The sequence below is a fragment of the Cupressus sempervirens genome, chromosome 9 (genome assembly GCF_028749045.1).
Source record: "Cupressus sempervirens isolate cs-2001-9-10 chromosome 9, ASM2874904v1, whole genome shotgun sequence".
NCBI classification, from domain to species: Eukaryota; Viridiplantae; Streptophyta; class Pinopsida; order Cupressales; family Cupressaceae; genus Cupressus; species Cupressus sempervirens.
In genome coordinates, this window is record NC_143126.1 from 108,046,101 (window position 1) to 108,190,279 (window position 144,179).

Sequence of the window (144,179 nt, forward strand, 5' to 3'; positions counted from 1 at the left end):
AGGAAGAAATAGAAAATTATTGAGATTCCTCAAAAGGAAAGGGAGAAAGCCTTATAGGTTATGCCAAGGGGTAGTCAATACTTCAATCATACAAGGTGAAGATTTATGATGGCATAGGAAAATGAGGATAAGAAGAAGGAAAAGAAATTGGAGCTCAAGGCTAGGATAATAGATGCAAGACAATAGAAGCTAGAGACTTTATGAAAGATGAAAATTTTATAAAAATAGAAGAGTTTAAGAGCTTCCTTTTCAAAATAAAATAAAATAAATTATCATTGCAATTAAAGCTAGGTGATTCCAATGAAAAGGTAGTAGAGATGGAGAAAAGGCTAAAGGAGTATGATCTTGAGAGTGAAAACTTAACTATAGAGGAGGCAAGAGAGCTAATAAAGAGAAGTGGTATGATCATCTTTCTAGGATAGGAAATCAACTCTTCGTTCTTGTTGACCAAATGAGAAGACATGAGAAGATAAATTCTTTTGAGGATATGAATCACCATGGTGAATTAATAGGGTTTGGTTACAACATTGATGATCAAACTATTGCAATATGGATCTTAGCTCTAGAAAATAAAAACCCAACCCTTATGGAAGCTAAAGATTCCCCTAGTGGGAATATAATTTTCTAGAATGTTCACCCTACATTCAATTATCAGATTTATGAATTGTTGACTTCAACATCATTGTTGGGAAAGAATAGAAAATATGTGATAGAAGAGAAACTATATAAAACTTTTGAGAGATATGTGGATACAATGAAGTAGTATGAGGAGGAAATGAAAAGGACATATTTTTTAGAACAAAGAAATCTCCAATTGGAGAATGAGGTGAAAACATGGAAAAATACTATTAGGCCTACTATTGAGGTTGAAGAAAAAGGTGTGAAAATAGATGATTATGCATTAGTTATAGGTGATATAGCAGGAAAAGAAAAGAAGAATTTTTTGATTCATAAGATACACTGTTTGGAACAATCCTCATAGAATGTACATAGTAGCTACATTTTTTTGTAGGGAGCTGAATATTATAATTTTGAAGCAATTTCATTGTTATCTCCTTTGTTCACAACATGGGTTCTATATACATAGCTATTTGAAAATCTTATAACCATGCTTGCAAAAGAGAAGGTGTTACTGAAGAGAGTAATTATCCTTATTATAAAATTGATTCATCAAGTTAAAGAATTAAATGGTTTCTTCTTGGCAAAATGGCAATTGATCTAGAATAAAATGAAAATAATTTCTATAGGGACTCCCATATTTGTGCCCAACATTATAGATGAGATTTAAATGTGAAGGAGTGGCAATAATTGTCATCTTATTTTGATGACATTATAAAGCATGCAACACTTGTTGCATATTGTAATAATGAGACATATATTGCAACACTTTATGATATGATTGATTTGTTGTATAAAATAGAATTAGAGATGGGACAGATCACTATAGAAGTGAAGGCCATAAAAAATGTGAAATGGAATAAGTACCTTGATGAACTCAATATAATTAGAGATGCCACCTAGCTAGATGTTGATATTGATATTGCCATTTGGTAGGTCATAGCTAGTATAAAGGCCTTACCATCTGAAGATAGTGATTGAGCATTTAGAAATCATAATTGAATGGAAAAAAAGACAAAATAGAGAAAATATAGTTATTATAATAGGTTTATATAATTGTACACATGTTCATCTTAGAAACACATGCAAAAAGAAACTCAGACTATACCTAAGGAGCAATTGTCACCTGTCATTTTTGGAACTGCTTCCTATCCTTTGTCTAAGTACAAAGAATGTTTTGCAAGGTAAAGTATCTAATGTCTTTGCATTTATTTTTTAATAAAATTTTGACAAGTGTGTAATGCATACCCCTAGTTTACTTTTCATGTTGTATTGTTGAATTCTTTTAGGTTAGTTTTATGATTATATTTTATGGTTAGCAGTACTTGGTTACCAAATTTGATTGGATGTTATTTAAGACTCAATTCATAATATTTGATGACTTAGCTATTTTATGTGTTCATGATTATTTCAATGATGATATATGTAAGTTCATGCAGTTATTTCATGATTATAATTAGAAGGATAAGTTATATGTAGTTTCTATAGTTACTTACAACATACTTGCATGTGTATGGTGAACTTGTATGTTATACTTTATCTTTGACATTTCTAATGTGGTTGAGGGAGGGAGTCAGAGTCACCTTCTAGTCAGGATCTACATGATGTACCACTTCCTACCTTTGCATGTTTAGTTTAGATTTATATGTGTATGTACATGCTCTAATTTTATGTAGTTTACAAGTACTAGACATTGACTCCCCTGAATTGCTAGGATGAACGTGCCCTATTGTAGTAGCTCAATGGTAAAAGAGGGGAGATAGTTCTTGAGTTCAAATCCTATCCGTAAGCTAATTTTTCTAGAAAGTAGGACAAGTATATGAGTTGTTTACCCATCTAAATTCATCAAGTGACTTGTACTCATGATTTTGACCCTAGAGTTTGAACCTATTCTTTGCCTTTCTATTGAGTTTTCAAATTTAGCTATAGGCCTATTCTAATTTTCAATTAAAAATTAAATCAAACAAAAAGGATTCTTAAATGATTTAATTTAACAAAAATTATATAAATAAAATTCAATATTTAATTATATTCAATTAATTGAGAAAATAATTAAATTTAAAGATTTAATTAAGTCTAATTTTGGCATAATTATATTTATTTAATTTAGTAATTATTATTTAGGAGTTTTATTATTTTAAGAAACTCTCACTATTATTATTAGCTAAATTAATAAATATATTATTCAAGGCATCTTGTAATTTAATGTGTGTTTGTGTGTGTGTGTGTGTGTGTGTGTGTGTGTGTGTGTGTGTGTGTGTGAGAGAGAGAGAGAGAGAGAGAGAGAGAGAGAGAGAGAGAGAGAGAGAGAGTTAATTTAATAAAGTTTATTTTAATTAAATTTTAAAAGGTTGTACATGAAATTGAAATATAATAAAATAATTAAGAAAAAGGTTTCACATGATTGCAAATCGAAGCCCTAATTAGAGAGAGCTCTTTATTAAAAAATTAGAGCTCATTTATCCACACAGATTTGGAGGAGCCAATTTCCAAGAAGAGGTTTTTTGAAAGAAATGAAAGTTTCTTATGAGCTTTGTGCATTTGTTTGTTTAACATTAGATTTAGATAGGATCTTGTGGGTTTTTTTGAGTAGTTTATTTTTTTGAAATCTCTCTCTTCTCCATGTCTGAATGGAATTATTTTTCAAAATATTTTTGGGTTGAAACCCTTATTGATAAATTTATTATTCATTGTTATGGAAACCCTTAATATTTGGTAAATTCTAGAGATTTGCAATTTGATTGATTAAAATTGGGATGGGGGTTTGGAAATATGATCAAAATTTGATATGCAAAATTTGATTGGTTGTTTGTGTTTTCCCTGCTAGATCTATTATGAAAATTTTATTTTAAAAATATATTAATAAAAATTACCTTAGTAAATATTTATTGTGATAATTTTTATCACATATTATTTGCTAAAACTTGTGGAATATATTTTTTTTATGGGGGACAATTGTTTTATGTTTTTATTTTAAAATATATTTAAAAAATTAAAGAGTGAGATCAGGGGCCATGACTTCCCTCCTCCACATTCCCATATTGCTACAATAGTCAGTTGTGAAGATAGCCAGGCCTCCCAACAATAGCCAAGGCTACTGCAAATAGCCAATATTGATGTTAGCAGTAGGGCCAATGGGCCTAAAACATTTATTTTTAAAAAAATGATTTTTAAAATTTATTATAATTATTAAATTTTATTATAATAAAGTTTTATAGTATATTGAATATTAAATATTTATTAGTGTGACTAATGTTAAATATTATTAATAATTATTAATAACTTTTATTATTTAAATTATAATTATTATTGTTAATAGATCATGTTAATATTATTTTATTAATGATTTAATAATGATTATAATACTAATTTAAGTTATTATTTAGCTTTAATAACACACACACACACACACACACACACACACACACACACACACACACACACACACACACACACACACACACACACAAAGAGTTTAATTAATTATGAGTTTTCAGATTGGATTTTAGTTTTTAAATCAACCGAGTATAATGGAATTCTTTATTTTAAATCTATTTTTGATTTAAGTAAATGGTATTTGATTCGTAAAAAGGGGAATTTGTAAACTTTTGTAAATGTAATTTTAGGGATACATTTTTAAATGAAGTACAAAAATTTGAACCCTATTTGTTTAAATCAAAATCATGTGTTTTAAAATATAAACAAAATCTATGAAACTACTCTTGATATGATATATGTTTTATTTTGTGTTGGGTTTGAGGTTGACATAGAGTGTTGACTAGTCAAGACGTTTACCAAAGGCTTGGGGGGTTTCCTCTTTGATTTTGTTATGGTTATTATTTCATCATGAGCTTTTATACCCAACCATGGTGAAATGTCACGCATTTTATATAATGAGTTCTAATCAATGATTGTTAGTACTTTCCATTTTCTTGTATAGAAACAAGGTGATTCTTGTAATTTTCCTAGTGTAACCATTAAGTCTTGATTAGTTTTCTTTTGATGCTTTCTATTTACTTGTATAGGATAGAGGTGAATATTATGATTGGCCTTTAGGTGCTTTCCAATTCCTTCTAAAGGACTAGGGTGAATATTGTGATTTATTTTTAGGTGTTTTTTAGTTACTTGTAAAGAACTAAGGTGACTACTATGTTTGATCTATACATGCTTTCTAGTTGCTTGTAAAGAACTGAGGTGAAAATTTTGATTTGATGAGTTATAATTGTTATGAGCTTAGGGTAGTTAATCTATGTGTATGTTGGGAAGTGGCTTGCAATGAAATCTAGAGCCCTAAAGAGGCTGTCTAGATAACCCATTGTAAGTTGTTTTAATAAGTGAGAGTAAAATGAATTAATAAGATTCCTTTTTTTCCTTTCCCATCCCTTGATTGCTAGTACAAGCTAGGATGGTAGTAGAGAGGATGCATGGTTGTTACCATGATTTGTTAGTATGCCTTGTCTGTATGAAAGGATATCGATGCCACGTAGAGACACTAAGAGGCTAGAGTCCAAAGATGTTGCTAGGGTAACCTTAGAGTTGGCTCATGAGATGACACTTGACCATTTGCATAGTAGATTTCCTATGTGTCTTTGTTGCCTCTAGGTTTAGATGTTACTTGTGTGTTAGTACCTTTAAGATAGTTTTCTTTCAGGTGTTTCCTTGACCTACACATTAGTTATGACTTGTGAATTGATATTTGCATGGGACTTGTATTTATCTTCTCAACACAATGGGAGTGGGCCATTTAGGTTCCACATGGTTGGGTGGTAGTGAATTTTTCTCCTACCATTACAATTTGACCATTCAATGCCATTGTTGGATGTACCTATATAGTTGTTTCTTTCTGATCATATGGTTTTTAATGGATAGTTACACTCTATTGTACTATATTTTTTTTAGAGATCTTATGAGATGATTTATTTTATTTATGATGTATATTCTTTGATCTTTCATACCCTATGACATGTACATTAGATGATTATGCATTCTGATTATGCCAAGTGGCATCCTATGTAATTGTATATTATTTTAATGGACTTGTAATTGTGATTATTCTATGATGTGAATTTGGTTGTATTGGATTTAGTATTAATATTTGGACTTGGATTTATTAATATTTTATGTATATTATTTTAATGGACTTGTACTTTTGATTATTCTATGATGTGGATTTGGTTGTATTGGATTCTATGTTTGTGTTTGTGTGATTCAACATCATGGGAGCCTTAAGAGATGTAATATATTTATGATGGTTGTATGTATGTCAGTTATTACTTCCACTATATTATTTGTTGTTGTTATTATTTTTGCAAAAATATTTGACAAACTTAGTGAAACTTTAGGTTAATTTATTTTGGCTTCCCTAGTGGGGCATTACAAAGTGTCCTCCCATCGATAACATGTGTGCAATCCTTGTCTTATAAAAAGATTTCCAAGATGTGGAGTGAGGGTATGAATTCTATTTTCTTTTCTAGTGCTAATGCTATTTATATCGGTCCAAATTTTATGTCAATTCTATGTTGTTTTAAATTGTATTTCAACAACAGAGTGATGAATTCATTAACCTAATCATCGATTCTAAAGAACTTTTTCACCCTACCCAAAACCAGGAGATACAATTATCAATGATTAAGAATCAGTTTTGATTAAGGGCTTGGAAATATGTAAGGCTAGTTATAATTTAGTACCCAACATCATATACAAAAACACACACAAAGTATATGGCATGTCAAGTTAAGATTGATTACAAATTCACTAGCAATTATTCTTTACTAATGACATACAGGTATGAAAAATCTCAGTACATAATTCCTCACAAAACACCATGTTTCCTTGCTGACTGAGATTCATTGACATTGAAATTAAATACCTATCATATTCTAAGTTATACTTTGATTCTTGTATTAGAAAAGTGTATCATTCTCAATAAGATTAATATAAAGAGGAGAATTACTAAATATCTATATCTTGAGTTTTTATCACCTTTTTTATATACTTATTATTCTAAGCCTAATTGAGAAAAGTTCATTTTAGTTTATTGTATCTTGGATACATTGTATATCAATTCATTGTTTCTTTTAATTCAAGAAATCAAGTAAATGCTTTTGTGAATTGATAGGGTTTCTATGTATATGGGAGAGATATCATAAGAATGGGATTTAGGGTTAACAATTGATAAGTTTAGTTGTAAGTCATTAAAATAGATCAAAATTAACTAATATGACTCTATGCAACAATGGATAAGGCATTGATCATCAATTAAGATGCAAATTGAAGAAACCTTTTAGTAGCACAAATCATTTTAAAATAAAATCAATATCTAAATTTTTTAATAGAGAGTTATATGTTGGTCATACACTTATTGTAATAGCTTTTGAATCTATAGTTTGTTGCTATAATTCGACTATTGATTTCAACTCAAATAAGATTGAGAGACTGTGTTTTGTTTTAAAGGGACGTGTAGTATGAAAATATGTAAAAATTGTGAAATCTCTAGGTAAATCCTCCTTTGTTAGTAGAGCCTAAAGTGTGGGAAACATTGTTGCTTCGACAATTGGTCTAGATCTAAAGGGGTTTTGTTGAAAACTGGAAGTAGCTAATCCCTAGGTATACCTTTATATTTTATTCTAGTTTTATTTTAGATTTGTAGTTTTAAAAAACCAACAACATCATCACAATATTAATGTTATTAGTAAAGGGCTAGAGGAGTGTGTGGGGTGTGACCCATAATGGGTGGCCCATACCCCACCCACCCCACCATACTCCTAACAACTCATGTAGACCCTTGGTGTTTGAGAGAAATGGTTATATTAAATATTCAATACATGCATTTACTCTAATTCCTTAGCAAACCCATCAACCCTTCAATACTTTGCACTCAACCTAACTTGACTAGTGTAATTGGCCTAGGGAAGCATTCCTAGTTCTTGGGAAATGCACCTAGTCTTAAGAAAATTCCCAAGGGAGCCTTGGAGAGGGTACTACAAGTGGCCAAGTGCCCATGGGAGGTTAGATAAGGTAGGTGTTTAGGGTTAGGTAGGATTAGGTTAGTATTTTTTAATGACATTTAGGAGTTTGTTCATTTATTTAGGAATTTGTCTATGTTATTTATTATTTTGTTAATATCAATTTATTCATGTGTTAAACATGTGAGTTCACTAATGTACAATTAGATTGAAAGGTTAGTAGGTAAGTAAGACTTAGGGGATACTTAAGATTAATTAAATAGAAGTTAGCAATTAGTGCTTAAGTTTTATTAAGTAGCTCTTGTTTGTGGTATTAGGATTGATATTTTATGTGTAATTAGAATTTATAAATTTAATAAATTTTAATAAGAGTTATTGGTTATTAGTTATTAGGTGAAGTGATAGAGCTAAAATTGTTAAGGGGAAGTGATGTAGTTTATGTTTCCTATGTATGTACACACACACACACACACACACACACACACACACACACACACATTAGGGAATTATTTTAAACATTATAATATTCAAACTATATATTTAATTAATTATAATTTTGATATTTATTAATATTTTGGTTTGAAGGTGTCATCGGGTTAGTAAGTGTTCATGTAATGTTTGAAAGTGTTATAACTCAAGTTCACTAGATAACTTGATAGGATGAGTTAGGTTATGATCAAAAGATAGATTAGAGGTCATAAATAATTTATTAGTAGTTATTTAATCTTTTAATTAATCCTAAATTGGTTATTATAATAAATAGAATCAAGTATTAGTATAATAAAACAAGTGTAAAAGGTATCTAACCAACCTAATGTAACTTATATTACTAATCAATTATTCCTTGAATATGATGTCACACCTTATTAAACATTATACTAAGGTTTAATGAACCAACTTAATCAACCTAAACTAAATGTTCCTAAAAACATTTGAATTTAGCGATTCAAACCTATGTAGTATATTTGAGCACTGACTATGCATGCTCATGCAATGCAATAAAAAACTCAATTACTTCCTAGACCTTGTAACTCAGAACTAACCTTGTCTTGTTGACATCATTTTCTAACATAGTCTATGTTGGTATGTGCTTAACATAGTTGTTATTACCTTTATAAAAAAAATTGTTTGTGTGTTTTTGCCCTAATTTTAGACATAATAGGAAGGGGGAAACTATATAAACCAGTCAACAATAGGAGAATCACATCACATGACCCAAGTCAATGTAGCCAAGACATATAAAACATGAAAAGGGTGAATGAAATACAATTGTAAATAATACTATAGGTGGGAAAATAAAGGACAAGAAAATATCATGCTTGATGTAACGCCTTGCCAAGCTACCCAAAAGAAATTAACCTAAAATTTCACTAAGTTTTTCAAACATTTTGCTTTAAAGATAATAACATTAATAAATAATATAATAGAAGCAATAACTCACATACATATAACCATCAAAAACAAATTACATCTCTTAAGGGTCCGATGTTCTGAATCACATTTATAATATTATTAATATTAAGTTTGATACAAAAAATATCCACATCAAATAATTATTACAAGTAAAATTCCAATTTAATAATATAAAATTACATAAGATGCCACTTGGCATAACTAGAATGAATAATCATCCACTGTACAAGTCACATGGTATGAAAAGCTCAAATAGTATACATCATAAATACAATACACCAACTCATAAGATCTCTAATAAAAAAGTACAATACAAAAGACTAAAACCATCTAATAGAAACATAATATTAGATAGAAAGGATCAACTACATAAGTATCTTTAACAATGACATCCAACATTTGGATGTCAACTATATAAGTAAAAAGTACTACCACTCGACCTCATGTTAACCTAAATGGTCGACTCCCACTATGTTGAGGATATAATCTCAAGTCTCATACATATATCAATCCACAAGTCATAACCAACATCTAGGTCAAGGAAATCTTGATAGAAGAATATCTCAAAGGGTACCAAGACACAAGTATCATCTTATCCCAAAAGCAACAAAGACATACATGAAATCTACTATGTAAGTGGGAAAGTGTCATTGCATTACCCAACCCTAGGGTTACCCTTGTAGCCTCTCTAGACTCCAAACCCCTAGTGTCTCTATGTGGCACTAGTATCCTTTTGTACAAACAAGGCATGCTAATGAAGCAAGGTCACAATCAAGCATCCTCCCTTCTCCCATCCTAACCTCTACTAGCACTCGAGGCATGGGTGAGGAAAAAAAAATCTATTATTAGTTCATTTCAAAATAATTTAATGAATTTTTATCACTTATTAAAACAACTTACAATGGGTTACCCAGGTTGCCACTCTAGGCTCCAACCTCCATTGCAAGCCACTTCCCAACGTACACATAGATCAGCTACCCTAGGCTCATAAAAGTACAACTCATAGAATTTCAATTTTCACCTCAGTCATTTATAAGTGACCAGAAAGCACCTATAGATAAAACAAAGTAATCACCTGAATCCTTTACAAGCAATTAGAAAGCACATAAAGAAAAATCATAACATTTACCTCAGTCCTATCCAAGTAACTGGAAACCATGACAAGACAAATCACAATAATCATCTCATTCCTATACATTTTACAAGAAAGCATCCAAAAGAGAACTAATTAAAAACTCAAAGGTTACATCAAGAAGAATTTCCATTACCATCACATTTCTATACAAGCAACTAGAAAGAATCAAAAGATAATTGATCAAAGATGCAAAGCTTACACAAGAAAAATCACCCTTTTACCTTAGTTTCTATGACAAACTAGAAAGCATTACAAAAAAAATCAAACTCATCATAGGAAGATGTGATACATCACCATGTTCATGTATAAAGATTGTATACATAACATCATCACTTAACAAAATGCCCAACCCTCTGGTAACATCCTAGTTGTTCAATTTTTGAAAACATAAAAGTTTAATTTTTACTATGGTTTCAAGTTTTTATTTTTGTTTTTTCAAGTATTATAGTTTCACAGGGTTTTTTTATTACAATTTAATGTTTTTTTCTTCATCTTTTCAAAGTGGTATTTTTGTTAAGGGTTTTCAAGTTTATAAAATCTCAAAATAATGTTGTTGGCTTCTTAATTAACAACTTTTGAATAACCTAGTGATAAGAACAAATACACCTAGGGTCAACTAACTACCATGGTCAATGCATGTATTTAGACACCAAGGCCAACTATAAGGCTATACTCTCCTTCTTCTTTTCTAGGCTTTGCAAGACCTAGGTAGGTGGACCTCATATTCTTTATATGGGACCAATGCAAAGGAATATAACTAAATCTATAAAATAGATAAAATCTTTGAATCTTCTATGTTTATGCAAGCATTCATGGACATGAAATAGCTAATAATAGGATGCATGAATTTGATAAACTAAGAGAAAATTCCTTTTAACTCCTAAACTAGAAGGGAAAAGATATTCAATTAATGATTGAATCAACATATCCTAGGTATGAAACAACAAGAACATGTAATCTCTAAGTTGATCAATCCCTTATCCATTAGGCATAAACCAAGTCAGAACACACAAATGGATACCTAAAATACTTAATATTTGATCTATCTATCTACTTTGCAAATAAACATCTATCTTCAAATGAAATTTGTACTTATTAGATGCTCTTATGATCCTTGCAATTCTATCAATGCATATCAAGAAAATTACTTAGGTTTTTGACCCAACAATAAGACACACAATGGCATAAAACTTAAAAACCAAGCCATAGCTAGATAGTATGCACTTTGGACATATATCAGTAGAAAACTACAAACCTATAAAAAAGGAGATAAATTCTAATTTGGAAATTTTAATGAAGCTCTATATTCAATTCCTTGAAATGAATACATCATGTATATGTGAAACTCAAAGAATAACACAAGGGATGCCTATATAAATTGAATGCTTCAGGAAACTATACTACTATTATTCATAAGAGAGATAGTGTTGAGAGATGTGGAATCACAATTATGGAAGAAACTTCAATCAGACTAGAACTGACAGAGTGGTCATACATCAATGGAAATGTCCAATATTAAAACCCTTACAATGAGAAATGAAGAGACATTTATGGATAGGAAGAGGATCAGATCATAAATCTAATTTTGCCATGTGTTCGACTAAAACTCCTCATCCTATTGCTATTGAAACTAATCATCTTTCTCCATCTCTTGACAATCAAGATTGATTAATATTGTTGGAGAGTATGTAATATATCTCCTTTAAAGTTAATGAAGAAACTCCTTTATGAATGAATGTCAAATATCTTATAAGATGTATAGAAATTCAATCTAATTTGGCTCATCTTTATCCACTCTTAGTCATGAATCTCTTCAGCAGCTCCTATTGACAAAACATATCACTTGCAACTACCCATTTAAAATATTTAATTCTTTCTTTATGGTCATCATTGCATCTAATCCTATCAAAATATCATCCAAATTTGATAGTATTTCAAGTGAAACAATGAATCTACATTTATACTAAGGATGCCACAAAAATATAAAATTGCTTGTAGCTTCTTCTGTTGAAAACCTATGTAAAAACTAACTCAAAAAATGAAAAGTACATTAGGTTAGTTATGGTGGTATACTATCCTACATGTATCTGATGAAAAGAGTGCCCATGAAGCTGATTTGAAAATCTAGGTCCTTGGTGATGAACAAAGTAATTAAATGGAAAAATTTAAAAATGTCATATAGTTTGAACTATATGATATCATCACAATTATTTCAAATTCTTCAACTTTTCAACTTCAATTGTGTGTTCAAATTGGAGATATTTGAATTTGAATAATTTTTTTTCATTTTTTTATCCTCTCCTCTAGTCAGTGGACATACTTTGTCATTTCCTCATTCACCATCTCACCCAAGATGACACCACAATTCCTATGCAATATTTTGAAATGTTTGAATTTTATGCTTCCTAATCTCATGTACATACAATATTATGATGAATCACAACATCTTAACCTTATAATTTTCCTCTACCAATCTTATGCCAAACCCAACAATTTCATAATATCTTAGCTCCCCTCAAATTTCCTTATGATGTCTTTAGCTTTACAATCCTATGATATATATAGCATCATATCATCATTTCCCCTATCTCTTGGTCCTATGGTCAAGGCAAAGATTTTTTCATAACATGTTTTCTCCACCTTTTCACCTTGTACCAATTTTACAAAGTAGAGTACCTTGTGGCTTGTTTTATTTAGTCGGGTCAATAAGTCTTTACTCTCTTAGGTGATGAGTTTCTTCATCGGGTTTTTACCTTTGGCCTTCTCCCTCACAATGCATAGCCGGGTGGGTTTTCTTTGATTATCATGAGTCATGTGGGTAGTTTAGATCCTTACTCGATGAAGACTCTTAGACTGTGCTATATCATATGATCTACTTGCAGTCTTTTCCAATCCGAAGAAAGAAAGTTGGATTGGCAAAAAATCAAGTATTGCCTTCTCCTTGGCGGATTTTGCACCTTGAAGGTTATTTTTTGCAAGGCCTTGTATATGCAGTCAAAAACATAATCGGTGTGAAGTAATTTGTGTTTTTTTTTGAAACATCCTTCATACATCATCATGATCTCATCACCTGGATCAATCAGAATTCAATGAAACAATCGAAAGAATGATCAGTGAAAAATGAGGAGATAACCTCTCCACAACGAGTTTCAAAGTTAGAAGTCAATTTTTTGCAAAGGCTTTCACAAGAAAGGAAACTGACATGATGGGTCCCACCTTTTCCACGGCGAAGGCACTTTGGGATTTTTTGAAAGTATATAAATAAAGCAACTAAGGTAATGTGAGCAAAGGAAAGGCATTAGCAAAAAATTGGAAATCAGCTTCTCCATTGGGGGTTTTCTACCCTCATAGGCGATTTTTCGTATTGGGTGAGAAATCATAACTGTAAGCATGGTGAGTATGTGGATTGATCGCAGATTGTTTTTGGGAATGAATTGAGAGTAGATCAGTCAAATTCGCTAGGTTATCTCAAGAAAAATTAGATCGTGCAGATTTTTCCCTAGGGAGTACTCTGTTTCCATTTTTTTGCAGAAGGGTTAAAATGGGAGGTAAGACTGTAATTAATGAAAGTTACCATTGAAGCCAATAGGAATAGTGAAAAGACAAAGATAAATTCATTAGAATTTTTTTACCTTCACTTATCCAATAGATTCAACCTTAAATTCGCTCGTGTGGTGTGATTTATGAAATTTAACAGGCAAATCTAGGGTTTTCTATAAAGAGCAATTTAACAGACTTTCAAACTCTTGCTTTACTATGATACTATTTTGATTGAATAGTGTTTGCAATAATTTTCAAACTGCTGAGTATGCTTCTTATATCATTTTCAACTGTTGATATCTATTACCATGCATCAAGCAAAATGGCAGTAAGATTTGCGAGTTTTGATGGATTGGGCAGAGTTAAGTCTGCATGGTCGACCATCATGGATACTTCACTCTGTTTCTACGACATGCAGGACTTTCAAAGGAGATTGAGAACAAAGCCCATTCATCCTATCATAGAGAAACTTAAAGGAAGCGGATTAGTGGAAGCAGCCAGATTCCCTATAACAGTACAAGCCCCGGAATTGATTCTGGAGTGCATCAACCATTACAACCCAAACACAAAGTAGATTCTCTTGCCCGATCAATAAGTTTTGATTTCAATTAATAGGAAAGCAGTCATAAATTGTCTGTGAATTCTCAAGAGAGAAGAATTTTCTGACTTAACAATGGGAGGGGCCATGTCAGAATTCTCTCTGAAGAAGATGGTCTAGAGGAGGGAGATCATGAGTTCTTGTTTCTAGAAACCAAGGGGAGCAAAGAGTAAGGTTCCTAAAACCCTTTCCGGTACTGACCTCAAGCCAGAGATTGTGGAAACCCTAATTCTGTTGCATCAACTCAAAGGTGAGGTAGAAGCCTTTAATTTTGTAGAACAATTTTTCTTTTTAGTGCAAGTTATCTGCTCGGATACGCAATATATAGACTGGGTGCATGAGGTTAGTGAGCATCTTGCTAGATCTCTTGTTGTAGCTAAGTTTTATAGTTCTTTTTACATGTCTTCTTTCCTAATATACATGTTGGCTTCCCTCCAATTATGGTCGAGACTCCTTAGAGTTGAAGAGTTTCTGATGATGTTAAAAGTTATGAGTTTTACCCATGCTTATAGTTATAGAATAGTTATGCAGACTTTTTTAGAGTGAATGATGCTTTCACTATGAGAATTTACAGGGAACTTCAAGGATGCCCAGAATGAAGATTCAACCCAGAAGCGATGGCGGCCATCAGCCAATTTGGTTGCTATTTCATACAGTTCTCATCCTTTTCTTATCTTCATCTTGCATCTTTTGATGGCTTCCCTATGAAGCTTCCCAGATACCCAGATGATATGATCGTGCTTGTGGCGATCGTGAGACAAGCTGTTTAGGTGAACGTGTTAAGCGCCAATTGCGAAAGAAGGGATATGAATTCTCCATTAAGGTTGGAGCTTACAGTTGCGAGGCCAGAATAGATGCAAAGAATATTCTCAAAGTATTTGAGAGTAAGTGTAAATTGGAGGAGTATGACGTTGTAAGGCCTATGTTTGATCGAAAGGGGTATGCCTGAGATGTGCTTCAAATTGGAAGCGTGATCAAACATTTAATAACCATGGAGGATTATTGGGCGCACTTCAAGAACGAGTTGGAAAGTCATGATTGTGCATTTTCCAGATTCACGGTGGACCAAGTGAAGATGTATGGCATCAATTTGGACGTGGAAGGAATAGAAGATGACAGTCAAAATATGTATAGCAATACATATTTGACCAAGTTGAGAGATACACCAATCAGTTCCGAGCCATATGTCAACATTGAAGAAGATTTTGATATTATGATGGCAAGAATCATCAAAAGAGCTAGAAAATGGGTTGAATGGACAGCTAAGAAGGGTTGGAGCATAAGTAAAGCTACTCAAGCTTCTCCAGCTGCAGCTACCCCTACTTCATCACAGAGTGCTACTCCAAGTGCCACAACTACAGCGGTTCAAGGACTAGCTCAGTCTATAGGAGGAGGCAATCAACCCCTGAAGAAGAATATTCAAATAACTCCAACTTGCCAGGGTGGATTGCTACCAGTCATCGGAGCTCAAATTGAAGCAGAGGAAAAAGGAGCCAAAGAGTCGAAGTATGGAGCTACTGCTCCAATTTCACCCTTCTCTACCACTTTACCTCCATCTCCACAATCCACCCCAATTCCATCACCTCATGTAGCTCCTATTTTACCTTCTCATCAAAGCCCTATTCCATCTATAGCTACTCCTCTTTTAAAGCCCGTTGATTCCCCTGTTCAAATTGTGGAAGTTGGAGATGATCATAGTAGTAGCAGCGAATCCACTGAGTTTGAAGAAGCTACGAAGAAGACTCAAGAAGAAGGAAAGGCTTCTGGTTCATCCTGACTTCTCTCTTGAGATCCAAAGAATCCTTTTTCAGCAGCTGCAGTGGCGACAACTCAATTAAAGAGGAAGATATTCAACATAGAGTCTCTTGGAACCACCTCCAAAATAATTAGCACAAAATCTTGGCTTGAAGATACTCTGGAGAAGAAAAGAAAGAGGAAAGAGGAAAGTACTTCTGCAAAAGATATTGTATCTCAGGCAATTTTTTTAGGATCGGCAATAGTAAAAGCTAAGAAACAGAGGACCCTGTCGATACTAGGAAAAGATGCAAAAATAGGGCATTTGACTATGGAAGTGGCAAAACCAAACAAGGTGGGGAGAATTGAAGATATGACACTAGGAGACTTCACCCTACATTCTATTGATCTCGGAGAAGCCAAGCACGATACCTAGGTAGGCCTATGGAGATTGACCAATGATGTAATAGAAGAACAACTCGAGAACCTCAAGTTGTTGAAGATCAAGATGAAAGAAGAGTTTGAGGAATTAAGGAAATTTATTAGACATCTAGTTGTCCCATTGGCAACTATTACTGGTGTGCCTGCCACTGAGAATCCTTCAGCAAAGGAGGTGCAAGCTTTCATATCTTAGTTGTAGAAAGATAGGCATTTAGGTCAAATTGGGAAAGAATGGATCGAGAAGCTCAATGTAGATGGAATGGCTCTAACTAACCAAATTGGCAATGTGATCATCTGGATAGAAATAGAGAAAGATAACATTATAACCAATAGTAATATCTTAGCTAGAGAAGAGGTGAAAGGTGTTGAGTGTGTCTCTCTTTTAAAAATGGTCATTCAAATGAAAGCCAAGAACACAGTTGGAGCAAAGATTCTGAAGAAAGGAAACAAGCCCCTAAATGAATGGCTCCAAAGCATGCAATTCAAGCTAGAGATGATTTGAGAAGCTGAAAAAGGTCTCAGAGGAACATTGGATAAAGCCAGCAAAGCCTAGGAAAGATCATTTCAACTCATGGGAAAAATGCACACTGAATCACAAACCAGTGGGCAAGGGAAATCCCTCATTAACATAGAAGTAATGAAAAACAACTTTTCTATGTATTTGAGCAACCTGTCCAAGATGACTTCGAGCAACCAAAACAGAGTGTCAAAATTACAAACACTTGGCGGGTGTGTGTACGTGGCTGCTGAAGAAGCGACAAATATGCATAATGAGGTAAGGGAATTAGCTCAAGAACATGCAAGATGGCTCCTGAGATTCACTAATGTACACATACCTAGCCATGATGAATTAATTCCAATCATGGTGGCTGCTAAAGCATATAGGGCAGAAACTAAAAAGGGAAAGAAGCCCAAATGATTCAAGATTCCCCTCTTTCTATTTTTCGTTATTTAACTTTGTAATTATGTCAAAATGATAACATTGGCATTTTTTCTATCTGTCATCTGGAGGAGATGAATCGATTAAAATTATTTTGTAACGGTCATCTCTCTCATCCTATATGTAAGAAATTGAATGATTAATAAAGGGTTGGCAAATTTTTGGTGTGAAAAGGAGTTGCAAAGACAATGAAGTTTTGTGCCATTTCTTTACTGCCCACTTTCCCCATCTGTGTATGTTGTATTTGATTTGATATTAGATTGGAATGGTTATAATGAGCAGAGTTTCATTTCATTATTTCAATTTGATAGGGCTGGTAAATCAATCAGAGAATTGGAACTGGTTGTGGGAAATATTTTTGTTAACTTTAATTTCTATGTGCATTTCATCATATCTTTCTAATATGTTTTGAGTTCATTTCTTAAGCATCTTGTTACTCTATTGTGTATCGAAAACCATAAGATTGTGAGATTTTGAATAAAATAGTATCTGTCAGTTTCTCCATTTGCATTATCATATTTTCATACTCTGCATTTCATATCGTCCTGTTATGAAATTCATAAGACTGTGAAGATCATCAACATAACACCCTTGCATTTAAATCCCTTCCTGAGTTTCACTTGTTTGGGTGAAACTTGGTTTCCTCTCCTGCTCTCAGGTTAAGAGCATACCCCACATTAATATTGGGAATAAAACATAATTCCTTACATACCATTCATATAGGGAGTTGTACCTACCAATTTAGAGAAAAGCCAGTAACCATAAAATGGCTTTTTCATATGTTGTAAATAGATATTGTTCACTGACTGGGCATTAAGAGTCACATTTCCATGAAAGATTGAAGAGAACAAATCTATTTACCAACAAACATCTCCAATTGAAATTTCACCATCCCTGATCTTACATTACTATCATATCATCTTAAGTCCTTTTTGAATTTTCCTCATGATCTCCCAACATCATATGATCATGCCTCTTCCTTCTTCACATCCTAATTCTATGATGGGCCTCCATGATGCTCCATGTAGTAATTTCTTTGGCCTATGCTTGATTGGTCAAAACTTATTTGGCTCTATTACTAACCTAGCCATTGTGGGCACCTCCACACGTGCCTCCACATCTTTTAGAGTGGTTACCTTGATGACATTTAACATTTGAGTTATGTGGGTTTAAAGAATCTCACTCACCCATTTTGTGCCCAATTTTGGATAGATTTTTATAGGTCACCCTTCACATGGAAAACCTTCATGCAACTAATGGTGCCCTTGCAACCTTATGCAATCCATTGTGGATTGCAAGTCCTTCCTTTCTCGTGGAGCTTTGTTGAACTTGGCTTTGCATTCACCTATAAACCCTCATGTGCAATGCCATCACATGGGCCTCAACATGTATGAAATGGGACCTTCTATCATTGCAAGGAGGGGCCCCAAGCATCTTCAAGAAGACACACTCTAGGAACATGTTGCAATGTAACACCAAACCAGTGGTCTTTGGTTTCAATTCTCACCATCTGTGGGTGAAGGCATGGAATTTAAGGGACCTACCCTTAAATTACTCCTCCACATGTAATTTTCTCCTTTATGTCATCTTCTTTCCACTTATCTTTACATATGAGTGCTTACATGTTGCAGATGCCCTATTTCTCGTCATTGTATTTCCATGAAATCTCTTCCTATTCCTTTCTTTTTATCTGCATAGGTTATCTCTCCTACTACCACTACTACCTAAGGTGGATGCTCTATTTTTTTCGTTGATGGAAAACTCTATTCACCTCCTTCTAGTGGATCTTCTTAATGTTGTTTGTTATTTTGAGCATCATTATATGATGAGAATGTTATGAAGTGGTGAAATTGATAGATCGTTCCCTTCGATATTGTACCTTCTTCTTGTTTGTGGATGCTCAAATGTCATGACTAATCTTTGTATTTTGGGTATGAGTAATTGATTTTTTACCACTAAGAAACATCCCTTTGTTGGATTATCTCTGATGTCTTCAACTAGAAAGCCTATAGAGGTGTTAAAGTATATGCCTTAGATGTTAGAATGGGTTAGAAAGACATGAAAATATGCTAGAATAATTGATGAATGTGTATCATCTAGACACTGTGAAGGGCAGAAAGGAGGCAACAACAAATATTTTAGTGAAGAATGAGGGCACTGAAATGTCATTGCACTATGTTTTTGCAAAAAATTATATGAGCAACTACAAAATTTCAAACATTTCATTGAGGTTCCTATACCATTGGTGAGTTGTTTGAAATAAAGGAATGACAATAGGACCTAAAAACCATGGTGATAATCAAAATCTATGGGAAACCATCCCTTGAACTTAGGCACCATAGATTCTAGGCTTTTGACCACGTAATACAACAATAACAAACACCTCCTATGCAAACTAGTTGATCACATGCACTTATTACACATCATGTTTGAATTTAAAATGAAACTCCTTTAATCTAAAATACTTATCCAAGCATTACTCAATTTCTTAATGATCATAAATATTTCATGCTCCCAAGACATTCTATCAATGTTAAAAAATGAGTCGAGCCCCAAAGTGGGTCAGGCTAAAAAAAGTTCAAACAAAAACACTTGATATCCCAAAAAGATCTGATAAACATTTGCTATTGATTAAGATCAAATTTGACCATTGATTTATCATTAAAAATTGGATTTCACTCTATTCCTTTAAACTATTTTTTTATGACAAGGGGTCTTCTAACTAGCCTTAAAACTGACAAAAATAGATATTTGGGCACTAAAAACTATCATACTAATACTTTGTCCCACATTCCTTCACCCTATCAAATTTCATGTCATGAAAAAATTGGGGTCAAAAGATATTGACCATCAAAATTGTGTTCTTAAAACTATCTGCAAATCATCATGTTAGAAAATAGGAAAGTGCAATTGGTTTTGGCTTCAAAAATAGGGCAAATGGATACTTGAGGGTCCAAAAACTGAGGCATTAGTTCACTATCATGAGTAGAATATAAATTTGTGATTTGGGTTCATGATGAATAACAAGGAACATTTGGAAAGCATGCAAAATAAGGTACTCTAAATTGCAGAACAAAGAACATCAGCAGAATTGTGGTTTTCACAAAGGGAATGGACTTGGGAAAGTGTGCAGATGGATTAGTCAAGACTCAAAAATTGGCACACTTAAAGTAATTTTTGTGTGGAACATAGTGGTACAATCATTTTGGTCTCTTCTGCTATGGATACAGAGTAATGGCAGACCACATAAGGGTACTAATCAATCTACATTTTATGACACTAGTTAAAATTTATAACTTGCATTCAAAATCACATTACAAAATTGATCAAATGAATTCATCATAGGCTCAAAACTAAAACATAGAAAGTGAGTGCCCTCTACAATAAAATGAAAAAGGAAATTTCTCATTATGGTCAATTGGGTCAAAATTATAGCCTTTCAAACAAGGCCTCCCAAAATTTAGGGCAAATTACATTAGCACGATAGAGATAAGTTACCAACTTTGAGGGATTCAAAACCTAGTCAAAATGTATCAAATAACATGAAAATTGAAATATAGGTTCATTGATATGTGTACTAAGTACTCTCAAAGAAAATATTCATTAACCATTACTAGGTGCAAGATTTTGAAAAATAAAATAGGCCTCCTATCATTGTTTAACACTTAGGAAAAAATGTAGAACTAAACACCACTCAAAATAGAACTTCATATAATGACTCAGGATGAAATTTTATCATGATAGAATGCATAGAAATATTGAAGGAAAGGTGATACAAACATAGAAAAACTTATAGACCTGAAAATAATAGCTGGGTACATATGGAAGAAAAATATATGTAGGCGATCAAAATGATTAAAATTTTTGGAATGGTACTCAAAAAAAAGAATGTGATTTTGAGTCCCATTAGTCAATCTATCTGGAGATGGATGTCCCTTATGGGTATGACAAGGATTCATCTCTCTAGAGGAAGCAAACCACTCCAAAAAAAACTTCCTCAGACAACTTATTGAAAGTAGGAATTCTACTCTAACTATACAAGATAGTACCCTTGGGTCACTAAAACTTCTCAAAACTTCTTATCTCTATCAAACACATTATTCTCATTTATATCTCTCTGAGGTAAGCTATAAGTATCATTTCTATCAGTTTCACCACACACATCAGAATTCTCAATTATTGGATTGGGTGAAACAAAATCATTCACATAGTGCATATAAAAACTTGAGTCACGTTCTTCATCTTGATTACTATGAAAATTCATATATTCATGCTCACATAGAATATTATTAAATTGAAAACCATCATCAACATATAACAGATGCATGCTATCAAAAGGCTTTATATTTCATTTTGTTCACAAAGTTGCACATGTCAAGAAATTGGAACTCACCTTCTGTAATTGGATGCGAGGAGTATGTGAAATCTGATCCTTGCCTATTTGCCATCATGTTATTCATCAGGTCATATTTTCCATTTGCAAAACCTCCTGCACACTAAAAAAATTGATCAGTCAAAAAATTTGAAGACTTATCCTAAAAGTGCTAACCTAAAATATAATGATCAAAATCATTATCTTCATCTAAGAAACTATCATAATGAACCTTGAACTTATCAATATAAGACTTATCGGCATATTAATAAAATTCATAGTTACATTGATAACTTTCATTGTTTTCCTCTTCATCACATAAATCATCAAAACTTATTGTAACACAATCACCAACCTAAGAAGAAATTGAAATAGTACCAAACTTCCCTTCAATCACATCCCCTACATCTAATAAGTCATCATGTTCATATACGTTTGAGGTACGATCATACGCACCTCAAAATTTTGACAAAAAAAGTTTAGATTCTTTATCTTTTTCTACATTGAACTTTGGGGAAGTGACTTGGCCAAATTAAGAAACATTATAGTAGAAAATATAAGAATCCTTAGAAGCACTTACATAATTTTCAAAATCATGAGCCAAAAAAGCTGAGATTTCATCAAGGCTCAAGAAGATTGCCTCACAAATCCTCTCCTTTTGGTAGTAATTATTATCTAGATGACATGAAGAGTTTGCAACAACAAAACCATTAGTAAGAAAATCCAAAAGATTAAAATCATCACTACACTCATTTTAATCATAGGAAGATTCATTACCTGTAATGTTATTATACACTTCTTCAATCTCATAGTCACTATCACAAGACTCATTTTCAGTTATATATTTGTCTTCCCTATGTTGGATGCAAAAATGTGATTCACTAAAAGTTAAAACCATCTCTTCATACTCTGAAGATAGATTGTTATTGTTTATGGATTCATTATATTCACTACTACATTAACTTTCAACAAACTCATTTTCATCATTAGAAGACATAGCATGAACTCTATTATTATCACTTTCCATCTTCTTAATGAATTCCCCAGCTTGCATAAGCTTGTATAATCTTAGAGGTGTTGACCAATTAACCAAATCATTCCCAAGGTAGTTTTAGCACTACCAAGGCAACTATGACTATCCTTGATAGCCTCAACATGTGATCATAGGAGAAGGGTAGAGGGTAGGGGGGTTAGGGGGTGGTGTTCACTGCCCACCATAAAATTATATTATATGTTTTTAAAAAAAAAGCAAGGCCTCTCTCAAAAACAAATTGCATAGTCCATACTCAATGGTAATTTTCATTGGCATATTTTTAGTTTTTATATATAAAGTTATCACCATAGAAATTTGTTCAGTGTGATAATTATATATATATATATATATATATATATATATATATATACATATATACATATATATATATATATATACATATATACATATATATATATATACATATATATATATATAGATATATATATATATATATATATATATATGTATATATATATATATATATATATATGTATATATATATATATGTATATACATATATGTATGTATGTATGTATATATATGTATATATATGTATGTATGTATATATGTATATATATGTATCTATGTATGTATATATATCTATATATATATATCTATATATATACATATATATATATGTATATATGTATATATGTGTATATATATGTATATATATATATATGTATATATATAGATATATATAGAAATATATATACATATACATACATACATATATATGTATGTATGTATATGTATGTATATTTATGTATATATCTATATAGATAATGTATATATATATGTATGTATATATATAGATATATAGATATATAGATATATACATACATATATATATATATAGATACATATATACATATATATACATATATATACAATTATATATATATATATATATATATATATATATATATAAAAGATCTTATATACAAATCTAAGATAGACAGTTTACTTTTCTAACCCCATAAACCAACTTTTAACATGTACCATCTTCTAATTATTTTACTCATATTATATTTTTGTTCCCGCCATCTAGAATCAATGAGCAAGGCTTCAAGGGGACTATTAAGGAGAACAAACCCTTAAGTTGTTGTTCCTATGGAAAATGAATGGAAGAAAATTTAATCCTCTTGCTCGTAAATAAATTTTATTTTAGGAAATAAATATAGGAAGAGGGGGAAATCATCAAAGCATTATCAAGAAATTAAATTCTAATAAAAATGGATGTATAAAATGACTTGTACTTTTCAAGATATATTAGTGAATAACAAACAATGGCTTGCCTATAATTTCTTCAACACTGAGCATGGTCATGGATCAAAAAGTACACATGTGAAATCTATGCTTAAAGTATTTGGAAAGATGCCATGTCCAAGGCTCATGATCTGAAAAAATTGATTGTCATAGTGTGTGGCAGTGTGCCTTAATTGTAAGGACTATTAAAATAAATTGATTGAGATTTCTTCAATGTTGAATATGGACATGAACCGCAAAGTAAAAAATGACATATATGGTGGTGGTATCAAATTCACATCAAACTACTTATGAATTAGTCATCAGTGGAGAATATTGTGAGTGATGATCAAAGCTCAATAGTTTTTATCTTAGAAAATGTTCTAACAAAAGACAATCCAAATAGGAGGATAACTTAAAAATGTATATGAAATAAATGTAAAATGGTGATGTGTAAGATTCTTGTGAAGAGTCAATTTATGTATTATAAAAGCACCTAAACCATCTTATTGTGATTCAAAAGAGAAATACATTTCTTATACATTTTCTTGTCTATTTTTATTTGGTTTTTTTTTAAACATTCATTGTCTATTACAACACATTTAAATAAAATGTATACGATTGTTGGTTTATAATAGAACACCTTAATGAAGGGCAGTAATTGATTAAATTTGAACTAAAACATTTACATTTTTGTCTTGGTAGGTATAAAGAGAGTATATCATTCAATTTGAGATGAAACTAAAGGAAATATTACAAAATTATCATCCAGAATCATTAATGTTTCCCAGGATGTTATGAAACATTTGTTGCAATTAAGAGTTGTTAAATAGTAGAATCATTAATATTTAGCAAGGTATTATGAAATACTTGATACAAGGAAAACTTATTAGGTCACTAATTCATGTTTTTTGTATTAAATCCATCCTTGCAAGCCTTTATTTTGATTCATTGATGTCATTTTTACCACTTTGTAAGTACATTTTTCCTACCTTTTCAAGTGTCATGAATTTGTTTGTAGTATCAGTATAACATTGAGATGTTGTTTGGATTAAAGTGAGGTCAAAGAGAATTGCATAAACATTAGACACGAGGTATTTGTCATGTGTTTGAACTTAGAACATAGTTTCAACAAGAGTTTTATTGTTGTAGCCAGAGTCCTTGCTTATTGTTAAAAATAGAGAACTAATTTTAATCATAGTTGTATTTTTAATAATTATATTTGTGCTTTTATTTTGCTAGTATAAAATGATACCTTTAGTTGTACATCAAATAATTTAGATTCAATCGTAAAAATATCAATTGCAAATAGGTCTTGTATTTAATTATTTAGATACGAATGACATACAAATAAGGTTGTAATGCTTCAAAAAAATTGCATAATTGTTTTTAGAAGTATCCCATGATTTGTGAGAGGGTGATTATATGGATTTCAAAGCTTCTAAATCCATGTATATTGGTTTATGTATTGTGTTTTAATGCTCCAAAATTTTGTTAACTTTAATAAGTACATCTATTTGAAACACTATGGAGGTCATTGACTTCGGTATATGCATGGAGAAAATAAGTCACTAGACCAAATGTTGAATGAGAGGCAATATAAAGAACAAAAGAAAACTATATAGATTATAACTATAATAAAGTGTCATAAGGCTTCAATAAGAAACATTAATCAAAAGATAGATTACATATTAATATGTGACTACATAACAACATTTCTATCTTGTAAAGGGTAGGAGAAGGTCGAGAAGGCTTGCAAAAACACATAGATAAGGTATTAAAAAAAAGCAAATAGATATAGGGTAGATGAGGTGGAGGAGGAGAGTTCTGAACATAATGAAAGAGAACTAGAGGAGGAGAAAAATTTTGACTCCAAGAGAGAAAAGGGGAATGAGGAGAAATAAAAAAGTGAAAACTCTGTTGGTAATACTTAGGTGTCTACTAGTACTACCTAGGCATTTACTAGTAATGCCATTACCACTAAGACTACACATGTGTTGACGATCTTTACCTTGCTATGTATAACCTTCAGTGAGTACAACATCAAAGTGGACACGTCTACCATTACCATCTCCTCCTTGGTATAGGAAAAAACCAATGGTTTTACTAATCCTTAGGTTTTGCAAGATGAAAACTAGCCCTTGACAAAGACTAAGGAGGTGTATAGAAATGATGAAAAAGAAAACAAGGAAGAGGAAGAATAGATAGAAAAGAAGGTACAACTAGAAAAGAGGGTCAAATCCTTAGAGGAAGGGTTTTACTCCTCTAAATTTGTACTAAAGGTTACTAACACTGTTACTACCACCCTCCAATTGTTGGTGTAGGAGAAGGACGAAAAGGGGTTGGACATGGAGGATAATAATCTTCTGTATAAGTTTCTTGCTAAGGATTGGGCTAAGGTTCTCTTGGCTAGGTAAGGAAAGGAAAAGGATGAAAAGTAAAGGTGGTGTTTATATCCCTAGTTGTTTTTTGGTTTTAGTTGCTATTATGTTTGTTGGTTTATAGCTATTACTTAGACTTGGGTTGGCTTGTTTACCAACAATTTTATATTCTAAACTTTAATAGTTTGTTAAGCATTATAGGTTTGGATACCAGATTTGATTTTTCTCTAATAGATGTAAATGGTAGCGTGTTTTTTTTGGGATAGGTTGGTTTGTTTATGCCAATGAAGTATACTTTGAACAATCATACTATGGTTAGTATATCTATTAATTTAGTTTGGTCAATTCTCTACTAGCCGGTTGTTTCTTGGTTGTTAGGGTAGTTCATTACTATAGTGTTGTCTCTTGTTTGTTTTTGTTGGTAGTGTGTTGGTTGCCAACATTGTGTTTGCAAGGGTCGACCCCCTTATTTTGGTTGCTTTACATTTCAAAAAATATTTGTATATTCTAAATTTCTCTATATAATATGATAATAAAGTAATTGAGAAGATAAAAATATTTTTATGTAGAAGATAATATGTGAGTACATAAAAACATTTTTATCTCATAAAATATTTTAGAAGTGCATTTATGAGATTCCTTTGGTAGCATTAGTAATAAAATAAATCTTATTTAGAAACACATATTTGAATGTAGGAAGTAGGAAAATGAGAACAAATATAAATGTAGAAAGGTAAAAGTCAATACAAATTGAGAGAACATTAGATCACCATCCTTATTTTATCTATATTAATGAAGTTGTAGTTGGAGTCCCCATCTTATGTAGAGAATACCAAAGCAAAGTTTAATTTGAATCTCCAAATAATGTCTCGTAAGGAAATATGAATAAAAATGAATCCTTAAAATTACCAAATAATATTAAATATAAAGAATAATATCTGAACTATACCTTAAAAAAAAGAGCATTTTAAATAGAACAAGCATTGCAATTAACTTGAAAGAAATATTACCTAAATAATATTGGATTAGAATCTAGAGGTAATTTCATTGGTAGAATCATCTCAATTTAAAAAATTACATTCCATTAAATCTTGTCTAATTTTAATTAATTAGTTAGGAATTATATCCTCCTTTTTCCATTATTTAACTAATTAGCTAAGAATTTCATCTTATATCTCCATAATTTTATGTTATTTAAAGCCCATTATACCATACATGACTATAGACCATGTAGAATACACCAATTACATAATTTTTCTAACATTTTTAAATTAAATTGAAAATCACAATATGACTTTAATTGGAAGTTGCTTGCTATTACTATCCCCTAAAGTAGTAAAATGTAATTATATGAAGGAGGACCATTTGGTTTGGAATTTCAATTGAAGAAACATAAAATAATTCAATATAAAGAAACCACACCTAAACAATCTTAAATTGTGTTTGTTGATTGACAAAGTAGATGTCATATCTAAAATGTGGGACACATTTTTTGATGTTAATTTCAGAAGAATTTTTTTTTATCTCCATGTATAGTTTGTGTTAAAATTTTATTGTTAAATCATGCTTAAAATCAATGAGCACATTTTTAATGAATTGAGTTGCAAATCATTGGCCCAAAATATGATTTTGTATATAAATATTTGTAAAGATTAAAACCAAAGCTAATTTATAAACAAAATTGATTATTTATTTTGCATAATCAAATAATACCCTTTTAATAGTTTCCTTGGTAAAGAAAACATTTTTTAAATCTTATTTTACATATAGGGTGGTGTCAAACATATAGTGTGGGGAGAAGAGATGAGCTCAAATCTAAAGCATCTAGAGTCATTGAAAGCTTCCCAATATTCCAATTTCAATTATTAGTTTCATGCTTTTGAGGTGAGGGCTTATCTCTAATAGAAATGAGTGTGTTGTCTATGGTGATAGATCATACCATCTTCTAATTATTTTACTCATATTAAATTTTTGTTTCCACCATCTAGAATCAATGAGCAAGGCTTCAAGGGGACTATTAATAACGACAAACCCTTATGTCATTGTTCATATGGAAAATGAATGGAAGCAAGTTTAATCCTTTTTCTTGTGAATAAATTTTATTTGATTTTATTTTAGGAAAAAAAAATAGGAAGAGGGGGGAATCATCAAAGCATTATCAAGAAATTAAATTCCAATAAGAATGGAAGTATAAAATGACCTGTAAATTTCAAGATATATTAGTGAATAAAAATAATGGCTTGCATAGAATTTATTCAACATTGAGCGTGGTCATGGATCAAAAGGTACACATGTGAACTCTATGCTTAAATTATTTGGAAAGATGCCATGTCCAATGATCATGATCTAAACAAATCCGTTGTTATAGTGTGTGGTAGTGTGCCATAATTGTAAGAACTGCTAAAAGAAATTGATTGAGATTTCTTGAATGTTGAATATGGACATTGATCACAAAGTAAAAATTAGCATCTATGGTGGTGGTATCAAATTCACATCAAACTACTTTTTAATTAGTCATTAATGGAGAATGTTGGGAGTGATGCTCAAAGCTCAATAATTTTTATCTAAGAAAATGTGTCTAACAAAGGACAACCCAAATAGGAGGATAACTTAAATGTATATGAAATAAATGTAAAATGGTAATGTGTAAGAGTCTTGTGAATGTCAATGTATATGAAATAAATTTAAAGTGGTAATGTGTAAGAGTATTGTGAAGAGTCAATTAATGTATTATAAAAGAAAATAAGCCATCTTATTGTTGATTACAAGTAACAATGCAAAGTTAGGTTGAACTCATTGCAAAGCACTTAATTATTGGTTTATTTCTCTATAAATATATTAATATGATCAAGGAATATAAAAATATATACTCAAAAAAATGAACAAGAATATTGAGTGCTTTTAGAAATATTGATTGTAAATGGAGATAAATCTAAAATTTAGATTTATAATTTCATGTATTTTCTAAAATTTTAATATAATTAAACATAAAATATCTTTCCCAATGTTTGTAGATTGTGAAAAATTTAATTACTTTTTATAAGGTAAAAAGTGATAATACTATTATATAATAATTCCAAATAAAGTTCTAAATAATATAGACAAACATAATTTACATAATATTAATATTCAATAGAATCATAAATAAATTAATCTGTATATTTTAAAATAGGTCTCATGTAGTAGTGTTCACTACTTTCCAATAATATTATAATATTATAATAAATATAAATATAAATAATAATTATTTCAACAAGCTAAATTGTTAGTAAAATTCTATAAAAGAAAACACAAATTTGAAGTTATACGTGTGTCATAGAAGCAATCAAAAAAGACCAAGAAGCTGATATGTTGGACTATTCAGGGAAATTATCATGATGAAAAGGGAGAGGTGAAAGGTGATGCTTAACACTTTAGATCACACACTATGTATTGTCATTGATTGAAAATTGGTAGTAGAAAGGAGGAAAAGACTTGAAGTCAATAGAATAAAGAAATACCATTGGTAGTCTGAAACAAATTGAGGCAAGGTAGTTTATACAAATGTCACACCTTTATAGAGGTACACTATGCAATCTTAGGTGGAACAAATGGATGTTGAGTCACCATTGATGTGACATGGTAAAACAATAGAGAGGAAGTGTGGTTTGACATGTTTACATATTAGAACTTTTTAAAATGAAAGGGTTGAAAGCCAGATAATACGACTCTAGGTAGGCTAGTAGGCCAAACTAGTCTAGGTACCTACAAGTAGGTAGTCACAAGTGTCTTATCACTTTCCTATATGAGAAATTCAAATTTGAATACATCGATTGAGTGAGGTTATGGATATGGTTTTGACACCCAAAATTCATATTGTAAAAAGGTTTTGTACATGAGCATTATGTACATTGTTGATGTTGTGAAAAGAGAGCAAGAGAAAAAGGAAGAATTGTAGAACTAAGGAGTCAAATAGAAGACATGTTTCTAAAGATAGAAAGGAACAAGAAAGCTAGAAAGATGATGTAGAACTATTCACAAGTCAAGAAAAGGTAGAAGACAAAGATTAGAGGGTCTCCAAAGATTGAACAACTAATCTACAAGACAAGTTCAACCATTCTTTAGATCAATTTATAGTTTTCTTTCTTACCATCACATCTATGCTTTAATTTTAAATATTTGTAAATCCTTAAACAAGGTAATCTTCATAGGCTTATTGTAATCCTAATAGAATACCAAAAGTCTTCATAGGATAATTTTTAAGAAAGAACATTTAAGCTCTTAATAGGGCAACCTTTTATTTGTAGTAAAAGTCTAGTGGGTATATTAATCTCACCATGGTTTTCATCTACCCACTAAGGGTTTCCATGTACAAAAATTGAAGTTTCATTTATGTATGCTTTCTTGTGTGAGCTTGTATGGTTCTATTTTGTTGTTTTTATAACTATGTTACTATTAAAGCTTCTGATATTGAAAATATTTAAAATAGTATCTTAGCTAACTAGCTTTAGACTAAGTACTAATTCACCCCTACCCCCTCTCACTATTGGTTTGGGACAACATAGTCACCTAAGCCAAGGGTTAAAACCATATATAGACAAAATAAAAATAGGTTCCATATTTATTTCCATGAAAAGTACAAGATTTGACCATATTTTTGAATAAAATAAGAGAATACAGGAGTCCATGAACAAGAAAAGTTGTCAACCAAAATTAGTTGAGCACAACATAAATATCCCAAAACAAGGTATTACATGAAAATCAAAGATAATATTGTAAAAAAATAGCTAGAAAACTATTAGCATGTTTCGACAACCTTGTCAAAATAATTGATATTGTGTAAAAACAAAATCATCAATATCACGTATTATATAGAAATTATAAAATACTAAAATGTTGGTCAACTGAGTCAAGGGACAACCATATACCAATGAGACAAAATTAATTTCCCTATTTTTTTCATGAAAAGAACAAGATTTGACCAAATTGTTTAATCAAATAAGAAAATACATGATCTAAAATTTGGTTAGTAAGTAAATTACTTATAAAATTTTATTAAAGCATAATTATTCTAATCACATAATGAGAACTTCCAATAATTGAATTATCTATAAGAATAAAAATAGAAAATTTAGAACTTTTAAAGTCCTAAATAATAAGAAAATAAAGTGAAAATTTATAGTTTCAGTTATTGGTCTTAGATGGTTTTGACATTTGAGTGTCAACACACTTAACCACTTTCTACATTGAAGCCGAGTACACTATGTATGTTGAGCCATAGTATGTGCCGAGTTAGAATTCTAATAGGTGCCAAGTGACTTTACATGCCAAGCATTATATAGGTGCTGAGTGATATATAGATGTCGAGTAATAGTTTATGTTGAGAAAGTAAGAATGCTACATGTTTCGAGAAAGACAAAATGCAATAGGTGTCGAGCAAAGTAGGATAGTATATGTGTTGAGCACCCATAGTCCAATGTGTGTCAAGTAACATAGAATTAGCATATGAGTTTGTGCCCTCACAAACTCAGATATAAACCATTTTTGGAGCTGACATAGAAGTATTTTAAAGGATGATAAGGATAAGAATGAATCTTTTATATTTCCTATGCAATCAGCATGCAACCAACCTAAAAATGGAGAAGGCATGCAACCAATGAGAAAAATGCAAGGAATGAGTGGGAAGTCAAGCTTCAATATGGATCATAAATCCATACCTAACCCTAAGTCTACAAAGTCTTTTTAAGAAGGCTTAGACCACATCATTTTATGTTGTTGAAGATAGGTCAAGGAAGTTGCTAAGTAGATAGGAAAATTGTAGAATAGAGCAAATAATAGGGGCATCATAGACTTAGTGAATTTAGCAATAATTAAACATCCAGTTGATTAGAACAAAGTAAGGGATATGAAAGTATGTCAGATCAAGCAAGGATCACATTAGAGTGAGCAAATCAAGTGCCTAAAATCAAAAATTGAAGATTGTAAGCAATTAGGTCAAAGGTTTATAATACTCTCTAGCAATTGTATTAGATAGTAAAAATCTTATGTTGATTGGTTAGCTTAAAAACTATTTTGTAGATCCTTTGAAGAGGTGACTAAATCCTTTAATAGGGGGACACTTCATGTAAAGTGTTTGTAAATTCTTTAACCAGGTCAATGTTGACACAATGTAAAGCCTTTGATAGGGTAGGTCTTTCACAAGGTTGGTGCAGAGGCACCTAAATTTCAAGAAGACAAAGATATAAAAGCTAGAGAAGCCATTTGTAATAAGTTGTCAAAGGAGGTCTTAATATGATAAATAATGTAAAAATGTTTATTTAATTGGTGAATGGATCTATTGACATCCATCTAAAGTCATTTTAGTCATAATGTTGGTCTAGGTTGGGTTTGTATGAAAGTTGTAATGTAAAAATGCATAAAATGCATAAAACGTTGTCAAGAATGCAAAAGGGTCAAAAGAATGTGAAGGGTTAGTTTAAAGGGTTGTTTGGAAGTTATAACCAACTACAAAATCTATAAAAATGGATGTAAGGTCGAACCAAAGCATTAATGAAAGGAATAGATACATTTTGAAACAAATTTGGTAATATTCTGAGTTGTTATTTTGATTGGTTTTCAGTTTTAGTGTTGGTTCCAGGTCTTGTACGGACATATACAGCCTGGAAACCATATTTAAGATTTCCTGAATACAGTCATGTTGCAGCATGTGTTACAGACAAATTTTGGAGACTCGGGACCTCTAATAATATTCATTGGAAAAATATGTGAACTAAATTTTACTTCCAACTGGTTTGGATCATTTTAATTTAAATTTGTGAAAGTTATGAGCATTTTAGTGGAAACTGGTTTTTAAAGATATCCATTCAAGATGAAGGCAGGGATTTGTGCTTGAAAAAATTATATATGAATGGGAACAATAAATGGCTTTCAGATTTGGAAACTAGAATCATAGATGGATAATGTGGAATTGGTTTGAGATTATTTAAATATTTTTTTGTGAAATGTATTTGATGCCCTAGGCAGGGTTACCAATTTTGGTTCTGGTTTATGACAGAGAAAATGGGTCTTGATACAAATACAATAACTTGTAATTGGTTTATTGGATGGGTACCATCTTTGAATATGTTTTACTATACCTAATTTGGAACAATTACTCTGAAGGGTTTTTCAAGAAGATATTTAGAACTGAAATTATGAACAATGCAATCAGACATAGCAATTTGATTGTGTGAGTGAAGATGTTGTCTTTATTGATGTATAATGTCAGGGTTCTTTGTTGTAATCTTTGAGATGTTCTTGGTTCCTTGAGGGTGTACCAGCCTATTTTGAATCCTTTGAGTTGAACTAAGATTCCTTGAAGATAAATACAGAGGGCTCTGCATCAAAGGTAGACCATCAGAAGTGGTCAAACAATTATTGCTATAGTAATTTTTGCCAATATCATCCCCACTCTAATTTTACCTTCTTATTCCTCGAGGGTTTTTGGGTCACCAAATTTAGTTTTATGTGTGTTAATGGATGCATTTTCTTTATTTTTATTTAATATGTTTACATGCATGTAGTTTACTTTTAGTTATTTGTTTTAAAGGAGTTGAAAAGGCTAAAGTGTGGTACTTCTAATTCACCCCCCCTCTCAAAAATACTCTTCCGATTTTTAATATTTCAACAATTGGTATCAGAGCACTAGTTCTCACAAGGATAAGCCTAAAAGCTTAGAGAAAAGGTGTGAAGATGGAAGTCTTCAAACCTGGGAAGATCATAGACAATTAGATGATTGACGTGCACCTCACTCTACATAAATTAGAAGAATCTAGAGAAGAATTGAGAAAGTCCTTAAAAGGAAGGAAGGATATAGCCATAGCTGAAAATGACATACACTACAAGGAGATTAATACCACACAAGTGTTTTCCAATGGAGATTCCAAGGAATTTGATGTAGCAATAGTTGAATTGATGGAGAAAAATAGAGCACAAGCTAAATAAATTAGAACACTCAAGCTTGAATAAGAATCACAAGCCATAATGCTTTGTGAACTGACTAAACAAAAGAAGAGAGCCATTGAAGACAAGGTCATGATAGAAGATGACAAGAGAAATCTTATCAATAGACTAGAGGAGAAGACAATTGAGTTTGAAAGAATCTCAAACATGTAGTTGGACACCTTAAGTCATATGATAAATGCTTTCCATGAGCTAATCATGAAGGACATTGAGATTTCGCCCTTGAGAATGTAAAATGAGCAATTATAGAATGAATTGAAAAGAGAAGAGTTACTAGAAAGCTTCAACAAACCCAATGAGGCTATCAAGTTCTTTGAGCAACTACTAAAATTACCAAGGGCTAATAATGACACTTTAGGACTTGGTTACACTAGCATTGAGCAAGGAGAATCATCCAAGACTATAGAAGAAAGGAGCAACAAAGGTAAGAATACTAAATCTACTTGTCATTTCTATCATAAAAAGGGACATACCTCTAATGTATATAGGAGAAAGAATAGTCATCAGCATGATAAGCTTACAAATGCAAATTTTTTTCCAAGTGTAAAAAGAAATGACATCAAGCACATGAATGTAGATTCGAGACCATGAGGACACCAAGATTTGAAGGTCACTATTAAAAATGCAAAAAATATGGTCATAGAGCATTTGAATGTAGATCAAAGCCTATGTGGACACCTAATCATCTTGCAAAAGGAAACAACCATGGTCATCACTACAACTAGGATTACAACACTAGGTATAGCTGTTACTATTGTCAGGAGTATGGACACATTCTTGAAAATTGCATAAGGACACATTTTAGAGGGAATTACATCATATGGTTAAGTCAAACTACATGTTTTAGTTGCTTGAAAACTAGTCATATTAGCAGGAATTGCCCAACAAAGTCAAAAACACCCAAGATAGGAGTCAACAAAGGAAAAGAGAAGGTTGATGTTGAACAAATAAGAGGACAAATGAACAAAACTTGGAAGAAGAAAGATGAGTGTAGCACATCAAATAGAGAGATCACTTCACCCAAGAGGTCAAGTGATCACATGTCATCCAATTAAGCAAGAATAGGTGTATGTGACTGATATACAAAGTTATATCATACATTAGCTCCAAGACAAAGAAGTACTACAAGGAAGAAATTTGCATGAGAAAAATGCGAAGTCAAAATTTGAAGTTTTTGCAAATACTGTTGAACTGTCCTCAAATGCCAAGTAAAGCTCCAATGAATGCCAAGTTTCTAATAGCGACTGAGTTGATAGTAGAAGTCGAGTGAAGTAGAAAACTAGTGGAAGCCAAGTAAATAAAATACAATGGGAGTTGAGTCATGATGAAACTTTCAAGTGCTGAGTTTATAGTTATATGCACCAAGCATTTAATGCTAGATCTTGATAGGTATAAGGTCAAATTTTAATCATTTTCATGCCATTCAGGCATAGAACAAAGACAAGAAGAGTGTAGGAGTGATCACATAGCAATCTTGAAGCCATTTGCATCGATCTCAATAGTGATTCAACATACATCTCAATGATCTAAGGTATTTATCAAGTGTCAAGCTATGTAGTGTTAAAGTTTTTAATACATTAAAACCCTAGTTCGATATAATGGTTTCTAGTTCAAGAAACCCCAAAGGAAAGGAAGGTAATGAGGTCCAGTTAGTTAGTAATGAGGTAAAACGACCCAATTTTAGGCCAATCCCTGAAGTCACCTATAGAAACAATCCTGTTGGTGCATTGTCCATCGTTCCACCAAAAGTTGTCATGGTACAAGATGTGAGAAAGTGTTATAACTACAAGATAGGTGCAATAGGTGATCATGAGATATTCCAAGCCTATGAAAAATTGTGTGAGAATAAAATTTTGAAGGATGAATTCCAAGTAATCAAGAAAAAGGGTTTGACCGATGCGCTAGTTTACCCTACATGTTTCAAATCTGAATGTACACAGATTATCCTCAACAAAATTCAAAATGGATGTTTGTGGTTGGAAACAAGACTAGTAAAGATTAAAAAAAAGGATAGTGCATGGGGTTACAAGTTTCCCAACCCTAGATTTGCCTAAGACCCTATGCAGTGATTCAAAAGAGATTATTGAAAGGAATACATGAGCCAAATAGAATAAGAGGGGTATGACTATTGATACTGTAATGGATCTTCTTCTAGATTTTGTGGTGAGAGTGATTTCTCATAAATTCTATCAACCCACTAGATTGAATAGTGTGCCATGTATAGGTATTAACGTAGCCTACAAACTAGTAAGGAAAGATCATGCATATGATCTGTTAGAACTAATTTTACAACAAATAAATGAAAACCTAGTAGCAATAAGGAAATCAAAAGGTGTTCAATGCAAATTTGGTTCAGTTCTTATGTGTATATTCTTTTATGCTATGGAAGAATTTCCTTCTATTAGAAAGGTGAATTGGAACCCTAAAAAAATGGCAATTACACAAATCAATGAGTTCATTAATTAGATGGGTGACAATTTTGAGGCCCAAATGACAAGCTATTTTGAGAATTTTAAGAAATCCATGAAGCAAAGGGTGAGAATACCAGTTTCCCTAGTGGAAAAATACATCAATGACATATACCTTTTGGTTGACATTCATTATACCTACATCCAAGCAAAAATACCAAGAGTAAGATGACTAAGGCCATAGGGATATGAGCTTGATATAGATGAAGCCTTAGCAACAATCATAACATAGCTTGTAAAAAAGATAGATAAGGGGGCTCCTCACTTTGGCACATATGATTTTGTCAAATCTAAAGTTGAAACTAAATTAAAGATAGCCTCTATTATTAAGAGGGAAGCTAAATTAGTAAGTAAGATAAAGAATAAATTTGGATCAAATATTGAAGCAGAAGCAGGTGGTGAAGAAGAAGAAGAAGAAAGTGAAGAAGAAGAAGAGCAAGGGAAAGGCCCAATGGAGTTGACCTAGGGCTTAGGAGAAGATTGGGAGGAAGGTGCTGAGGAAGAAGAAGCCAAGGAAGAACCTATACTAGCTAAGAAAAAGAAAAGAAAGGCTAAAACTAAGCCTCTAGCTCATTCCAAGCCCAAGAAGGTCAGTAGACCTCCACAAGCCAAGCTAGCACTAGAAACAAGAGGTACCATAAGGGCATCCACACAAAAGGCTAAAAAGGAAAAGAAAAAAGAGAGAAGAAGAAGGACATTGAACAACCTAATGAAGTGACAAGGAAGAGAAGAAAATATGTGGCATAGCCAAACACAAATGATGAGGAAAGAACAGAGTCAGAGGATATCAGCCAATTCAGAATGGTAAGTCATCCTCTAAAATTTGCATTAGACAAAATTTGTGAAAATGTTAGGAATGCAGATTTAAATAATTTGGAAAGTCTTAATTTCAACAAGTTAAGTAGAGAAGAAAAAAGTAAAATAGAGGATTTAGTATATGTCATGATGGCTAAATTTAAGAATACACCTCTAGAGCTAGACAATACCATGCCTAGAGAGCTATATGAGATAATTGAAAATAAATGGAATTATTGTTTGAAAATGGAAAAGGAAATTAGTGAATCTACCTTAGCACAAGTGATGCCTGATCTAATAAGAGGTCAAATAACAAAGGCTAATAAGAAACATGGTGTAAAATTTACACCTAAATATAGAGCCTTCAACATCCTACAAAACAAGATTGAGGATGTAGTAAATAAATCCACACAATTGTGGAAAATAATTTATAAAATAATTGATGACAAGGAATAGGAAGCAAATAAGATAGAGGCCAGTACCAAGGAAAAGAAAATAGAAACAAAGAAAGGAGAGGAAGATAAACAAGATGAAGAGAAGGAAGCAACAACAAAAGTAGATGAAGAAAGGAAGAAAGAGGAGGAAGATAAGAAAGTTAAGAGGACAAAGAAAAAGGTGAGGAAGAAGAAACACAAAAGGAAGAAAATATGCCAATAGCTAAATAGTAGCATGAAGAGGAATAGAGTGTGCAAGATACACAAATGCCACCTCCTAGCCCTACTCATATAACAATCACAACTATAGACACAATAATCATTAAGGATGTTCTTGACAATTCAGCTTAGAACATCAATCCCCTAACTATAGAGGATCTCTCCAAGATCCTTCACCAATCCACTCTACAAGCATAGTAATGCACAAACCCTATATTGGTGAGTGTAGATGAGCTACAAAAGGTAGTAGTAGAACCAAAATGAGACAAGGTGAAACCACAAGAACCACATTTCACCTATACAACTACTAGCACTAAAATTTTGATGCTTCCACCACTTACAGCAGTATGTGATACTTTATAGAAGCCAAGCATATAAGAAGGGAAGTCTAATGAGAAGGAGGATATATCAAAGGAAAAGGAGTAGGCCAATATTCAAACATTGTTAGAACTACCAAAACCATGCACTCCTACAAAGACCCTTTAGAAGTCAAGCACTGAAGCCATACCTTTGCAAATCTCAGCACCAGGCTCAAGCTCAACTAGAGTGGCTAGGGTACTTCACTATGGAGACCCTGAGATAGATGAAGACATAGTCATACCTACCTATGACTCAAAGACCATCACCATGGATCAGATCATAGAAATGCAAGATTCTTTAAACAAAAGGAAGAGGTAGGAAATACTTTGAAAAGAGTATAAACACAAGCAAGCACTACATGAAATTGAGGACATCTTTATGGATTCCTTCACCTTGCGGTCACTAGATAAAGCAAAGCCCATAATAGAACAACTATGTGATATAGTTGACCAGGTGACTAGTGAAGACCAAGATACAAATGTTAAACTTATGGAATGGTCTAAAGGAAATTTAGGGTAAGGTGAATGAGAAAATATCAAGTGGTATAGCACTTGAATAGGTAGAATTGGCCAAGAAAATTGACAAGGTCAAAGCTATACTTGAGAACATTTCCTCATTGTACAAAAAGTTGTGTGATTTCTCCAACTTCACACAAGAGACAAATCAAAGGATATTGAGCTTGGAGAGAAATTTGAAGATTTTTAGCATGCAATTGCCAAGGGATCCAACTCAAAGTAAGAAGCATTTTTCCCAATCTCTTCACACTCAAAGAGAGTTAGTTACATTTTCAAGTGAAGAGGCCAATATAAAGGCCATATTAATGTAAATTCAATCCTCCATAACCCCACATTTGGAGGCCCTCCAAAAAGTGAAAGTCTATGCTGAAAATGTCTTAAAGAAAGATCCTAATCTTTCTACATTACTTGTACATCTTTCTATAGAGACTACCATCTAGCACAAGTCACTAGACATTTCTCTAGAGAATTGGGATCCAGCTTTGAAAAAAATAATGGAGGTAAACAACACATTTTTGGAAAAATATGGTATTACTCCTTAGAGCCCTTTGACATAAGTTCAAAAAAGAGAGAGAAATAATAAGGAAGATAGGGGAAGAAATAACAGTAATGAAGATATATCTAATGGGGAGAATACTAAGTGTTTATTACATTCTTTCAGGGGGAGATATAATATTTTGACAATAAATATAGACAAAGCCAACAAAACTACTTAGCACATAGGTACAAGGTAAAGACAAAGAACATCAAGAACATCTAGCATAGAATTTTTGAGTACAAGAATGAGATGGTACAATTAGCTTGAGGGAGTTACAAGGTATTGTTGAAAAAGTTTTGAAATTTTGTACATATGAAAAAAAAATTGAATAGGGCACTCATAAGGATATATTAGTAATGTTTAGTTAAGTGTTTTTGACACTCATGTCAAAGGGGGAGATTTTTGGTCTTAGATTGTTTTGATATTTGAGTGTCAACACACTCAACCATTTTCTACATTGAAGTCGAGTACACTATGTATGCCAACCCATAGTATATGCCGAGTCAAAATTCTAACAGGTGCCGAGTGAATTTAGGTGCCAAGTGATATATAGATTTTGAGTCATAGTTGATGATGAGAAAGTTAGAATGCTACATGTTCTGAGCAAGACAGGATGCAATAGGTGCTGAGCAAAGCAGGATAGTATATGTGTCGAGCACTTGTAGTCTAGTGTGTGTTGAGTAACATAGAATCAACATATGAGTTTGTTCCCTCACAAACTCAGATGTAAACCTCTTTTGGAGCAAACATAGAAGGATTTTGAAGGATGATAAGGATAAGAATGAATCTTTTAGATTTCCTATGCAATCAGCATGCAACTAATCAAAAAATGGAGAAGGCATGCAACCAATGAGAAAAATACAAGGAATGAGAAGGAACTCAAGATTCAATATGGATCATACATCCATACCTAACCCTAAGTCTACAAAGTCTCTTTAAGAAGGCTTAGACCCATGATTTTATGTTGTTGTTCAGAGAGGTCAAGGAAGTTGCTAAATAGATAGCAAAATTGCAAAATAGAGAAAACAACAGGGGCATCATAGACTTAGCAAATTGAGCAGCAATTACACATCTAGTTGATTAGAACAAAGCAAGGGATATGAATAGATATCAGATCAAGCAAGGATCACATCAAAATGAGCATATCATGTCCCTGAAATCAGAAATTGAAGATTGTAAGAAATTAGGTCAAAGATTTCTAAAAGGTTTCTAATACTCTCTATAAGCAATTGTATTATATAGTAAAAACCCAATGTTGATAGGTTAGCCTAACAAATATTTTTTAGATCCTTTGAAGAGGTGACTCAATCCTTTAACACGGTGACACTTCATGTAAAGTGTTTGTAAATCCTTTAACTAGGTCACTATTCACATAGTGTAAAGCCTTTCATAGGGTAGACCATCAAAAGTGGTCAAACAATTATTGTTGCAGTAGTTTTTGTGGGTATCATCCCCACCCCAATTTTACCTTCTTATTCCTAGAGGGTCTAGGTTACCAAATCTAGTTTTATGTGTGTTAATGCATGTGTTTTCTTTATGTTTATTTAATATGTTTACATGCATGCAGTTTACTTTCAGTTATTTTTTTTAAAGGAGTTGAAAAGGCTAAAGTGTGGTACTTATGATTCACCCCTCCTCTCAAAAGTACTCTTCCCATTTTGAATATTTCAACATCAGTGACTAATATTTTGACATTTAATCATTTTCATAAATTAATAAATATATAATATTTATAAGAATCCAAAATAAAAAAGTTATTTTAATCTAGCCGATAGGCTATTACCTGGGAAAATCCCAGTTTGACCATTACATCATCCTTACAATTGGTCTGATGGAAGAGCTTCCCTAACAACCACCCTCTGAATGCCAATGAGTTGCTTGCAAGGATGGCCTTTACAATATTCAACATATTTTATGATCTTCAATAGAACGACTATAGTAGCCTTACCATCAAATTTTATTCATCCATGTAGACTATTGGATCCACTTCAGACATGAAGGTGGCTGGTGAAAATTACAGCCTTGACCAAGATATATAAAGGATGTGAGGGGCATATATTTACCACACTCACATTTAAAGTGCAAGAGTTATTTGAGGGAAGAAAATGTAACATTGGATATTTGACATTAGAAAGAGAAAATAGAAATTCTTCTATGGGAAGAAAATTGAATAAGGCCACTATCATCAATGCAACCTTGTAGCACATCAAAGCCCTTTTCCTTGCACAAATGGTTTGTACTGCTAGTTTCTTTTGTCTAAAATTTAATGTCAAGTTTTGTTTGATAGTGTTGTAGGGGAAGAAATTTGTAGCAAAAATGAGGAGTAATTGGGTGAAGTAGATCTTCAAGCTCAAAGAATTATCTCTGCCATCAAGGGTTTCTTCTAGTCAAACTCTTAGTGGATGTTCTGTTGATTTGGGATAGCTTAATAGATCATGGTAACATGTAAATATTCTTATCTTCTATTGTTTTGAAAATGTACTTACATAGGATGTATCCTTAACTTTAAATACCATTTCTATCGACAAAACTATTGAAATGGACCTAAGATTTAAATGCCCATAATAAGTACAGGTAGCTGAAAGTGTCATTCAATTGAAACTTCATCAAATTCATTTATAGTCCTATCCCACAAGGGTATGTGCACAATCATGATCAACCAAACTATGCTCTTAAGTGGCAATAAAAAAAAAATTAGGGTTATGTCAAATTGAGATGCAATTTTCTACTTGTTATTAAATTTATATCAAATAGTTGAGAGAAAAGAATCTCTAGCAAATTGAATCTAGCTTCTAAAATACTAGGACATATCTCAAAAACATAAAAATGGATTGGTCAAAATTTTGAATTTTAATACAATATTACAAAAAATTTAGAACAAAAATAAGAAGTAGACATATGTCTAACAACCTTAATCAAAATCAAATGATAATATTTTTAAATAATATTCTAGATATAAGTAGTAAACTCATTCTTGGATGTGAGACATATTTTTGAGTATTTTTATTCTAATTAAATAATTAATATTTTGGAATAAAAAAAATCTCGTCTCTAACGACCTTAACTAATTCAAAACTCTACAAAACTCAAACTTTCATTTTTTCCTTATAGTAGAAGAAACATGGAATGTGATGTATGTTTTGGATTTAAAAAATGTTGTACCATTTGAAAGTTATATAGTTATTTTTCAAGTAGTGTGCCAGTCAACACTTTATATGTAACTCCATTAGAAAATAAGTAGTAATTACTTTCTAAACTCATAATTCGACAAACCTTACATTTATGGAATGATAAGAACATTGTTAAGAAACCCTTTTCATTTAATCAAATTTTGGCGGAAAAAAAGTCATCAGCTACATGTTTGAAGTAAAAATCACATAAAAATAGGCCAAAAGCACATTTTTAGGATGCTTTTAAAGTTGACCATTTAGGTTTGGTATCAAAAGATATAGTAGACCTTATAACAATATTAATTGTTTTCATTTAGTATCATGGTGGGTAAGAAAAAAGTTGGAATAGATTTTGAAATGGTTTGAGATATTTTAGAACTACAAATTTTTTAGATCGCCACTTTTTGGCACACCATGATCTTGCACATACCCACAACTACAACTACACATTAAATCTAATTGAAAATATATAATTTACTAATGCTAATAAGAGGACAATGGTTTGAGCCAGAAGAAAAGGTGAACATTCATAATTTGATAGATTATTTAGGAGGCCCAATATCTATTGACCACAACATTAATGGAGATTATGCAACGAAGTTGTATGGAGGTCAACAATATACTAGATTTTTTCTTAACTCCTTTGATTAATTAAGAGGATATTCAAAATATAAAGAGAAAATCTAAACTCTATTATCAAAAAATAGATGAAAACTGATGTCAAACCAAAGGACATCAATCAATCTTTTAGAATTGTCATGTAAAACCTAGAAAAAACAAAGTTCAAAAAAAAAAAATGAATATCATTGGATTCAAATCATATAAAACCTTTGAATATTTTCTATCTAAAAGTGAGTCATAATCTATAAACCCTATATTCCATTAAATTTTAAGAACCTTCTATTTCTAGCAAGAGTAGCATATTTGGAAAAGGATGCCTTCAGTTTGAGCTATGATGATCAAGTAATGAAAAATGCAAGAATATACCTTCTACCTTTACTTTAGATCAATTATGTCTTATATTTATGAATTTAGTCAAATTAATGAGTGTTTCTGCAGGTATCTCACACCTCCCCACAATCACAAATGTATTTATATAATATCAAATTCTTCCAGTAGCAGCAGGGCATTGACAGATTGTGGCAGTAGTACACAAGTAGAGATACTTTTATTTTGATAGAGATGGAGAAGAAAAAAAATTACACCCTTCAAGTGTAATGAATCTATTCACATCATCTAGACAAATAGTGGACAATACTTGTGAGGCATGCACAAGGCATAGCTAGAAAGTTGTGATTTTTTTACAATTTTTAAAATTATAAATCATAGTGTTATTTCTTTTAGTTGTACATAATTGTTATTAATTTTTCTATATGAATAGAAATATAATTTTATATAAATTAAGTGGTCTTAGATAAGTAGTACAAGGATTATATATTTTTTATTTATCTTGAATCAAACACCCCTTGCTGACTTCATGTTATAGTATGAGGGTCGTTTGTGTAAGAAAACATGCAACAAAGAATATAACCATTTTTACATAACCCATAATAGATCTAAAATAAGTATGCAATTAAAATTCGCATGCAAGAGAATAGACAACATACACACAAAAATTGTGACACAAGATATACCCTAGGAGCCCTCATTGAGGGGAAAAACCTAGCCTCCAAAAGCATCCACCACCATGTATTATTAAAAAAACACACCATTTTAATACAACCATGGAAGCTTGGAAATCCATAGCCACTACCAACCAATCTATGTGAACAAGCATGAATCCACACATCCCATGCCATGCTTCCAACCTTCACAAATGCTCCCTTGGCTAACCTATCAAGCCTTGTCCTACTTGACTCTTTCCTTTTTTTGCCTTCTATCTTCTTACACCTCCAAGTACCCTTGTGGCTACTTATATAGTAGTAAGTCCGACAAAACCACCAAGTGGTATTACATTAACCATGTGCTAAAACCATGTGCTACTTAACCCCTTGACCCCACAATTAATATTAGAATTTTAATTTTTTTTCCCAATATTAAATAATTATATGAAATATTATCACAATGTTACAATACAACTCAATAAGTATATCTCATGAGAATCTTTACATGTTGCACATCCATTTAGGTTCTCCTAGGTGCAACATTACTTAATATAATATAACAATATTATGTAATCCATGCAACACCCATTATCTCAAAAATCTCCCACTTGTATAAATTGCATTGGGTCAATTTATAGCCACAAAAATAAACAAGTGAACAACCCATCCTAGCACATCCACCATATGGATCAAAGTACACCAAAGTGATCCATCTTGGTACTCACAACAAAATCAAAGTATCCACCATCTCAAACATGAATGATCTCACCTCCTATTATGCCACTACCACTAAACATAGATAGAAGCCATCCAAAGAGAAAACCACACAACCTATCACATTAGAAAATCATAAAATCTTATACCAACTGAAATGCCAAGCACAAAAAATCTGATCCAAAGGTAATCACATGTATCTGTAGTTGTCAAAATATCCATAGCTGAAATAGCACCCATAGCAAGTGTCAAACCAATCCAACAATCCATAAGGCATACCAAATGAATCTCACATCATCAACATATCCAATACTCAAGAGGAATACTTACCACATATATACCAAAAAGCTCCCACTAAAAAAGATAATATCAAATCTATAACCAATCCACTCACAACATCTCAAAGAAGTGAATCCATGTAGTATAAAGGACATCCACAATACATAAACCAATAACCTACAAGAACAACTCTCATAAAAATCTCCAATAGTTTCCCAAGCTCTCCACAACTAACAAAGGAAAGAGGTAAAAGAACAAATATTTCATCTCTCACATGACATACATGAGCACAAACTAGTGATCATAATCTCAACCCAATATCAAATCTAACGTGAGAAAAATTGAACATTTAGGAAGATAACCAAGATCAAAGAGAAGCCATCCAAATCATAACCTATATCATGTCCTTCTACACACACCTCTAGATGTAAAATATGCAAGAATGATCTCTTCCATAAAACCCCAACAAGAAGCCTCAAAAACACCCAAATAATACAATATAACTAATCATGGATGTGAGCCTCTCACAAGAATATCAAACTAATAAACCATTCCTAAACCAAAGAATATTCCAAATATAAAACCATCTCCCAAACTCAACCAACATAACAACATATGCAAATGGAGATAACAAATGTTAAACCATCTCTCAAATGAACCCTCTAGAACTAACTCATGTACCATAGCTCAATATCCATATCCATGAAAGACAAGCATAAATATAATGTACCAAAGAGAAACAATGGGCTATACCTCTCAAGTTAAAAACTGCAAAGTAGACCAAGAGTGGCGAATGAGAATGTTCATCAAGATATCCAAGTCACCAACCATGACTCATCTAAGAACAATCTCCTCTCAAGTCCATATTAGGTGAATGCATCTCAAAGCTCCTGTTGAAACCAAACAACTGTATTAACAAATGCTTCTCTAATCCAAGAGAAATCAACATCACCACCATCTCTAAGTATCCATGAGCACCTATGACCAATCAATCCATGCCAACTCCAAATTCAACATAGCAATATCATGAAGTATCCAACTTATGATCAATGTCAAAGTTCCAACCATATTCTTAGGGACATAAACATGACAACATGATCTAACCATCTCAACCAAAGAGATAACATGTTCCATATGAATATACTATAACATGTCAAAACTCTAAATGCATATTAGGAGTATACCATGACATAATAATAAAACCATCCTCACACCAAGGATAAAATTTCAAATGAAAGCATAAACCACACATTACCAAAAACTCTACTAGTCCTCAAGATGCAACCATCTCCAAACAACATGAAGATAACTAAAAAATCCATGAGTCCTCAAGATCTAACCATCTTTATACACCATAAAGTTGACAAGTGCACCATGTAAATGTCAAAGATGCTTCTATAGCAACAGGATCTAAGACAAACCTCCAACATCTACAAGCACTCAATAATTATATCAATGCCAACAACTCTTATGCAACTATAGTACCAAGTAATCTATGGTATCATAAAATCTATCTCCTACATTAAGATCCTCTAGGTCTATGCACATACAACCAAAGTATTAGTAGCAAGTGAAACCAAGATCTCCAAACCCAAGAAAATACAAATGAAACTAGGGACTAATCCTACACTATCACCGCATCACTTTCACAAGCTCCCACTAAACCATGTATCCAAGCTATCCACGAGATCATGATGAAAAACTATCTTCTAACCATGAGAATCAACTAAGACATTAAGCCATCAAGGAACTCAAATTGCACATCATGAGCTCCTCAAAAGAAACCAAATAACCATGATCCTCAATCAAGAAGATATACTAGCACAACTAAATCAAGAATCAAAACCAATGAACATCAAGGATGTACCTCTATATCCAATCATTTCATGTCAAAATCCATAGCACCACGATCAAATCCATGAACTGAGCATCTAACTCTATATATATCCAATCTGTCAACATAAAATAGTCAATCACAATCCTCGACCATGACTGTGCCTAGTAACAACATCTCATCCCTTCTACATAAAGAAAAAAATAGTAAATCATATGAATTAGGGCATAGAAAACATAAATCCAAGCCACCAATTTGAATATGAATCAATAATAAAAGGATCAATGGGCAAGGACAATCGATAACCAAGCTATAAATATAACTTGTAAGTATAGATCGCTTACAACACTACATAAATTGTAGACCCAACAAGTCATCATACATATCCAAACCAAACATTGATAACCATATCATCATGAGAAAAATCTAAAATATGAACTAAGTATACAATGACATCAAATCTTAAATCTCTCAAATATACAATGTCATAAACTCATAATGTTACCATAGTCAATATATACCATAAACTATTCAAATTAATATATTACCAAATAAATCATGCCAAACTTGTACCCAATCTAAACTGATGTGTAGAGCTCTCCATAATCTTTTTGTTGACTACTCGAAGTCCAAAATCTGACTCTATATGCTCAAGTTATGTCCTAATTTGTGCTCAAAATAAACAACATCTAAATTTCAACTTCTTAAAACCTAAAAAAATATCAAAATCATAGAACCAAACCTATATCAAGTTGTAGTGCTCTTGATTAGCTTTCCAATACCTATATGAATTCTAAAATCTAATATCTTGAAAGAAAGTTATGGCCATTTTACCAAGACAATCTTTTTACCATTTTCACTTCATTTTTTTTTTTGTAACAAAAATTCTGACAAGATTAAATTTGATGGCCATCATAGGCTAAAACTAAAAAATTATTTCATTTCCTCTAAACATGGGAAAACTAGGGCATATTATATATCAAAATTAATAAAAATATCAACCTGGATCCAATGGTGAGGTTTTTTCTTACCTAGGAGGTCATTTCTACAAGCTTTCACTAAATCCCTCATTTAAATGAAACATCTAAAAAACCATTTTGTCCAACATTTTAACATGCCCAAAATTTACCAATATTCCATCATAATAGCAAACCCAAAACCCTCAGATTTGCAATAAATAACTCATATATCTTTCCCTTTCTTTTATCCTCTCATGCATTCCCATGGACTCAATCTAGGATTATAATAATAAAATCATAGCTCTGATACCACTTGTAAGAAAACTTGCAACAAAGAATATATTTAGTTTCACATAACCCATAATAGATCTAAAATAAATATGCAATTAAAATCCATATGCAAGAGAACATACCCACAAAAATTGTGATACAAGAGATACCTTAGGAAATCCTCATTAAGGGAAAAAATCTAGCCTCCAAAAGAATCCATCCATCACAATGTATTATTCAACAAAAACATCATTGCAATACAACTATGGAAGCCATCAAAGCCATATCCACTACCAAGAAATCCATGTGAACAAGCATGATTATATGAATATTGAAATTTTAATTCTTTTCCCCAATATTAAATAATTATATGAAATATTATCACAATGTTACAATACAACTCATCAAGTATATCCCATGGGAATCTTTACATGTTGCAAATCCATCTAGGTTCTCCTAGGTGCAGCATTATATAATAAAATATAACAATATTATGTAATCCGTGTGACACCCATTATCTCAACAATCTTCCACTTCTTGTATAAATTGCATAGGGTCAATTTGAAGCCACATAAATAAACAAGTAAAAAACCCCTCCTAGCACATCCACCATATAAATAAAAGTACACCAAAGTGATCCATCTTGGTACTCACAACAAAATCAAAGTATCCACCATCTCAAACATGAATGATCTCACCTCCTATTATGCCACTACCACTAAACATAGATAGAAGCCATCCAAAGAGAAAATCACCCAACCTATTGCATTAGAAAATCATAAAATCCTATACCAACTGAAATGCCTAGCACAAAAAATTTGATCCAAAGGTAATCACATGTATCTATAGTTGTCAAAATATCCATAGCTAAAATAGCACCCATAGCAAGTGTCAGACCCATCCAACTATCCATAAGGCATACCAAGTGAATCTCACATCATTAACATATCCAATATGTAACATGTAATCACAAGCCTCAAGAACAATACTTACCACATATATACCAAAAATCTCCCACTAAAAAAGAAAATATCAAATCTATAACCAATCAACTCACAACATCTCAAAGAAGTGAATCCATGTAGTATAAAGGACATCCACAATACATAAACCAATAACAATACAAGAACTACCCTTGTGACTACTTATATAGTAGAAATTCCTAGAAAAACACCAAGTGGTATTACATAAACCATGTGCTACCTAAACCCTAGACCTTTTTGGGACTCAAAAGCGAAGCCCTAATTTTGAGTACCATTGTGAAACTAAGCCCTATAAGCACTTTTTAATACATTTGTACACAATTATCTATTTGAGGCCTAAGAGGTGTTTAATATTTATAAAACCTTGCATTTAGTGCACCTATGTGTCCCATGAAGATAAATTTCCATTCTAAGTCATTCCGTGAAGTCTCATTTTGAGCAATGTCCAAATATACATTTTTGCCTTGTGTCAAATAGTGATAAGATGCCATGTTTGCATCTGAATATCTCACACCCAGTAATGTTTCATGACTCACCACTTTGGGAGTGTTTAGTGTCCATACTAGAGAACTTATGTTTCATATTTTGAGTCATTTAAACATGTTATAACAAGATTTTGAACCCCTCAAAGTTGGTTCTTTACAGTTGTCATGTTGATGCAAATTGTTTAGAATTCTAGAAGGCCCTGTTTGTCTTCTTATAAATTTGACCCAGTTGACCAAAATGAGAAATTTCATTTTGCATTGCATTCTAGAGGTTAGAAAATTTCTATGTTTCAATTTTGAGATTATAAAGAATCCATTTGATCAGTTTTCAAATATGATTCCAAAAACAATTTGTAAAGTTTTACTGGTGTCAATAAATGTAGATTGGTCAATACCCATGTTCATGATGCTATAACTTTAAATCCATGATAGATGAGATTGAAATGATTGTACCACTATGTTCTACTCTAAAAATTATTTAAGTGTGCCAATTTTTAAGTTTTGACAAATCTGTCTGCACACTTTTCCAAGTTAATTCCATTTGCGAAAACCATTTTTCTGCCAATGTTTCCAATCTGCAAAATCTGAGTAGCTCACTTTCACCACTCACAAAATTTTCATTGTTATTCATAATGAGCCCTAATCATAGATTTATATTATCCTCATCAAAGTGAACCAATGCCCTAGTTTCCATGCCCCCAAGTGTCAATCTACCTAGTTTTTGAAGCCAAATCTGAATGTGTTTTGTTATTTTCTAACATATTTTCTTACAAGCAGTTCTGAGAAGGAAAATTTGACAGTTAATTTCTTTTGATTGAGAAATCATCATGAGACGAGATTCGACTGAGTAAGATTCTACATAACAAATATTAGTACATTTGATTTTAGAGCTCGGTTAGGTATTTTTGTCAATTTTTCAGGCCAATTAAAGGACCTCCTTGCACAAAGTTGAAAAGTTTGCAGAATGGCACAAAATGAGTTTTAGAAATTGAACCAAGATGAAAATTGTTTTCAATCAGAGTTAGGTGTCTAGTAGATCATTTTGGTAGTTCAATTGTTTGAAAACAAAAAAGTTAGTTAGACCTACTTTGGGGCCTAACTAGTATCAGACTGATAAGGTATATTGGGGATTAAAAATCTTCTAAATGTGAATGTGGAACCATATCATCCTCTATGAGGAATCTTAAATGATTACTATGATTGATCAGTGGCAAGTTGCTCTATATCATGCTAAGGAGAGTACCACTTAGATTTGATAGCCAAATATGGAGCATTTCTAGTGATTGTCCCAAGAATCTCATCCCTACGATAGATGCTAGATGGATTTGAGCCATTTCATGGACTTCCTTTTGTGAAGGAGAGGATGTGGATCTTTCCCTCTATATAAGAATAAAAATTGTTTATCCCTCAGTGAACTTAACAAAATAAGAAAATTACATAGTGTTGTGGTGTCCACAACACATGCCCCATTCCTCAATAGGAATGGGGACCCCCTAGTTTTTTTTACTCCCGGACTCATAGTTCGGGAGTCGAGGGAAGAAAATTTAGTTAGGAGCCTTAGAGTAAAAAAAATTAGAAAATAAATAAATAAATAAATAAATAAACAAAATAAATAAGTCCCTAAGGGGGACTTTTTTTAAGTTTTTATTTTCTCTTTTGATATCTAATAATTAATCATGGTCTTTCCAGCATGACGCGTAGGTAATATAATCAGATGGTGTCCACATCTAGATCAACAACAAAACTAGTTGTGTACAAGTTTCAAGGCGTAACAACAAAACCACTGTTACATGATGAGTATTCTGAGATCAAAGACAAAAAGCTTGGACACACGGACTTGGGAGAGTTCTTAAGAGTTTGTAACAATACAATGAAAAGGTCATCCTTGAGATCCACCCTAATCCATTCTAGATTAGTAAATGTAGCATCACATCCCAGGACTGTGTAGTTAGCTGAATTGATTATGACCCTATCTTGGCATTTTGTTCCTAATGAAAGGTTGGTAAAGGGCATCACTGGAGAAGTGGTCTTGGATCTATGACCTAATAATATTGAGAGGGTTTTTTATCTACCCAGAGCCAATCAGTTCATTGGGCTTTCATATGAAGCATCTAAGAGGTGGCATAAGGATCATTACTAGGAGGCCATCGACATCATATATTCCTCATACTTCATTGAGAAACCACCTCAGGGGAAGATAATCAGAAAAGTGTATATGACTCAAGGATACATGAAGGATGGCATTGGATATTCAATCATTCTCCTGAGCAAAGTTATGGGATTGCTTGTAGTAGGTCATCTCGCTCCATTCATGGTCAACTTCATTGAGACCATCAAACATGCAAATATGACACTGAATTGGGCTACCACACTTAATGAGAACCTATGTGACCAGTTGCAGATGCTAAAGGACATGAAGAAGTTCTATATGACTTCTTATGTGGTGTATCTACTTGTAGCAAGGGCAATTGACTATCCCAAGTTGTGGACAGTATGCAGGACTCTAATGCATGGTTGTATATAGTCTACCCTCAACTGATGAAGAATAATCTCTCACCATAGAACAAGGAATATAGAATTGTGAACGATGCCTTCATATTTTCCATCATTTGATTCATCAAAGGGGATTATGGGAAGAGATTATCCGATGAGGCCAAGACACAGATCATAGCTCTTGGTGCATATTTCATCTAGTTCCAGGCATTCACATACATTTGGGTTGTTGGTGCATCCATCCATCCAAAGAAGCTCCCAAGATACCCAAGTGACAAGTTAGTTCGGGTGGAAATATCCTGGTAGATTGAGTCAGCTTATGAGAGGATCAAAAAAAAATAAAGGCCTTCTTGGGAATGACCTTTTGTAGTAGGAGCATAATAGGTAAAGAGAAAATAGGATATCTAAACTTTTGAGAGGGAATAGGAGCATTATCCTCTTAAAGAATATAACTCTCCCTGACCATTCTTTGAAAATGTTGGTAAAGTGGAAAATCTGGTAGGAAAAGAGTTCTATCATGAGGATGCCATTGAAGATCATTGGATGAATCCCACAAATGACTATGATGTTCATATAAGGGACTATTGTAGAATGACTTTGTATTTAGCAAAGAAGGCTCTCCATCTGACCATCCGAGATGAGATAAGGCTATAGGACTCATAGGAACTATTGGAGCCCTTATTCAATACAGATAAAGTTGGTGAGAGGCCCATCCTAAATGCAAAAATTTATTGAGAGGAAGGAGATGATATTAATGTTGGAATATTCAAATATGGAAAGAGTACTTATGAGAGGGGGGGTGAATCATAAGTATCATACTTTAGCCAATAAAACTTTTAACTGAAAGTAAGTTGCATGCATGTGAATACATCAAATAAACATGTAACAAAACTCATGCATCAATAACTCATAACACCAAAATTTTGGTAACCCAGAAACCCTCCAGGAATAAGAAGGTAAAACTGGGGTGGGGATGATACCCACAAAAATTACTGCAGCAATATTGTTCAACCACTTCTGATGGTTTGCCCAGTTAAAGGCTTTAGACTATGTCAATAGTGACCTGGTTAGAGGATTTTCAAACACTTAACATGAAGTCTCGCCTAGTTAAAGGATTTTAATCACCTAATCAAAAGGTTCTTACAAAATAGCTATAAAGCTAACCTATCACCATAGGATTTTCATTCTAATACAATTGCTAGAGAGTATTAGATATAATAAACCTGATAGATTACAATCCTTGATTGCTGAATACAGGCTCCTTTTTCGCCTTCTCCTAATCTTGATCCTTTGCGATCTGATAACTTTTGCTTTTGAAAATAGATTTTCTTATGCACCCTTGTATGTCCTCCCATATGTATATTTTACAATGAAATTTTGTTTTCCTTATAAAGACTTCAAAGACTTAGGGTTTAATTTGGATCTACGATCCATATTGATTCTCAATTTCCTGCTCAATACTTATCTTTTACTGATTGGTTGCATGCCTTTATAATTTTTCTTATTGGATGCATGTGAATTGCATGGGAAAAATAAAAGATTTGATTTTATCATTAAATCCCTCAAAGTTTACCTTCTGTCAGTTGCAAAAACTGTTTGCATCATATTTTGTACGATTTCAAACTTTTATGCTGATCTACTGAGTTAATTGGCTCCTGAAGTATTTCTGATACTCGACACATGCTATTTCCTAGATAGCTTGGCACATGAACAAAACTATATTACTTAGTACATGTTGTGCTTGCCACTTGTTAACACTCGGTACCTATTGTACTCGACACTTGTTATTACTCAGTACCTTTTACACTCGGCATTTGTTATCACTCGACACCTATTGCACTCGGCACTTGTTATTGCTCAGCACCTGTTGCACTTGACACTTGTTATTACTCAGCACCTATTCTTGATCTTGGTTAAGTGTATTGACACTCAGTTGTCAAATTTATTCTTTAGGCTAACAATCTCCCCCTTTGACATGAGTGGCAAAAAAACTTAATTAAGATCCATGTGACTCAGTAATTTATCCTACATTCAAAATTTGCTCCCAAAATTTTGCTATCTCCCCCTTTTATCATGCTTATCATTTTATTCCTGTTCATTCAAAAGTTGCTCCCAAAATTTTGCTATCTCAAAATTTTCTATCTCCCCCTCAAAATTTGCTATCTTATCTCTTTTTATCATGAATCTCCCCCTTTTTGACACTTATGTCAAGGGTCTTTACAATGAAATGCCATACTTAGCCAAAAATGTGCTGTTTACTTCAAGGAGTACCTTCAGAGCTGCATCCCAATTTTCTAATGCGACATCCAATGTCTTATGTTGGATGGCAATCTCTGCTACTAGGTGTACAAGTCCATCAGATGAAGAAAGGTTGGGGTCTTTCCTAAGGACCGTCTCTACATTTATCTGCTCCTTGTGAAGTAATTCCAAATGAGGAGTGATTGACGATTGTATTTGTATTAATTTGGCTTTTGTGGTTGCCTCCTCTACTGCTAAGACAACTAACTCTCTTTGTGTGTGAAGCAATTGGAAAAAATGCTTCTCACTTTGAGCTGGATCTATGGGGAGTTGCATGCTAGAAATTTTCAAATTATTTTCCAAGCTCAGTATTTTCTGGCTAGTGTCTTGTGTCAATGTGGAAAAATTAGACAACTTGTTGTATAGGGAAAGATGTTTCCTAGTACAATTTTAACTGTTATAACTTTCTTTGCTAGTTCTTCTTGTGACAGTGCTATATCACTAGATATTTTACTATTTACTTTTCCTTGGAACTTCTTTTCTGACCATTCAAGCAATCTGGCATTTGTTTCCTGGTCTTCATTAGTCACTTGGTCAACTATATCAGATAGTTGTTCCATAATTGGTCTTGACTCATCTAGAGTTTGTAAGCAAAAAGCTTCTATAAATATGTCTTTAATTTCATTCAATGTAAGCTTGTACTTGTATTCCTTTCTTAGTGCTTCTTGTCTCCTTCTTTTGTCCAATGCACTCTGAATTTCATTAATCTTCTCTTTAGTAAGAGTGCTAGATTCATAATATGGAATCTTTATTTCTTCATCAAGCTCAGGAGCTCCATAGTGAAGTCTCCTGACAGACTTTGATGAGCTTGAGCCTGGTGTTCTGATTTTCAGCTATAATCCATATGTGCTCAACTACTGAAGAGTTTGTGTTGGAGTACTAGATTTTGCTAAGGCAAAATCTCCCTTTTATGAATGCTAGGTGGGGTTGAAATTGTTGGTAGTTTAGATGTTTCTTTTATTTCCCCTACTACTGTACTTGGCATTTGGAGTGTATGAGTGACTATACTTGGTGGAGGTGGTGGTGAAAGAAATAGAATATCAGCAGTTTGTATGGTCGAGGATGGCACTTGTGCTTTTACCTTGACTATCTCTATTTTAACTTCTAGATTCTATAATTCATCAACACTGACCAATACAGGATCTGAACTTAATTTTGTTACTAGTGACGAATAGTCAAGGATTTCCAAATCCTCTGTAGTTAATGGATTGATGTTTAGATTTGAAGTGTCTGTAACATCCTTTATTTTTATGAAATCTGTAGGTGTGATGGTGGCATGAGGAGGACTAGGAGGAGATACTTGTATGTCTTGCATACTTTTATCTTGTGGCTCGGCTGTATCTTTCTCTTCCTCTTTCTCCTCATTATTTACCTCTTCTTCCTTTTCTTTACTCTCCTCCTCCACTAGTTTCTTCTCTTTGGTTTTTGATACTTTACTTTCCTTTGTCTTGGCACTTGCCTCTGCCTTATATTCTTTATTATATACATCTTCAATTTTCTTGTAAACTATATTCCACAATTTTGTGGATTTAGTAACTACCTCTTCAATTTTATTCTGCAATATACTGAATGCTCTATACTTGGGAGTGAATCTGTTATTATGCCTTTTTACGGCATTTATTATTTGATCTTTAGTCAAATCAAGCAACAATCTTGCCAATGTTGACTCCCTTATTTCTTTTCCCATTTGTAAACAAAAATGCCATTTATCCTCTACAATTTTATACAATTCCCTTGGCATAGATTCATCTAATTCTAGAGGTGTGTGCTTATACTCAACCATCATAGCATAAAAAGATTCCTCTAATTTATTTTGCTCTTCTTTGGTGAGCTTAGAAAAATTTAGGTTCTTTAAACCTTTTAAATCATTATTTCTAATTTTTGAACATAATTTATCAACAACAGTCTGGGGTTTGTGTCTTACTACTTGAAATTGACTATTGTCCTCTGACTCTATTTTCTCCTCATCTATTTCAGGTTGGGGAATAAATTTCCTTTTCTTTGACTTAGCAGCAGTCTTCTTTGAATCTTTCTTCTTTCTTTTTGCCTCCTCTTGGGCCTTTTGTGCTTCGTCCCTTGTGGTAGGTCTCTTTGGTGTAGGGGCAGCTACTTTCCTCCCCTTGGATTTAGGAGCAGAAGGAGTTGTAGTCTTTTTCTTAACTGGTGCTTCCTTGGCTTCTTCTACCTCAGCACTTTCCTCTTTGTCTTCTCCTGACTCTTGAGTCTGACCTTGAAGTTTATCTCCTTCTTCTTCAATGTCTTCTCCTTCTTCTTCTGTTGTTCCTTCTTCTTCTTCCATGCCAAATTTTATTTTGATTTGTCTTACCATTTTCTCTTTCTTCTTTACTGCTGAAGAAGTCTTCAAATCTGTTATTACCTTTGATTTGACAACATTATAAGTTCCAATTTTTTTTGCATTTTTATTAGCTTCTTCTACAAGTAGAGTTGTTATTGCTGCAGAGGCTTGATCAACATCAAGTTCATAACCTAGTGGCCTAAGCCATCTTACTCAAGGTATAACTGCTTGTATGTAGGTATAATCTATATCTACAAGAAAACAAATATCTTTTTCATATTTCTTAGTCAATGAGACTAGAATTCTCATTCTTTGTTTCATGGACTTTTTAAAGTCCTCAAAATAACTAGTCATTTGGTCATCAAATTTTTCACCCATCTGTTCAATGTATCCATTAATTTGTTCAACAATTGTTTTATCTGGATTCCACTTTACTTTACCCTTAGAAGGAAATTCTTTCATTAGATAGAAAAACATACACATCAAAACTGATCCAAATTTGCATTGAGCTCCCTTGCTCTTCCTTATGGCTCCCAAATTTTCATTAATCTGTTGAAACATGAGCTCTGCCAAATCATAAGTGTGATCCATTTTGATTATCTTGTATGCAACATCAACTGCTATATAAGGTACACTGTTCAACCTGCTTGATTGATAGAATTTGTGTGAAATGATTCTCACAGAAAAATCTAGTAGGGGATCTGTGACTGTGTCGATAGTCATTCCTCTATTATTCCATTTGGCACCTGTATTTTTCTCTATAATTTCCCTTTTGTCAATTTGCAGGGTCCTTGGCCGATCTAGGGTTGGAATACCAGTAACCCTATGAACAGTTTTCTTGGTGAATTTTACTGGTCCTGACTCTAACCAAAAAACTCCATCATGTATTCGGCTCAAAACTATTCGTACCCATTCAGTTTTGAAAACAGTAAAAAATGCTAGGGTTTTCATCAATCCTTTTCTTTCAATTATTGAGAACTCATTTTTCAGTACTTTATTTTCACATAGTTTATCATATGAATTATGAATTTCTAAGTCTCCTATGGCACCAATTTTGCAATTATAGCATCTACGAATATCTTGGACCATAACAACTTTATCCGGAATAACTGATAATGCACCTGCAGGATCATTCTTGTATGCTACTTCTGGAATGGGCTTAAATTCAAGTTGTTTAACTTCATTGCTAACCAACTAAACTTCATGACTCTCTATACCCTTAGTGATTCTTGACCCAGATGCCATTGTTTGCCAAACTAGGGTTTATAATTTAAACAAGTTTATAAGTCCTACGTAGCTCGGCACTTAAGTAAAATACCTTAAATTGATGAAACTTGTCTTGAATCACTGTTGAAATCTTCACGAATGGCTTCTGAGCTGATCTTGATCTTCTCCACTATTTTTTGGCTTTGTTTCTTGTTTGAATGGTGGGAAAATGATCAAAAATCAGATTTATGTACCCTTCTAAAAAAAGTAATAAATGCTTAGTACGTTGCCAACTGTCTACTCGGTACTAAAGAAATTTTGACCTAACTCGGCTTCCATTATGTTTGACTTTACTCGGCTCCTATTTATCTTTCATAGCTTGGCATCAACTATCAACTCGGTCATTGTTTGCAACTCAGCTCCTGAAGACAATTTTGTCAGATTTTCACAAAAATTCTCAATTTTGGCTTAGCATCTCTGTTTATGTTGATTTCACTTGTGTAGTTCTTATATGTCTTGGGACTGATTTATGATGTAACTAGGTTTATCAATCCAACACACTCATTCTTTTCTTAATTTGATGAAGTGTGATCACTTGACCTATTAGGTGAAGTGATCTTTGTACTTGATGTGCTAGACTCATCTTTCTTCCTCCATGTCTTGTTCATTTCACTTCTCATATGTCCAACATCTATCTTTTCCTTTGCATTGTTGAACTCAGAACTTGATGCCTTTGACCTTGTTGGGCAATTCCTTCTGACATGACCAATTTTTAAGCAACTGAAACATGTGGTTTGACTCAACCATACTTTGTAGTTCCCTTTAAAATGTGTTCTTATGCAGTTCTATGGGATATGTCCATATTCTTGACAATAGTGACAGCTATACCTGGTGTTGTAATCCCAAAATTCATGGTTTGAAGTCTTGGCTGGTTGATTTACTATCCACATAGACTTTGATCTACATTCAAAATCTCTATGTCCATACTTTTTGCAATTATAACAATGCCCATCAAATCTGTGAGTCCTTGTGACATTGAATCTATAGTTTTGTGTCATATGTCCTTGCATGTTGCACTTGTGATAGAAGCTTTTGGGTATGTTTGATTGATTGAATCTTCTACTCCTACACACATTAGTTGTATGTCCCTTCTCATTACAAAAATGACAAGTGGGTTTTGAATTCTTACCTTTATCACTTCTTTGTTCAGCACTCTTTGATGATTCTCCAACTTCAGTGCTATTGTATACTAGTCCTGATGTATCATGAGCAGATTTTGGTGATTTTAGCAACTATTCAAAATACTTGATTGCTTCACTTGATTTGTTGAGATTCTCTGCTACCTCTTTTTCTCCATTCAATTCATTCTGCATCTTCAAGGTAGAGATCTCAATATCCTTTACATTGAGTTCATGATGAAGGTTCATTATTTGGGCAAGTGTATCCATCTGCATGTTTGAGATCCTTGTCAGTTCAGTACATTTTTCTTCAAGTTTGTTTGCAAGATTCCTCTTGTCATTTTCCATCATGACCTTATCATCAACTGCTCTTTTCTTTTGTTTAGTAATTTCACATATCATTATAGCCTGTGATTCATGTTCCATCTTGAGAGTTCTTATCTCATCTTCTTGAATTTTATTTTTCTCCATCAGTTCTGCTATTGCTGCATCAAACTCTTTAGTGTCTCCATTGGAAAATATGTCGGTGGTATCAATCTCCTTGTAGTGTATATCATTTTCAGCTATGGCTAGATCCTTCCTCTTTTTTAATGAGCTTCTCAATTTGTTTCTGAATTCCTCCAAGCTATGCAGAGCAAGTTGCACATCTATCACCTGATTTTCAATGATCTTTCCAAGTTTGAAAGCTTCCATCTTTAGATCTTTTCCTCCAAGCTGTTAGGCTTTTCCTTGTGAGAACCTGGATTAAGCTCTGATACCAATTGTTGGAATATTCAAATATGGAAAAGGTACTTATGAGAGGGGGGGTGAATCATAAGTATCATACTTTAGCCAATAAAAATTTTCACTGAAAGTAAGTTGCATGCATGTGAATACATCAAATAAACATGTAACAAAACTCATGCATCAATAACTCGTAACACCAGAATTTTGGTAACCCAGAAACCCTCCAGGAATAAGAAGGTAAAATTGGGGTGGGGATGATACCCACAAAAATTACTTTAGCAATATTGTTCAACCACTTCTGATGGTTTGCCCTGTTAAAGGTCTACCCTGTTAAAGGCTTTACACTGTGTCAATAGTGACCTAGTTAGAGGATTTTTAAACAATTAACATGAAGTGTCACCCGGTTAAAGGATTTTAATCACCTAATCAAAAGGTTCTTACAAAATAGCTGTAAAGCTAACCTATCACCATAGGATTTTCATTCTAATACAATTGCTAGAGAGTATTAGATATAATAAACCTGATAGATTACAATCCTTGATTGCTGAATATAGGCTCCTTTTCCACCTTCTCCTGATCTTGATCCTTTGCGATCTGATAACTTTTGCTTCTGAAAATAGATTTTCTTATGCACCCTTGTATGTCCTTCCATATGTATATTTTACAATGAAATTTCGTCTTCCTTATAAATACTTCAAAGACTTAGGGTTTAATTTGGATCTACGATCCATATTGATTCTCAATTTCCTGCTCAATACTTATCTTTTACTGATTGGTTCCATGTTGTTACGATTTTTCTTATTAGCTACATGCGAATTGCATGGGAAATATAAAAGATTTGATTTTATCATTAAATCCCTCGAAGTTTACCTTCTAATGGCTGCAAAAACTATTTGCATCATAGTTTGTGCGATTTCAAACTTTTATGCTGATCTACTAAGTTACTTGGCTCCTGAAGTATTTCTGATACTCAGCACATGCTATTTCCTGGATAGCTCGGCACATAAAAAAAACTGTATTACTCAGTACATGTTGTGCTCACCACTTCTTAACATGCGACACCTGTTGTACTCGGCACTTGTTATTACTTGGCACCTGTTACACTCGGCACTTGTTATCACTCGGCACCTGTTGCACTCAGAACTTGTTATTGCTCAACACCTGTTGCACTTGGCACTTGTTATTACTTGACACCTGTTCTTGATCTTGGTTAAGTGTATTGACACTCAGTTGTCAAATTTATTTTTTAGGCTAACAATTAATCATTGAGAAAGACATGTCATTAGAATGACAAAGAGTTGGATCAAAAAACCCTTTCCACTTGATCAAATTCCAGATACAGTGATATTTCATGCACGTGCTCACCCAAAAAGGGTAAAGGGGAAGAAAGTCATAGTTCCTATCTTTGCACTCTAATCTCCTATTAGGCTAGGAACAGTCTACTAGCTTGATCATCTAGTGGGATACTACCATCCTTCCCATCCTTTAGAGAAGAAAAAGGAAAAGAGGAAGAGAACCTCTCCTTAGAGGATTCACACAAAGCATGTTGAAAAACAAGCCCCTTTGCAGTGATAGGAATCCACTCGTCAAGAACCCCAAGATGGTGGAGTTTCTCATATCCAAGTTGAATTTCCATTACCTCTAGTTTTGTTGAGTCAACAAGAAGAGGGAGAAATTCTAGATACATCCATTCATCCAGTGCATGAAGAGCCCACTTCTCCTATGGTTCCATAGAAACAAAAGAGGATCAGGGTTAGAATGAACAAGAGGCAAAGAGTTCATAAAATATTAGTGCCTAATCCCTCTATTCCTAAAACCATTCCCATGGAAGAATCAGATGAAGGGGAAATAGAGTCAGATGAAGAGGACTAGGTGCCTCTACAAAGGAGAACTCAGCTGGCCAAAGCTACAAAATTGGAAAGAAGGAAGAGTGTCACAAATATCCGACCACCCACCCAAGCTAAAATGGTGGAACTCTATTCATCAGGAAATGAAGTACAATGATGGGTGAATGAGTAGAGGGAATTAGGTGATGATGTTCTCTACATCCCAAATTTTGATTTAATGCTATTGAGTATAGAATTGGTTGGAGATAAGATTAGAGATACTCCTATAGGTGAACTTCAATAGCAAGGTTGGACATAGATGCCACCCAAGAGACAAGGTCCTTATCTCACTCCACCATCTTCACCTCAGGTTATGATGGTAGATAAGGTTTCAGTGACACCTCCACCTCTGAGTTTAGAAGAACATGTTTAGAAGGAATTGTCATTACAAGGAGAACTAGAACCAAGGGTTACTGATGAGCCATCAAAAGAGGCACAGGTAGTAGAATGTATACAACAGCCTTCTCAGGAAGTTGAAGATCAAACTATAGAATCTACTAAAATTGAGACTATAGAAGAAGAACCCTCACAATAGGAGACTCCAAGAAAGAGTGATAGAGGGAAGGAGGTAGTTGAACACATCTCTTCATCATCCAAAGCCAAAGTTATAGAAAGAAATATCCCAAGATGGTTTTAGAAAGAGATAATGAGAAGTGCCAAGCATTAATTCTATGCTTTAGAGGATGATATTTGTGACATTCTAGAGATTTTGAAAAAGATTGACTCTCCATTACATGATGCAATGCCATTTGCATTCATTACTACTACTCAAAACCAGGACTTATTTGCACAAGTGGCTCACCCTTCAAAAGGTATAGATGAAGAAACTATTAGCCTTCAGGACTATGAAGTGAAAGATATCATATTAGGAAAGTGTACATGGGATACTTCCCAAAAAATTATGACTATGGGTGTCAAGGAGGTTCTCATCCATATGGAATGGGATGAGATTGAAAGTAGAAAACTTCAATGCAAGTTGAGATTTTAAAGGGATATTTAGCTGAAGTCATTGGTCCTCTTGATTCTAAACGCCCTGAGGAGACTTTCAATACCATTCTTAGAGAAGGGGAACGTGTACGGCTCAGTCCATTTTTGAGAGCTTGTCAAGATTGGAAAGATAGCCTTGAGGATAGGGGTGTTACTATAATCATAGGAAGTCTAAAGTTATTGCATGCTACACAAGAGAATGTTGATAAAATCATGGTAATTTTGAGGTGGGACTTTAGTATCATGGATGAGGTACGAGCATGGAGTAAGGATTTACAAACTCTACAAGCCATAAAAGGGCAAAGGTACCTCATTCTGATTGATGTATATACCAAAGAAGAGTTAGACATGATAGATGACTGAATAGAAAATATTGTAGATGGAAATAAAGTGATGGAAACATTGCATGATGAGATACATAGGCTCAAGGACCAAGCCCAAGAGTGAATTTTTGGAGCAGAAAGGTTGTACACTGATGCATGCTTGGACATTTTTGATGATGAAGAATGAGAGAAGCTTTTACCACTTGAGGTAGTTGTGGAAAATATCAGAAAGACTTTAGAGGAAGCATCCAGTGATGAAGAAATTGGACAAGCCTTCAGGACAGAGGAAGCACGGTTAGAGTTGGACACCAAACTCAGAGATTTTGTAGAAACTCAAATTGAGGTGGACACCTATAGACAGAAGGTCAAAGACAAGTATGAGGCTTTGGATCTTTTGGATGCTACTAATATTATGGAGATTATAGACAAATTCAAGGGCAAACATCCAAACATAGCTCTTTGGGATAAAGATGAACAAAACCCAGATGCCAAAATTTTAATTTTAACACTTAGTAAAATTTTGAGATTTTTCACCCAGTCGAGGTTTGTAGCTCCAAAACTCTATAGATCCATAGCTCCGCAAGTCTGCAGATCCCCAAATTTTTAGCTTCATAATTCATAGGTGTGCTGATAGTTGACTGCTAGTTTCAAAAATAGCACTTTCCATGCATCGACAGTACATTTTGATGGCAAGTTAACTCTAACACATGCCTAACGAAGTGTCAATTTTCATTTTTGATGTCTCCATGCACTTCTACTTTGACTAATGGCTTCCTCCTACTTTCTCTCTCATGATTTCATTGTTTTTGACATGTAAAGGGCTCATACATCCAAGTAATGATTAAAATATGGATAGAGTCCCTCTAAGCTCCAGTTAGATGGTTAGTTTGTATATATTTAGTTTGTTTAAATATTTTAAAAGCATTTTATTGCATCAAGATATCTCTCACTCTCAGCACAAACTGAGGAGATGATTTCTTATAAATACCCCATTGTAAAATGTAAAAAGGGCTGCCATTATTATGCAATAAAATTATGCTTTTGGTCCTAGCATTTGAAGTGTAGTTATTCTCGCCTGAATGTATCATTATTTTGTGGATTTTATTCATGAGATTGTGATTGAGCCAAAAATTTATTGTGTTGTTTTTAGTTGTGTGATCTTTTAGTTCTTGTGTTTGCTATAGATATATGAATTCCATTGACGTAAGGAGCTTGAGAATAGATCACCCGATTTATTTCTACATAGCTTTTTGTCTCACATGAGTGCACTTTCTGTGGCCTTGCGATTTGATGAAGAGTGAAACATCATTCAATTTGTTAAAGATTCTCATTGATGATTGCATTAGTGGATTCTAGGAAGCATTGCTCCTATTTTCATTGGTTTTCTACTAATTTCTTCAAAGCTTTAACTCATAGCATGTTGTGTTCTGTAGCTTATGTTCGTTTAGGAATTTCAATTTAAAGTTATTTGATTTCATGTTATTTTCTTTCAGTTTTGTTATTTTCTTTGCTAACCCCTTGTTAGAATAGGACCTCATAGTAGCTGCATTATTAGATTGCATTCATTAGAAAAATATTGTTCCTTTGGTGTGATATTTTGAGACAATGAACAAATTTTACTTCGATTCCAAGATTAAAGAGTTTTTAGAACCAACAAAGGCCTCCTTGTGAACACTCACATTTATCTTCTACGGAGAAGATTTTGGTATGTCACAAGACAAACACTGAACCTTGGAGTGGATCCTTAAAAATATTTTCTTTTCAAGAGAGGAATTACACTATGGATTCCTGTCATTGACCTCATGCAAAATGAATGCTCAATAGAAGTGCCGCTAGAAGGAGGGCCCAAAACAAAGGACCTACTATTGGAAACAAGAAAGATTTGATAAAGTTTCAAAAATTTTCTATCGTTGCAATAATCTACACTTCTTAAAAGTTTAGAAATTACTTCTAAAATTTTCAAAAATTTAGATCCACAGATGCACAAGTCTGCAGGTACTCAGGTCCACAGGTCTGCAAATCTGCAGGTTCACAAAACTTTGTGGTGGGAAAAATTCAAAAGAAAAGAGGAAGTGTACTTCTATAGAGGTGTGCTTTTTCTAGAATTGATACAAGCTAGAAGATATTGATCCAAAATCCCCATTCCAGTGAGCCTTAAGATCTTTAGTGAGTGCCCAAGAATTTCTAAAGCTTACTCATTTTCATAACCCACATAGTGACAGAGGAATACCTCAAATTCAAACACTTCCATTTGACATTTTTTCATCTTCTTCTACTCCACCACCCATTCAACCATTAGGTGGAGCTTTACATATTCCAACACTCCCATCACCATCCCAACCACTTTTAGGTCAACAAAATCATCCAATGGCCTTTTTCGCAAACGTAGTTGATTCATTCATTAACTTGAGGGGTGCCCTCCATGACCTCCCTAAGAATCCCAATAAATTTTGTCCAAGGTTCATTTACAAAGAAATAAGAACTACCAAAGATCATGCCAAGATTTTTTAGGAAATTTGCAACTGAAAGAAAATTGCTAATGAAGATGTGGTTCTTCGTTTATTTCCCTACTCTTTGGGGGAAATTGTCTTCAATTAGTATGTGAACCTACGACCAGGATGTATTGGAGACTGGGGCACTTTGAAAAAATTGTTCTTGGAAAAATTCAAAATATTCATCAATCCAGCAGTGATACATTAAAAATTCATATGAATAAAAGGGACCCAACTGAGACAGTTTCACACTTCAATCATCACTTTCATATGGCCTATCGCAAGTTGGAAATGACATACACAATACTGGTTGAAGCTACCACCCAAATTTATTTGAATACTATGGACCCTCTTACTATAATTTTTTTGAGAAGACTTCCTGTAGCAAATATTGACTCAGTGGACAAAGTCTTTGCAGAAGCGATCATGTTCACGAAGCAAGCTAATCCTAATGGGGGAGGGATGATGCTTCCTACACAAATAGTCCCTATAATTCCAACATACCCCATGGGAGTACCCACCATGCCTAGTCAGTTCATACCTATGAACCCAGTTCCATTGCAACAGGCACCCACTCCACAAACTCAAGTGATAACATATCTAGGGTATGAGCCCCTCAAAACAACTTTCTTTGAACAAAAAGCAATGATTTCTATGGAAGCAGATAACAATCTCCTTTCAGAAGTTGGTCAAATGAAGAAGACCATGTTAGAAATGAACAATGAGTTGACATGTCTTAGATTGTCACAAGGACAAAATAACAACTTCCAAAGAAATAATGTTTCCCCCTATAACAACAATTTTGGTTAGAATTACAACAGGAACTTCAACAATAATAGTAACAACAATGTAGGAAACAATGGTGGATGAAACAACTTCAATTCTCTTGATTGCAACAATGGCTTCCAAAGAAAAAATAATTAATGGAACACTCGACCAAATAATGGAACCATCCCTACTGATAACAACAACATTTAGTATGATGATGGCCAAAATATGCCTAGCAATGATGGTCTGTACTATAATGGTAATTAGGAGGTGAATCAAAACTCACAAGTGAATGATAATCCTCCTCCTATTCAATTCAATGCAATTCCATTAGAATCTTATGATTCTACACAGAATGTACAAGTGGAACAACAAGAAAATGAGGAATTCTCATTCCCTTTTAGTCAAGAACCCAATCTTCAACATGATAAGATGTTTGCCTTTCAAAATGACAATCGAAATACATACAATCTTAGAAACAAAAAGGATCCCTTGACTAATGGAATTCCTCCTAGTTTGCAACCAACTCCACTAGATCCTAGAGCAAACAACAATCTAGCAGCAGTAAGGCTAGCCCAAGGAGGACAACAGTATCAGAATCAAGTGAACATACCAACAATACTAAAGAACCCTGCTTGGTCTATTGAAAACTATAATGTGGTTGAAGATCTAAAGAAAATGAAACCAATATTTCCATGTTCGACATGTTGCACAATTCTCCACAACAAAGAGAAGCACTCACGAAGACATTGGATAATACAAAGGTTTCCCATAATATGAATAATGTTCCTCAAAAGACAGTGCCACAAGTAAATGTTGTAGAAGCAATGCCCACTATGTTCAAGGACAAAGTTTAGGTACCCCCATTTTTGCTAAGCATAAGGATATATGAGAAGAATCTTCACAATTGTCTTATTGATTTAGGAGCTTCATGTAATGTGATGCCATTATCAATATCTCAATGGCTAGGAGTTAATCATCAACCCTCTAATCGAGTGGTAATATAGTTGGATAAAATAGAGGTAAAAGTCATTGGGGTATTAAAAGATGTGTGGATACAGTTAATAGTTGATCCTCAGATCCAAGATATTATCGACATACATGTGGTTGATATCCTAAAGAAATATGGATTACTCCTAAGCAGAGAATGGAAGAAATGTCTCAAAGGATGGTTCTCTACAGATTTCACTCAATTATGGTTGCCATGGAAATGATTGAACAATCAAATCAAGATAGATGCTGAGCCCAAAATAAAAAACAATGATTACAGATTACAATGCCCTGAATGATATAGCATTCTTACAATAAGATTTTGGTTCATACAAAGTGATGGTATTGAACATGGTTCCAAACAATACATTTCAAGATCAAAATGAAGAACCTAAGGTGTCGATACATAAAAGTGAGATCATGACACAATTCATAGAGAGTATGGTGACTAATCTACATTGTTTAGGAGAGGAAGTTGACCTTAGTATCCTCCTCCTTCTAGAATTTTTCTAGTTGCACAAAGTTAGTCATTCAGAGTTTGAATGTTCAATATGCCAAGAAGCAGTAGCAAAGGTTTTGACACAAATGATGGAAAACAAGAGTACAAAGATCTCAAAAGATGAAATTATTGAAAGTCAAGATTCAGTGAATTCATCCAACCTTATTGAACAAAATGAAGAAAAAGGTAAAGATTTAAATGTATCATATAGTGATACCTCTCCAGATGGTGGAGGTTTATCTTCTCCTCCTCCTCCAGGGATGATTAAAGTTCAAAGAAGAAGATGACATGTCAAAGGTAAAGGATAGACTTCAATAGTCATTCATCCTAAACCTAATGTTGAATGAATTAGTGAGCTAATAGGGGAAATTTAGGAGAAGCAAGAAAAACACACACTTCCTCTATCCATAGGATATGAAAGAGATTCATCAAGTCCTACATGAGAAAAGTTAAAATGGGTTCCCAAGAAATAGTCGTTCAAGCCTCAAGTAAAAGAAAAGTTAAGGATGAATAAGCAAAAAGTCAGAAAACCCAAGGAAAATGTAGTTTGGATACTCCACTTCAATGGTTCCAGTTGTAAATCAGGAGCCATTGTAGGTATTGAACTAATCAACCCAAAAGGTAGGTCTTTCTATGTCGCATATCGATTGCAGTTTAGATGTACTAACAATGGTGTAGAATATGACACTTTGATTCGAGGACTTCTCTTTGCATTAGAAAAAGGAGTCACCACTCTTATAATTGAAGGGGATTCTCAATTGGTTATATGAAAAGTAAAATCCATATACTCATGTAATGAAAAAAGATTAATCACTTATAAGAAAAGGGTATGGGATATAATGGATGACTTTGAAGCTCTAAACATCAAATCCATTCCAAGAAGAAAAAATGTGGTACCAGACGCCCTTGCTATTTTAGCTAGTGCTTTGCAACCAGTTGAAAAGATGAAGTTAAAAAGATTTTCAGTCAAATTAGTTGTTGTTCCTTCCATTCCCAACAATATCACAAACTTTTAGGTCTTTTAGGATGATCAACATATACTCGAGTATATTATGTGCAGCTGCCATTTTCAAGGACAAGAGATTGATGATACACCTGAGGACAAGCCTAAAGATGATGAGCTTGAGGATGATGATGGAATCCTTAATTTGAAAGCCAACAACATTACAAAAGGAATGGTTGAACTTGAATGCATCTTTGACCGTGATGAATCAACACTCAATAGAAGGGAAACTCAAGAGAAAGGAATTGAAGAATGTGACTCATACAATTTGGGTATTGATGAAGAACCAAAAATGGTGCAAATAGGACAAGTATTCAATCAATAAAAAAGGGATGACATGCTCAAATTGCTCACCAGTTATAAAGATGTTATTGCTTGGAGCTATGAAGAGTTAAAAACTTATTATCCTGAGATTATCACACATGACATCCTGTTGAAACCAAATGCTAAACCTTTCTGACAAAGACAATGACTAGTAAATCTGATAATTGAACCACTAATTATGAATGAAGTTAAGAAACTTATGGATACTAAGATCATATTTCCTATCCATCATTCCACGTGGGTGGAAAATTTGGTTCTTGTACAAAAGAAGACTGGAGAGATTCATCTCTGTGTTTACTTTCATAATTTGAATTTAGCATCTCAGAAGGATAACCACCCTCTACTAGTTGGGTGATGCGACAGGCTCCCCTACCCACAGGTGGTTAATTATGTGGTGTTCCATGTTCACTAACAGTCATGGCTTTTGGTGCAACGGAAAATGGGCCCAACAATTGGTATCAGAGCCTTGTTTTGGCTTGGTCATGGGTTCAAATCTCCCTGGTGCCTTCCCAACCCGCGTAAGCACCTGGTATGCGCGTTGAGGGGGAGATTGTTGGGTGATGCAACATGCTCCCCTGCCCACAGGTGGTTAATTATATGGTGTTCCATGTTCACTAACAGTCATGGCTTTTGGTGCAACGAAAAATGGGCCCTACACTACCCTGACTAGATGAGGTGTTGCAAATCGTTAGTGGTTCAAAGATGATGTCATTCTTTGACAGTTACTCAAGATATAACCAAGTGATGGTCGATGAAGAAGATAGGCTAAAGACTGCTTTCACAACCAAGTGGGGAATGTTTTCTTATAGAAGGATGCCTTTTGAGTTGATTAATTATGCGGGTACTACATTTCAACGAGCAATGGATGAAGCTTACAAAGGATTGATAAATAGGTGTATAGTCATCTACATGGATGACTTGACTATCTTTTCAAAAGATTAAAGTACTCATATTTTTTATCTAAGGTAGATATTCAATAGATATCATAGGTATGGCATATCACTCAATCCCAATAAATGTTTGTTCGGTGTTACTAAAGGGAAGCTTTTGGGACATGTCATTTCTAAAGTCAGAATTTCCATTGATCTAGATAGAGTTGAGTCTATTTTGAAGTTAGCACCTCCACACAATTGGAAGGAATTGAATTTTTTTTTTGGAAAGATAAACTTTGTATGAAAATTCATAAGTGGTTTTGCAGAGATAGTTCGCCCCCTCAATGATTTACTCAAAAGTTGAGCTAAAACAAAATGGGTACCAGAGATAAAGAAATCATTCCAAGATATTAAGGTTACCATTTCCATAGCCCTAGTTTTGGTAAGTCCAAATTAAGAGTTACCATTGAAGATTTATTCCTTTGCTTCTGAACATTCTTGCACAAGGATCTTCACACAAAAAAAAGAGAAGGAATGAGTTACCAATTGCTTTTATGAGTTGTCCTCTAAAGAACACTGAGTTGAAATATTTAAATCTTGATAAACAATCTTTTGCATTAATCAAGGCTGTAAAGAAGTTTTGTCACTACATACTCAGAAATAAGGTGTATGCAATTGTACTTGACCTAGTAATAAAGACACTTTTGATGCAGAATGAGCTTGGTGAAAGAAGGGGAAAGTGGATGACAATACTTCAGGAATTCGATCTCAAAATTCAATCTATGAGATTAGTCAGAGGCCAAGGATTGTGCAAAATGATTACTGACAACCAAGAAGGAAATCAAAAGGAATTCAAATTTGATGATGAAATAGATGAAGATGATCAAAAGAAGATGGTTATTTCACAAGTTGATATTAGTCAAGGTGTGGTGATAGATGTGTGGTACCAAGATATTGTCTATTATCTCTTACAAGATCAATGCCCCAAATGGATGAATAGTTCACAATGTAGGGGACTTAAGATGAAATGTGAGTCTTACAAGTTACTTGATAGCAAGTTGTATAAAAGGAACTACGAAGGGATTTATTTGAAATGCTTAAGACGTGAAGAAGCTAAGATGTCTTGAAACATTTTCATGACAACTATGGTACGGGACATAGTTCAGTAGAAGCAACAAATCACATGATTTTAAGATCGAGTAATTTTTGGCCCTCGATATTCAAGGATACTTTTGAACATGTGCTTCTTTCAATATATGCCAGACCAGTGCTATCAAAGAGAGGCATCCAACAGTGCCACTACAAACAGTATATGAGGTGTGCCCTTTCGCAAAGTGGGGACTCGATTTCATTGGCCCAATAAACCCACCATCATCAAATGGAAATGCATTCATTCTTATAGCTATGTATTACTACACATTATGGATGGAAGTAGAGACTTTTAGAAATTGCACTACTAAGGTGGTGAGTGACTTTTGGGAAGAACATATTGTTACTAGATTCAGAATGCCATTTGCTCTTGTATGTACCAATGGATCTGCATTTGCACCTGCATTCTTGACACAATGGGCATTTGAAAATAAATTCATTATCAAGTTCTCCTCAAATTACTACCCATAAGGAAATGGGGTAGCGGAGTCTACAAACAAGAACTTAATCACTATGATAAAATGATTGCTAAAGGAGAACCCTAGGGATTGGCATACACAATTTAAATATGCCTTGTGGATGGATCAGGTCAGAGTTAAAAAAGCCTTGGGGACTTATCCATATCTACTTGTTTATGAGAAAGAACCGATATTCCCACTGAATCTCAAGATTCATGTCTTAAAATTCATGAGTGGGTATGATGATGACACTAACAGAGTACAAATTCAATTGATGAATCTTCTAAAAATGGATGAGAAACAAACAACTGCATTAGACCACATGGCTAAACATCAAGCCATTGTTAAGAGATGGTTTGTCAAGAGGGCCACAATAAAATCCTTCAGGATTTTTGACCTTGTTCTATTGTGGGATAAGGTGAAAGAAAAGCTGGATAGCCATACCAAGTTTCGATGCTTGTGGACAAGCTTGTATTAGATTGCAAAAATTCTCAAAGAAAACACTTTTAGGGTAAGTTCCTTACAGGGGGAATTTCTACCTTTGCTCGTAAATGGGCAATTTATGAAACATTATTTTGACGCCTAATAATAATAATAATAATAGTAATAATAATAATAATAATTAGTTAGATTTCATTTCTGCATCTAGATTAGATTTTCATTTATGCAAGTGTGTTTCCTTTCAAGTTGTGTGTTTACTTTCAATCATGTGTTCATTTTCAAAGTTATGTCAACCCTAGGGGGTAAGGAGTACTTTGGATTTTTCTCAAGATTTTACTAACCACTCTTTGGTCTCGATTTTAGGAAGAGGTATTTCTTTGTTAAAACATTTGGATCATGGTGTGTCTTATACCAATTGGGCAATAGACGTTTCTTGTGGAAATAAGGGATTTTCAGTTAGGAAATCAAGATTTTAGACTAACAAGTTCTTAACACTTTGAAAATTTTAAGATTTCATCATTTTTGATATTTTTGAATTCAACTCAAAGATGACGAGAGATGATCCAAACTCTAAACTGGTTCAAACAAGAAGGATCTCCTTGACAGATTGCTATGATCATTGATTGGTGTGAGATATTCCAAAAGAGTTCTAAAAAAGGAACGCAAGGGATGCTCACAAGAGATCAAATCCAAGAAATGACACCAATTCCTTGACTACACAGTCCAAGCATAGTTAGGATATAGAAGAGAGAGAGAGAGAGAGAGAGAGAGAGAGAGAGAGAGAGAGAGAGAGAGAGAGAGAGAGAGAGAGAGAGAGAGAGAGAGAGAGAGAGAGAGAGAGAAATATGGTGTTAAGACTGAAGGATTCCAAAGATTTGAAATGGCAAAAGATATGTTATCAAAATAGAATATCTTATATTCAAAGTATTGCCTCATCAAAACTAGCATTCTTAATTACATGAAACAATTTTCTCAAAAAGATAGAAAACTAAAAGAGTGTGACATCTTGCCAAGAGCCCTCGAACCGATTCTCTCATCTGGTCAACCAATTGATTAATAAAAGTCTTTATGGAGGTTCCTATGAATGAGCCTGGAGGAGTGGAAGATCTTTTTCAAGTTTTTAGAAAACTTGGATAAACTGCATCCTAAGGCATCAAAGGGAATGAATACACATTGCACACACTGAACTTGAAAATCTCAAGTCCTGATGTTTTGACTATGAAGTCATTTGAAATATGCTCAAGGTGTTCGAAGTTCAGTTGGTGTTTGACACACATCGGAAGAATGTTTGTTGATGAAGAAATTCCTTGGTTATTTCTTCCTTTTTTTTAGGGCTATTTGTTGTGGTGTCCACAACAAACACCCCATTCCCCAATAGGAATCAGGACCCCCTACTTTTTTTGACTCCCAGACTCATAGTTCGAGAGTCTGGGGAAGAAAATTTAGTTAGGAGCCTTAGAGTAGAAAATAATAATAATAATAATTTAAAATAATAATAATAATAATAAAATCAAAATAAATAAGTCCCTAAGGAGGACTTTTTTTTACGTTTTTTTTTTTTTTTTATATCTTATAATTAATCATGGTCTTTTTCCCATGATGCATAGGTAATATAATCAGATGGTGTCCACATTTAGATCAATAGAAAAACTAGTTGTGTACAAGTTCCAAGGCGTAACCCCAAAATCATAGTTGCACGATGACTATTCTGAGATCAAAGACATAGAACATGGACACATGGACTTGGGAGAGTTATTAAGAGTTTGTAATAATCCAATTGAAAGGTCATCCTTGAGATCTGCCCTAATTTGTTCTAGATTAGTAAATGCAACATCACATCTTGAGACCATGTAGTCAGCTAAATTGATTATGACCCTATCTCGGCATTTTTTTCATGATGAAAGGGTGGTAAAGAGCATCACTAGGGAAGTGGTCTTGGATCTATGACCTAATAATATCGAGAGGATTTTTCATCTACGTAGAGTCGATCAGTTCATTAGGCTTTCATATGAAGCATCTAAGAGGTGGCATAAGGACCATTACTAGGAGGCCATTGACATCATATATTCCTCATACTTCGTTGAGAAACAACCTCGAGGGAAGAAAATTAGAAAAGTGGATATGACTCGAGGATACATGAAGGATAACATTGGATATTCAATCATTCTCTTAAGCAGAGTTATGGGATTGCTTGCAGCAGGTCATCTCACTCCATTCATGGTCAACTTCATTGAGACCATCAGACATGAAAAGATGCCACTGGACTAGGCTACCACACTTAGTGAGAACCTGTGTGACCAGTTGCAGATGGTAAAGGACAAGAAGAAGTTTTATATGAGTTCTTATGTTGTGTATCTACTTGCAGCAGGGGCAACCAACTATCATGGGTTGTACAAGAAGGGTAGTATGCAGGACTCTAATGCATGGCCATATATAGCCTATCCTCAACTGGTGAAGAAGAAGCTCTCACCATAGAGAAAGGAATACATAATTGTGAATGATGCCTTCACCTTTGCCATCATTGGATTCATGAAAGGGGATTATGGGAAGAGATTGTTTGATGAGGCCAAGATGCAGATCACAGCTCTCGGTGCATATTTCATCCAGTTCTGGACATTCACATACATTTGGGTTGCTGGTGCATCCATCCATCCAAAGAAGCTCCCAAGATACCCAAGTGACAAGTTAGATATGATGGAAATATCCTAGCAGATTGAGTCAGCTTATGAGAGGATCAAAAGACAATGGAGGCCTTGTTGGGAATGGCCTTTTGTAGTAGGAGCATACCAGGTAAAAAGAAAATAGAATATCTAGACGTTTGAGTGGGAATGGGAGAATTATCCTCTTGAAGAATATAACTCTCCCCGAGCATTCTTCGACAATGTTGGTAAAGTGGAAAACTTGGCAGGAAAAGAGTTCTATCATGAGGATGCCATTGAAGATCATTAGATGAATGCCACAAATGACTACGATGTTCGTATCAGGGACTATTGTAGAATGGCTTTGTATTTAGTGGAGAAGGCTCTCCATTTGACCATCCTAGATGAGATAAGGCTATAGGACTCACAAGAGCTACTAGATCCCTTATTCAATAGATATAAAGTTGGCGAGAGGCCCATCCTGAATGTAGAAATTGATAGAGAGGAAGGAGATGATATTAATCATCTAGCAAAACATTTCATCATAATGAAAAAGAGTTGGATCAAGAAACCCTTTCCACTTGATCTAATTCTGGATACAATGATATTCTATGCACATGCTCACCTAGAAAGGGTAAAGGGGAAGAAAGCCACAGTTCCTATCTTTTTGCTCTAGTCTCCTATCAGGTCAGAAATAGTCTACTAGCTTGATCATCTAGTTGGATACTACCATCCTTTAGAGAATAAGAAGGAAAAGAGGAGAGAGCCTCTCCTCAGAGGATTCAGGTAGAGCATGTTGAAGAACAAGCCCCTTCGCAGGGATAGGAATCCACTCTCCAAGAACCCCAAGATGGTGGAGCTTCTCATATCCAGGTTGAGTTTCCATTGCATCCAATTTTGTCAAGTCAATAAGAAGAGGGAGAAATTTTAGATACATGCATTCATCTAGTTCATGAAGAGCCCACTTCTCCTATGGTTCCATAGAAACAAAAGAGGATCAAGGTTAGAATGAACAAGAGGCAAAGAGTTCGTAAAAGATTAGTGCCTAATCCCTCTATTACTAAAACCATTCTGGAGGAAGAATCAAATGAATGGGAAATAGAGTCAGATGAAGAGAAGGAGCAAGTGCCTCTACAAAGGAGAACTTGGCTGGCCAAAGCTATATAATTTTAAAGAAGGAAGAGTGTCACAAATATCCCACCACCCACCCAAGCTGAAATGGTAGAACTCTCTTCTTCGAAAGAAAAAGTACAATGATGGGTGAATGATCAAAGCAAATTAGGTGATGATGTTTTCTCCATCCCAAATTTTGATTTCATGCAAGTGGGTGTAGAATTGGTTGGAGATAAGATTAGAGATACTCAAACAAGTGAACTTAAACAACAAGGTTAGACGCAAATGCCACCCGAGACACAAGGTCCTCATCTCACTCCCCCATCTTCACCTCAAGTTATGATGGTAGATAAGGTTTCAGTGACACCTCCACCTCCGAGTTCAGAAGAACATGTTTAGAAGGAATCATCATTACAAGGAGAACCAGAACCAAGGGTTACTGATGAGCCATCAAAAGAGACACATGTAGTAGAATGTATACAACAACCTTCTCAGGAAGTTGAAGATCAAACTACAGAATCTAAAGAAAATGAGAGTATAGAAGAAGAACCCTCACAATAGGAGACTCCAAGAAAGAGAGATAGAGGGAATGAGGTAGTTGAACACATCCCTTCATCATCCAGAGCCAAGGTTATAAAAAGACATATCCCAAGATGGTTTCAGAAAGAAATAATGAGAAGTGCCAAGAATCAATTATATGCTTTAGAGGATGATATTTGTGACATTGCAGAGATTTTGAAAAAGCTCAACTCTCCATTACATGATGCAATTCCATTTGCATTCATTACTACTACCTATAACCAGGACTTATTTGCACAAGTGGCTCACCCTCTGAAACGTATAGATGAAGTTGTTAGCCTTGAGTACTATGAAGTGAAAGATATCATGTTAGGAAAGCCTTCATGGGATACTTCTTGATAGATGATGACTATGGGAGTTAAGGAGGTTCTCAGCCATATGGAATAGGATGAGATTGAAATTAGAACAGTTCAAAGGCAAGTTGAGATTTTAAAGGGATATTTATCTGAAGTCATTGGTCCTCTTGATTCTAAAAACCCTGAGGAGAATTTGGATACCATTCTTAGAGAAGGGGAAGGTGTATGGGTCAGTCCATTTTTGAGAGCTTGTCAGGATTGGTGAGATAGCCTTGAGGATAGGGGTGTTAATATAATCATAGGAAGTCTGAAGTCATTGCATGCTACACAAGAGAATGTTGATAAAATCATGCCAATTTTGAGGTAGGACTTCAGTATCATGGACAAGGTATGAGCATGGAGTAAGGATTTACAAACTCCACAAGCCATAAAAGGGAAAAGGTATTGCATTCTAATTGATGTATATACTGAAGAAGAGTTAGACATGATAGATGATTGGATAGAAAAGATTGTAGATGGAAATAAAGTGATGGACAAATTGCATGATGAGATACATAGGCTCAAGGACCAAGCCCAAGAGCGAATTTTGGTACCAGAAAGGTTGTACCATCAGGCATGCTTGGACATTTTAAGATTTTTGACCTAGTCGAGGTTCGCAACTCCACAGATCCACAGCTCTGTAGGTCTGCAGATCTCTAGCTCCACAGCTCTACGATTCATAGGTGCACTAATAGTTGACTGCCAATTCAAAAAATAGAACTTTCCATGCAACTGGAGTGAATTTTGATGGCAAGTTAACTCCAACACATGCCTAATCAAGTGCCAATTTCTATTTTTGACACCTCCATGCACTTCTACTTTGACTGATGGCTTCCTCCTACTTTCTCTCTCACGCTTTCATTGTTTTTGACATGTAAAAGGCTCATGCATCCAAATAATGAGTAAAATATGGATGGAGTCCCTCTAAGCACCAGTTAGATGGTCAGTTTGTATATATTTAATTTTTTAAAATAATTTAAAAGCATTTTATTGCATCAAGATATCTCTTAATCTCAACACAAATTGAGGAGATGATTTCTTATAAATACCCTATTGTAAAATGTAAAAAGGGCCACCGTTATTATGCAATAAAATTATGCTTTTGGTGCTAGCATTCAGATTCTAGTTATTCTATCTTGAATGTGTCATTGTTTTGTGGATTTTATTCATGAGGTTGTGATTGAGCCAAATGTTTATTGCATTGTTTCTGGTTGTGCGATCTTTCAGTTCTTGTGTTTGCTACAGATATATGAATTCCATTGACGTAATGAGCTTGAGAAGAGATCACTCAATTTGTGTCTGCATAGCTTTTTGTCTCACATGATTGTACTTTTTGTGGCCTTGTGATTTGATGAAGATTGAAACATCATTTGATTTGTTAAAGATTCTCACCGAAAATTTAATCAGTGGATTCTAGGAAGCGCTGCTCCTATTTTCATTGGTTTTCTACTAATTTCTTGAAAGGTTTAACTCACAGCATGTTGTGTTCTGTAGTTTATGTCCATTCAGGAATTTCAATTTCAAGTTATTTTCTTTTAGTTTCATTATTTTCTTTGCTAACCCCTTGTTAGAATATGACCTCATAGTAGTTGCATTATTAGAGTTACATTCATTAAAAAAATAGAAAATACAAAAAGGTTGTTCTTTTGGTGTGTTATTTTGAGATAGCGAACAAATTTTACTTTGATTCCAAGATAAAAGAGTTTTTTGAACTAGCAAAGGCCTCCTTGTGAACACTCACATTTATCGTCTACTAAGCAGATTTTGGTACGTTGCAAGAAAAACACTGAACCTTGGAGTGGATCATTAAAAAGATTTTCTTTTTACCAGAATAATTACACTATGGATTCCTACTATTGACCAGTGCAAAATGAATTCCCAACACATAGCAATGACACTACCATTGAAAGGGAAAAAGGACTCCATTTATTTCCAACTTGCCAAGCATTTTCTAAAATAAAACATACCTCATTTGGATACACACTCAAGAAAAATCTCTAAAAAAATTGGAGCAAGGAAAGTTCATGTAGATGACTAAAAATCTACAGCTATTGGTGTTTGCATTTCTGATCATAAGCTATGAGTATGTGATATATGTGTTTCTTTATTGAGCATTTATGATAGGCTTTAGGCCCCATGTTTCAACAAAAATCTTTTGTACCTTCAAAATTGATCGACGACTAGCTAATCATTTTGGTGGGAAGTTACATTTGGGATATACGCAGATTCATAGAAATTAGATGATCTCTAGAAGGAAAGAAGCTACAGTGAGAAGGAAGCTCTCACAACATGAGATAAGTAATAGGGGAATTGTCCATGAGAAAGGCACCCTTCAACAAAGACCACCAACCATAGAGGAAAGAAGAGGAATCCATTGAAAATAGGAGCTCTCATGGTTAGGAGCAAACAAAATAGAGTATCCCATAGAAAATGACACCCAAAGCTAGAGGCCCCACATTGAAGAAGGAAATAACATAGGATGAGAGAAAAAGATGCCACATTTGGTATAGCAGCATGTCTAAGCACATAAAAGGGTCCTTGGCATTTGAAGCAGAAGGAAAAGCTTCATGCTAGGCAATGCCCATGCCTAAGGAGTCAAAATTTTGATGGGTTGGAGCATGGAGCAAGTTAGTTCTTTTGTTCTATGTTAAAAGAAAGACAACTTCACCAACAAGTGAGTCAACACATAATGGATGGACATCTAAGTGTAGAACTAGGGAAGCGCCATATGTAAGAAAGAAAAGATCTTCCTACATCCATGGCAAGGGGGAGCTAGTTAAAGGTGACTGTAGAACAAGGTATAGTGGATGTACAAAGTGTTTTGTCCAACATTCATTGGGAGTTTGTGTTTTGAAGCCTTTGTATGCCCCAACACACTCTAGGCTTAATGTCTGAAAGTACATGTACTTTTGAAGTGTCAGCTCATGAGGAGGGACTTGTTGTGGCTAATGGATGGTAAAATCAATAATTTTTAGCAAAGAAGAGCTCACCGAAAAAGTTACCAAATTTTGGTGGTTACCATGTCACCACCAAAAAATTGGAGGGTTTCACCGATAGAGACATGGTGACATCCAAGAAAGTTGAGAAAACAACAAGGAGTTGTGAGGCCCATTTGGATGGTGTGAACGGATCAAAATCTGACAAATGTCATCATGTGAATTCTCAAGGGAGGTATAAGGAGATATAATGAATATTTTAATTCAAACTTTTTGAGTGTTTAATCACCGAGTAAAAAATTTAGTTTTAAATGAATGAATTTTCTATAGTTTAGATTATAGAATTTTTTTAAAAAATTTCAAATTCATTCATTTTAAACTATTCATTTTATAGTCCTAGGCCAATTTTTCAAATGGCTAACAAAGGGGTGAGATTGAACCAAAATATGGACTCCAATTTATTGTTGGAATTAGCAAGAGATGAGCTATCCATTTTTTAAGCTAGTTTTTACACAGGTATTAAGGGATAGCTATTACAAGAGGTTTTTCATTTTCAGTGGGATGTTTAGTTGCAGACAATGATTTCATTAGTGCAGTTACAAATTTCAGTTATGATACACTTGATATGCTTGGTTGGCTCAGTATGTTCAAAATTTGATACCTAATGATGTATTTTGCCTGTAGTATTTCACAATTTGCATTTTTTTTTATGAAACTTTTCAGATATTGTTATTTCAATCAAAATGAGTTATGTTTTCCATCAAATATCTGAGATATTTTATGCTTTTGGGAGGCAAAATGGGTGAGGATTTGATTCACTAGTTGTGGGGGGAGATTAGAGAGATGTTTCTAACTTCTTGAGGACATTTTTCAAGTGGACACATGGCGGTTATAGAGCAGATCTGGGAATTTTTTCTTTCTATGTCTTTCTTTCTCTCATTCATTGTTGTTGTTGGTAGTTTTCTCTGTGAAACCAATAGGGTTCCAGGTTTTACTGTGAGACTAGGTTGTTGTTGGTTTTACTTCCTATGTAATTGAGCAGAGCTCTACCTGTGAAGGCCACACATCCACTCTTGTGTAAGTTTCTAGTTTCATTTCATGTAATGTTTCTCGGAGATAAATAACATTGATGAAAGATCAAGTAATATATCCCAAGTTTCATTCAATGTTACTAGTTAATGTATTCAGTCTTTCCAAGGATGAATACAAAAGGAGATTTACAATGAATCATCCATGTTCTCTTAATCTCTGTCCTAATTCTTGATATGCTATTAACTTTGTGATTGAATGAATAAGGTTAATTTAATTCAAGATAGCTTGGATGAGTTATGTATCAGATTTGTTGTTGCTTTTAATTTAAGGAGTTAAGTAAGTGCTTCAATGATTTGATAGGTTTTCTGGGTGTATAGAGGGGGTGATAGTAAGAATGGAGTTTGGGGATTTCAGTTGATAAACTTAATTGTAAGGCAATCAAGTTAGGTCATCCTATTGGCAATGACTAGGTCGAAGCATAAACTAGTGTCACCCTTTTGTGAAGGAAAAGGCTAATAAGAGTACAATTGTTCACCTTCAACGATATAAAACTAGTATTATTATTTAGAATTTTAAAATGAAGTAAACGAATGAAATGTGTAGAAATTGATAAATTGATAGTTTCTATCTCCCAACACATTTTTGAAAACAAATCTATTATAAGTAGAATAAAATTTTTATATTCTAGAAGAAAACTCTCTCCTCTAGAATGTCATATAAGTTTGAAATTTTTATGATATGATTTACTATTTTTATCTTTATCGAAATTGACATCTTTGCAAGTGTTAAAATATATGCTTGTAGAATTTTGACTATAATATACTATATCTAATTAAAACACTATAAACTATGTATGAGAATATTCTTCACTTTGGGCTCTATAAAATGGTGTTCATAAGTTATAAAAATATATCATAAAAATTTGTAAGAGTGATTGAAATGTCAATTTTCTGAAATAATTTTTTTTTTTTAGTAATTGGATACAAACTAGTATAAAACATTAATTTAATAGACATTTCCAATTGGAAAAGTGTGATACCATATATAACTTAGCTACAATGAATTTATTTAGATCATATCTTTGAACAAAATTGATTTTTAGATAGAAATACTCAAATTTTGTCACCCTGATTAGTCAGCCCAAAAGGTGACATAGCTTTGTACTTTTACCCAACTCTATGTTGCAATGGATAAGGCACTGATCACTAAATCAGATGCAGGCTAAGATGAAGGTCATTTGCATAAATCTTTTTAATCAAATCATTTCAATTTTTTATGTTTTGTAGAGGGCTTAAAGGAATTGACCCTCGCTTAGCTTATGGGTTCATAGGTTATGATTTGTAGCTATTTCATTCTTATGTTGTTGCATAAGTATCAGAAGATATAAGAGTTTTATTTGTTGTTAATAGATTTAGATTTTATGTTTTAGCACTGGTACTATATATTAGAACCTCAAAGTTAACCCGCCTAGGTTTCACAGAGCCTAAAGTGAAGGAGTTAAGCCTTATAGTTGGCCCAAGATTAGCAGTCAAGTGTATCTATCATAGGAATTTGCTAGCCTTAGATGTATTGGTCTGGTTTCTTGGTTAATTTTAAATATGTTAAATCAAGAGCCAACAAACCCCACATTTAATATTGAAATTTTAATTACAATGTTATAAAAGAACTCATCGAGTATATCCGATGAGAATCTTTACATGTTGCACATCCATCTAGGTTCTCCTAGGTGCAACATTACATATTAAAATAAAATGATAAAATATAACAATATTATACAATGTATGCAATAACCATTATCTCAGCACTTCGTTAATTTGATTTCTCATTGTATAATTTTTTTGCCTATTCTAATAGAACTTTTGTGTTGCCACACTAATCTGTTATTTAAAACATATTATTGTTTTGAGACACTAACATGCATATTAATACACATTTCAAAGGATGATATTATTATTATTACTTTCGTATTGTGATACAAAGTTTAAAAATGAATCGGTAATCGATATAGACTAGAATATTGCACGTGCGAATTATTTAACTTAGTTTTGAGTCACAAATGATCAAATGTCTTTACATTCACGTTCAATACTTCTTTGAATGACATTCACGTTCAATATTTCTTTGGATGACATTTACGTTCTTTGAACTTGCGATTGAAATCCAAAACACTACGTCGATTCTTTGAACTGGAGCATTTCACAATTCCGAAGAGTTTCGCAGATATTTGTTTTGTGTAATATTTGTCCTGATAATGGTCGAACCCTGGAAGTTTCTTCTTTAACTTCCTCTATTTTAACTGTTGTTATATTTTGAATCAAGTTCTAGTTTGAATGGAAGTTCCTCTATTTTAAATCTGCTGTTATATTTTGAATTAAGTTTTAATTTCAACGAATCAAGTTCTAGTTTGAATCAAGTTCTCGTATTCTAGATGTAAATGTTAATGGTCGAACCCTTAATGCATATATATATATGAATGAATTGCATGCATTAAGAGAATATTTATGACTTGCATGCGTTAAGAGAATCTTCCATAATACCTACGATGGACAAATGCGAAGATATTGTGATTGTGGGGGGGGGCGTTGCAGGCCTAGCCACTGCGCTTGCTCTTCATAGGCAAGTTATACCCGCGAGGATTGCAACGAATTTTCATATTCTGCACTGAATTAAAGGATTCGATTTTTCAATTATTCTGAATTTCTCACAATACCATTTCAGGGTGGGAGTGAAGAGCCGGGTGCTGGAGCGCACCGATTGCCTTCGAACTGCCGGCGCTGCCTTCATCATGTGGCCGAATGCATGGATAGCACTTGATGCTCTTGGTGTATCAGATTCCCTTCGCCAAGTTTACTCTCAACTTGATGCGTAATTTAGCTTAACTGAGTGCATCTTCTCTTTCATTAAATTTAGCTTAATTTAGGAGTAATGCAGAAATTCATTTTCAAGAAGTAGATGTGCAGGCTTCGAGGTTTTTCAGTTTCTACTGGTGTTTGCAAGACTATTCCCCTGAAAAGTGGCGGCAAAAGGTAAGCAAAATGATGATTACTTGAAACGAGCGAATCTGATCATTCTGTTGTTTTTTAATGCAATTGCTAACTGAAAGAGTTGTAATTGATAATCCCCAGTGTAGATATGGGAAAATTCATTTAATTTGACTTTAGTTTGGAGAAAATATTTGCAGGGTACTCTAAGGATGACAAAGAGCTTAAACAGCCACAAAGTTGTGCTCAATATGTCTCTATCTCTTTACTACGTTCATATTTTGGCAAGAGAAAAAGGAATATTTTCTTGTAAAATTCGAATCTTCCAATTTTTTGATATAGAATTTAAGACTGGTCTTATTGAGTTCCACGAATCCACACATAGAAGTAGCTATGGAATTTTTGCAGCTATGTAGTCCAATAGAAACCATATTTCTACCTAATTGTATCCAATGTTTTAAAAAAAAAAATTGAATTTATTTCAGTGTCAGACTCATCAGACAGCTAAGTATCTGTAGTCCAATAGAAAGATTTTGTTTAGTCACGTTTCACATTTCTAAATAGTTTATGGAGCGTTCAACTCTTAATAAACTGGCATATCCACAAATATGTTCTTAAATTTTCTCAGTAGCAACCATTAAAAACATTAGATGATTCCCTCCTTATGACTACAGTTTGAAAATGAACAAAAACAATCTCCCTAATCCGAAACCAGCATTTGGTTCTGAAGATGGAATTTCTTGTCAAAAAATCAAACAGCTCTTATGTATTCAGGGATTTAAGTACGGAACTGGAAACTCGTTGCATAGAAAGAATGGCACTTTTGGCAGCGCTGGCCAAGGAATTGCCTTTAGAGAGCATCAGATTCAACTCCAAAGTAGTTTTCCTACATAGAGACACACTCTCTCCTTTCACCACAATAGAGCTTGCAGATGGAACATCCCTCACAGCAAAGGTAGGAACTATTATCTCAATCACAAGAAAATAAACTTTTTACACTCAGATTTTTCAGAGGCCTTATATCGAAGTATGGGTTACAGATTGTGATAGGATGCGATGGAGTTTACTCAGTGGTCTGAAGATATATAGGTTTCCAACCAGCCAAATCATCCGGACGTGTTTCCATTAGGGGCATGTTCACATCTACAGGAGGCCACCATTTCGAGAAGCTCATGGTGCAGTATTGGGGTGAAGGAACCAGGACAGGATTTCTTCCTTGTAACGACAAAAAGGTTTATTGGTTTGTAACCAGGAGATACCATCCACAAGGTACTGCTGGGTTTTATTAGGGTTTGAATTTTATTGGCGAAGTTTTATTTCCGGCATACTTTGAGAGATGAATAATTCTACTACTGAGCTATTATAATCAGAAAAATTAATTTTACATCCACCCAGAACGTAAAAAAGACTCAGAGACCAAATTGTTTCATACCATGTTCCAATTGTTTCCCAATTAGCTCGAATCTTTCATACTCTATTCCAATTGTTTCGTGACTAGCTTGGGAAGCTAGAACAAAATCCTTCAATCAGACAATTATTTCATGCTTGGTCCCTATTTGAGCATGAATAGTTCAGATCTCATTGCCAAATGACCATTACATTAAATTGAATCTGTACCAAAAACAAGTTTAAATACTTCAGTCAGAAACTATTTTCACTTTTTTTCCTATTAATCATGAAAAGTTTGCAATATGACCTTCAATTTGATCTTTCAGATGAAGAGATCTACAGGGATGCTGAGAGGGTTTGGAATTCAACTCTGGAGATGGTTAAGGATTTCCCTGAGCCCATAGCAGAGCTGATAAAGTTGAGCCCAGCAGAGACCATTAATTTAGCAGATCTAAAGCTGAGGTGGGTGTGGCCATGGGAGTGGGGAAGGGGGATGGAAAAGGGGAAAGGAAATGTAACCCTTGTTGGAGATGCATTGCACCCAATGACACCTGATCTTGGCCAGGGAGCATGTATGGCTCTAGAGGACGCTGTCCATCTCAGCAGATGCTTAGAACAAGCTATCAAATCTGTAAACATGACAGAATGGGGAGAAGCCAAAAGGGAAAAGATAGAGTCCTGTTTTAACAAGTACCTACAGGAGAGGAAATGGAGAATATCTGGTATTGCATGTACTGCATTTTTTATAGGACTAGTACAGGATGGATCCTATAGCCTAGCATGTTTTGTTCATGATTGGATTTTCTTCCCTTTGTTCTCTATGAGATATTTCTTCTTCTGTTTTCACTCATAGACAATGGAATCCTTGACGAGACGAGCTTTTGTTGGAGTCAATGTTCCAATAATAGTCAATATTAATTGTTGCACATGTAGCAAACCTTGTTGAGTTGCTGGCAACACAAGTTTAGTTTACGTGTGAGTCAAAAGGTTCTAGTTTAAATCAAGTTATTATTGTAGATGTGTTTGAGTTAGGTGTCCAGAAGTTTCAAATAGCTGTCAAGCTTGTGTGTGTTGTCAATCATTAAGTAGTTTGTTGTCAATCTAATTAGCAATCATTTAGGAAAGTTGTTGGCACAAGCTATCATATAAATTTGCATCTATTATTCAATAAAATTAAGGTGGAAGTTCCTTCTTTCTTTGTTTAAAATCTGCTATTATATTTTTCCAATATGGTATCAGAGCTATCTTCCTATTAAGTTCTATCTATTAGCAAAGAAGTTGTTAAGAAGATGAGGTCAAGAGAAGAATGTCATGTCCCCTTTTCAAATAATTAAAATATAATAATCTTTGCTAAGGCAGGCAGACCCAAGAAAGTGAAGTTTCGAAAAAAGGGGGTTAATCTTTGGAAACCATTGGATTAATAAATGAAAATTATTATTAAAATATGTTTCATTAACCTCTCTTGGACGTGAGTTACAGTTATGCCCTCTTTTAAAGGGTTTTGGAGGCATTTTGGGCTCATTCCAGAACTTGATTTTTGCTCATTCTTTGTTATTCTTCAGAGGCTGCCAAACCTGTGGAGAAGGAGACCCAAGAACGGGAGTTTGCAGGTTTCCAGGAAGGCTAAGGACGGGAGTTTGAAGCCATTCCATGTGCATGCTCATACAGAGTTTGCCTTTGTGCTGAACAGTGCAGATTTGTGAGTTTCCGGGTGTATTTTTGTAAGAGTTTGGTGTTTCCGGTTGAGTATTTCATATCAGTTTTGGTTGCTGCTGTATTTTATACTTTAAGCTATTAAAATAGAGCTGAATATATATATTGGGATGTGATTAAACTTCTAAGATAGATTATTAGTGTTCTTGTGGTGTTTCCGGGCATATTTTGTGCTATTTCGGGAGTCCGATGAGCATAGTTTTGGTCCTACATTTTCGAGCTATTGTGTAAAGGCTATACGGATCTGGAAATGTCAATTTGTAGGCTGTTATGCTACTAAAAGTTCTGCAAAAATTTCCATTTTCAGATTCATTAATAATTTGTGAAGTTGTGAAGCTTTTAGCACTATTTTCAACATACCCGATTTGGGGTTTCTTAAGGAATTTGGTGGATCTTTGGGATATTAGCTGTTTGATTTTAAAGATCTGATTAGAGGTTGGAAATATCATGAAAAATCAGAAAAGGGACATTACAGTGGTATCAGAGCCATGATCTTGCCAGCCTGAGGGTTTGTAGAAGTTGCAGGTCAGTTTTGACAACTACCCAGATCTTGCATGTCAGTTTTGACAACTACCCAGATTTTGCATGTTATAATTTATGGTTGCATGTTTCTTCTAATCAGCTGCATGTCAAAATTTATGGTTGCATTCTACTTCTAATCATATGCATGTTAGTTCTTGGTGAATTTGGTGGTTGCATGTTGCTTCTAATCAGTTGTATGTCAAAATTTATGGTTGCATGCAACTAAGTGAAAGAGAGAAAAGATATTTGCAACAAGAAAAGAATAAAGAAATTTTGATCAAATCTCCAGTTGAAAGTAAAAGTACAAAATCCAAGGAAGGGAAAAGTATGGCTGATCTAGATGAGATGGCAAAGAAATTATTCCAAGACATCCAAAATACTCAGAAGCAAACAGTGGATAGTTTGGCAAAAACTAGAGAGGCTTTGCGAATATTGACAGAAAAACTACAAGGAGTTGCATCTATTAATGAGAAAGGGAGCACTTCAGAGGAGCCAAGAAATCTAAAATCCACACCATCTAAATCAACCAAAACTATTTTCTTGCCTGTAGATGAGCCACCAGTACCAAATCCAGCCATTAATCCTATGGAAGAGGTTACAAGTAACTTGATTACATTAAGAGCTACTTATAATGGCTTAGATGATGACTTTCGTAGTTTAGTTCCTTTTAGAGAATATGTGGATATGATGAACACTTTGATGCCCAAGAAAGAGTACAAAAGGGAGCATGACATAAGTGGAAGAGAGCTCAAAAATAAAATAAGCAAGTTTATAGCACCTACTTTTGATGGAACAAATAAAATTTCAGCTAGAGCATGGCTACAAAAATTACAGACCTTCTTCACACTTAACCCCATGAAGGAGAGTGATGTTGTTCAAATTGCAAGTCTACACTTGGAAGATGCAGCCTATGATTGGTGGTATCATGGAATGACTACTCAAGGTCATGATCAGGTAACTACATTTGATGATTTTAGTCAAAGAGTGATAGATAGATTTGACCTCAAGGATGATGATTATGGGGATGTTGTTGTGCATGATGGTGAGATACCTGGTGTAGATGAGCAGACATTGAGCATTCATGACTTTTTTGAGAGAGAGTACCAGGCACAGTTAGATGCTTCATCACATGAGGTTGAGGCTAGTAGTACTTCACATGATTTATCCCGCCAGCTGAAGGTGTGTGAAGACAGTATTGTCACTACATTATCTCATCATGACAGGTATGTGGAGTTAGTTGGTATTGGTCATATTACTCAAGTCAGGATTTTGCTTGAGTTACCAGCTAATTCTAGTTTACAGATATGGACTCAAGATTCTTATATTGGCATTTGGGGTTCAGTTGACTGTAAATCATTAACACTTTTTGGTAGCAGTGATTGTTTGGGTGCTACCATGGATTTGATTAGCAGATTGCACGGTGTTGTATTTTCTTGTGCCAGGAGCTTATCCGATGTTTGTATTAATTTTTATACACCGGTGTTGGGCTTTGTTCATATATCTAGTCGACCATACTTGCTGGAATGTGTTGATGATATTTCATATTTGGCAGTGTGTATAGATGAGTCCCAGTATCATATTGGTATTGATGACATCCAGGAGGATGCAGTGGGCAGTTTTGAAGACTTAGTTTCCTTGGGTATAGAGGAGTTGGACAGAAATGCTAATGTTTTTGATACTCCGTATGTTGATATGAGCTTTAGATTTGATTCACAGGATATGGATGGTAATACTCTAGAGACTAGTAACTTTGAGGACACTCCTTCAGACAATGCATCAGAGGAGGTTTGTAGGAGATAGTCAAGCCAGTGCCATCATGTGTCTAATCAGTTGAGAGTTAGTGACCAAGACATTGCTATCACTTGCCAACATTTCGATGCTGCTCGTCAGTTGTTAGCAGTTTATGGATGGGGTTCTCCTACTAGTGATGAGAAGGGAGGAAGTTATCTTTCCTTGACAGAGATCCACTCTTTATGGGAGGCTATTTGGATTTTGAGACAAAATTATATGCAGTTGGTAGCCGACAGAGATTATCTTATGGAGTGGGGTAGTACAACATATGATGCATTGTTGGCCAAGGAAGATGAGGTGAGTGAGCTTACTGAGCAACTTGAGGTGACTTCTGAGATTCTTGAGAGTACACAGTTGGCTTTCAAGGAGTCACAGTTTCATTTGGCTAAGGTGACCATGGACTTAGAGCGACTACAGTCTTTACCTGATTCTATACAGTCACAAGCTATGGTGTTTGGTGATCTGAGGATGTCCATGGCCGAGATTGTCAGAGACAGTGGAGATGGGGATGCATCCATTCTTGATACTAACATTGGCATATCAGGTTCATTCCCACTAGAGTCAGGTTCAGTTGAGTTGGGTGTTGTAGCAGATTGTTGTATGCCTAACATGGTGGTGGCCTCTAGTATTGATGGCACAGAGACTAGAGATGTATCAAAGATCATGTGTGATGTTGGTGAGTCGACAGTTGGCATGGTTCTTGCTAGTAATACTACTTCCTTGGTGATATCTTCGGAGGTAGTAGTCAGTTCCAACATGGTTAATGATCAATTGCAGTTAGTTTCATCTGGATTACAGTCTGAGCCACTGACTGAGATTGGCACATTCTATCGACATTACACTATGAGGTACGCTCATCAATCTACCTTTGATGACCATGTTGATGAGATAATGGTACAGAGATGTACTTTGGTTCCTAGTGCTTATCATCAGTTATGGGGCAATTTGATGCCTCAAGATGAGAGTTGTGATGTGCATGACATGGTGATAGGTTTTGCAGTTGACAGCTTGATGATATGTGACTTAGAGCAGGAGTTTGGGAGTGATGCTTCAATGGGTGTTGTTATTGATTCTACTCCTTTGGCTATGACATCTCCTGACTTAGCTAGTGATCAGTCACAGTGGGTTGTATCACTTGTTCATGGTGAGCTGTTGACTGAGGTTGGTTTTTTTAATCAACATTATATTGCAGGGTATGAACATCAGTTAGCATTTGATCCTTGTTTTGAGGAGTTGATGGCAGGAAAATTTGGTTTGGATTCCATTTCTTACTCTTTATCTTGTAATGTCTTTTCACCATCAGCAGTGCATGGGAGTTATGGTTATGAGATAGTGGCTGGTGATTTGCAGAGTTGTGTTGACTGCAGGAGTTGTATAGTGTGTGGATTCTCCATACTTGGTACAGTTTCATTCGAGAGCATTCACCATTGTTGCAGAGTTGGATTGTACATTCTGTATAGGCCAGTGGGATGCGTTGATGGTATTTACTGTGTTGGTAGTTTGATTTGTCCACTTTACTTGGATTCTGATGTTCTAAGAGTTTGTGTCTCATGGGTTTTTGACTATGGTAGTGGTGATTTTGGAGTATGGTTGAGCTATAATTGTCAGTTTGATTATGGTTTCCTCTTGGTCATATTGCAAAGGATATTGCAAGAGCCTGTGTTAATTGGTAGTAGTATAGTTCATGACTACATTTGGGATCCAAGTGGATTGATTGGTTTATTGTTCAGCCATTGCTTGAGGACAAGCAATTTTTGGGAGGGGAGGACTTGTCATGTCCCCTTTTCAAATAATTAAAATATAATAATCTTTGCTAAGGCAGGCAGACCCAAGAAAGTGAAGTTTCAAAAAAAGGGGGTTAATCTTTGGAAACCATTGGATTAATAAATGAAAATTATTATTAAAATATGTTTCATTAACCTCTCTTGGACGTGAGTTACAATTATGCCCTCTTTTAAAGGGTTTTGGAGGCATTTTGGGCTCATTCCAGAACTTGATTTTTGCTCATTCTTTGTTATTCTTCAGAGGCTGCCAAACCTGTGGAGAAGGAGACCCAAGAACGGGAGTTTGCAGGTTTCCAGGAAGGCTAAGGACGGGAGTTTGAAGCCATTCCATGTGCATGCTCATACAGAGTTTGCCTTTGTGCTGAACAGTGCAGATTTGTGAGTTTCCGGGTGTATTTTTGTAAGAGTTTGGTGTTTCCGGTTGAGTATTTCATATCAGTTTTGGTTGCTGCTGTATTTTATACTTTAAGCTGTTAAAATAGAGCTGAATATATATATTGGGATGTGATTAAACTTCTAAGATAGATTATTAGTGTTCTTGTGGTGTTTCCGGGCATATTTTGTGCTATTTCGGGAGTCCGATGAGCATAGTTTTGGTCCTACATTTTCGAGCTGTTGTGTAAAGGCTATACGGATCTGGAAATGTCAATTTGTAGGCTGTTATGCTACTAAAAGTTCTGCAAAAATTTCCATTTTCAGATTCATTAATAATTTGTGAAGTTGTGAAGCTTTTAGCACTATTTTCAACATACCCGATTTGGGGTTTCTTAAGGAATTTGGTGGATCTTTGGGATATTAGCTGTTTGATTTTAAAGATCTGATTAGAGGTTGGAAATATCATGAAAAATCAGAAAAGGGACATTACAAAGAACCACTGGATGATTATGTTTTCATTGAAGAATATGTTTAATTTTGAAGAGATCAATGCTTTGGAAAATAGGAAAAGATGTGGTGGAGTCTAGATGGATCCTTGAATAGTTTGAGGTTTTGTAGGATTGGAGAAGCTATACCTTTAGAAGGGTTATGTGACATTCCATGCAGAGATGGTGTCTCCAATAGTTCAAGGAGATTTGAAAGTCTAGAAGATTGGCATTGTACCTTTATGAGGGGTATGAAATATTTCATCTGAAGATGTTGTGTCCAATGGTGTTTTGAAGCTAGATGATAGCTACATAACTATAAGAAAATGTTACTCTATGACATATTTTCAAAGTATAATTTCTGCATAATGTTTCCTTAGTTGTCACATTGAGTGGGGGTGTTGGAGTTAATTTTCCAATAATAGTTAATAATAATTGTTGCATATGTGGAAAACCTTGTTGAGTTGCTGGCAACACAAGTTTATTTTAGGTGTGAGTAACAGAGTTCTAGTTTGAATCAAGTTCTTATTATAGATGTGTTTGAGTTAGGTGTCCACAAGTTTTATTTAGCTATCGAGTTTGTGTGTGTTGTTAATCATAAAGTAGTATGTTGTCAATATAATTAGGAGTCATTTAGGAATGTTTTTGGGTAAAGCTATTGTATAAGTTTGTATCTATCATTCAATAAAATTAAGCTGGAAGTTCCTTCTTTCTCTATTTTAAATTTGTTGTTCTGTTTTGAATCAAGTTCTAGTCTAAATCAAGTTCTCATATTCTAGATGTAAATGTGAATGGTTACCATGACATAAAGATGTTGGAAGGAAATTAAAGAATCCTCTAAAGTATTTCATAAGTCAATGAGGTGCTCGTCCTTGTCTTGCAAATACTCTCACATAAAAAGAGGGAATTTATGTTTTCATTTATCTATGTCTTATTAATTTTTATAATTATTTTTACAAAATTTTATGAATAAATATTTTTCTTTTTGTTTATTTTTTAATGATGTTATTATTTTAAAAAAAATTAATTGGAGTTTTGATTACATAATAATAATAATTAATTAATTTTATTTTTTATGGGAAGAAGTGTTTGTAAAATAGAAGTATATGACACTTGCATTTGAGGTTATATAATAAATGTCCCTCTTAATAAGATTTGTATTTTTGTTTTTTAGATGTAAGTGTGAATAGTTATCTAGACACAAAGATGTTAGAAAGAAATTAAGAAATTCCCTAAGTATTTCATAAGAGCCGAAGTTATTAAATCAAAAAGTTAAAGTAGGTTGGAAGGAAATTTATAAAAGAAACTATTTTGGGAGATTTTTTTGCGTTAACATTTTGGATCACATTTGGCAATTTATTATAAGATGTAACAAGAGAGTTGAAGATGAAAATGTTTGAGACAATTGAATGCATAAGGAACACTAGTTAAGAAATTTTATTTTTGATTTGAAGATTACATAAACGAAATGATGAAGTCAATATATTCATGTTATTGTTATTTAATTTTGCATTTATTTTGGTAGAATCTTTTTATAGTAATTACATATGATAAATTATATATTTTTGTGTTAAGATTGATTCATACTTCAATTTATATTTTTTTGTATTTTCTCCCACTTATTTTCATTCTAATTCAAGTCACCTTTAATCTATTACACCTCATTGACTCTCACTTCAATTCATTTATTTTGCATCAATCCTATTGCTTACCTTCCCATGTTAATTTGTCTATCGATTTAATTTCAAATTCCAACTCTCTCGCCCTTTTTCACCCATTATGAAATTCAAAATACATTTTTAAATTCTTTATAATTTGTATGGGTTATGAAGACATAAAAACAAATGCTTCTAAATTGGGTATACTCTATAGATATGTATAGATTCACAAATATTATGTATCTATGTGTGTGTGGGTAAAAGTAAAAAGTTGTGTCACCTTTCAGGATGACTTATCAGAATGACTAAATTTGAGTATTTCTATCTAAAATTCAATTTTATTCAAACATATGAATTAGAAAAATTCATTCTAGATACGTTATATAAGGTCTCACACTTTTGCAATTGGAAATGTCTAATAAATGCATGTTTTATGCTAGTTTGTATCCAATTACTAAGAAATTAAATTATTTCATAAAATGAAAGCTTCTATAACTCTCGCTATTTTCAATGATATTTTTTAAATAACATATTAGTGCCATTTTATAGAGCTTAAATTTGAGAACATTCTTATATAGAGTTTATAGTGTTTTAATTAGATATAGTACATTATAATTAAAAAATTCTACAAGTATGTATTTTAATACTTGAGTAGATATCAATTTAGAAAAACGAAAAAATTTTAAATAATATCAAAAAAAATTAAAAATCATGTGGCATTCTAGAGAAGAGAGTCCTCTTCAATAATATATAATTTTTCTTTGAGTTAGAATAGATTTGTTTTGAAAAATGTGGTGCGAGATGAGAACTATCAATTTCAGGATGAGATGAAATTTGAAATGTTATAAAAGATAAAATATACATCTAAAGAATTTTTTTAAAAAAAAATTGTTCTAGATCTATATATATGTTATCTATAACATAATCTAAGATCGATGGGAATAAGTTTATTTCCATGTAGTTTTGTGGTGGGAACTAGACCCCTAATTTTCAGCACTTCTCAACCAGTAAAAAATTGTCTTTGAAAATGAAGAAAATGTATCAATTCTTATTCCAAATAATTATTAAAAATTATAATCCTAAACTTCTTCCATTTCTACACATTTTATTATTTTAATTCATTATCAAATCTAAATAATGCTACTAGTTTTATATCATTGAAGATGAACATTTATACTCGTTTTAGCCTTTTCCTTTACAAAAGAGTGACACGGGTTTGTGCTTTTACCTACGTATATATGTATGTATGTGTATGTGTGTGTGTGTGTCATGCATGACACTTCTCATTTCCTCTCTTTCTCTGATCTTCCTTGCCCTATTAATGTCTCATTTCATTTTGTACCCTAATTATCCTCCTCCTCCCCCCCTCTCAAACACACTTTCTCCCCCCATCCCCACCTCTCTCTTAGTCTCCCCTCTTCCTTGTTACTTCTACATAACACATGTGGGATATGTAGAACAATAGGCATAATTTTTAGTGCTACAAAAGTGACACAAGTTATGATCAATTAGCCTTTCAAATAGTTCTTTCTTTAAATTCTTCTTCATCATAGCTTGCATGAGTTATGGGGATCATTTTATTCCTTGTTTGAGGCTCAATTTTACCAAGCCAAAAATAACTGAAATTCAAATAACTTGCATGAGTTATGTAGGATTTTGAGTTTTTTTTGCATGTGGCCACATTTTCAACTAACAAGTTGGACCACTTAACCCTAAAAGTGCAATTTATATTGTCAAATTTTGGGTCCTCAGTGAGTAATATTCACCACTAAAGTTATCCTTGATTAGTTTAGACACATATCTTTATTTTAGGAACATTCTCTAAAGCTTGGTCTTCTTCAATTTTTTTTCCCCAAAATTGGATTTGGGGGATTGATTAAGGATCATCCAATAGTTGTAAAAATAAGTTTTTTATATGTTATACGATATAATATTAACTTGGACTCAATTAAACTTCAAATCTAAGAATTAATTAGGATATATATAATAATAATAGAATAATAGTTGTTAGGTATGTACTTATGCACCTATAGCTTATTAGTTTTAATTTTCTTCAATAATGAAAAAATCACCAAAATTTTATAGAAATTCAATAGAATTGGGCAAAAATCACCAATAAGATTTATTTTTTTCCTACTTTGGGAAAAAATTTCCAATATAAAATCATTTTGCCCCTCAAATAATGTTGAATTCACCAATTTTTTATAGATTTTTACAAAGGGGTGTTTCTAAAGGTTATCCTTGGCTACTACAAAAATGTGGTAGTTAGTGGTTCCACTATCTAGATAGAGCATTGGAAAAAATCGTCAAAGAATCATTGGACAAACAAAGAGAACGCATAAACAAGTGAGATGAGAAATAATGGTTGAGGAGAGAAATCACATATTATCCGCTATAATAAGTAGAGTGACATAAATAGTGGGATAAATGACTTGGTAAACTAAAGATAAATTTATATAGAAGGTACAACATGCCAAACTCACTAGAAAAGTAAAGGAAGAAGAGAAAAGACAATTTGAGAAAGTGAGGAACAAAAAACCCTAGCTTAGTTTCTATTAGTCACATGGATATTTTTTTCAATGGGGCTAAGACCTAAAATAAAGCATAATTCTATAGTAGAAAAAAATCATCAAATGAGAGCGATAGAAACCTCTAAATAGACCATGACAAAATAAATTCACTATGGAGAATAAAGTGACAAACCAAGGAATTGAAGAAGATGAATTGATTCAATATTTTTCAATAGAGGAACATGATGAATTATAGAATATCAGCTACTTGATGATATTGGTGAATACTATGTCAGAGTTGTTATTTTGGTTTTATGAGAGCAATATTAGTAGAACTGAAGTTTTATAAATAGGAAAAAATAAATTGAAAAAATAGGGTCGCAAAATTGACACAATAAGGGTGTAAGAGAAAAATATGGAAGGCATCACATGCCACTATCACAAGATTACATGAAGTCCAAATTGAAAACATTATAGAAAGCATAATACTATTTAGAAACTTGAAGCATAACAATCAATAAATTAGCAATGAAAGGGGCTCAATAAGAGCTTACAATTCTTGATCATAATATGAATTAACATTTGTTGAAACTATTTGGAACATAAAGTATCATAACTATGAAGTTGAAGAAGTTGGTATTTGATTCTATTTATGTGCTCACTAGTTTTTGATTCATCTTTGACATGTTTCTACAAATGAGAATGTAAAAAAGAAATCTAAAATAATTCCAAAGTAAAACCAATGTAAAATTTTTTGTTTATGTCATAAGGAATTCAATTTTATGATGTTCTCAATTTGACAAAGAAATAGAACAATAAAGGTCAAGAACTTCCAATGCATTTAAAATCCCTTCCTTGGAGTTTTGTATAAACACAACATGCTATCATCCACACAATGGAAGGAGTTGCAAATTTGGATCATGGTCTTGCATCGTGATGAGACCATAGATTTGATGATACATTGAAATTTTTCTTATTATCCTAAATACAACAAGAGATATTGAAGATGGGTTTTTTAGGTTTAATGTTTGATGAGTCTACTACTTTGCTACTAACCACATTCTTATTTTTGTTCCAACATTTGAATATTTTGATGTTTGATGAGTCTACTTCTCAACTTAATTATTTTAAAATTGTGAAAATAAATGATGTGTACTTAGAGATTCTTTATCTTTCCCATATCAGATCAAATGATGAAAAAATAAATCAAATAATACAACATTGATAATTTGGTTCTTCTAGAGCATACATCTATAAGAATTCCTACATCATCCATGAAAAAATAGAACATTTACCTTGTAACACATGTCCTTTGGTGAAGTGGGCTATCTCAGTTATCTAGAGACTACAAGATTTTCAATTGAAATAAAAAACAACTATTTCAACCTAAAATATGAAGAAAATAATGTTCTTAAATGATATTTATAACAAAATATTCATATTCATGTGGATACATGTGAACAAATATAACAAAAAATGGTTCCAAACCTATGAAAATGACCTCATTTTCCCATCTTCTGGTGCATGTCATTTTTCTCTCACATCCATAATAAGATTCTATCACTCTACATTGAGAATGCATGTGCAACTACATTCTATATGCATGGACAATAGATGGACATGAAAAAATGCACCACATTTACATTTATTTCATGGGTCTATTACATTTTTATAATTATAGACCATCATGAATGTTAGAGCTCTAGCTTCTATGCCTAAGAGAATGTTCTTACCAAGAAAACACATAGAAAGTCTTGATTTGGTTACATGCTAAGGACATTACCCTTGCATATAAGAGTCAAAGTTACGATGTTCGTATGGTCTATATCTTAAAATGCCTAATTAAATATCAAGCTAACAAAAATCCAAACCTATTCCATTTTTTAGCTCCACTTGATGTCCTATGCATGTGAATTGAGATTACATATTCAACTATGGCCTCCTTCTACATTGCTTAAAACCAAGAGATTGACACAATTAGTTGTCATGCAATCATAGGATAATGTTGAGCTTCACTTGGTTTCAATAATAGTTTAATATTCTCTACTAACTAGGGCCAACCATGTGAAGGTGGAAGCTCATCCCTCCCCCCCCCTCACCAACATCTAAATTTTCTATTAACATCTAAAATTCCTTCATTCTACTAATAAAATGTAGCATTCATGAATCATCACATGATAATTCATTAACACATTAATTTTATTAGAACATTCACATGAACATTAAAAAATAAGATTCATTAGAACATTTAATAGAACATCAAGACATAAACATCAGTCATTATCAATTAAGTTACATAAATGAGAATCATTTCTGTTTTGTCTTTTTCTTTTTTTATCCTTTCCTATATTGTTGTAGATGCATATCCATCTTGTCATCAACATTTCTTCGCATCCATGGACATGATGTCATTGTCCTTTTCAAAGGTGGGTCCTCTACAATAACAAATAAAAATGTTAAATTAAAAAAAAATTGAGACTTTAAAGACTTTAAAGAACATAATCATAGTGCTCTTTACCTTGCCCAACCACATCATCTTGCCCAATGACTTGAACCTCAACATGCTCATTAGGAACAACCTCTACTTCCCTTGCAACTACAATACAATATGTTTTCTTAATCCCAGCACATATTATAGTTAAATTTTTTCTACTATCAAAAAATCAATTTAAAATGTTTACTTGTATTAATAATTCAAAAATCAAAATTCAAATAGAGAATATATACCTAGAGCACTAAAATGCAAATGCTAATCGATACCTATATAGTGCTTGGATGCTGTATCACGATTGACAGGATGCAATCCAATGTAAATAATTAGTGCATTTATCAATAATATATAAATATAAACACAAAAAAATACTAAGAAATATTAATCATTCATTTCCATACATATAAATATATTCAATTTAAAGTTTTAAACAAATATATAATCATTGTTTCCTTACTTAAAACAAATATAATGACTTATAATTTTGGAACTTAATATCAAATACAATAATTGATAAAGTATTCAATTTGAAATAAAAACCAATTAACTTATTTACCTCATCAATAGATCTAGTAGAAGAACCTTGTGCACTCATTTCTCAGACTTGTTTGGCCATGACCATATAGCCTTGTCTATAGACCATTTTCTTGTTCTCTTCAACTTATTTTTTTAAAATCCAAGGCCTACATTTTTTCTTGGTATCATGATTATTTTTGTAACCAATTTCATCAAAGACCAAATTTTTCACAATTTATAAATATTTTCATATAATTTTTTATTTACTTATACTTACAAACCATGCAACAAGTTCTAAATATCCACCCAAGCCAAGCTTGTGTTGCCCATTCTTTTGGTTTCTTTCTTTGATTGCCTTTGATGTGTTAGGAAACCTATGTGAAGTTTGAAATATGTTATATCATATAAGTATTAAGATTAATTAGTACACAATTTTATTCTTAATATTATGACATACCTTCTTTCCTTGGGTGGTACTATTTAACAACCATGTTGCACTTTTCTTAGTGGTGCCCTTTTTAAGATTCTCGACCTCAATTATAGGAATATTGGGGGTGTGCTCATAATAAGGGTTTCATTCAATTTTGGTCCTATAGTTGTACCTTATATACTTCAAAGCTTGGCCTACTTTCTTAAGGAGCCTAAGTTTTTGAAAGACGTTGGGTCCAAAAATTGTTGTCATGGCATCAATGAGTTTATACTTTAAATCTTTAGTTTGTAAATTTTTCCTTTTAAGAAAAAGAGAAAAGTTGTTAGACTCATAAATTAATTGAGTCTACCTTTTAATTTACTTGAATAAATTGATCAAAGGAAATCTGATCTAGCAATGAAGTCAAAATATGATATCCTATGTGTATTGTTGGTCTAAATATGTGCAAACATTCATCATTAATTTTTTCATAAAATAGGTTATTCCTTGAAAAATAATAATGGGATGAGTAGTTATTGCAAGGTACTACATGGATTTTAGTGCATTTGATTATGAGTATAAGATTGTATAGCAAAAGAAATGATCAATCTTTAACATACCTAGAAGTTGAGCTACTCTTAAGGGAAGTCCATCTTCATTGCTCATAAGCAATTAATCACAATTTTGTAGTGGTCTTGTACATCTAGCATGGGTACATCCAAGAATTTCCTCATTTCCTCCTACATAAAATGAATCCAATATTAAAAAATTCTCACCAAGAAATAATAGTTCAAGTGAAATAAACACATAAAAAATGTTAGAGAAAAGGAGGAATCTATTGAGCATAGGATTAATGATAGGTGCTAAAAAATAAGATTGTTAGAGCATAAAAAAACAAGATTTTTAGATCTATTAAACAAATATTGTTCAAGAAAAACACAAGTGTAGGATAGAACACGCGACATACTTGAACCACATAAAGTATCAGCATTTGGGGCATGACCCTTTAACCTATTCTACATCCTCTATAAAAATAACACATTTGTATTTTATTTAATGACATAAATAAAAGAGTATACTATTACAACCATTATTGAATTTTTGTTATAATTAAAACTACATTAATACTTATTGTATAAGTCTAGAATACGTGCATCAACTCACTCTCTCTCTTCTATATTTGAGGAGTCTAAGATCAAATTGATGTCAATCAAGTTAACTCTCTTGATAGTGTATGAAGGAAATTTTGTAGTGCAGCCATAGGATCAGTGGCAAACAAAAATCCAACAAAAAATGGATCCATCTCATCCTATAGCTCCTCATGGAGTACTTGTTCTTTTCCCTTTTCTTGGCCATCACACAGTTGTTAGAAAAATATTATTAGCACTATAATTAAAATCAATCCAAAATAGTAGTGAATAATTAAACATAATAAAAAGTTCACATTAACATATTTCTTTTATCTAATTTGTACAACAACAATGAGTTGAACCTATCGAGAAGAAGAAGTTCCATGAGAACCATCATCGTTGTGTGTATCTTGTGGTTGTTAATCGATACTATATCCCTATATTTCAAAAAATAATCATTTGGACATTTTAAAATACATGTGTTATTATTATAAGTTAGCAAAATAAAAATAAAAATTAATGATTATTGGATTCAATGATTGGAGTTGATTTTGAATGTGCACAGTGCATACCACCGTGCCCATGATAGTGACTTTGTATCTATATTAGCATGGATGCTAATGATACTATATTGTGGGAGTATATTGAGCATTGGAGAGTATTGACATGTTGCATTCATGACTATGTTTGTCATTGATGTTAACACAATATTATTTCTGTAAAGGTTGGTTGAGTAGAAAAAAAAGATCTTGATGATATGGACAATGGTTTGATTATCTGGTGATGCACAACCATGGACATGTTCTATACAATTTCCTAATAACATTGTTAAGTGCACATAGTCAAAGTTGAAGGTGTACAAAAGTTGTACCTAATTTACAAAGAGTAATTCAAAGATAGACTATGGGAAAGCAATTCCTAATTTTTTTTAGCTATCATATATCTAAGATGTAATAAAGAGATGCACAATCAGGTAGTGGCACATGACATTCAAATGATGACATTAGCGAGTGTGCAATCACTAGTATCACATGTATGAAGTTTTGTATAGATTGTGAGATGAAAATGCTATTTTAACTACAATTAATTAATTATTTTATTATAATTAATTGGGAAAGCCTCAAGGATGATTCAAGGAATTATTTTAATGATATGGTATAAAGGAAAGATGTTTTTCTTGTTTGTATGTGAGTAGAAAACATGGTGATCATTGTATGAAGTACAAAGTGTGAAAATGAGCAGAGTGTTTGAGGAATGCGTGTAAGAAATCCAAGGGATTAACAGATGTGAGATTTGTGATCTGGTTACAAGAATACAAGGAGAAGATTCACACATCATGGTTAGTTATAGTGCCTAGGGACATATGTTTTCATGAAATACGTCAAGAGGGAACCAGTTGATAGCTTTCATGGTTGGTTCTAATGCATCGAGAAATTTCATTGAGAAATGAATCATCACTTTCACTTTGACCTTTCTCAACAAATTCTTCATCATCATTTGCATACAAACAATTTCTCTCTCTCTCTCTTCTAGGCTTAAACTTTCCCTTATACGTTTTCTCTCTTTTAGGATATTTAGATGCATAATGACCAGATTCACCACAAGTCCAAAATTTAAAGATTTTCCTACCATCTTTTTCTCTTCTCATAAGTAGGGCTATACCTTCCTCAATCTTCTTTTTTTCATTAGATATTCTACTACAATCAAAATCTCCATGTGTGCTTGCACTCTTTATTAGATTATGTTGAATGTTTAGGGCACTAGAAGTTGTTTCAACTCTAGGTACATCTCCAAACTATCTGAGATCTACTTTGGTAGATTCTAATCTTCCAGGAAACATTTCCTTTGTGAATTACTTAGTGTAGAAAATTACTAGTTGAATCATCTAAGCTACTTGTTTGAATGGTGGTGTCAAACTTTTCAAGATCTTCCATATAAAATCATGTTCTTCCTTAGTTCCACCATGAGATCAAATTCCTACAATAATTTTTGATATTCTACCAATATAACTTCTTACAAATTCATCTTACATCATTTTAACATCTTGAAATACACATATCCAATTCTACAATCTCATTCTCTTTGCATGTGTATCACCTTCAAAAGTAGATTCTAATGCTTTCCAAATTTCATAAGATGTTTCAAGTAAGTTTACCTAACTATATTAATTCTCTAGAAGAGCTAATAGTAGACCTTCTCTAGCTCTCATGTTACACATGAATAGATCTCTCTCTACTTCACTGCATCATTCAAGCTTCTCTTCTTTAATGATTGTCTTCTTAGTCTTTGTAACCATCAAATATCCCAAACCCATGCTCAATAGATGAGTATTCATCTTCTCATTCCAATTGTCATAGTTGGCCCATAAAATCTAGGACTATCCTTTCTAAAAATGATTTTCCATCAATCTCGCCAAGTTGCTAATATTATACTTCAAGGACTAGATGCTCTTATACAAATTGTTAGAATATATAGTATACTGATATAACTGAGAGGAGGTGAATTATTTATTCAACTATTAACACAATGAACAAAATTAAACAAAATTAACCATATAAACAATATAAACTGAAACCACAACAAGATGCCAATACACAATAACATCAAATATGTTAACTAGGGAAACTCTTGATTAGAGAGAAAACCCCGGTGGGGATTGTACCCATGGGATGATGTACTAATATAAATATTCCTTGTTAGAGGATTGACCTTGTTAGGAGTCTATGAATACATTCAGTACATATGAGTCCATGTTAAGAGTCCTTGAATCCTTATTAGGAGATTACAACCCTATTAGGAGTTATGTCAAATGTGTTAGGAGTTGTGGAAGATAGTTGGAACAACTACCCAAAGAGCTTCAAGGGCAAGACCAATAAACCCAGTGTCTAAATGATCTATGTATTACTCCTTGTAGAATAATCAAATGGTATCATATTTTTCCTCCCTCTTTCTTTGTAATTATAATATGTAGCTATAGTGCCTAAGGACATATGTTCTCATGAAATACATTGAGAGGGAATCGATGACCCCTCTCAATCATTCAAACCAATCAAATGCATCCCTAGGGGTCCAAATTCCCCTAGGGACATATGTTGTCATCAAATGCATCTCTCGATGCATTAGAACCAACCAAATGGGTCCCTAGGGGTCCTAGCGTCCCCAGAGAAATATGTTGTCATGAAATGCATCAAGAGGGGTCATAGGTTATCCTATGAGCCCTCTCAATGCATTAGAACCAACCAAATGCACATATGTTTTCATGAAATGCATCGAGAGGGAACCTATGACCCCTATCGATGCATTGGAACCAACCAAATGCATCACTAGGGGCCCTAGGGCCCCTAGGTACATTCATTGTAATGAAATGCATTGAAAGGGGTCATAGGTTAACCTATGACACCTCATAAAGCATTGGAACCAACCAAATGCATCCCTAGGGTCCCCAGGGCCCCTAGGGATATGTTGTCATGAAATGAGTCAAGAGGGGTCATAGGTTAACCTATGACCCCTCTCGACACATTGTAATCAACCAAAAGCATCCCTAGGGGTCCTACGGACCCTAAGGACATTCGTTGTCATGACATGCATTGAGAGGGGTCATAGGTTAACCTATCGCCTCTCTCAATGCATTGGGACCAACTATATATGTCCCTAGGGGCCATAGGGCCTCGAGGGACATATGTTGTCATGAAATGCATTGATATGGGTCATATGTTAACATATGACCCCTCTTTACACATTGGAACCAAAAAAATGGGTTCCTAGGGGTCCTAGGGCCCTTAGGGACATATATTGTCATGAAATGCCTTGAGAGGGGTCATAAGCTAACCAATGACCCTTCTCGATGCATTAAAACCAAACAAATGCATCTCTAGGGACCCTAGGGCCTCTAAAGACATATGTTGTCATGAAATGTGTCGAGAGGAGTCATACATTACCCTATGACCCCTCTTGATGCATTGGAACCAACCAAAAGGGTCCCTAGGAGTGTTAGGGTGCCTAGCAACATATGTTGTCATAAAATATGTAGAGAGGGGTCATAGGTTAACTTATGACCCCTCTCAATGCATTGAAACCAACCAAATGTTTTCCTAGATGCCTTAGAGCCCCTAGGGAAATATGTTGTCATGAAATGCATCGACAAGGGCTACAAGTTAACCTATGACCCCTCTCGATGCATTATAACCAACCAAATGGGTACCTATGGTTCTTTGGGTACCTAGGGAGATATGTTGTCATAAAATGTGTCAAGAGGGAACCTATAAACCTGCTCGATGTATTCAAACCAACCAAATGAGTCCCTAAGAGTCTTAGTGCTCCTAGGGACATATGTTGTCATGAAATGCATCAAGAGGGGTGATAGGTTAACCTATGACGCCTCTCGATACATTAGTATCAACCAAATATATCCCTAGAGGTCCTAAAGCCTCTAGAGACATATGTTGTCAAGAAGTGTGTCAAGATGGATCATAGTTTAACCTATGACACCTCTCAATGCATTAGTACCAACCAAATGGGTCCCAAGGGGTACTAGGGCCCCTAGTGACATATGTTGTCATGAAATGCATTGAGAGGGATCACAGGTTATCCTATGACCCCTCTCGGTGCATTAAAAACAACCAAATGTGCCCCTATGGGTCCTAAGGCCCCTAGGGATATATGTTGTTATGAAATGAATCAAGAGGGAACTTATGACCCCTCTCAAAGCATTGGAACTAGCCAAATGCATCAGTAGGGATCCTAGGGTGTCTGGGGCCATTTTTTGTAATGAAATACATTAAGAGGGGTCATAAGTTAACCTATGACCACTCTTGATGCATTGGAACTAACCAAATGCATCACTACTGATCTTAGAGCCCCTAGGGACATATGTTCTCATGAAATGTGTTGATAGGGGTCATAGCTTAGCCTATGACACCTCTAAATGCATTATAACCAACCAAACATATCCCTAGGGTTCCTAGAGCCCCTTAAGACATATGATTTCATGAAATGCATAGAGAGGGGTTATAGGTTAACCTATAACCACTCTCGACACATTCAAACCAACCAAATGTGTCTTTAAGACCCCTAGGGCCCATAGATACATATGTTGTAATTAATTGCATCGAGAGGGGTCATAGGTTAATAGATAACCCCTCTCGATGCATTGGAAGCTACCAAATGGGTCCCTAGGGGTTCTAGGGCCCTATGGACATTTGTTGTCATGAAATTTATTAAGAGAGGTCATAGTATAAACTATGACCCCTATCGACACATTGGAACCAAGTAAATATATCTCTAGTGGCCATAGGGGCCCTAGGGACATATGTTGTCATGAAATCTATTAATAGGGGTCATAGGTTCTTGATGCATTAGTACCAACCAAATGGGTCTCTAGGGGTCCTAGGGTGTCTAAGGACATATGTTGTCATGAAATACATTGAGAGGGAATCGATAACCCCTCTCAACACACTCAAACCAACCACATACAACAAGAGGAGTCATAGGTTAACCTATGACCCCTCTTGATGCATTAGAACCAACCAAATGGCTCGCTAAGGGTCCTAGGGCCCCTAGAGCAATATATTGTCATGAAATGCATCGAGAGGGGTCATAGGTTATCCTATGATCCCTCTTAATGCATTAGAACCAACCAAATGCATCCCTAGGGGTCCTAAGGCCCCTAGGGACATATGTTGTTATGAAATGCATTGATAGGAAACCTATGACCCCTCTCAATGCATTGGAACAAATCAAATGCCTCCCTAGGGACCCTAAGGAACCTAGGGACATTTTTTGCAATGAAATGCATCAAAAGGGGTCATAGGTTAACCTATGACCTATCTCAAATCATTGGAAACAACTAAATGCATCCCTTGGGACCCTAGGACCCCCAAGGACATATGTTGTCATGAAATGTGTTGATAGGGGTCATAGTTTAACCTATGACCCATCTCGATGCATTAGAACTAACAAAATGGGTCTTTAAAGGGTCCTAGGCCCCTCGAGACATATTTTGTCATGGAATGTGTTGAGAGGGGTCATAGGTTAATCTATGACCCCTCTCGATACATTTGAACCAACCAATTGTGTCTCTAGGTGCCTAAGGCTCCTAGGGACATATGTTTTCATGAAATATCTTAAGAAGGGTCATAGGCTAACCTATGACCCCTTTTGATTCATTGGAACCAAGGAAATGGGTTTCTAGGCTTTTCAGGGCCCCTAGCGACATATGTTGTCACAAAATGGATCAAGAGAGGTCATAGGTTATCTTATGACTCCTCCTGACACATTGGAACCAACCAAATGCATCCCAAGGGGATCTAGGGCCCCTAGGTACATATGTTGTCATGAAATGTGTCAATAGGGATCATAGGTTATCCTATGATCCATCTTGACGTATAAGAACCAACCAAATGGGTCCCTAAGGGTCCTAGGGCCCATAGGGACATATGTTGTCATGAAATGCATTGAAAGGGAGCTAATTGCCCCTCTCGACACATTCAAGCCAACCAAATGCATCTCTAGGAGTCTGAAGGCCCCTAGAGACATATGTTGTCATAAAATGGGTTGAGAGGGGTCATAAGTTAACCCATGACCACTCTTGATACATTAGAACCAACCTAATACATCCCTAGGGGTCCTAGGGCCCCTAGCAACATATGTTTTCATGAAATGGATCGAGAGGGGTTATAGATTAACCTATGACCCCTCTCAACACATTAGAACTAACTAAATGGGCCCCTGGGGGTCCTAGGGCCATTAGGGATATATGTTGTAATGAAATGCATCAATATATATATATATATATATATATATATATATATATATATATATATATATATATATATATATATATATATATATATATATATATATATATATACATACATACATACATACATACATACATACATACATACATAAAGTTTATATGTCATAATAATAATAACAATAATAACATGTATTACATTATTATATCTAATAATAATAGTAAAAATGATAATAATATAATATAATAATCATATATAATAATGATAATAAATAAATCATATATAATAATAATCATATATATACTAATCATACATAAGTTAATGAAATCTATTTACATTGCCCATAATTCCCTCCAAAATTTTGGAATAAATATCGATTATCTGATTTGATATTGGATATATGATTTAATATTGGGTATCTGATTTGAGATTAGATACCTAATTAAACTAACATGATTTTTCCAACATATTCCCTATCCTTGCAAACCCAACAAAATAACTTTTTGTGGGCCATTTTCACAAGTTTTGGGAATGCTAAATTTTTGGGGCTCAAACAATAAAAAAAGTTTGGATAATATATCATTAGGTGTCTAATATTGTCATCTAAGTGGGGAGCAGTACTCGTCGAAAGGCTAAATGCAAAAGAGAAATATCGAATGAAGAAATTGTAGAATATAGGGAAAGGGACAAGGTATGTTAAATGTGAGTCAAGTTGATGATGTATTGGTCAAAGTTGAAATCATAGAGTCAGATAATGCATATATGTAGTTGGAGAATGAAAAATGTACCAATTGAGAATGATCATGCCAGGATTGAAAATTTATAGAGTAAACATTTGTAGAATGAAATGCTACTAGGTCATATAGTGTAAATTGCATGATTGACCATGTTGAACATGACAATGCACAAGAACCTTACATATCTACTAATTATAATCAACATGAAGGTTCTAGAAGACTAAAATGTATAATTGAAATTGATAAAATGATTATTACCAATTTGAAAGGGAAAAAATTAGAAAGAACCATTTGGTTTTGGGCTTCAAGACTATATAATATATTTTTCGACAACAAGACAGTGGTGGAGCAATGTCAGCTTTTTATGGACTTATTAAAGATGCAAAAGATGAGACCTATACTTTCCAAATTGAATATTTGTTTCAATGAAAAATTGGAAAGAAATTTCATTATTTTGAAGAATCTTTTCACTGCTCTCAATAGCATTGGGAAAAATAGAAGGGAGAAGGATAAGAGAGCTACTTGAAGGGTTATTACAACCTCTTTGGTAAGTCATCATTTGAGAAAGGGTAGATATATGAGACAGACTTGTATTAATTTGAACCTAAATCATACTACTTTGATAAGAGCACTTAGAAGATGAGATAGAATTGATGATCCTCTTCGAAATGAAATATGGGCTTTTGGTTGGAGACTTCCACATTTTGATAAGAAGCTATCTAATGATGTGACAGAATAAATTACACAATTTTGGCACTCTAGCTCAAGAATCACCCAATGTTAAAGTCTTGTTAATGTTGAGAATTGGCATCAGAGACCACATGCCAGATCCTAAACATTATTTGGATGTAACTGAAACTATGTTGTTCAAATAATTTAGAGAGATTCATCCAAGTCTTCATATATCACAAAGGGCTTTTGAATCTTTGAAACCATTTTATTGTGTGCCACTTAAAATTTGAAATACATGTTATTGCAAATATCATGTCATGTTTTTTATGCACCATGAACTATTACACTCCATCTATTCTACTTTGCATAGTAAAGAAATGTTGGAGAATTGTGGTGCTCGTAGTCTTCCAAAATCATCAAGAGACTTCTTAGATCAATTTTTATGTCGTAGAGTTGATGATTGTTTCTTTTATAGATATGCTTGCTTAAATGACAAGTGTTTAGAATGTGGTGGCTTATCCAAGTTTGAAACATATTTCCATGAGGGGTGCGAACAAGATCTTGGGAAGATAATAGTAAAAAAGAAGGTATATGAAATAGTGAAATACACATTGAATAGTGGGGGTGAGGTCTCTAAATGTGAATTGGTTGTAAAAGAAATCAATGTGGCTAGTTTTATTTTAGATTTCAAGACAAATCTTTTCTACAAGTATGCAAGACATATTCATAGGTCTCAGTGGTTGGATCAACAATTTAGAATGTGTATGGACATTTTTCCCATTGGAACTATTATATTAGTTGTTGAATTTATTCAGAACTACACATTGTAGCCTCAAAATGAGACACAATCTTAGTATTACAACTCTATTTAGATTTCTATTTTCATCCACATAACATATAGACATGCCCCTAATAGTGCAGAAGATAATTAAAAGATTATTAGAGAGTATCATTTTTATGTGAGTAATGATAGATCTCACTCTCATGAGTTTAAATTGCAACATTTTTTCAAGAATTATTTTGATTTCTTAGAGGAGCATGCAATTGCTATGGATAGACATATCATTTGGTCAAACAATTCTACAGGTCAATTCAAGAATGCTCATATGTTTTATTGGTTGTATAACATGCACGTAGAGAGGGGGGTGCCTCATATTTGAAGTTTTTTTTAGTTTGGCCATGGGACAGGGGAACATGATGGAGCAGGGGCATGTGTAAAGAGAGCTTTAGTTAAGGAGCAAGTGAAGATTTCAGGAGTAGAGCTTCTTGATGCTTGTAGCCTTGTTGATTGTTGTAGTTCAACATTATCACATGAGGAACTCTTGATTCAATACTATGTAGGTTCTTTTGGTTGGTTGAGGAAGCATCCATAGGTGATAGATTAGATTGTACTACAGTGAGAGACTCATAAAAAATGCATTCATTCCAAAGCCTTGATTCTAGTACATGGACCATTTGGACATGATAGCTAGCTTTCTTTTGTCCTAGTTATTTTCAATATGATTGGGATCACTATAAGTCGAGTGAGTGGGTGCACACATGGGCTCCAAATTATCTTACTCCAGTGTTTTTCATACTCTCTATCAAAAATGATGACATGGAAAGTTCACTTGAACATAACCATCTATCAGATCTTCTTCAGCCAGGACATATCTATGCATTGGTTGCACCATAGGGGAATGATGAGAAATTAGATTATTGGTTAGAAAATTGTGTAAGAGTTAAAAAAAAGCTTGCACAATTGATGAAAAATGATGATGGATTCACATATCGTACGACTTTAGTGGTTCTCATTGGAACATGGCTGTAGACATACATGTTTAGAAAGAATATAATTCTTGCATTCAAAGACCATCAGAACCACAAAATAATTCTCATATATTTGCATCTTATTATAGAAACATATGTAAAGTTGTTAAAGCATCAAGGAAGATAAAAAGTAAACAAAATTTTTACTATTACTAATGGTGATCATGAAGCCCTATTGGAGACCCTAAAACAAAGAGAGGACCCTACTAGAACACTCGACTAACATAATGATTCAATGAACCAATGATTATCTTATTTAATACAATATGTTACTAATTTTTTTATGATAATGGAATGTAGGTACATCATGAAGAGTAGCCATGCATGAAGGTCAAAAAAATAAATAAGGAGTAGAATGAAGAAAAATGTATTGTATTTTTGACACTACAATTTTTTACAATACTTTTATTGACACTGCAATTTTTGACATTACTATTTTTGAAAATATGATTTTTAGTAGTTTTGTATTGATGCAATAATGATGAAACATTTGATATATTGTAAATTTAAACTTGTTGATTTAATTTAATAAAGGAAGATGATTTTACTTAATATAATTTATGTGGATGGACCTATGAAATGATGATTTTAATACATACTAACACCAAACTTGCACTATGCCAAAAAATTTGAGACATGTAAAAAATAATGTGTTTTCTTTTAATACTAACCCTAGTGACACCCTTTTTTTTTTCCATAGAGAGCCTCCATCATTCATGACCACCCCATATGAAGTGTGTCCAAGGTGTTCTAAGTGCATATCAAAGTCGATATTCAGAGGGCCATAACTCGGAGGTCGTGAGGCCTATTAATGAAACATCAAATGCTACAAGATGGTCATGTCAATGCTTAAAATAAACTATCTCATTTTTGAGAGATCACATTCAATTTGGATTTGGCACAATGATCTCACTCAATGACAAAACTCACAGTGTGCCTTAGTTCATAGGTGCACCATAGCTTAACTTTGAAACTGTTGATCTTGGCATTGAATCATCAATGCTATTAGCTCTAGATGGGAGGGTGAGCTCTATTGACACCCTTGTTATAGCCACAAATAGTATCCATCATCTGTAGTCACCTTATACCAAAGATTCTCCAAGGTGCTCTAACTGCATATCAAGGTCAATATTTTGAGGATCATAACTTAGAGCTCATGAGTGCTATCCATGAAATGTCAAATGATATAGGATGGTCATATTGAGGCCTAAAATAACCTATCCTATTTTCAAGATATCACATTCCATCTAGATTTGACACAACAATCTCACTTGAAGCCAAAACTTACAGTGTGCCTCAGTTCATAGGTGCACCACAACTTAACATTGAAACCACTAATCTTGGCATCAAATCGTGAGTTCCATTAGCTCCAAATAGGTTGGTGAACCCTAGTGACACCATTTTTCTTAGTCATGGAGAGCCTCCATTTTTTGTGGCCACCTTGTACCGAAGAGTCTCCAAGGTGCTTTAATTGTGTATCGAGGTCAATCTTCCAAGGGTCTTAAGTTAGAGCTCATGAGGGCTATCAATGAAACTTTGAAACTTCAACATAATTTGGAAACTTCTAATCTTGGAATTGAATCGTCAGTGCCATTAGGTCGAAATGGATGGGTGAACCCTATTGGTACCCTTTTTATAGCCATAGAGAGCATCCATCATCTATGGCCATCCTATACTAAAGAGTCTCTAAGGTGCTCTATGTGTGTATCAAGGTCAATGTTCTGAGGATCATAACTTGGAGCTTGTGAGAGCTATTGATGAAACATCAAATTCTATAAGATGGTCATATTAGGACCTCAAATAACCTATCTCATTTTCAAGAGATTGCATTTCATTTGGATTTGGCATAGTGATCTTGCTTAATGCAAAAACTTGCAGTGTGCCTTAGTTCATAGGTGCACCACAACATAACTTTTAAACCACTAATCTTGACATTAAACCATTGGTGTCATTAGCTCTAGATGGGTAGGTGAACCCTAATGACACCCTTTTTCTAGCAATAGAGAGTTTCCATCATCCGCGGCCACCCCATATCAAAGAGTCCCCAAGGTGTTCTAAGTGTGTATCGATGTCGATCTTCCAAGGGTCATAACTTAGAGCTCATGAGGGCTATAAATGAAATCTTAAATACTACAAGATTTTCATGTTGAGGCCTAAAATAACCTATCTAATTTTTGGGAGATCACATTTTGTTTTTATTTGGCACAATGATTTTTCTCGATGCCAAAACTCATAGTGTGCCTCGGTTCATAGGTTCACCACAACATAACTTTGAAACTGCTGATCTTGACATCAAATTGTTAGGGCCATTAGCTCTAGATTGGTAGGTGAACCCTATTGGATCCCTTATTCCATCTATAAAGAGCCTCCATCATTTGTGGCCACCCCATACCAAAGAGTCTCCAAGGTGTTATAAGTGCGTATCAAGGTTGATCTTTTGAGGGTCGTAACTTGGAGCTTGTAAGGTCTATCAATGAAAGCACAAATACTATAGGATGGTCATGTTGAGGCCTATAATAACCAATCTAATTTTTGGGAGATCACATCCCATTTTTAATTGGCACACCGATCTTGCTTGATGCGAAAAATCACAATGTACCTTAGTTCATAGGAGCCCATATCATCCGTGGCCACCCCATATCAAAGAGTCTCCAAGGTGCTCTAAGTGTGTATCAAGGTCGATCTTCTAAGGGTTTTAACTCAAAGTTCATGAGTGCTATCAATGAGATGTTGAATTCTACAAGATGGTTATGCCAAGGCCTAAAATAACCTATCTCATTTTCAAGAGATCACATTCGGTTTGGATTCAACAAAACAATCTCACTCGATGCAAAAACACGCAACATACCTAAATTCATAGGTGCACCATAGTGTAACTTTGAAACCACTAATCTTTGCATTAACTCCATATGGGTAGGTGAAACCTTTTAAAACCATTTTTTTGTCCATAGAGAGCCTCCATCATCTATAGCCACACCATACTAAAGAGTCTCCAAGGTGATCTAAGTGCGTATCAAGCTTGATCTTCTGAGGGTTGTAACTCAGAGCTTGTGAGGGCTATAAATGAAATTTTTAATGCTACAAGATTTTCATGTTGAGGCCTAAAATAAATTATCTTATTTTTGAAAGATCACATTCTTTTTGGATTGGACACATACTATCTCGCTTGATGCCAAAACTTGCAGTGTGCCTCAATTCATAGGTGCACCATAGTGTAACTTGAAAATCATTGATCTTGGCATCAAATTGTCAACACCATCAACTTTGGATAGGTAGGTGAACCCTAGTGATACCCTTTTTCTATCCATTGAGATCATCCATCATTTGTGGTCGCCCCATATCGAAGAGTGTCAAAGGTGTTCTAAGTGCATATCCTGGTTGATCTTCTGAGGGTCATAACTCAGAGCTCATGAGAGCTATTGATGAAAATTCAAATGGTATAGGATGTTCATGCCAAGGCCCAAAATAACCTATCTCATTTTTTATAGATCACATTCCATTTGAATTTGACACAGTGATCTTGCTCGATGCTAAAACTCACAGTGTGCCTCAGTTCATAGGTGCACCATAGTGTAACTTTGAAACTATTGATCTTGGCATCAAATCATAGGTACCATTAGCTTTGGATGGGTGGGTGAGCCCTAGTGACACCCTTGTTCCTATCATGGAGAGCCTCCATCATCTGTGGCCACCTCATATCAAAGAGTCTCCAAGGTACTCTAAGTGCATATTGAGGTCCATCTTTTGAGGGTTGCAACTTAGAGCTTGTGAGGGCTATCAATGAAATATAAAATGATATAGGATAGTCATGCCAAGGCTTAAAATAATATATCTCATTTTTGAGATATCACATTCTATTTGGATTCGGCACATCAATCTTGCTCAATGCTAAAACTCACAGTGTGCCTCACTTCATAGGTGCACCATAATGTAACTTTGAAACCATTGATCTTGATATCAAATTATCAGTATCATTAGCTCTATATGGGTGGGTGAACACTAGTGACACCTTTGTTCTATCCATGAAGATCCTCCATCATTTGTGGGCACCCCATACTAAAGATTCTCCAAGGTGTTCTAAGTGCATATTGATGTTGATCTTTCAATGATCATAACTTAGAGCTTGTGAGGGATACTGATGAAATGTTGAATGCTACAAGATGGTCATGTAGAGGCCTAAAATAACCTATCTCATTTTCAAGAAATCAGATTTCATTTGGATTTGGTACAGTGATCTCACTCGATGCCAAAACCTGCAGTGTGCCTTAGTTCATAGGTGCACCATAGCGTAACTTTGAAACTGCTAATCTTGGCATAAAATCGTCAATTCCATTAGCTCTAGTTGGGTAGGTGAACTCTAGTTAGACCCTTCTTCTAGCCATGGAGAGCATTCATCATCTGTGGTCACCTCATACTAAAGAGTCTCCAAGGTGCTCTAAGTGAGTATTGAGGTCAATCTTCCAACGATCGTAACTTAGAGCTTGTGAGGGCTATCGATGAAACATCAAATTCTATAGGATGGTCATGTTGAGGTCTAAAATAACCTATATCATTTTTGAGAGATCACATTTTATTTGGATTTAGTATACTGATCTCGCTCCATGCCAAAACTTGCACTATGCCTCAGTTCGTAGGTGCACAATAGTGTAACTTTGAAACTGATGACCTTGGCATCAAATTCTTAATGCCGTTAGGTCCATATGGGCTAGTGAACCCTAGTAATACTCTTTTCCTAGCTATGTAGAGCCTCCATCATTTGTGACCACCCCGTACCAAATAGTCTCCAAGGTGCTCTAAGTGCGTATCGAGGTAAATCTTTTGAGGGTCATAACTCAGAGCTCATCAAGGCTATTGATAAACCCTTACCAAGTTTGGTGAACTAGTCTTCTTAATAATTTAAAGTTATAGCAACAATTGCTCAAAATTGCAAAAGTTGCAAAACTGCAATTTTGAAACTTTTGCAACTTTTTCTTGCAAAGTGAAAATGAGTACAAAGAGTTAGTGGTTTGAGCACAACCATACAAGGTTGGAAACACCTATATAAGGTGTGAAATGATAGAATGCATTAATGAAGCTAGTTTACATAAAAGTTGCATTATATGCAAAATATGGGCCAGAAGGCTAATCATGGGAATGGAATAGAATATAGGGTGGAAAATGCCTTATTAGGGCCTTTAGCTGTCAATTAAATAAATAATGGGTAAACAATGTACAATATATGATTAATAAGAAGTAATAAAACAAAGTTTCTTTTAGTAATTTGTATCATTTTCCATTGTTACACTTTGTTGATAACATGTTTTTAATGAGATTGTCAAAGGAAGATTGTTTTCTCACAAAACTTTAGTGCTTTTGTGAGGGCAATATCTCAATTTTCCACTATTGGATTGGCCTCATTTTGGATATGTTATGGAGAGTAAAGTGATCTAATAACTCAATGGTTGGATTGAGGAAATGAAGTATGGTTCTAAAGTTATGAATGATTGTGTTTGAGTCTATACAAAAGACATTAATAAGGTATGTTTTGGATGATTTGGTTCCTAAGTTTTCTTAAGTGGATTAGTATGGGTAATCTAATCAATGTGAGAAATGTATAGATGCTTTTAATATGGATATGGTATTGGGGAACCAAGTTAAAAAAGTTTTGCTCCAATCAAGTCTCTTAAGTTGGGATATTTTGAGGTTATGTTGAAATTGAAAAGTTGTAGTATGAGGATAGTAATAAAGTGAAGGGCTAGTTATCAAAGATTAGGAGTCTATAAATGAGTTCATGGTTGAGAATAGAATCCATAGTCGAGGAGTGGAGTCCTTAAGTGTGTTGAGATTAGATTTGAAGCCAAGAGTTAGTTTCAAGGTTGAAGGTGGAGTTTAAAATCAGATTTGGGGTTATGTGAACCTTGTGTAGGAGGTTAAAAAGTGTGTTGATGTTATTGTCTAAAATGCCATGTGTCTTTGTTGAAGCCTTTGAGTTCATCCCAATTCCTTGATAGACTACAATCCTTTTGTGAATTTCCTTACTTAAATTACTGTTTATTAAAGGTATACCAAAGGGCTCTGCATCATTCTGCCAAGATAAGGAATAAATCCAATCTAAAACTAAAACCACAAGGAAAACAATGGTTTTACATATGTCAATTATTTCTACAGTTTCTCTCTATAAATAAGGTGTCCCTATTTTTCTTACTCTAAATCACTTGATAGAAAGTGAACTCTCATATATTAATTATATAATTTTTGATAGAAAAAAGATATAACTCATGATAGCATTTCAAACTAAACATTGCATCCAAATTTGATAATAAAGGTTGTTAAAATGTTATTCATAAATTATTGCATTTGAATTGAATATAATAAACATGATCAAAATTAATGATATTCCATAAACATGAATAATACACATGATCCATGATAAATTGAACAATACTAGATACTAAATTAATATGTATATCATTGTGCACATAGATGACAAAAGTATATATCAAAATACATGTATCCATAGAAAAATTACACAAATATATATCAAAATACATAGATCCATATACAAAATGTGGCTGATCATGCCATCATAATATGTATAATATCAATATTTTTGGTAAACAATGTGGCATATGCCATCTCAAAATGTCTCATGACACATCCTATGAAAACTATACTATTCTAGGCTATCAGTGGATGATCAAAATCTAGCCTCTTCGTTGCATTAGGTAGATCAGGTGCCTCCTACATAAACAAAAAATTAAAATTCAAAGTTTGACTACTAAATTTATATGATTTTTTGCATCTAACATTAAATTACTCAAATGCATAATGATATTTCTTAATGAATATTTATACTATTAAACTTGTTGACCTCTTATGCCAGTCAGAAGTCTTCTCATATGTCCTTGGCAATACTTGTACCTCACTAATTGTGGCCCGTGTATGTTCAAATATGTTTGTTAGATGAATCTACAACTTATACTATAAAATTATAATTCATATAATGCTAAATTTATAACGTATAATCAAGAATTAAAACTACAACTTACTTGTATCAGCTCCTCCTTAAGATATAGTGGTTGCATCGCTAAAGATACAAAACTCTACTATCCAACCTTGTGTGCACTAGGAGTTTCCCATGAAATACAAAATACTAGTTGTTAATATCACAAAAATTACTTTTGAATTTATTTATGAAAATAAGTAAAATAAAAAATAAATGATACTTATACATACAATGGGGCTCTCAATGTGAATGGAAATGCCAGAGTTTCTATGATGCGGAATCTACATGGGCTCATCAATAGTAGCCATGCACTATACAATAAAGAATGTAATTAAATTTCATTACCACAAAAATTTTACAAGAATGGATCAATATTTAATCAAATAGAAAACACCTAATTACCTTTCCATTGTCAATGGGTCCTAGCTCATCCTCTGCACTTTGTCCCCCAGTGACAGGTGATACCTACAAGAAAAAAGAAATATTAGAAACCATATATGCTACAATATCAAATAGAAAAAATATTGAGAACACAACATAATGTACTGTAGACATCTCAAGGCCAAATGAAATAGCCAAGATCCTAGCATCATCAACCTATCTCAGCTCCTCAATCATCAACTAAACATGAATGAAGATCGCATACATGTATAATTCATTATGGCTTAAAAGTTAAAATTATTCTATTATAAAGATTAACTTTAAATTGTATATGTCATAACAAAAAAAGTATACATGTACTAACATAGAAGGGGTCAGTGCCTCTGCATGCCCCTCCTCTCTTGCATCAAGGTTTGTAGCCTCTGCACGTGTGTCTATTATATTCTTGTCAAATACAAACTGATACTCAAAAATATCACCTATGGGACTTAGACATATATTCTTGCATGTTATGCAAGTATGGGGCACACAAACATGTGATGAGCTCACCGATGATGAACTTGCACCAGCATCATCAACACGAAGAGGCAACATTAACCTAGCTTTGGATATCAATAGGCTACTCAATCTATGGATGGCTCTAATAGTCTAAGAACTAACCTCTATAATGATATCAAGATGTTTCACTCAAGGATGGAGGGAGACTTCAATAGTGGGGAAAAAAGTGCCAGCTTTCTTCCACTAGTAAGAGGGTCTATCTTGAAGAGCTCCTCCTCCTACAACCATGTTGAGCTTCATGCTCCAATGGTTCACCTTGAGGCCCAACACAAATTTTGCATACAATTTTTTAAGGAAATAAAATTTCTAAAACCATCCACCAATGATCCCAAAAGTTTTCACATATGGTGTCATTTCTCCACCATTTAATTAATAGTTTGGGCTTTTTGTAATCAACTAGTAAAATAGTTTTGGGGTTCACAAAAAGGGCAACCAAATCATCTTTACTTATATTGCGGGCCTCAACCTCATTATAGTCCAACCCATCATCAAACATCTCATTCATTTCGGCACAACAATGAAGAGTGGTATTTTTTTTGTTGGTAAGTATTTTAATGTTATCCACTATGGTGTTTAATGGGAATAACATAGGAACCAATGCGGGTACAATATTATATGTTGTTCACAAAGCCCTCAATTTGGTGAGATTTTCAAATATCAAATCCTCAATTCGAGGAGGGTTTTGTGGGGGTAGGGTAACATTTGGTGGATGATTTTGAGGGGATACTGGATCATTTGGTGGGGGGTTACGAGGAACAATATTTCTTGTCTTAGTATCATCATTTTGGTCAGCCATACCTCTTGATTGGAAAAAAAAAATTTCTATTAAAAAAATCTAAATTTCAACAATTTCTATAAAAAAAAAAACTACATTTTAAAAAATTCAATTAAAATTAGAAAATTTATAATAAAATTGATTGAAAACACTAGAAAAAAAACAAAAAATCACTAACCTATATCGGGTATTCGTTCGTCAATCAGATATCAGAGCTCAAAACACAAAACATAGTGTGAACAAATAGCCATAAACAACCCTCGTGTTTTTCTTCTTCTTTTTTAAATCATAGTATAGGTATCAAGTATCTGATTTCATATAAGATATTTGATATATTAATATCTCAGATATCCAATATGAAATCAGATACCTGATAAGGCCTAGGCCTACATATTTATAGCTTTGGTATTAGGATGGGCCGAAAAATGTTAGAGTAGATTTTGAAATGCTTTTAGATATTTTCAAAATCTATTTTTTTCACATCACCACTTTTTGGCACACCATGATCCTATACATACTTTTAAGTGTATGTCTAACCACCTTAATAGTGTCATGCCCAAAATATAGGGAAAAACTACACCATTTTTTTTGTAATTAAAGTTAAATAACACCATGACTAGTACATATTAAATTGAACATGTTATAGATACTTGAGAAAGGATTAAAGTGAGTCTCACATACATATCGTAAAGATGTAGAGTTAGTAGTCCAACACAATGCACAGGTTCAAAACCCTAAGTCCTAGTGTTATAGGAACACTTTAGCCTGGGTTGAATTAGTCAATCAATTAACATTTAGGTTCAAAATAAAAGGTTAGGACTTCCAATTTAAATTACATTTTAAGGATAAGTTAGCTATGGAGCCATCTCTATTAACACTATTCTAGATCAATCTCTAAGGGAAAACTAATTCTATCATTAATAGGTTACTTGAGAGTATAATAAAAGTTAGTTACAATATTTAGCAAAACCTACAAGAACTTAATCAATCACTAATCTCTTTCCATTCAATTCATCCTAAAATTTAAATCAAATTTTAACATGAAACAAAATGTAACCTATAGGCCACAAATACATGTCTTGTCCTATTAAGCATACTAGCATGAGACATTACCACATACTATTCCAAAACCCTCTCTAAAATTTAGCTTTTATTATATTAAAACTATTTTCAAATGATTACTACTACAAAATAATAAATGATTCAACAAATATACAACCATTAATCAAATTTAAATCACTAGTTGTCTTCATGATTCTTCAGTATGAATAACTTATCAACTAATACATAACTACCTATTAACACTTATATAGAGACATACTCCTAAATCCAAATCATAATCTAAACACATAGTAACAAACACTAAAATACTAAAGAGAACTTATTATAGTAGTAACATTTATCAATAATGATTTTCACTAAAATTCATCTAAACATATTCTAACATTAAAAATTAATAACTAATTTTAACTTACTAATTGAAAATAATTATTATTTTACACTAATTATTAAGATTATCCACTATAACTTAATTACTAACTAACTTCAATTTACACCTAACTAACTTTATTACTTCCTAACCCATCAAATAAAACATACTAACTAAACGAAATAAAATCTAACACTAATAAAAATCTAACATTTATACTACATGCTAACCTTACTAACACCTAACTATTAACTGACCCCTCACCAATTATAATCCTAATACTTTAAACATATAATAACTTTAATACAAATTGAAACTAATTATAACTTTATAATGACTAACATAACATTTAAAATAATTTATTTTAACTATATCCTAACATCCAAACCTAGACCAACTAACTTCTATCTAACCCTACCTACCTACCACACCCTACATCCACTTGCTAAGCTATCATTTTCCCCTTCCTTGACCTTGAGCATGATTCCCAAAGACCTGACACTTTCCCAAAGTGTAGGATGCACTACCCAAGGTTGAGGATCTACACCTTGGTAGTGTACACCCATGACAAGGATGCTGCACATTAAGCATGGAGTGAGGTTTTTTGAGTCAGTCATTCAAATGTTTGGGTGCCTACTTTTTTGACCTCCCCACATAACATTAAACCAAGTAATCTTGTCCTCTTCTAATGCCACATGGGTTAGTAAGAGGGAAGCGGTATAGATTCCTAGGGGAAGGATTACATCACTCCCTTAAATGCATTGACCAGGGTGTAGGAAATAAAGTTTAGTGAGTGGTAAGGATAGACATAGGTTAGGGTAGGAAGTCCTTTTTATTTATTTTTTAAAATTTAATTTTTATTTTATAATTATATGATTTTATTATAAATAAAAGAATGAAGATATTAAATAGGATCTAAAAGAATACTCTCTATTCATAATAGATTAAATCAACTTTACCATACAAAGGACAAAGAACATTTTGCTCTAATATGATAAATTTTCTCAATACCCTTTTTTTTTTAATGTAGAATTTGAATGTAAATTATATTTTCATGGCAAGGGGAATATTTTTTTTCTAGTTGGCTTATAACCTTAGAGGCTATTGCTTATGTTGACACAATAATTTAAGTATGTCTTTCTTCCTAATAATCACAAAATATCCATGAAATACCAATCGTAATCATCAAATTTTCTTAATATAATATAGTATTGAATTGCATCAGTTTATATCTATCATCATTTTATCTAATTAACATTATTAAAATGAATACCAATATGAACTATAGGAGGGCCACAAGGAAGGTAAAGCATCATTTCAACTATTTTCCAATAAACATATGCATATAAATTTAATCACACAAAATATCACATGAACGAACAGTAATCCATCAGGAAAGAACTAGGGAAGAAAACTCAAGATCATAATTGTTTCAACAATAAGTTTAAGAATAATATTTTTACAGTAGGATCGTATCCCGAGGGGAAATCTCCCAACATATTTGAAGTGAAAACAATAACTCTAAGATCTTGCTTGGTCCCATAACAAGGTAGCCATTTCAAGAAACTGTAATTTTTTCAAGGTCACCATGAAGAAGAAAAAATGGACTGGGAGAAAAACAAATTTAACACAAAAACACAATCAAATCATTTACTCCCATCCTAAGTTTGTACAATATGTTTGTCATTGAACCAAACTAGGGAGAGGTTGGATATTTCTACATAGGAGATGTCAGTCACAACATCATAAACGATGCTCTTTGGAGGCTAATATCACAAGAACTTCCATTCTTTCACTAATGCCCTTTCAAGGCTGATATCACAAGAACTTCCATTCTTTCACTTTTCAATTTTTAAAACATAGGATATGGTTTGTACTGACAAGTAGGGGCCCATAACACCCTACTATCGACTCTGCATTGTCAGAGTCCAACTGAAGCCCTCCTTCCATACATGGCCTCTTTTTTCCTATTAGAGGATGATTAATGCCGACAAACCCATACAATATCCTCAAAAACTAAAAGTCAAAATACAAAGGAAAATATTTAAAGGAAACCCATTACAATCCCTCCCAAACATGTTAAATAAAAACAAAAACATACATATGCAAAAGAAAGTACTTAAGAATGAAACATAGCATGGACACACAAGCTTGAAGGATCCCTACCTTCACAATATGGTTATATGGAAACTAAAATTTGAGAAGAGCTATCATTCTTTCTCCTTCAATCTTTAATTTTCTCTCTAAATCTAGAGGTTGGGTGAACAACCTTTCACTCTCAAATCTATCACTAAAATAGGCTCCCGACTCAACCACTTACAAAATGTAATAACTCCCCCACTTGACTAAGGATTCTAGAGTTTTAGATAAGTTAACCTTGCCACTAAATAAAACATCAACATGGAGTTTAAATTACCAAACTCGTGATGAAACTTCAATTTTTGCAATAAAGAAAAGATGAGATATTTGGGTCATCACCAAAGTCAAGTAAAGGAGCTAGAGAGGTGAAAAATGCCCCCAACCCATACATATACCCCCTATGTACTTATTTTTCATATTATTTAGCCTCTAGGACTATTTAGGGACCTATTAAATAGCTTGAAAATATTTGGACTTCCTAAAAACCCTAAGAATGCAAACTTATCACTAAACCCTAATTAGGGTAATTAATCTTGATTACCCACTAGTTACTATTAAGTTAATAGCCTATTCCAACTCAAATGATTGGGTTACTTAGCTAACCCTAACTGTCATGCTAATATGCATATACAAATCATGAGTGTCAACTGACACTATCAAAATATTGTTATAAAACATTAAACACTATGATTACATAATGATGCATACATTCAATTTATGATAGAAATAGAATATGAAACAAAGGGGTTTGTCTATTTCATTAGAGCTGACCCTAGTTTTCAAAAATGGTGGATAGGGTCCAGTTCCAATTCTCCATAATATTTCTTAGTGAATAATCCTGCACACTCATTTCACACATCCTTAGCTTGAGAAAAATCCCATGCATATATTCAAAACTTATCTAGATAGTCACATAAATAAAAACATAAATCTTTCATATAATTAATTGTTTAGTTCATTTATAGTCACATTTAATCATCAATAATTACATAATCAATATAACATAACTTATTCATTAATTCTGATTAAAATACGAGAATAATCATTTTTGGGCATGCATATACCTAACATACTAATCATCATCAATTAAGGAATACTAAACGATCTGAATGCATATAACCTAATCATCGAGGTACCATAATCAATATCATCATCATCAGGTGAAAACACCTCATTTCATCATTACTGCAATTTAATGTTCAAACAGTCAAGATAATGTAGTAATTCTGAAATCAACGAGTATTTAAAATATGGTTGTATCAATTGATCTCAATTTTCATTAGGACATTGACAACATAAAAAATTACTTCCTATTAGTTTCAAACTCCTATAATGAATTTAATAGAGAAAATTCATATTTGATAAGTACATATGAGGTGGGACCTTACATCCTCATCCACTAGTTTTTGACATCCCCTTGGAACTCACACAACTAGAAATGTGTGTCCTATGCTAGACTTTGTCCAGGCTTATTCCCAATTTACTCTTAAAAAAGGATGATTAATAATTCATATGCATACTCAGGGATGATAACCTATTTTCCTAATTAAAGTGAAGTTCCAACCATAACTTCGACATGGTTACTTTTTCAAGGGTGAAACACTTCCTATAACATATAGGTCACATATAAACAACTTTTTAATCTAGTATAAACTATCTATAGAGGCTCCACTAATAATAATAATAATATCACAAGATATTCTGAATCCCACACACCCACTCATCAGGGTAAAAACTATACAAGCCTCTCTCAAATGAGGTTTCTTATAATGTAAATTTGATCTTTATTGAAGGTTAATCACTTTTCCCTACAAGTTCTCATGACACACTAACTCTTTAATAGGCCACAAAATAATTCCATCACTACACATTCACCTTTTGCATATAAAAATCCATTACATTAACTTGTAACCTTCACCAATTTTATATTAGTGTGCAATCCATTACTCATAATAATCCGTGGATAAAACTAGTCCTATACTCAAAGTCCTAGGAGACTGTGGGGCACAAATACTCTTACTAATAACCCCATACCCTAATGCTATACATCAACTTAATTGTTAGGAATCCCTTTTGGTAGGCCCATGATATGTCACTTTGCTAACAAATATAAGAAGAAAGTGCCTTAAAATTTAAATTTGACATCAAGGATGACACATCCAATGAAAATTTTTGAAATAAAAGAAATAAAGAATAGCCACAATAGTAAAATTTCAATCAAGAAATAAAGACATAACCAAGAGGAAAAATAGAATCATCAATATTATAGTTGGCTAAATAGCCCCACATCACACTATTGGCAAAAAGGAAAAACATTAAAAATACCAATATATGAAACTAGAAAAATAAGGAAATAAATCCAATTACTTACAAAATTTATATTACTGACATAATGCAACCATACTAGGGTTACTCAGAAAAATGATGAATCTTAGGTCTTGAAATACATTTTACGATCTTGTATTGAAATTAGATGGAGGTTTAAAAACAATGTCACTCAACCTATGATTGATACCACATACTAACTACATAGCTCACTTTATTGATATTGCCCTACGATTAGGGTTTATTGTACTAGGGGGTTTGGCTTGATCAAAACTCACTCAAAAGTGGAATGCAAGGATACTAATATAAGTTCCCTTCCATCCTCTTATTGTTACATTGGTTTCTTTTTGAAGAATCTAAATATGTGGGAAACTTTAGTGTTAGTAGAGTTATACTTTGAGTTGCAATTACAAAACCAAATCTCTTATCCTCAATTCACTATAATTACATATTAGGGCTCCTACCCATAATCCCTCTTAGGTCAATTTCACCCCAATATATCAAATGAAGTTGTGTTAGGGTAAAAGCATAGATCTGTGTCACTGTTTGTGATACAAAAACCTATTTTGGTCAAATCTCATTTCTCTATTAAAACTCAATTTAAAAAAAAAACTAAAAATACCCTTTTATAGATTTCAGATTCAATATCATCATTATATAAATTTTTGAGTGTTTTGATTAATTATAATATGCTATGATCTAAAAATATTATAAGTCGATATTTCAACATTTCAGAAGATGCTCTCTCAAAAAATGAAAAGAAATAGTAAATCATATCAAAAAAAATTTTAAAAAATATTTATCACTAGATGAGAGAATCCTCTTCATGAATATGTAATTTTTTTTCAAGAAGGTACAGATTTGATAGGGAAGTTTTGATGGGAGGAAAAAACTGTTGGATTCTGACAAGGTCAAACTTGAGTACTTATAACAAAGAAAATATACATCAAAAATAATTATTTCTTTTTTTGTGCACTAGCTATACATGTCATCTATAAAATATTTTCAAATCACAACAAAAAAAGATGATTTGCACATACTTGTTTGATAGGAACTACATCCTATATTTTTTACAGTTAAAAAAGGGACTTCAAAATAAAATAAAATGAATAAATTCTTAGTCAAAAAAATAATAAAAATTATAGGCATAAAATTCATACAATTCTACACATTTCATTAGTTTACATCATCTTCATATTTTAAACGCAAATACTATTTTTTTGTCATTAATGTTGAACTGTCACATTCTGATATCACTTTTCTTTATAAAAGGTGACACAGGTTTGTGCTTTTACCCATTATCAATCTCACCAAATTTGGTATGATCTTTTTTACATATATATATATCACTATTCTATTTATTTCATTATTTACACAAGTTCTAATTATCATCTAAGAATGCAATGAATGGTACTGTTCTTATCAATATTTCCATATTCCATGTCTCCTAGTCATAAAGAATTATGCATTCATCCTTAGGTTGTAGGGTTGCAACTAGTTAGGTATATAACCATTATCAAGATCTTGTCAATGTTTACTTATCCCAATGTTAATGTTTAATTATTCACTCTTACAACTATCTTCTTACCGACGATATAGGTATTCATCATTATTCTTATCATGCCTCACTTCTTATTATCCTTTTATTGCTTAACTCTAATACTTGAACCTTTAGTCTATATTAGGTTGATACTTTCATCACGACCTTACTTTCTCTATATTGTAGGGTTATAATTGATCAAATAATTTCAATCCTAGATTCTATGAGTATTCACTTAATAGTTAAAATTTAATATTACTCATGCTTATACAATAAGCTTGCTAACATAAATAGACTCACATAAACCTAACTCAAAAGTTTTCTTTTTTTTAAATCTTATTGGTTCAATGCTATATGTTTCATACTTATCACCATTTAATTTCATTCTTAGCACCATATACCTAGATAGATTTATTCCCTGATTAGGGTTCTACTCCTCATAGTAAACTGACACACTCCCTTTCATTGTGTATTGCTAGCTATATTTATTGTTGAATAGTTTCTTGCATTAATAATCTTATCATTCAAGGTTTCCAATGATTACATGTAGATTTCAATTTAGCTCTCATTTTCTTTTTGAGGATTACTAGAAAAATACATTTTAAATTCATAATAGGTTAGAGGTATCCCAATAACTTGGTAATGTGGTATACTTTTCAAGTGTTACCCTCCTACTTAGTCACTATTCATTTTATCTATTCAATAATTTCAACCTAAAGGTACAAAATTAGATTATGAAGATCAAAGTTTTACTTTAATTATATTTGTAATGTCTAAATCAACACTAGTCTATGATCACTTCCATATTTGGGAGCTACAATGCTTCCACAAGTGATTGGGTCAGAAAAAATTTGATTTCTACAAAAGATGATGAGAGACACTTTCTCTTTGATTTCTATGTTATTTAATCATTTTTGTTCACATGATTGAAAGATATTTTAGGGTTCTTAATTTACTATTCCCTTAAGGTGATCCTATTAAATATAATTTCAAATTCTTTATGAAATCATTATATATTTCAACATAAATATAAAATTCTTGCATCTAATGAGTTGGTGTCTGGTTGTTAAGATGAGATTATCTATTTATGGTTGGCCATTTACAATTGTTAATACTGGTTCAAAGTTTTACTTAGGTCTAATTATTAGTGTCGTAGTTTAGAAAGAATACATTTTCTTATTAAAATTATGCAAGGATAATTCCCTTCTTTGCATGTTAATATTTAAACATCCATACTTAACATGGACCCATTATTAACCAAGTGTCATGAAACTGGGCTATGATACCAAAACATCATGCCCAAAATATAGGGCATAAATAAACCAATTTTTATTATTATTAAAGTTAGATAACACCATGACTAGTAAATACTAAAATTAACATGTTACAAATAGCTAAGAAAAGATTAAAGTGAGTTTTACATACATATCATAAAGATGTAGAGTCAGTATTCCAATACAATACACCATTTTGAAACCCTAAGTCCTAGTGTTATATGAACACTATAGCTTGGGTTGAATGAGTTGATCAATTAGCATTTAGGATCTAAATACAAGGCTATGAATTCCAATTCATATTACATTTTAGGGTTTCCAAATTCATAAGTTAGCTATGATGCTATGCCCATTAGTACTATACTAGATCAATCTCTAAGGAAAAACTAATTTTGTACTTAAGGGATTACTTAAGAGTATAATAAAAGTTAATTACAATATTTACCGGAATAAATGAGAGATTAATCACTCACTAATCTCTTTCCATTCAATTCATCCTAACAATTAAATCAACTTTTAACATGAAACCAAAGGTAACCTATAGGCCACAAATACATACCTTGGCCTATAGAGCATACTAGCATAAAGCATTATCATATACTAATCCAAAACCCTCTCTAAAATTTAGCTTTTATTACATTGATACTATTGTCATAAGATTACTAAAACAAAATAATACACGATTCAACACATATACAATCATTAATCAAATTTAAATCATTGGTTGTCTTTGTGAATCTTCAGTATAAATAACTTATCAAGTAATACCTAACCACCTATTAATATTTATATAGAAAAATAATCCTAAATGAAAATCATAATCTAAGCACATAGTAATGAACACTAAAATGCTAAAAAGAAGTTATTATAGTAGTAATATTTATCAATAATGACCTTCACTAAAATTCATCTAAACATATTCTAACATTAAAAATTAATAACTAATTTTAACTTACTAATTGAAACTAATTACTATCTTACACTAATCATTAACATTATCCACTACAACTTAATTACTAACTAACCTTACCTTACACCTTACTAACTTTATTACTCACTAACCAATCAAATAAAATATAATAACTAAACTAAATAAAATCTAATAATAATAATAATAATCTAACATTTATACTACATGCTAACCTTACTAACACCTAACTATTAACTAACCGCTTACCAATTATAATTCTACCACTTTAAACATATTAATAGCTTTAATACAAATTGAAACTAATTATAACTTTATAATGACTAACTTAACATTTAACTATTAACTAACTTTATCTGTAGCTTTTATAGTGGGTTCTACAGGGTCTACTTGAACAAGTTTATAGGTTTGGACTTGGGTAATAATAGGCTCTTGTCTTTGGCTTAAGAGCTTTTCTTGTTCTTGAACCTTAGATCTCAAAGTATCTACATCTCCAAATACATCAGCATGAAGGACTATAGTCCTCTCTTCTAATTTCTTATTTTGTTCTTTTAAAACTGCCATCCTTCTAAGTAGAGTATCTCTTTCTACTATAGCATTCAAGGTGGCTTGCTCCCTTTCTTTTTCTAAATGAATACACTTAGCTTCTTCCTTAACAAACCATTTCTTTAGAATTCCTATCTTAGATTTCACTTCTTTAGGGTTTGTCAAAGTAGCCTTTGAATCAGTAGGATCATCCAAATCTATAAGATTGGGCTCCATGTATGGGGCTGCTCTAGGATTAAAAGGATCATCAAGTGAACTCCTAAATCCTAGCCTAAGGTTCATATCTACTATGAGATTTGGCCTTGGTGAAGCATTTCCTACTGGAGACATATCTTTGTCCTGAAAGACTCTCTCATCTGGTAATGGGGTAGTAAAAACTCCTCCTAAGAGTCTTGTAGTTTTTGATTCAGAGCTAAGTGAAAAAGATTCTCTCCCTACCACTAGTTGGTATTGGGAATTGACTGATGCATTACTCATCAATTTCCAGGTAGGGTTTGGGTCTATCCTTTTCTTATTTAGGTTCTTCCTACCACCTTGGGGTAAATTAGTATACATTGGTACATTAGGATTGGCTCTCATGTAAGCTCTTGTGTTCTTTCTCTTGTCAGCCATATTCACCTTTTGTTAAAACAAGCACTAGCTTCAAAACCTTGACTGATTCGCCACCCTATTCTTGGGAAAATATACAATGACAATTATTCTTGACTCCAAGGAAAAGACACACAAATAGAAATAGAAATATTTGACATAGATAGACCAATCATTGAGATCACAAGACCGCAACTCTTTTCTTGTTAGATAAGACACTTGGATAGGTTGGATACATCAGTGCATCTCAATGGCATTTGGGTTTTTCTTCCTTCTTTTTCAAATTCTCAAATTTTTCCATTAAAGGACCCTTTTAAAACCCACAAGAAATACTAAATAGTCTTACACACATGTACAAAGTAGGACCAAAGAAAACTGCAATTCTTTTCATACAAACATTGGACAACTCCCTAGCAAAGTCGCCATTTTGTTGGTGTTTTAAAACTATTGAATCAACAAAATGCTCAATACTAAAAAGCTATCAGTGACACAATCTAAGGATTAGCCAATTCCTATTAACAATTATATGTGTAAACCATTTGGACCTGACTTCAACAAAACCAAGGGTGTTTTTATACTCTTTGAGCTTTGCAAAACCAGGGTGGGTATACCTATGGATGATTCAAGACTAGGAAACACTATATGAGAATTATTTTAGTTTCATTATGATTCTCATCTCAAATCCTCAAATACATGCATAATTCTTGACAATTTGATAAACACATCCCATATAACAGATTTGGCCAAAATTCTTCTATAGATCTGCATGTGTTCTTAGCAATAGTGGCTAACTAAAGCTAAAACATTCCATGCAAACAAGTACTAGCCAACTTTGAAGATCTTCAGGAAATAAAAGTAAAATTGACTATAATTTTTCATTTGAAAACCATTTATGACATATTTCTCTTCTAGCTGAATCAATTTGACTAGTGCCTAATCCATTAGGGCTCAAAGTCTACTACAAATCCATAGATCTAATTTGTTGCCTTAAAACAAATATTATTAGCAATTCTTATCAGAATTCATCATTTAAAAAATCCTTCCTACTACTATAGCAACCTTATCAAATTCATCAAAGATTTTACTTAATCCATTGAACTAATAGCAGTGGTGAACAGATATACAAGTTGACTGGATTGCATTCAATTGGATAAGCCTTTACTCATACAATATCAAGATGATCAAATAACTAAAAGGAGACAAAATTTAGAAAGAACTGATATGGGGAAAACTCATAATTTGTATTCATTCTCTTTGAAAATTGTATACATTCATAGTAAACTCAGAATGACCTTAGGAAAAACATAGAGATCATTCTATATTAATGTATTCTTAGGAACTAACAAAGATAATACATCATATAACTTGCTCCAAACATTGGACAAAAAAAAACTAAGTATATCACTTAAGCATTAGAAAATTAGACCATTCTCTAGCCCTGGAATCTCACTTATATAGTGTGATATGCAACAAGCTCCAGGCTAAGAGAAAAAGATAGGTGTCCTTTACAAGAGGTATTTACATACACCTATCACAAAATGACAAAATGTGAGTAACAGAAAGACTTATACATCAAACATTCCTTTTGTGGGCCCCTTTCTATTACATCCCTTGGAATAAAAAAAGTAAAATGACTTCATTCTTCTATCAATACAATTCCTTGGAATAAGTGATCATGAGGCCTAAAAGTGATGTGTCCTCTTCAGTTACCTACAAGTTTACTTTAACTTGGGGATTTTCTCTATCTTCATCATAAATTGTTAAAGTAATAGTTACACTTGCATCATCTTTTTCCTCGTCATCTTCTAAAATCTACTTTATAGACATGAATTTATCTTTCCACTCATTATAAGCAGTTTCATGTGGCCAATCATAATTTAGAACCTCCCTTTGTATAGTTATTAAAGAATTTGCAGCTGCCTCTATATCAGTAAGGTTTTTCCTGACATCTTTATAATATAACTATACTTTTACCAACTCCTCATTTGTCCTTGCCCATAACAAATGACTGGTTTCATAAATAATTTTATTCATCCTTTCAAAAAGAATTTCATCTAATTCTCTTTTCCACTCCTCCTTTTCTTTCACTTCATAAACACTTTTTAGAGCATAGGGAAATAAAACAAATTTCTCTGCAACATATTTCGAAAAGAAAATAATTAATCATTTTTGAAACCATTTATTTTTTGTCATCAAAACATTGCAATTTATTTAGCAAATCAAAGATCTATTCTACTTGATGACATGGTACTTGAATGATAGATACAAACATAATAGTGATATCTTTATTTTTGTCTATCCATTTTTGCATAAGGGGTCTGAATGTAGCTTCGTTCTTCTTCAACTCATCGCTGATGGTTGCAATCCATGATAAAAAATCAAAAAATGATGGCCATTCAATTCCATCTACCAAATACATGACACCCTATCTCAATTTTTCTTCATGCTGATCATTTAGTTCCACATGTAGTGCATATAATTTATTATTTTCTTCCTCAAATTCCTTTATAGTGTAGAATGATGGCCTTTCTGGGGTGTCTGGTATTTCAACAATTGGAGTTGATTTAAAAGGCTCAACAGGTGGCTGTGGAGGGTACATAATCCTTGGTTTACTAGTTTCTTTTAGTTTTCTCTTCCCAAGTACCTTCTCCATTTGGGATATTTTGTTCTCTAATGATTGTATCTACATTCCCCTCTCCTCATATGCTTTCAAAACTTATTCAAACCTAGCATTGTGTTGAGAAAATCTATCTTCTTCCTGACTAGATACAACACTACCAAACTTTAACATTTCTAAGGCCAATCCAATTATCTACTTACTGCCTGCCTCACCAGCCGTGAAAACTATCAATGTGCCAATATGTTGTGCGGTAGAGATTTTTTGCATTCTGATCTTGTCTCTTTTTTCAATTGACTAAATAACAAGGGCTTGGTGGTCATCACTAAACTTGACTCCCCTATGAGCCTGTAATATCTCTTCCTCAGTGTTAAGCTAGACGCCCTTTTTTTCCCTTACTAAATCAAAAACTATAGCATTCATTGTATCCCATTTAGGTAAAATAAGGACTCTTGACTGTCTAACTACTTTCCTACTAGCCTAAGGGGTAAATTGAGCAAAATCATTCAAAAATTTAGACTTTACCTCCTCCTTAATAGAAAAATCTGATTTATCAAGTTGTTTTGCCTTTATCTTTTCACAAGTCTTCTCAAAGTTTCCTATATTTAGCCTCCATAAAAATTGAGTAAATGCCCTAGATTTCACAAAACTTTAATCATTAATAAACCTCTGAGAGGCTTGGGAAACTATTGGATCAATTTCCTTACCTTGGTAATTAGCAATAGTTAAATCCAAGGAAGTTGTAGGTGGTTCTTGTGGTTTGCCAATCTCTAAATTGGTGGAGGTAACGATTACATCTCCCTCTCCACCAATTTGTCTAAGCTATTCTCTTAGAGATGTTTCATCATCAATTATGATGCGAGACTAGCTTAGGGAATATTTATCCATTTGAGAAGAAGACCCTTGCTCTAACTTTTGTCTTTTTGGAGCACTGGCTACAAGTGGACTTTTTGGCCTTGGTCTCTGTTGAGGAGGAACTTGTTGCACATTCTAGATCATTACATATCCTACCCTTTTCTACAAAGTGTACTGACTTGGAGACACCATATTTCTACTATTTATTCTCCTTTGTACCTTTGCAGCCTTGTCTAGATAAGCCTTGGCATATGTATCCTTCTTCTCATTCATGGCTTGTATTATCACAACAAAATTATTCATCAATGCTTTCATTTTGGCTCCCCAATACTTCTTATCTTTCAATAGATCATAATGGGGGTCAAAAGTATTAATTAATTCTAGGGTTTTGCTAAAGACTATCCATTTCTCCTTTCTCAATTCTTGTTCTTGAAAAGTAAAAACATTTCTAATCAGATCCTTTGGATAGTAAACTTGTTGCATCATGTGGGAAGCTTTTATTCTCTCTCTTAAGAGGACATAGAATCCTTCACAATCAGTAAACCTGGCATGAGATTATGCCATGTTATATGTATCTAAGAACAATTTCAAATGCTTCCACCCTTTCCTTACAAAGAAAAAATCATGCGCCATAGTAACAATTGAAAAAAATGTACCCTTCTTGGGCAACTCCCTCTCATCTATAGTGCCTATTTGCCATAACAACTTAGCTATTCCTATCTTCAGAGGCACATGAAATGGAAGTACATGAGGCTTTCCCAAAAAGCCATATACTCTTATTACTATTGAAACATTATAGGGAATTATATCCCCCCAATTATGACTAACTAGTAGCCCTTTTGCATGGTCTTTGGGTATGACCAATTCTAACAGTGTTTGTGGAATTCTAGGGTTGTCTCCTCTCAAAAGCAATCTAAGTTTTGATGCAAAATATCTATCAAACCTTGCATAACTGGAATCTATGGCTTCTAAGGTCATATTCATGCTCCACAACTGTATTGGATTCCTTTCTCCATTCCTAGTTGTTTCTAGCTCCATACCCTTAGAAAAGAAGGCAAGCCCCTTATACAAACATACATACATAAGAAATGAATACTAACATAAAGGTTTATCCACTTTTCCCCTTGCTATCCCCACCATACTGTTGTGAATCTCTTTTGCAAGAAAAGTAGCAAAATCTAGAATAGTGCTCATCTCAAACTGAAGAGTTTGAGCCATTATGAGGACAATTGAGCCTAGGATTTTCTCGGCTTCATCCAATCCAAAAATCTTACAAAGGGAAATATATAATGCCTAATCCCTAGGGTTAAAATTCATTTTAAGTAATGGCTTAGGTGTGCTAGTAGTAATCACAAACAAGATTCCAACTTTAGCAACATGCTCCTGTAATGGCCCTATCCTCAGGTATATTCTTTGTGCATCATATATTGCTTGCAAATCATCCATATCAATGATCTTATGCACAACATGGTTAGGGTTAAGGTTAAAAACTTCACTGAGAAACTCAGGGCAAACCCTAAAAAGATTCACTCCAAAATGATTCTTCACCCACCCTATAATAGGATCATATTCCTTAGCCAAGTCAGTCAATAGATCACTATCAAAGAAAATTGTAGGGATTGTTAATCTTCCAATGTCAAATTCCTAGACATTGCTCATGGGGGTATTCTGAAAACCATTTTTTGAACAATTGCAAACCTCCTATAGATACTTGGGCATCTCTTACCCAGTTTTCCCTATCATAGAAACCCTCATCAAAAACTACCATAGGGTTCTTAGGAATGAACTACCTACCTTTAGTTATTTCATTTACTAATAAGGGAAATTGTTCCAAGAAATTGTCATGCAGAACCCTCTTTAAATAATCAATTTTCCTAGAAAATTCCTTCTATGGAGGCATTTTTAAAAATTCACTCTTACAACATCAAATTCAAGATTTCTTATGGTCACAGGTTACTTACCCACTAAATTTTCCCTTCTATCTTTGTAATTTTCTTTGCAAATTCACTGAAACCCTTGAGAAATTTTGTGCCCTATCTCAAGAAATCTTTTTGCGCTAAGAAATTTGCAATATTGTGACTCAATAATAGAAAATTTTCATGTTATACCTATACATTAAGGTTTCACAAAAGAACTCTGAAACATATTAACTCCTTTAGCCGTTATTTTTGTGTTTGTGCTTCAACTTTGAATTTCACCCATTGATCCTATGATGATCGGACAACATTATTTGAAAACACAAAAAGCCTTTACAATTTCAAAGAACTTGGCCACATGCCAAAAGGGTGCATGCCCTCATTATTTAAAACTCTTGCAACTTCTTATTTTGGGCATGCGCTCTTCATCGATCTTACCTATATCAAGGGTGAGTCCAAATATTCTCTTTGATGGCCCAGTTAGCTTGTCTAACCAATAAAATATCATCTTTTAACTAATGTACTATGACTAATCTAAATGTAGCATTTAATGTTTCCATGCCCATGACATCATTTCTCTGAACTTGGCATACTTGTCACCTACTACCAATTAGCATGCTTTACTTCACCTGACCTTTCCAACATGACATGACTTAGCATAGCTTTCAAGGCTTTGTCCCACTTTGCCACAGGTCACAAAGATGCTTGCCCACATTATTTAAAAGTTGATCAGTTCCATATTGTGGGCAAGCACATTCCGTCAATCTTTTTTAAATCTATGGTGATTAAAAATCTTGCACAACTATATACCTAGTCAGCTAGATGAACCAATGAGACACTTCCTTTGTATTCCAACTCACCAAACAACTGCCATGGAAGAAAAGCTATTATTATCTTCTAAGAAAGGTAGGCCCATGATGTCACACTATGTCACGCATCACTGAGGGGCTTGCTCGCATTTCTTAAAACTCATTTATCTCCATATTGTGGACAAGCGCCAGCCCTTGATTCTTGCTAAATCAATGATCACAAAATCTAGATTGTAAAGTATTAATGTAACTAAAAGACCAACCAATGACATTCCATGAAAGTCAAAATGTGCACAGGGAAAATTGACAACTCTACAAAAGGTTTGACTGACTCTAACAACAAAAATGTTTGTGGCGCACTGAGGTTTGAACATCAACAAGGGCTATGTGTCAAAAAGCAACTTGCCCACAATATTTAAAGACCTTGTAGTTCCATATTGCAAGCAAGCCTCAACCCTTGATCTCAAAAGGATCTATGATGCTCGAAAGAAATTGCAACTTGGGCTTTTTTCAAATAAAATAATGCAATTAAGGAAAACTTTACAAGGTTTATTAAAAAGATGAATAAAGGTATCTTTGTGCAAATAAACCTTAGCATAAAACTATGCTGCCAAAATGTATTTGAAATATTACTTCATAAGGTTTTCAAAGGCTAGGGAAAAATAAGACAAGGCATAAGGGTTTCTATGGTGAATTTTTTGCCTAGGGTTTTGATCTATTTCCCAAAATTTTGGGGCACGCATTTAGGATTTCTCATTGCTAAATATAACAAAAAAAGGGTAGTGAAAAACCAGGCCAACACTATAGATACTATACAAATTTTCCTTGACAATAAGAGATGAGGGGTCTCTTCAGGGCTCTCAATGCAGAAGGTACAGGACTTAGTACCCAAAGAGACACATAAAGAGGGAATTTTCCCCTCATTATCTTCCATTAAAGTATTTGAAGTGGTATTATCCCCTTAAGAATATAGATCCACATATGGATACACTTATACCTATGCTTCCTTGTTACTCATTTTCATTATTCAAATAGTGACCAAATTCCACTCTATTTTGGATGATAGCTTTATGCTAAGGTTTTCTTAGGCAAGGTGGTGAACCATTCAAATTTATCATCACATTTAGGATAAGGGCATGGTAGACTAGTTGATAGGTATCCTAATCATCCACCACTAACACATAGGTTGATTATCAGAGAGAGGGCACCTGCTATTTCCCCTATATTACATTTATCAGTTCATGAGGCCATGTGTAGCACACAATTGAGGGGGTAATTCAAGGAGTTGGAGAGATTACCATAGCTATTATATCTATTTCTAGTGACAACCTGTTGGCTAGTATTTGATGTCACATCAATGTTGTAGATCATTACTCGGTGCTTCATCTTCAGGAGACTTGTATAGTGCAGTAGGTATCCCTTTATTAACTAGCTTAGAGGGTCTCACTAGAGTGTTGGTACAAGATACTATGAGTAATCTTACTGAGGATCTATTATATTCATATAGATTCATATCAAATGTTCAACATTGTGGCCATGGTCATATTGGGATACGTCCTCAGCCACATTCCTCTCATCAATCATGTAGTGGTCAAATGGTGGTATTACACATCATGATCCATCTATTGGCCACTCATTTTCTATAGAGGGACATATACATACTAGGATATACCCTTCTACCAGTATAGGGCATTGTCAAAGTTTAGATGTGAGCCTTGATGATGTTGACTTTACCTTGTTGACCACAAGATGAATGGACTTGCTGACACATGATAATTCTACTTCTATGCCATCTCATCTAGTCAGTCTACTTGGCTTGTCATTATTAGGATGTGTGCCAGCAACCAATCATGATAGCATAGATGTTTAGATGGAGCTAGATGAGGCCCAACAAAATATGGATATATTGGTTGACATGATCAATGCTAGGTATTCTGAGAATTATTAGATGGCACCATCTACATAGGTAAATCTATATTTTTTACATGTTCATGTTAAAATTTTAATTGAACATTTGTTCAACTAATAATTTATGCACATATACATATCATGCCTTTGTAATTAAATACATATTTTAATTTTATTTTTCGCACACATGTATGTATGTATTTTATGAGACACTCCTCTTTTTACCCCATTTTTGATGATTGATCATCTACATTGTTGAGACCATTCAACGATGTTAGTAGTGGACATATGAGTTTTAATTTTTTTTGAATTAGACACATGTGAGTTTTAAATGTAATATATAAATTGCATGAGATTTATAAATTTAAAAGAGATTTAATTAAATATGAAATTATATACATTGATTTCACTTTCTCTTTAATATATATAGGGGTTAGCACATATTAGTGAGCATCTTGATAGTTAGTCTTCAGACTGCACTATGAGGAGATGTCATGATGATAGTCCTACACTTGATGATCTATATTTTTTTAAATATTATAGATTATTTGATCTAGACTTTCATCAAGATTATACATATTTGATGATTGACATACATATATACTATGTTCTTATATGTTAGATTATGTTGGATTATGTTAGAGTATGTTCTTTTACATGTTAGATTAAATGTTGGATAATGTTCTAGTTATGTTTTAAATTATGTTAGATTATGATATATCATGTTAGATTATGTTAGATTACATGTCAGATTATGTTAAATTATGTTGGTTTATAAAATTGGGGCATATGTATATGAAATTGGTTAGTGTTATGGTTAGGTAATTAACTTTAAATAATTCCTAATTATCAAATCACAATTTAAACTTCACAAGTTAAATGAAAGAGTAAAAGTAATATATAATTAGTTACGAGTCCTAATTTCATCTCCTTAAAGCACAAGTCCTAATTTGATCACCTTAAGACTAGTGTTCGAATTTCTTCCCCTCAAGGCACATGTCCTAATTAGTTGCATACAAGTTCTTAATTAAAATATAATTAGTTACAAATCACAACTTAAACTTCACAAGTGAAATGAAAGAACAAAATTAATATATAATTAGTTACAAGTCCCAATTTCATCCCCTTAAAACACAAGTCCTAATTTGATCCCCTTAAGGAAAGAGTTTTAATTTTTCCCCTCAAGGCACATGCCCTAATTAGTTGCATAAAAGTTCCTAATTGAACTATAACTAGTTAGAAATCACTATTTAAAATTATCAAGTTAAATGAAAGAGTAAAAATAATATATAATTAATTCAACCAAATTAAAAATTAAAAATTATCAAGTTCAACCAAATTTCAAATTGTTGAACCAAATGTTGAAAATAGATTGCGGAAGACTATCAAAGAGGGATATTGTTGGGAAGACATTGATACAAGTATGAACAATATGCTTCAATCATTGCTTTTTCACTAAAGTCAAACTTGCTATTTTTTGGTAAGACAACTAATTATATGATTTAAGTACTGTCACTTATTTGATTGATGAAGAGGACTTGATCAACAGATGTAACAATAGTGCCTAGATGAAAGGTTGAGTTATGATTATGTAAACAAGTACAAGAATTAGTTATGATAGTGATAACATGATGCATTGATAATATACTTAAGGTTACAAAGGATGGTTACACTAAAAAAATCTACAAGAACAAGTTACAAAAATTTTGTCTCCCAAGCTTGACCAAGTAGATAGTAGGTGTTGAGAAAATTCAATGCAAGTCAAGCAAAAAATCAGTTGGCACTAAGTAAAAGTTTATTCTAGTGTATGCCGAGTAAAATAATGGATGCTTAGAAAAATTTAGTTGATATAGAGCACCAATAAACTTTTTTCTTTCCAAGTGATTTTATAGAGGATGTCGAGCAACTCATTATGTGCCAAGCATTAGAAGCTAGATAATGTTGAATGGCTACATTATTTAAAAGATCACGAATTCAATGGATTTGAGCTGACAAGTTATTTTTTTGGAATGTATGAACCAAATAGAAGATAAAGTTGATGAGATGGTAGTACAAAATCCAAGGTAAACCATTTTTATGTGAATTCAAAGATGATTCAAGGAGAAGTTTCTAGAAGAGATATGGAATGTGGGATAGATTTATTGTACCCTACCTAATCTATCCTAACCCTAAAATTGGACAATGAAAAATGAGTGGGAAAAGATCTTAATTTCCTATTTATAGGAATGGCTAGTTATAAGTAAATGTTATGAATGTGAAAACTTAAGGAAGACAAGGAGTCGAGGGTTTTGCTTCATCAAGTGACCTAAGAGAAGAGTCTACATTGGCATGTTAAGCAAGAAGGCTGAAGGGTATTAATGCTTGAAGGGTGAACATGCTATCAGAGCTGGGATGTATGAAGGCTAAGTAGAATGGAGAACTAAAATAGTGACCTATAATCTGTAAATGAAGATGTAAGTTGTTATTAGATCAATTCTTACTGTTACTCTCTAACAATCATATATATCTAGGGTAAATCCTTTGGATAAAGGCTGACATAATAGTTATTTGTAAATCCCTTAATCAGGCAACATTTCAAGTGAATGGTCTAAAGTCCTCTAACAAGACTCACTCCTAACAAGGTCATTGAAATCCTATAAATGGGTCAAATTTAATAGTGTGTATGATAACCTTTAACAGGGTTGGCCTTTCACAAGGCATCACTTTAGAAGAGTGAAAAAGAGTAGCATGTTACTGGTGGTTTTTCCCAAATTGGGCGTCCACATAAATCATTGTGTCAACTATGTTGATTAATCTATTATGTTTCATATTTATAATTTTGCAAGTTGATTTTATAGTACCCTACAAGTCTTAAGTGATTGCATAATCTTATGGATACATGGATGAATAATGTTTTATGGGTTCACTAAGCTATCAAAAGTTTTATTTATACATCTAGACCTTGAATAATTTATTCACTCCCCCCTCTTAGTTATTCTAAAACAATTTCAAAATTTTCTATCAGAGTCATTTGCATAAGAGGACTAGTTTGAAGGAACTAGAAGCACAAGGATCAAGATGTCAAAAAGAGAAGGACCAAAGCTCAATAGAGATAACTTTCCTACATGGAAAATTTTGATGAAGCTACACCTTAGAGGGCTTGGAGATCATGCATAATCTACCATTACAGCTAAGTGATAGCTTGATACTAGGGAAAATAATAATAAATAATTAACAATTTTATGATGAAGTTTGGCTGGTCTATACATGTCAATCCAAGAGCATGAGCTTGCGAAAGGTGTCTGAGAAATATGCCATCAAGGGATGCCAGTTACAAAATGAGGGATTATGAATGCATCTACAACACATTAAATTGAATCTATGAAAATCCAAGTAAATCCCAGCGACAAGAACTATCACTTCCTAGTGATAGGAACATCAAAAATATAAATAACTTAATAAAACTAATCTATAATAAAATTAATTACAACTTTTAATAAATTATCATCTCATAATATAATTAATATGAAATATTATTATCTAATTAAATATGGATATTGAATATATAAACTAACATACTATGATTAAATATATACTGTGAAATGCTAAGCTAATTAAAATACAAATGAAAACCAACTTAAATACACTCCACATACAAATGAAAACTAATCACCGGGTAACTTCAGAGTGGGTCCTATCTCCTCATCTACCTAGTGATCAAGAGAAGTATTAGTTTTACACCTCTAAAACCATGCATGTGAATATGGTAGTTATATTGCAGAATAACAATAGGAGTTTCTATAAAATGTTATGCATTTTTCAGAACTATGTGTGTCTATTACTACTTATGTCTCCTGCTGCTTATATAGACATAGCTTTAGAAATTTAATAACTGCTTTGCTATGCACCATATAAAATAGTGGCTATTACATAACAAAGTTATAACAACAATTTCTGGCTTGCAAAGAATAGCCAATTTGTTGTCATCATTCAAATAGAATACTATTTCCTTCATCCACATTTGCTGAATCACAATTTTGAGATGGTTTTGCTAGTAGACAATTAAAAATATAGGGAGACAGGTTTTATGTCCACATAATTCTTTGGAATGAATCTCAACCATAATATATTGTCTTTACCTCCTTACATACCAATGATAGTGGTCAATTATGAGCCAAGCTTGCTGACATTTAAATCTTCCTAATGTCCTCGTCATGTTTTCATGTGTTGTGAATGGTATATGCCTAAAAATGTTTCTCTATACCAAAAAGAAACAATGAGAAATAAAAGTTATATATTGTGGCCTTCCTTTTTAATAATATAATCTCTGCTGACTAATATTTCTTTTGAAGTAAGTGCAATACATCTCAAATTTGATGAGGCTTTGTATTGGTGAAATAGCTATAGGAAGATTTATAGGCAACAGGATGATCTATGCTACAAATCAATATGCTACAATATTAAAAATTAGTAAATCAACAATGAATTTACTATATTTTAATCCCAAAACAATATTAAATACTAGCTGTTTATATTAAACTATATGCAATGTTATAATGGTAAAATGGAATGAAATGGGATAGAAATGGAATAGAGAAGTAAGTAGGAAAGTGTGTAAGATAGATTAAAATATAACATTAAATAGTTTATAATTGGCTCTCATCACTGAGCATGTTAACCTTGTTAGAGCCTCAACTGCTAATGATAAGAAAAAGAATAAAGAACATAACCAGGAAATGATTGAAATTGCCTCTACCCTAAGTTCTGACAAATTTGATGATATCAAAGGTCTTGATAGTGAAAAGAAAATGTGGGATGCCTTAGGAACCATTTATGGAGGAGACACCAATGTTCTTAGAGCTAAAGTTGAAAGTCTTTGAGGTAAATTTGATGATATGAGAATGAAAGAAGGTAAAAATATTGTTCAATATGTTGTAAGGATAATAGAAGTTATTAATGCAATAAGTGAAGCTAATTGTAAAATAGATGATGATACTTTTTAAAGAAAAGTCTTGAGAACACTACTTCCAATATATGCTATTAGATTTTCTACAACTCAAGAACTAAGATACATACTAGGAAATGATCTATCACTTGAAGGTTTGGTAGGTAGACTCATTGCTTTTGAGCTATCTAACATTGATAATTACAAACCTAAAAATATTGAATTTTTCTTCAAAGATAAAGTGCCATTGATGGAACCTGATGAGAAGAAGAAGAAAAGATAAAGTTTGTGTCTAGTGATAGTTATATAGATGAGGAGGATTTAGAATAGCTTGGAGCACTACTAGCTAGAAGATTTCACAAAGGTAAAGGTAAGTTCAAAGGTAAATTACCTATCATTTGTGTCAATTACAATGAGGTTGGTCATATTGCTACTAGAGATGAAGATAGCAAGGACTACAAAGACAAAGGAAAAAATTCATGCTATATTGTTGAAGGGGAAACAAAAGATAAATCTAATGAACATGATGATGAAGTGGTGTATGTTACAATGAAGGATGAATCTAATAAAGATGAGGCAACTACACTTGTGACTTGTGTAAACAAGAAAGATAGATAGATCATTAACAATGTGTACTCACATCACATGATAGGAGAAAGAAGTAAGTACATTACCCTAAATTGGTATGAAAGAAATAGTGTAGGATTTGGTAATGTTGCACCATGATTGATAAAAGGAAAAGACTCTATCAAGATCACAAATAAGAATATATGTAACAATGCTTACTATGTTGAAGAACTTAACTATAATCCCTTGAGTGTGTCACAACGAAATAATTTGGGATGTAAGGTTGAATTTGAAAAAAAGGTTCCTAAGATATGTGACACAAATGGAAGACTGATTG

At 33.4% G+C, this 144,179-nt stretch overlaps 1 pseudogene; it reads left to right on the forward strand.

Moving 5' to 3' along the window:
• The first annotated feature begins 15,260 nt into the window (after nucleotides 1–15,260).
• LOC149537790 (monooxygenase 2-like) lies at nucleotides 15,261–86,274 on the forward strand (annotated as a pseudogene).
• The last annotated feature ends 57,905 nt before the right edge of the window (nucleotides 86,275–144,179 follow it).